Consider the following 137,207-nt stretch of genomic DNA (forward strand, 5'->3'; position numbering starts at 1 on the left):
CATGTCAAAACCTGTTCTGGACTCCAATCACAGCTAAATAAGGCTGTTTTAAGGGGCATATATAATTTGGGGGTAAAATTCACTGAGAATATGATAAAGGTTCTTATAATCCTATTGGCTTTTGAAATCTGAGTGTTATATCTCTGCTCAGGCCAGAATCAAATGTTTTAGTTTAGTGGTAGCTGCAATCTCCCTTCATTCATATTCAATACAAATAAATCCAGACTTGGAAATTCTTGCTGGATTTGTCAGGAGTGTATTGTTGAGTTGAACAAGGTTTTTTACATATTTTGTGTGTGTGCCACACTGTTCTGCAACATGTCACCAAACTTCCCATCCAGCAGCTCTTTACCACATTCAGCTCTCCTCTAATTCCTGACAGAACTACAGCTGAAGCTTCGCTCCAAAGTCACTTATCTCTCCAGTCATCTGTGCAGAAATCCTCATGTCTCCAGGCTATTGTGTCCAAAGTTCACACAAACTGTGTACCAGTTACCATACGCCCATTACTCTGTGTTTAAATGGCCTATCAGAAGATGGCTTAGATAAGACTTTCCTTTTCTATTTGGAAGAAACTATTTGAATAAGGTTTTGATCATGATGGAATTAAAGTATGTCAGCATAATTTGAACAAATATGCACCCATACTGGCAAGAAAAACAAGAAAAAAAACCCTGATTGGCAGTGAACCCTAAAATATGCGGGAAGTACTGTATGTACTTTCCAGTGCATTATCAAAGCCGAGCCTTTCATCACCATTTCATCCTTTTGGCAGCTTAAAATCTAAATCAAATGTGGTGCTTTATTACATAGAACAACCAGTAACCACTGTCACCAGCTGCCATAATTCATCAAAATGTCTGGATAAAATTAAAATCTCACATGAGAGTAGTGTTTTCTATTTTTAAAGAGTAACCCCATATCGCCACAGTTTTGGCTGGGATTTCTTTTGTTGTTTTTTCGTTTTGTTTTCTATACCAGTGTGCCTGGTGATGTTTGTTGTTAATGGAGAAAGAGCAGACCCAGAAGCCCAGACCCCTCTCAATCACTGCATTTCAACCTCAATCCAAATTATTATTAGAAAACAGTCTGATTAAAGCCTTAGCGTTATGTGAATATGTAACATGCTGCTTAGTGAACTGATTTAATTACCAATGAGTTGGTGACTGAGCAGATGTTCGTCACAGCTGGCTGATTTTTTACAATACAACAGAACACTGAATCCAAAAAGTGTACGTGTTTTATTCATAAATGACTAATTCAATTAATCCGATTGATCACATAGTGATTTTTTTTTATCACTGAAGTAGTTGTAAAGAGCATGAGTTCAGTTTTATCACTTAAGGGCTATAAAGAGCCTTAGAGGACAATAATGGGATTTAAAACAGAAGTAGCCTATACAGCTTGACAAAAGAAAAACAAGTGTTTGGAGCTCAGTCTGTGTCTCCAGGCAAACATGGCCATTTTATTGGACTGTCAGAAATACTAAAATAATCGCAGAGCACAGAATTTACTGTGTTTGACAAGCAGCAGAAGACAAAAAACTTTGATTATGGAATTTCAAACTAAGAGAGATAATTACTGCTCTGTAACTCTGTAACTCTGTAACTCGATAAGTAAACAAGATATATCCAGAACTGTTGCCTGTTGTTTATTGTATCAGCAGTCTTCTTGTCTACTCCGTCCTGGTGAAGGGCAGACACAATAATCCACCCAGGGCGAACATACACTATTTCTGCCTCGGCGCTGACAGATGGATGGTTACATGTTGTAACCACAGATCTATGAACGCAGCTGGAGAGCGCTAACAAGACTGTAAAGATTGGCCATTCATCTTCTTTTCAACTGAAAATGAGCACGTATGCAGCATGATGCATTCAGCTGGAATACATGCCGATATTACATCTATGCTGTGCTATAATTTGATTCATGATTCAGGGGTCAAAAGCATAAATCTATGAAATACAATACGATATCATTATTATCCAGTTTACAGATGTGAGCTCATCCTGGCTCATCTCGCCGTCACCTGAGCAGGACCATTTGTTGAAACACTGAAGTAGAATAAAATAAGAACTTGGAACAAGATGTCTGTCTTGTTATGCAGATCATTGTTAACCAGCACCTGCAAAGAATCAATTGATGTGCATGTGATGCCTGATGTTTGTGCTCGGTGAAGAACTCAGAAATAGCCAGTGCAGGGAGTTCACCTGTTGCTGCTCTCATCCTCTTGTATTACTCCATAACTCATACCGGGGGGGAGCCTCCAATTGCCTGTGTGATTTATTCCCACCGTTGCTTTACACTTTGCCACAGCAGAGAAAGAACAGAGAGCCCCCAACCCATCAACACCATATCAATATTCAAAGCAATATACAAGCATGTACAGATGAAGGAACATCACTCAAGAAAGAAAGGAAAGTTGAAATGCTCATTCTCAGACATGGTGTTAGTGGTTGTATGGCAGTGATGGTGTGATTGGCTCAATGGGTGACTGCATCATTTGTTTGGAGAACAAATGTTTACGTGTTGTATCATTAAACTGATGATTGCTCCAGTCATAGTTTCAAAATGCATAAATAATTGCGCTGTCGTATTTGTAAAATGCAGTATTTTGTGTATGGTTAGAGCTACAGTTACAAAAATAATCCTGCATTTGAACCTCGATCTTTACAGTGACTTTGTTACTTCTGAAACCCTATCAAAGATGTGTTTACTAAGGAAGGGAACTCTTCCATTTTTGGACCTGCAATACATTTACAGCCATCTGAGCAGTCATAAACATCATGTGCACAGCAATTTATCACACCAATTTACTCAGCATCAACATTATGATTGAGAACACTTAAATAAAAGCCATCCTGTCAACTGAATAAAAGATGTATGTGTAGCTCAAATGTTATGGGAAGCTTTTTCTTTGAAACTCTTCCCACTACTTGAAAATAAAGATTGATCACATTTGAAACAACGTGCCAGAGAGTTAGTCGCTGCCAACATGTGTTTGCCATATTGGTCCTCAAATGAACAACCGGAATATCACCTTATTTTTATACACGCGAGGCATGTGGTTCTTTTGAAGGGATGTGCAATGCCAATCACCCTTTGCTATTTACAAGATAGCATACTGTACATACCTAAATCAATCTTCAGCGAGGAGATGTCAAAGCCACGGGGTGCAATTTTATATAAGAAAAGAGCAGTCACATCCTTTGTAACAAATTTAACACAAAAGAGCTCATTGTTACCACACAAAATGTCAAAGTCCTTTTTTTATTATAATTCAGAAAAAAAACTTTAAAAAGTTTATTGACTAATATCCTCTCATTTAAGAACAAAATTGTATTCATTTATTTTAAATTCCCCACTGGAATGCCTTCTGGGATGACATATAAACATTTTTTGTTATTCTCAGACAATTTGAACCAGGTGAGCTACATGTTCTAAGATTTCAACCGAAAGGGAGGGGAGAAAAAAAAAAAACTAAACTAAACAAATTTAATTTACTCACTACAAAAGATTCTGAATACTCATCTGCAATTTGATCCTGGTCCGTATGATTTGAATTACACCAAAGATAAGTTTTATTTTTACGGTATTAGCCAGCCTTAGCTCAAACCAGGTGAAAGACAGTCTCATGTCATGAAGATTTGAGGCATAGCATCACTGAGCCAGAGAGTGAAAGAGGCCTGCAAATGTATGAAGCAAATAGCTTGACGGCAGCAGATGTCTGAAGATTCCAGATGTGAAAGTCAGACATTGTAGATATCTCTCAAGTGTCCTTGTTCACATACTTCACAATTGCTTTTCAGAAACAGCCAATGTATTTGCATTATTTCCCATTATTTGTGCTGTGTACCTGTGGACTGAGGGTTCACAGAAAGCAATGATTGTACTAGAAATCAGACACAGGATAGAGGCATGTAATTATGTAATCAGGGAGAGACAACAGCGATCCTGTGTATGATATCACTGGCAGTGTTTCTCTTCAGAGTAACTGAGATAAAAAGCTGTGTTTCATTATTTTTTATGAGAGCTTCAAGTCTCTGGTCCCTCTCACATCACAGCTCACATCACTGATGCATGGGGTTGGGTGTGTTCTTTTGCATTTATAAACACACCTAACAGTGATGTCATTGTGTACTGACCGCACCCTAGAGACTCCTTTGTATATCTGCGTAATGTTAACCTTTAAGGTGTGTGTTCACTGCCCCCAGTGGTCAATACAAGCTCCTCTCTGCACACTATACGATTATTAAAACACGTATCATTAAATTAAACAGAAGTATAAAGGATTATTAGGATATGCACTGGTCACCATATACTTAGGTCCCCTGATGGAGCATCGTGGTGACGTTCACCCCATTGTTTTGGTTTTTTATGGCTCGCAGCTTTAATCACTGTCACCACTTTCCAGTTTCCAGATAGAAAGCAGCTGTTTGCAATGGAAGAGCCCAATAGATTGACTGTAAACTACCTGCCCGACAGAGAACAATGAACTTCTGTCACATATATATACCCTCTCTCAAAACAATTAACCAGTCCTCTAGTAATATTTATGATAGGGAAATATAATAAAAATCTGTGGAAGGTTCCTTCATTTGACACATCCAAAGCCAAGGCAAAGGTATTTTAAGGTGAGCATGGTCGTGGAGGTCAATGCCATAAACCTGCAGTTGTGCTCTGGCCGGTGCACAAGAAGATGATCTATATTAGCCAGTGGAACATAAAACAATAGCTCTTAGGGATTTTATGCAAAATTGATGAAGGCACAGCTAATCGCTGGTTAACATTTACTCCATTGATCATAAAAAGAAACATGTGAACAGACAAGTTGGCTGCTGGCTGTTGCCGAGATTCCAGACAGTCTCATATCACTAAATCTTGTTTTCATTTTCATACCCTCCAGTAACCAGCTTGAGACTGCTCCTCTGAGGCACACTTTAATGAATATGTTGATTTTATTTTATACCCTCTCTGTATTTCTCTGATGCCATAAAGGTAAATGTGTGATGTCAAATTTGCATCTATCTGACACGATCAGGGGGGAAATGATATAAACTCTTGGCTTTATGTCAAACTCACTGTATGGTATTAGCAAACGACTTAATCCCAGACTGCTCATCTAAAATAAATGACCCATGTCAATGCCAGATTCTTAAAACAGTGGCATCGGTTCTGTCTGATAGACAAAATAAAATTGATATGCGACCTGCAAGTGGCAGAGGAGTGCTCCAAATGAGAGGAGATGCCAACATTTGAACAGATTTTACAGTGCAGTTCTATATGACCATAAAACAAATATGTAAGATGAAACGTGAGCTCATAATAGCCATATTGGATGGAGTTTTAATATCTGCGCGGTGTCTGGTGCAATCTCCCTCCATGTTTAGTTTTGATTGATTTTACAGAGTATCAAAGAGGGAATGCTAACATCTGTTATGGCTGTCAGAAAGACGACTGATTCCCTCCAATAATCTTTAGATAGATGTTGTTTCGATTTGGTCGCAGACAGAACCAGAAATTGGTTTTCTCCTTATCTGTGTTATCTGTAAAAGAAAAAAGAAAAAAGAAAAGTGCTACAGCTCAATAAAAGAACAACAGAGGGGTGGAAATGGTAATTTTCCGGACTGGATAATTCATTGATGTTGAAGGATGAGATGCAGTTAATGCTGGTAATGATAGGTGGAGTTTGCAAGTTTGATCTGTCTTTAGTTAATGTCAGCTCTAATTGTAGCTTTCTGTGCTACTGGAACATTAATATGCAAAATAAATACAAACTGTCTAAAGTGACATGTAGAGCTCCACTGTTGACACAGATGAGTTTGTAATGACTCGACTACAAATTGGCAGCATTGTAAATTATTAATCATACCAAAAATAAAATATATGTGATACCACCCAACATTCATTATCAGGCCACTGATATCTTGAAAAATCTTGACTAATGGTAGTGTCTAATTCATTCCAAAGATTGCCATGGGGAAATGAGCTTTTACACCAATGACAGCAAAAAGTACAAAGACTACAATAAAAAAAAATCAAATATACACAAGACTATAGCAAACATTTAGATCATAATAAAAGACAAATGCAAAAAAAAAGACAATTTTGAAGTTTTCACTTTCATTTTACCACAAATCACAATAATCACAATAACAACATATTTTCTTTCAATAACCACTTTCATAACTCACAGAACAAAAAATTGTATCACAGAAAATGTTACAAATGCTGTTTTTTTCCCAGACAGACCCCTGGCGTATCCAGTAATCTGTCAATTGCAGAGAATTGTTGGAATCGGGTCATGCCAAACACTATTGTTTCTTGATGTACCACAAATGGTGTGTTCTGACAAAATTTATCCTCCGGTTAGATATTCCCAATATTTTATCCAGATAAAACTAAATTATATTGGCTGATTTCACACACACATGGATAAAGTCTAGTCTGAGTGATGGCTCCCGAGAATATGAGCCCTGCAGCTGAGAGGGATTTTTAATGAGAAAGTATATTATTTTTCTTTCTGTCAAATAAGAATCCAGATGGTGTGCAGGAAGACATCAGCATCACACTTTCATTTATTAAAATCTAAATCATCATTATGTCCGATTCAAGCTGCATTTTGTTCAGTGATGCATTTAAAAAAAAAAATCCCTTAAAGAGGCACTGGAGGGGCAAATCTGAACATAATACAGTTATGTATCAGCTTTGCGCAGCGTTTATTGAATTTTTACTCCACTTTTCTGCTACTGCTCTTTCTCTCTGCTGGTCTCCCTCATCCCCTTTCCCTCCATGATGCATGGATTACACAGCCCCAGTCATGCTTTTTGTCTCTGACCGATATTGTTTATGTTTCACTCGAGCGTGATTCCCTCCCACATATGTTCTGGAACTGTCCAGGGTGTTAATCACAAGTAACGTCGTCCACGGTGTAAAGGAGCCTGGCATCATTTCACTCTTCCCCAAATGTCTCTATAAGGCTGGTGTGTTTTTCTCATCCAGAGGCTAATGAGTTCATTAACACTTGAAACTGAAAGGGGGCCCTTAGAGTGTCTAAACTTACTAGACAGAAGATTTTATGCAGGGTACTTGATATTGGCAACAGCCACTATGACATAACTGTATTTTTCTACAGTATTTTAGGTGTAAAAAAAAAAAAGAAAAGAAAAGAAAAAAAGTCTGACTTACCTGCACCTTGTTTTCATTTAGACTTTTTATTCAAATTTCTGTATAATACTGAGAGGAAATTGGGTGACTTTTTCAAGCTTTTCCTTCAGAGTATATATTTGTTGTTTTCCAATATATATTTTTTTTATATATTTTATGCAAATATTAAAATAATCTATATCAGCCACAGTTTAAAAAAATAGTCCCAAATCATGTCCCTACTTAAATGTCATTTGGATTTAGACATCTATGATCAAACGCATATTCAAATACATGGATTAAGTAAGCAATGTCCCACATCAAAGAAAAAACAATATATTAAACATAAATCCTCTTGTGCAGCTATTTCTCTACTTTTCTGAATTTGACATAAGTGGATAAGTTATGCTTCAGGGAACTGGTGTCCCTCCTCAGCTCTACCAGACCCAGAGATAGATTCATCATCACAGATGCATGTGATTGCAGACAAACTCTGGTCAAACCGAATGAAATTAATGTCATATTTTAGTCAAGATTCCCATCTCCTCTTAAGTACCATGCGTGCCTCTTAATTATGGGACAATGTGCATACAATTAGCAGCTAGAATATTTCAATTTGATATAACCATAAAACACATGACAGCTTGTGTTTGAATATTTCGACCAGAATAAGCAACACATTTCAATTACACATTGGAACAAGCAGATGTGTAACATATTAGACTTTTAACGTAAAATAATACAAATGTTTTTTTCTTCTTCTTTCATGGCTCTGGAGTGGAATTTTTTTGATTTTCATCATTTTCAGCCCGCAGGTAGACACCAGAACTACAGTCCTACAGAATGCAAAATCCATACAATGACATCACAGATGTGATTTGAAGGTTAACAATATAGTAAGTTCATTAAGTCTCACAGGTCGGCCTGTACCGTGCTGCTGCCGTGCCACTCTTCAAAGAACACATCTGGCCAGTAGTTCTGACTTTTAACGAGAAACAATCATCCAAATAAATAATCTTAGCTTCACTGTTTAGAGCTGGATAATTGGCTTATACAGTTAGTCAGTTGAAAGACACGAGCATCTGTGAGTATTGTGTATACTGCAGCTTTACACTATTGCATGACTATCAACTGACAAGAAAACAACCAAAGCAAAAAAAAAAAAAAAGAAAGAAAAAAGTTTTAAAATCTGTAATGGCTTGGCCTGATGATGTCAGCACAAAGACACTGGATTGCCTTGCGTGACTTTACAAAATTGCCGTCAGTTATGTAACCTCCACCCCTGCGTTAGCTGGAACGACGACCAGAAGCCACAGGTCTGATGCTCACCATGATTCTGTGGTCCATGCCTGGAAACCTGCTCTCATTAGGGTTGAACTGTGATTTAGGGAACATTGAGGATGGCTGTGGGAAATGTGGGGAGACCCCCACGCATTGTACAGGCAGCAGAATGGCTAAATGGATCTGCAGAGACAGGGAGCTTGAAAGAACCTCAGTAATTTTGTACGGAGCCTTCTCCAACAATTACTTGAGGAGAGTTAGATGTATCCGAGTTTCTTTTATAAAACTATCCGGATCAAAAAAGGAGAAATACGTATTTAGACGGAATCCAGGATTCACTGATGACTGTTCTTGTTACAGCAAAGCACAGCACACAGCCATTCCTTTGTCTTTTTCTTCCCCCATCCGATGCTTTTGCTAGATGTTAACTAGTCACAGTCTGGGCATGCTCAGATTTTATATGACACTTTTGTTGCATGTGAAAATTAGCTGTGCTATTTAGCGGCCATTACTGCAGTTTATTGCCCACAAGATAAATCACAGCAGCATGCATTTGTTCGAAGTCAGCTGCGGTAGATGTCTCGCACATTTCCAGCCATCATCAAATTGTAAAAACCGTTGACACTCAATAACTCTTTCATAAAAGAGCATCCAGAGGGAACGAATGCATCTGCAGCTATTTAAAGGCTTCAACTTGTCACATATTGTCAGTATCTCTGTTGCGATCAAAAAGGTCCAACACCAGCACCTGCATCTGCTGAGAAGGCATGCACCCTTAAATGCACTTAGATTGTATAAGACAGTACAGGTGGTAGAGGAGTTTACTCTAGAGAGTTATGGCTACCATCTTCCAACTCTTCTTATCCATCCTCATGTGACCTCCTTTCCTCGAATGACCTGTTTGAATAGACATATTGGGCATCCTCCCACATTTTGTTTTAATCCAATTTCAAAATAAGGAACTGGAGAGGGAGCAGCATCATTATAGAAAATTACTTGTGTCAGTGGCCTTGAGCTCATTCAGACTTTGGCATGGAACACTGTTGGTGTTTCCCACTGGAGTGGAAGTTTATAGTTACATTTAAATCAGAAATATTTCATCCTAACGCATGTCTTCAAGTTTCCTCTTCAATACAGGTCATCAGGCTTAAACTTTCCAATTCTGACATCCACAACTTACTGCAGCGTCCAGATATTAGCAGCTGATTCTAAAATAATTGTATTTCTTGATTTTTCTTTGGACTCAGAGTACTTGGACAAAGTCTGCCCAATGCGAGCTCAAAAGGCCACACGTTAAAAACAGCACAAAATGAGTCACAGAGATAACCATAACATTTTCTTTTTTAAAAAATGGGTAATGTTAACTTTTAAGTTGTTTATTGAGGCTGACAAGAGATGATTAGGGAGTGGGTAGTTTTTGCCAGAACCAAATGTGTTCCATCATCATCTGGTATTAAACAAACATTTTGGTTTAATAGTGATGTGTTATCTTTATTTCTGAAAACTAGTCTGTCCACTGCCTCAATCTGGACTGAAATATCGCCGCAATTATTGAATGGATTACTGTGAAATTTTGTACAGGTGTTCTTGATCCCCAGAAGTTAAATCACACTGACTTTGGTGATCCCCTGATTTTTCCTCCAGCTCCACCAGATTGGCACCAAATTTACAGATGCTCAGACAATGAAGTTGACATGTCTAGTTTAAAGTGAATTTTTCAAGAAATGTGGTACAGATGTTAAATTTTCCTACTGGATGAGTTGTAATCGCTGTGTTGAGTGTCTGACTTCTGACTTTGACCATCATCTGGTCAAAACTGCACAGGTATTAGACCAAATACCTGCAGTCCTTCTGTTGTAGACATGTACTGTAAGCTATGGCCACCAATCACTCTTCACTTAAAAGTGAACTATATGCAGAAGCATTGAGAAATCACAGAGGAAGCATTTGTATGAAAAAGAACTTAACTTTTATCATTACTTTGTCTGTCAAGTCTCTAGATCCCCTAAAAGGTGGGAAGGAAGCAGCACAATATTTCTTTATTTCTAAACTCAGCTGTTAATCATAGGAAACACTTCCCCTATTCACGCTTTGTTGATAATGTAGTGATAAGGAATGAATAACAGTGATGTGGAAACGGCCCCAGCCGCGAAGCAGAGAGCCCTGCGCTTTGTTGAGGGGAGTTCTGACTCACACTAATGCTTTTCTCAGATATGGGGTGAGAGCCTAAATCTGGGTTAAATCGCCTCTCTGTGGGGTAATTTTATCCTTCCTCTCTAATCCTTTGATTTCCGTGAACATTGATCACCTCTGATAACATGCTGAGTTCCTCACTCAAACATGCTAAAAGAACAGCACGTGACCTTCGAGACATGGTGTTATTTCAGTAGCATTTCACATTTCTGCTTTGTTGAGCTTAAAAAGGTTTCTCAACACCAAGTAATTATGCTACCAAAAAAGGAAAAATGCCTGTTAGACCAGCACACCACTTTTTAAAATGATTTTTAACTTCCCCGTGTTGTTTTCTTTAGTCTTACCATAACATATTAACATAAGCACACTGTCAGTTTCAGAATGGAAAAGTTTCTGAGCTCGCGCTGTCATTCTGCGGTGAGACAATGCATTTCTCGATCTCTAAATTGCAATAAAATATCCTCTCAAAGTACTTTTTGTCTCAGCCTGCAATCCAAGAGAAAACATGTTTCTTATTCCGCACTTGAAATAGCCATCACCGTCTTTGAGCGGCCCTGAAGGCAGCACTATGCAATTTACCTGCATGCTGCATATGCTTGACAACTTGTTAGGATTGGAGAGGCCATTGAAAACACACTCCAAAATAAACACATTTTTGTAAGTTAAGTCCTTTTTCTTGGTTGAGCCAGGAACAGCTGTCCAATCTGGCTGATGAATCGAAACCATCTGAAACAACTCTTTTAGCCTTAGTTCAATAAATACACCTTTCAACACATTTACAGGAAAAACATGTGGAGTCACAACACAGGCTCTGCTTTTGTGATAGCCTGTACCTGTAACCTGCAGAGGTATTATGGAGTAGCTTGCTTGGCTGTTCATAAACATCTCAATTAGTAAGAGCTTTGTGTATCATCTTCTGTCTGAGGCGTTTACCCATCGCTATAGAAACACTTGTATTATTGGTTCATAACAGTGAAAGACATTTCTGAAGATCTCCAATGACATCGCTACAGAAAACATGCTTGTAATAGCCCGTTTACAGGGTTTTCTCACCAACTGTTAAACAAGAACAGAATGTCAAGGGTGGTGGTGTAGTCTCCTCAGGCAATGGAAGGAGAAAGGAGTTTTCTGTCTTTTATTTGAAATGGTCCCCTCCCCACCCTCAAACCCCCACCAACCCATCTCTTCAGAGCTGAGCTGCTGACTCGTGCTCTGAACAGATGTCAGACATGTCAAATAGACATTTTTGTTTGCAAAGTATATTGTGCTTTTGTGGTGTAAAAGACAATATTTGGAGCACTAACAGCAACATCAGACCGCTTGACATCTACAGCTTCTATTACAGTCAGAGAAGAGTTACTGCATCTTCCTCTTATTTATTACCATTACATAGGAAGCTACAGGTGTGTCACGGGGCAACAAGATCTATTCTATTCTATTCTAGCCTAGTCTATCCTTTTCTACCCTAGTCTATTCTATTCTGCTAACAGCTGTGCATTTGAAAGTGTTGCTGCCTGTTTGTTTTTAGAAAAAATAAATTATCCATATGCAGCAGACTCACTCTTTGAACAAGCACATGTCTCCCACTGAAAAAAGGAGAAAAAGAAAAAAAAAGATCATTGGTAGCAGAAGTCATTAATCGGACTTGTCTCCCATCTGAACAAATAAAACATAAGTGCAGATGAATGCGGGAGATCTGAATGTGTTAGTGATTTAGTGTGTCACCGTGCAGTAAACACCATGATTCAAAAACCCCATATGACCCCCTGCTGCACAGAAATCCGAAATGATCACACGTCTACTGCAGACATATGCACCCCCAATGGCACTTTAATAAACACGCTACATTTGTCCTAACGACTCCTAATTGACCCTCTAAGAATGACTTTGATTGGATTTGTATGTGAGTTTGTAAGTACAGGGAAGGAAAAGAAAAGGAGGAAAAAAAATTCTGACAAGATTTGGTTTCACCCAGAGGGCTTGAAAGTCAGTTAAACTGTCTACAAATTGCTCACAGCCCAATAACTGAGCTCAAGTGCTGCAGTAGGAGACAGACCCTATGGAGGATCGAATAACTGATTACTTAGGAAGAGAAAGCAAGGTTGCCAGTGAAGATTTGTTGAGGAACCAAAAGATATGGCACAGACCGGGAATTCCTCTAAATCAAATCTTGTGTGTTTGAGATGAAAGTTTGAGGGGAAATATGCAGGAAGGATGCCATCACTGTGGTTGCACATTCAGTTGCACAACTTCTGTCGAACGCGAAAGAGCACAGACCAGTCGATGCCAGCGTTCACCTCAGTTCTTGCTTCTTTGGACGAATGCCTTAATATCTGAAATATAGTACACGCACAAGTATAGTGAAGGCATCCTGAGCGGGACGTTCTGTAGCAGTCATCTGGGGGGAATTGAAACCGCTGTAGACCCTCAGAAAGAGGGACTACAGTCTGATCTTAGCAAGTAGTGGTCACGGATTGAACTGTGCAGCATGCTGTACAGATTATAATAAGTTTTTTAAAGAATGCGATGATTTTTATCAAATAAGGACTAAAAGCCTTTCTTCAAAAGCAACAAGCCCAGATTTATTTTGGAGACATAAGAATTGTCTCTAGAAGACTTTTTGTTTTGCAAATATGACTTAACAGATCTAATCAGTGCAGAAACAGAGTAAATGGGAACACAAAGAGACTGGGACATGAATGAAATCCCAGACTTGCACACAAAAGAACAACAACAAACAGGACACTGAGCTTGGTTTCTCCAAAATTTATCCCAGCTGTCTCAAATGGAACTACTATTTTGCTGCTAAAGACAACATTTAATATCCTGTAATGTGGGTTTGATAGACTGCAAAAGCATTCTTACATGTCACATATGCAGACCTTCGACCCTGCGCTTCCCTTAGCATACATGCCGACCGATGTTATCTGTTGGGTGGTCAGCGTGGGTCAGTAAATTTCCACTTTTAGCTTTGGTTGCTTTAGTCTCCTCCTCTTTGGACAAAAGAGTTTTGGACAGCTGTTAAACTCGAGTTTTCTTATTGAATCACCGGGGATGGACACCTTGTGATTGTTAAATTTCCAACGTGGGGGAAAAAAAAATCATTTGAAATGTGTGTGCTTGGCTGGGGAGTTAAGGAATGAGGTGGAATAGATTTTCTCTTTTTCTTCCTCTTCACCTCCAAATAGGACACCTAAATGATGTGTTTGACTTTGATGTTTCCCAGCTTAGAATATTTACATTTTTTATAGTATAAAATTAAAAGACAAAGGGTAAAATGTTGCATGAATAAAAAACATGCTTTGAGCATCAGATACACTAAACAAGGTAATGTTTCTCCTTCTATTATTCAGTGTTTTTCTATCAGCAATGGTCAAAAATGCCATTGTTTTAGCTTGAAGAGCAGATAAACCCTGTGACTCTAAATACTTATAATGATATGAGCCTTGTTCACCCTAAAAACAGTTTATCTTATTAGTTTAGATTTAGACATAAGCTTGACACATTGCCTGAATAGGTAGGGCTTTTCATCTCTTCCAGTCCATCTTGATAATAATAATAAAAGCAGAGGATCGCGCCCATGCAGGAACTTAATTAAATATGCAAAAAATATGATATTTTTTCAATTAGGGTTTTATTTTATAGCACTTTTAAAGAAGCTGTAACGTCAAAACCATAAAGGAATACAAGCAGTGGAGGAGAGGAAACGAGGGATGCATGTTCCACAGATTCTCCAGTTCCACATTCCTGCAGTGCAAGGAGGTGTAGTTCACACATCCTATCTGCTCGCTCAATTTAAATATTTTGCTGTGTTTTAAGTGCTTCTTAATTTTTCACAGTCTCCAGCCCTTCCAGCTGATCCCTTCCAGATGTAGTTGAAGTGGGATGTGAGTGAGGAAGCAGGGGCAAAGACGCTCCATCCTATGTACACATACACATGCACACAGCTCATCCAGTTCATCTTTCCTTCAACCTCTTTGGTTCTCTCTCTGCGTCTGTTTAAGAAGATATATTAAACACACAAAAGGACACACACACACAGACACACACACACAAGTAAGGGTAACAGATTCCTGTCCAATTTTTCCCTCAAATTCTGTGGGTTTTTGGAAAAAAAATCACAAAAATGGAAGAGGGGAAATTGATCCCCACAGCAATCGACTGCCCACAAACTCTGCCGCTGGGCCAGTCACTGTCACGATGAACGTAGACTTGCCATATCTTGATCAATCACAGAAAACCTCCGGGCTCATTTGCTGCAAGGTTCAAAAACATTTTTGTTTCAAATGGCCCTGGAACAAATGAATAGTGAGATGATCGTGCCAAAACATTGTAGAAGAGCTCATGGCCACAGAGTCGCAAACACAATGTCCTCGCTTGCAAAAAAGTATGTTTCTGCTCCTGGCCTCACTTGCATTGACAGTCACAAACTGTTTCTCCTCATGTTAATCTGACCTATTACCATATTTTACATATCAGTTTACATAAATGTGACATTACTGATAGTTTTATATTGAAGTTTTTATTTTATCCCATAAACTACAAATTACATTACTGTATACAGTATGCTAAATATTTGGAGGCATGGTTACCCCAGCCACTGGTATGGGGTTATTTCAGGGCAGTGGCTTATGAGGATCAGCTGATATATGTAATTCATCCCAGTAAAGATGAAGACAGTTTCAGCTGTGGTCAAATACAATTTAGTCTTATGTGACAATGTACAATCTCCTTTAGACAAATAGTCAAGTTGAAATTTTCATGCAACTTCACATGATCCTTTTCTTAATTTTCATATTTTTGCTTTTCAGCTGCCCTGCAGGCTGAGCTGTAAGAACAAACCCACTGAACACCAAAGAAAAAGGAGGTTTCAAAGCAGAGTCAGGCTTCTTGAAAATGCATTATCGTGCAACGTTAACAAGACCGTAAGTGTCTGCATATGTAAGTTGATTTTTGTTTTGCACTGACTATACTCTCTTAAAATTAGAGCCCGTCTGGATGGAAGGTAGGAAAAGAAAAACTTTAAAAGCTATCCTGGCTTATTAGAGGTAAGTATTTGTTAAGTGTAATTTGTTAGAATGGGCTTAAACTAACTAACAATGTGGTCATTAAAATCCCCACAGGAGCTTTAACCTTAATGACGATAATGTGATAGTCTTCAAGTGTAGGTGTAAAATGTTGAGCAGGAAGAATGCGTTTCATGAACTGCATGTAAAGCTAATTTAGGGGCTTAGGTGTCACTGCACAGCATGAATTAATTAGAGGGTAAAAACTTTATTAACATATGGACACAACACAGATGTGAAGTAAACAAATGCATTGAGAAAACACACTTTTGCCTCTTACCTGAGATGTAGAGTACCGAGAAGACTTCACAGGAAGATGTGGTGGCGTATATGACTGACGGGTTATTAAATATGTCCTCCCTCCTTTAATGTCATCATCTTTGTCCTGGTGTTCCCCAATATGTGCCGTACATGCAGTAGATGGACAGCTATATTGAGCAGATACGGCCTATAAATGTCTTCACAACAGTTTTTGTTAATCTTATGTTTGCCTGCTAATATATTGTATGACCACAAAGAAGAAATGCAGTCACAAACGTGTCAAAATTGCATCCAAGATTGGGAGACTGGAAAGAGTGATCTAAGGAGTCTCACATCCATCTACACCAAACTTAATGGTGCACAAATGATGGACTGTTTTTGAAAGTAGGTGAGGCATGAAAGAGCCCATAAATAGGCTACCAGGCCCAGGATTTGGGAGAGGTTCAATGCAACATTACCCGAGTGCAAAACAACACAGGAGCAAGCTGAGTGTCTTCATCTCTCCTCATCCTCCAGACAGACAGAGTGAGGGGAAAGGCAGATCGACCTCAGTAACACCAAAACTCAGCGCAAAATTTATGGGACTCTGCACAGCAAGACAGTCAGATTAATGCCAAATCGGCCGTTTTTGCCTGCCCAGATAGAAAACACCATTAGATTGCTTCAGTCAATTCATCAAAAAACAGGGGATTTGGGGGAGTTCGTCTAATTTACAGGTCCTCAGGCCCACCATGGAGAGAGTGTTGTGGTTGGCTTGGGATGCCTCAGCGCCAAAACCACAGCCAATGGCAAATTGTTCCTTTCTCTTCAGGTCAGGTCAAACTGAAGCCATTAGAGAGGAAGGGCAAGGCAGTAAAATAACTGAGGTCAAAAGTGTTCTTGAGAAATATGGCACTAATGAGCATCTGCAGGCAAACGTCATGGAAACAGGTTTTTTTTTTTTTTTTTTTTTTACATCCGACTGACATATCAAACCAACTTTACAGATGTTGAGTCATGTAGTTAATGGACGTGAATCTTTAAAGAGCAGAACCTAATTTTCTCAGCTCAGCGGACCCGGGGAGTAGAGTCAAGCACAAAGACGAGCGTGGAGAAGGAGAGAGGGGGGCTGGAGGGCATAAGGACTACATGGGAACTAATAATCCCCTCACAATAGTCTGCGCGTCTGGGTTCCGATCTGCACCACAGAAACTCTCTATGGTCTGGAACATTCCTTCAGACTCAGGTTTAGTTCCTCCTGGAGACAGACGCAGGTTGGCTCTTTATCCTAACTCCCCTGTCGAAGCCAATATTTCAGATCTCATATAGCTCATGGCAGGGGGCCGGCAGACTAACCGCTTATCATTTTCTCAACAATTTTAGACGACTATTGTATGGAGTTCAACACGGTGACCAAAGCAGTCAATTAATTCAAGTGAAGTTTTCTCGGCATATATAAGGCGAGAATTAATCTACCCCTGAGGACCTTCTCTTAAGGGCTCATTTGTTAATCTGTCTGGGTGCCAAAAAGTTCTTTCTGGCCTCAGGTTCGGAAGCCTTGGCTTTATCATTTTTTGCATATTTGTGGACAATACTCAAAGCTCCAGCCAAGCAAGTCTACAAATTGTTTATAATGTTTTTAGATTGCATGCCATTCCTGACTTATTTTGTGAAGAACAGAGGACTTGTGGCCCCTGAAGACTGGCCCGAAAAATAAACTTGCTGCTCTAACGTCATTTAGGACTACTGGCAAATTCCACTATGGCAAAGTATGAATTTAATTTACAACAAAGATTCCTTTGACTGTATTCATTCTTGGTTGATTCAGAAAGCAGTACACTCACTTCTCTGTCTCTGCTTAAAAAGACTTGTCATCATTTCCTCGGCCAACATGCATCACCATGAATTGTTGATAGCACCGAAAGGCAGACTCATTCGTCTTTTTCTTGGGACCAACTTTGCTGTAGGTTCAGAGGACATTGCTCAATAATAGGCCTCGGTGTCTCTGTATCTCTTAGACTTATCCCTTATTTAGTCTACTTTTTGCCTCCCTTGAAGAGGTATATACTCAACAGATGTGTAGCCAAGGTAGACTGTCAATCCTTCTCCGATGATTTCTGTTATTTGATCAGTCTTAAGAACACAGAAGGAGTCACATAGAGAAAAGGAATCATGTTTGAGAAAGATGGTGTAGGTAGAGTGGATGATGGACAACAGGTTAGCAGGAGCGCGACAGCATTATGGTAAACATGTCCCAGAGCTGTGTAAAAGTCTATCATTGCTGCTTTTTCTCGTCCTGTTTGGTTACGGCAGGTTAAATGCTGAGCTGCTAAGCTGCTCTCGCCTTTAAAGGTAACATTTGAACCATAGTGACACCGTATCGCTTGCCAAGACATGGTTGGGAAACGATCACATCTAGCAACGATGTGGGACACAGATCATTAAAGACCTGAGTTGGTGGAAACAAACATCCCCATGTCTGTTTCCATTGGTAGCTTGTGAGGATATTAAGCATTTACTTCCAGCGGTGTTCAGTAATACAAACCTAGTTCGTTATCTACCACAGTGTCATGGATGAACGCAATGGAAACAGAAACAAACAAAACCATTAGGTCTGAGCAATCTCAATTTTATAGAGAGTTTGTGTAGAGTGACTTTTTCCTGGATGCAAGGGTGTAACGCTTTTAGATTAATGAGCTTTCTACAACTCTTTTATTGTCTTTGCTCAGAAAATTCTGAGCACGATTCTTATGTGCGCACAGACCTAGAAAGCATCAGACAAAAAGATGCAATCGATATGTTGTTTAACAGTTTTGCACGGCCTTCACAAAGCACACAGAATTGATTTTTCATGGCCATGTAAAGTCTATGTATATCCGCTGCCATATTACAAAATATCGCCTGTATGCATGCAATATCAATTTGTGTGTGGACATATTTTCAGACCACAGGGAACACATTTGTATCCCATTCCTCTCTCCCTCGTTCTTTTTTTTTTTTTTTTTTTTTTACAATCTACTTGTATGTACAGAGTTGACCTCGGCCAGTTACACAGTCCCACCCTGCGATTCAGCACCAAATGTATCCTGTCTTTTCTCTTGCTCTGAGTACACATTTGGGTATGTTTGTCATAGGGTAGAAAGAGGGGTAATGTGTCCGCCAAACCACACTACTGGCCCATAGATAGGAATTTAGGAGCTAAATGGTCCAACATTTTACTTACTCTAGTTACATCCCTCTGTGATTTGCAGTATTTTTCCATATTTCTTCACTTTCACAGCATTTAATGCACTTAGGTGAAATAGCTTTTACTGTGGACTGTAGAGAAATGTGATTATAAATATGTAACTTTATAATATTGTTGGTGTCTGTGTACTGACTGTGTACGATTCTCTGTAAAATTCCAATTGCCTGATGTGGAAAATGCAACAAAAAAGAAATTTGAGAATGAAGTTGATACACAATTTATAATAGTATTATAATTATTACATTAGACATTTGTGCGCTTTGGAGTTTGAGTTGGATATGTGGGTTCTTGTGTCCTTTCTGAGCCAGGTCCTAACTAATTAATCCAGCTTTCATTTGGGTCCAAGAAGACCCAACAGGATGATCAGGCCAAGGAGGTCAATTGTTTAACTATGGCAATCCAGCCCATTCAGCCCCAGTCTACTTAGCTTGTGCCAGAGTAGGACTATGGATCAGTGGAACCAAGCTTTCCATGCTGAGCTCTCAAAATCTGTCTTTGAACTGAAGCCTCTTCTCCCCAATCACTCATCTTCATATATTTGAATGTGACACTGAATGCTTAGAAAAATCACATTGGAAGCAAAGGAGGTTCCTCACTCAAAGAGCCTGTGTTCTCACGAAGATCAGGATGGGAATGAGAGGCGCAGCACTTCTGCTCCTTTTCCCAGAGCCCCTCATGCCTCTACCGGCCAAGTCTGCTGCCAAGGGAAGTTCCAGGTGGTCTCCAGGCTTCCTTTGATCCACACCAGCCAGGGTCCCTTGGACAGATCAGTCAGTGTAATCACTTGTGTTTCAGAGCACTCGGGGGAAACAGTAGTGCTCCATTTCCCTTTCATGGCATGACCTCAGAAGTGGCAACCATAGTCTTGAGGTGACACAGACCTCTGTCCAAATAGGCTTCTCTGTTGTCCCTATCTAACTGAAAGGGCAGCAGATAAACGTTAGAGACAAGCTGTCTTGGTGAGCCACAGAAAAACAAGCAGAGAGAGGAGAGAGGGGTGGTGGTGCCCACCTCCGGTGAACACTGTTTCGATTCAAGTGGAGAAAATTGTTGGCAAGAAGCACCATGGCAGGCAGCCCACCAAAAACTTGCCATGCACGGCTTATTTTTAGCTGACCCTTTAAGTTTACATCATGGCCGCACCACAGTCCAGTTACTGACACTCAAAGTGTTGTCCAGGTCCAAACCATACTTGCACAAACACCCTGCACTGGCAAGGTCAAGCTGGTGCTGCGGACCAGATGCACCGGCATGGTGCAAAGAAATAAAGAAAAAGAGAGAAAGGTCTGAACTCCATGGCAGCTCATCTTTGGACTTTGGAGCGAGAGGAGTGTGTTTGTCTTGGATGAGCTAGAGACAGACCTGCTGCCAGCTTCTTTGAGCAAGTGCTCAGGCAGCCACTGAACTGGTTCGGTACTTCAAGACTGGGGGTGGTGAAGCGATCTTGCATTTCGTTCAATATTAGTATTAGGTTCCTGAGAAACTCTTGACATGCACATTTTTTGTTATCAAAATGTAATTATTTTATTGTTCCGTTAAACACATGGGATGACTTGCATTCCTGCTTTTCTTAGTACATTTTATTTGACATTTTAGGCCACAAGAAAAAGACAAGATTGTTTTAGGCACCGGGAAGACAGACAGGCTTCAACTTCTCTTTTCATTCTCCTTTATGGCAAGACTGGGAGAGCCCTTCATTGATGCTATATTACCATGGAAACTGTTCGACACAAGCCTGTCTCAGTTAGGTCAGTTATGCACTGTGGTTTACCATTATAGAAGCCCTTAACATTGTTCCATTAAAATCCCTTCAAATCGTGGTTATTTAGACCATTTAGGCCTATTTCCCTGTAATGGTTCCCACATGTTTCTCAAGAGATATCAATCTTATCAAGCAAAATACTAACCAAAAGTGAAAAAAAGTTTCAGGTAACCAAACAACTTCTTGTAAAGCCTCATATTTCCATAAACCACATTCAGTTATTGACTTCACCTGGAGGCCTGGCAGCGGGATCGCCAATGCATTTTTTTTCTCTTTACTAACATCAGAGGAGGATTGCGTGTCAGTGGCTATGAAGTGATCATGCATGAATTTCCAGCAAGTGAGAAGTGTCCATGTTGAAATTTGTAAATGTATTCTGACTTATTTTTATGCTGAGGTTCTCCGTGACGTCAGGAAATAGTAAATATTTTGGCTTCACATTTATATTACACTTCAAATTGAAGGTCACTGATTATACAAGTGGAAACTGACCTGTGAGCCAAGTTCAGTGAGTGTACAGCCTGCACTAAACACATTGAGAAATCAATTTTCACGTTATTGTGGCTTATCTCAACCAAAAATGGTGGTTTACATGCCACAGATTAGCACTCATAAACACCATTCATTAGAGGGCTCCGAAAACGCCTCCCAAAGTTCCTTGCCAACAGATTATGCTATGATTTATGTGGTGTGAAACTTGTGGCTGCGACAAGCCGTGAACTAAATAAGTGGAAGATTTAGGTTTGGTAAAAATAAACACAGTGAATATTACGCATTAGTGAAACACATTCAGTTGAAAAACATCATATTCCATCACTTCATCTCCAGCTGGTTTTTTCCAACATTGGTTTTTCATTTGTTTCATGATTCATGGTTCTCACTTCGCATTATTCCTTCTCTTGCCTCTATGTAATGTGAAATCTGTCTAATCCCCTCTTGAAACTGTCAATAGTATCTCTATATATAAATGAGGTGTGTGTGCTATCTGCAGACAGGAGCTCTTGGGCTTTAGTGCTTTGCTCTCTTCAGCACTCTGAGATGGGAGAAAGTGGTGTAATGGACACAACAGTTCATGATTTGTAACCAAGATCTCAATATTTAGAGACCTAAATTTAGAGGCTTGTGCATTTAATGTCTGGGAGGTTATACCGGCAGGCTACGACATCAAACCTTTACGTCACCTAAATAATTTATAGTACTTATTTTTTGCCATGATTTCACTTTAAGCCTGTAATAGCCCATAATCTGTAGGTTGGGAAGTATCCAAACAACTATAAGATACATTACCATAATATTTTCTCCAAACATTACTGGTCACCAGGTGATGAATCCTCCTGACTTTGGTGACATATTGGTATTTTAGCTAAATGTTTTAGGGATTGCTAAAACAGATTCCTTCATCAAAAGTTCTATTTGTCCCATACTTTGGTTTATGACCTAAATAGCCTGCACAGCTACAATATGCCCTCTTCACCAGCCTCTGCACAAGCTACTGTTTAGCAAACATTAACATGCTAAACTAACATGGTGAACATGAACATTATATGATTTAAGATATAACATCAGTCTGTCAAGGAAACTTTATTAATCCTCGAAGGGCAATTCTGTTTCTACAGTCCACCATAGAAATACAGTCAATCACCCACACACATAGACAACACCCATATCAGAGGTAACATGATTGAACATGGGATGTACAAATGTATCACATATATCTGAATGCATAAATTCATTATGTAGCTGTGCTGGAGAACAGACACTCAGAGACACTAGAATTGTCTGTTTCCTCCAAAAACTCCGGCTCCATTGTGTTTCTGCAAAATCACACCCTAATTTCAGTTTCTTCAGTCTAAATGCAGGAGAACTTGATGACAAAGGTCATAACAATGACTATCAGCCTTCATCGTATCAGCGCCCTTCCAGTTAAGCTACAGGAAGCACTCTCAGCAGAAACATAGGCTTCCTAGTGCGAACCCTCTCAACAGTGAGGCCATAAGGAGGAGCGTATCTCAGGCCTTCGATAATTTTTCTCTTTTTGTTTAGTCAGGCCCACCGGAGGCTGCGCTCTGTCATCCAGCCTGTCTTCCAATTTTGACTCAAAGCAGAGACTCAGCGAGTGAGCCAGGCTGAAATATTATCCACAAATGCACACATTCACATGAACGGTTATGAGGAGCTTCAATACACTACTGCTGAGTTGTGAAGCGGCATCCATCACACTAACCCCATTTAACTTGTTCCCATCTTACTGTGTATTGTGGATTTAAAAATCTCTGAGTACCTTTACCCACTGAAATCCTCTGCATCTGGTATTTCTCACCAAATGAACGTGGGATGTGGGGGTGCAAAAGTTTTTAAAGCAAATGTTTATAATTCCTGCCACAACATATTATGGTCTTGCTGAGCAACAGTGAGGAAGTAATAGCTTAATGATATTGTTTTTATGATGAAACTCTGTACTTTCGGGTGTTGTGGTTTTACGACCCACTGTAAATTTGTAACTGATGTAAGCTTGTTAGATTTTCACTGTTTTCCATTAAACAAATCCTATTTTAAACAATGTTTATTGTTATTTTGTATTTCACTCTGTTTGCTTCATTTCAGCTGAACAGGATCAAAGATACTGAGGATTAACAGTTGTGTTTGTCAGGAAAATCATTCAGTAAATCTAAAATGCTTATTTAATGACATGCATCCAAGCAGGTGTTTTCCAGGTCTAGTGCCTTTGTCAAAGTTGAAACATCTCAACATTTTTGATGTGTTTTATACCATTAATCACTTTGAAAGAATGTGTAAATATTTTTCCTTTTGAATTTTTTTTCAAACAGTAGACATCTCATCATTTACTTCATTTTGGAATGAACCACTTTAGCTGAATACAAAAAATCTGTAAAACACATGGAGGGACTGAGGTATCAGTCTGTGCAAAGTTCTGCTATAACCTTATGAGATACAGGTGCTCTAATGCTGATGCCTCACTGCTTATAACTCCTGAGCAGTCAGTCACAAACCATGGAGACTGATGGATTAAATGGGTATTATGCGTGAGATGCATGCTATCACTGAAAGCTGGTACTCCATAAAGTTACAGAGAAATAGACAAGCTTTACCTGCCATACACCAGAGTGAGGAGACCAAAGAAGGGAGGCAAACAGGAAAAATTCTCACATCATCTGTCAAGTGTTCTCACTCCAGCACCCTTATGGAAGGCCAGAAAACATGGAGCTCCTTCGCTTTCAACTTTTTCCCAGTTATATGGGTCTATAAAATGTAGTGTACAACAGAATTGTGTTTTGTACTATAAAACTGCTCCCAAATCTGCTATTTATTGTAGTTGTTCAATTTATAGCTGCTATTTATGTGTTTTTATATGTTTGTAAGAAACAAGAACAGAGTAACTGCTGATGTCTCCTCGGTACCGAATATTGTTTCGACGAGCAATATAATGTTACTAAAATTACTGGATTTTATACTTCCAGGCAAACGCATTAGTTCATTTTTCCGTCTTGTTTATGCAGCATAATGCACCCTATCATAAGATTTATTAGTTTAAAATTGTTCATAAGCCTTGCATATGTCTGGTGTTTTTCCTGCTGCTGAGGGGCATCAATCACAAGTTGTGGTCAGTCTGTCATTGATGGTAGATGGATGGTCCATCCTTGCCCTGTTGCCTTCTGATTGATGCTTGCACGACCATTTAGGTTTCTCAGTTGTGTCAGCTCTGTGCCTAAATATACACTTTCATGCAAATCAAGGTCACGTGAAGTTCAGCCAACCTGTTGGTTCAGCAGCTGTAAAATGCACAACCACTGAATACAGATGTGAGGACAGACAAAATATACCCTGCGTTTGTTCTGATGACAGAATGACTGAGGTTACATACTGTAAACTGTGTTTAGTGCCTCTTCTAATTGAAGAGGTTAACTAGTGGTGGTTTTTATGGAAGGAAACTAAATTTCCTCAAGGCAACAAAAAAATTCATCTTTTTTCAGTCTTTTGCTACAAAGTGTTTCAACCAGTGTGAGAATAAGAGTTTCAAATGAGCTTGAAGACATTACAGGGGGTGAAAGGGTGATAATTTCTTTATTTAGGTGCTCAAACGCAACATGCAGAGAGACGTGTAGCCTATATTTTAAGTCAGCACTCTTCAAGGTAGGGCAGGGGATCTTATCACTTAAGTGCTGTAATTGTATGGGCCAAACCAGAAGGTTGTGTTTAGGCATAAGATTTAAAATGGTCACATTTAAAGGTAAAAATTGGTGGAAACTGCAAGAGAAACAACCTCTGGCTGTAAGCCATTTGAGTTCAAATAAAGTTGGCTTAAAATAAAAGGGATTTAACAATGTTTGTTTATCTCCTGTCTGCATAAATATGCTTTGTAAGGGGAACTTTTAAATTGTAAATGAGGATTTTAAAAAGGAAGAAATGTTTGGATTGAGCCTAAACAGCTTCTTTTTGTTTCTTCTGCCTAGAGTTTCTTCTATGTGGATTTCAGCCGGAAAAGGGGAAGAAAATGCTACTTTCTGATTTAAAAAATCATTTATTGCATTGGATTGCTGATGCAGTCAGTTCCAATTTCATGTGTATGAAAATGAACAGAGAACATTCCTCGGTCTCCCTGCTGTATAAACTGAATACTGGATGGCGCCTCTCCAGACCGGAGTCTCTACAAACTTGCCTACCTTGGCACCAGGCCACACTTGTGTAACATATCATACACACTGTGAAGGCAGCATCATCACAACCAGACAAACTTGGCCTTTCATACATTCTGGTGTCAAACAGGCTGACTAAAGGCCTTCATTAGTTCTGCATTAATGAAAATCATTGGCCTGGGTGATCAAAGTATTCTGCGACTATTGTCTTTTTTCTATTGCACATTTCTTCTCAGCTAACTTGAATCATTCAAAATTCTTTTTAAAATTAATATAGAAAATAGCATTAATTGTTTGTGAATTTGTATTTTTGCATTGCATTGCCATAGCCACCACGAGGAGGACACCAGGCCATCTTGGTACTTTTAGTACAACAACAACAACAACAAAAAAGCATCCTGTAGGTTGCCCATCTGAGTTGTATTTTTGCAGTGTGTGGAAGGCTTTGAATGAGCACATATCTTCATTTATGGGAAAACATAATTCAACAATTAAAAACTTTCTTGAGACCCTTCTGGTGAACCAGGAAAACTCACAACCCTTTTCTTCCCTATTTTAACTTTAACACATTTATTCAACCACCACACCTCTTTTATTGAGCAAAACATATTTTTCTTTCAGGTCTTGTGCCTCCTGTGACCCTTATTATTCACTTCAGATTGCGAACAGCAGCCTCCTCAGGTAATGATGGGCTAAAGTAAGCACAGCAGACCCATGGATATTCAGCAGGACATGTTGGCATGACAACTTCACAATGGAGACTGTGTTGCACCCCCTTCTGGGATAAAAAGAGCATGGCAATGCAACATTTAGTTGTAGATCTGCTACTAAGGTCTAGATTATGTTGAAATTGTATTTGTAATTTCTCTGTATTTCAAAGTAACAGATGTTTGATTTACAGTTTTTTCCATTAATCATTAACATTTTTTATTTTTCAGAATGAAATTTGTGTTTGTAACTCTGAGTTTTAAGTTCTTTTATTTTGAATGAATTATAATTAAGCGTCCATATGAATTTGTCACACACATGCAGAGTGACATACCGACATGCTGTGCGCGGCTGCACCCCAGGAGCTCTCTGATTGGTTCTTGTCGTTGTCGTTTCCCCGGTGACGTCCTTCCTGCTTCCCCGTACAACACGTGTACGGTGTACAGTTTCCAGCTGAGGGGAACAACAGCAGCTAAACCTCCGCTCCAAGGCTTCTTCAAGTGGTCTCTACCGTTTTTGTGTCTGTACGGGGCTTTGCCGACTAAGCGGTCAAAATGGTGAAGCCACGCTTTAAGGGGAAAAGCTCCATAAACCCCTCGTCGTCCAGCAGCAACCCCGGTGAGCTAACGCCTCCATTAGCCACACCGTTTGTTTACAGCTAATGCTAATTCTTGCTAGCCGGGCGATACTACGCTCTGGAAAATAAAAAATATTGCTAGTTTTCCTATGTAAAGTTTATATAGCCACTAATAATGTGCAGTGCAATGTGTCTATATGAACCAAACAACGCGGGGTGACATAATGAAAGTTAACTTCTGACACACGTTGTTGCAGCGGTGGCGTCAGGCCTTTTAAATGTGACACTGACGTACTCACTTTTAACAGAAAGTGTTAGCACTAATTGTTTTCAAAGTACAGAGACAGCTGCTACTATTAAGTGATCGTAAGGTGTCTTATAAAGCTGCTCCGATGTATCCCTATAAAGTTAGTTTCACACAACTGTAACTAGTGTTGTCAAATGCAGAAGTCCTGTTGTTTAGTCAACCTTAACCAACGTTATAATGTTGTATTTATGGAAACTGTTTCAGATAAATAGTACAAACTCTTCACAAACAACACAGCAGCACCATACATTGCAACGATACGTTTAAACCATTAATCACAACCAGTATACAGTATACCTAGAGTCTGTATTAATAAATTATCTATCTATATAGGTATTATTCATGGCAATACAGGTGTATTAGCTTTTGAATTGGCGTGCTGGGGACTAAGTGTATTCTCATTACAACTGTGTGTGTGTACATATGTATGTGTAGTGTAACAGACAGAAACTTTAAAGCAATTATGTGTGTATTTTCTCAGATCGACCCAAAGGTGCTGGCGGGAACAACATGAGGGACCGAGCAACCATCAAGCGTCTGAATATGTACAGACAGAAACAGAGATGGTAATTGATTGTAGAGAGTTACATTATTCTTGTGAGAAGGTGATCTGCAGATTTTCTAAGTGGATGTGAGAAACCACAGGTCAGACTTACTCTGATTTTTTTTGTTTTTAGTAATGATCGTGGAAAAGTCATCAAACCTTTACAGTTCCAGTCCACAGTGGCTCCAGGGACTGTTGCCAGAGTTGAGCCGAACATCAAATGGTTCAGTAAGTGCACTTTATTGTTGTGTATTTTTTGCAGCTTGTGCTTTGGTAGTTGTCAGCATATTGCATTTGTTATAACTTGATATTACTCATCAGTGAGGCTGCAAACAAATGTGAAATCAGTGACACAAATCATATCTGAATTAACCAGGTCATACTTTACATCTCCATCAACTGTATTTCAGCAAATACCCGTGTGATCAAACAGTCGTCTCTGCAGAAGTTCCAGGAAGAGATGGGGGCAGTACAGAAGGATCCATATCGTGTGGTGATGAGACAAAGCAAACTCCCTATGTCTCTTTTGCATGATAGAGTCAAAGCCCATGTGAGTATGAAGGGTATAAACCTATTTTTACTGCTTTTGACTCGAAGCAGAGAAATGTTTCTATTTTCTGTCTTGTGCCGTCTCTATGATGGTTCCTGTGGCTCTACAAAGGCTCTCCACAGGGGACGCGCATTGTTAATCTGAATTTACACCTATAAATTTTTATTGCAACCGTACAGGCATATAAAACTATTGACATTTTTGCCTGGCGATAAGAATCATACCTCTGTTTCCTCAGTAGCTTGTGTCAAGATATTTTATGAGGTGAGATGAACACCGGTGCTCACTTTAATCCTCATTCAATTCTCACTCTGCCCTTCAGTGACCTTGAGTGTATTTTCACTGTGCTTGGCATCAAAGAGTTCCCTGCTGCCAGGCTGTAACTTTTCCACCAGAAAAACCACCATGATTCCAAATAACATCCACTTCTTCTTGTTCTCTTCCAGTATAACATTCAGTCAGCTTCAGTCCTCTCTATGTTTTCAATATACTCCCTCATGCGAGTTTATCTTATAGGTTAAAGCATCAAAGTGTAGAATAAGATTTTCTGTTACTTTTATGACTAATTAATCATTGACAAAAAAGTTGTCAAAAAGTCTGTATCGTGGCATATTTTTTCTTTCATCTGCTGGTTCTTCTAGTTGTGCTCTTTCCATTAAAGCAGTGAGTCCAAGTCATCAGTGGATTCATGTATGTGCACGCTATTGTTTTTCATTTCATTTAGTGAAGTAACCCTCATTCTCTAATGGTCACACAACCATGTGCTGATGTGATAGTTTTGGTCAAATGCTTGTGAATCCCCAGTTCAGACTTCCTGACCGTTGATTGACCAGTGGAGTGATCTTGTTCCAAAAAGAAAGATGGAGTGAGGATAGTTTGTGGTTCAGATGAGGAAATGTTTCTTTTTTCAGAGACCTAGGAGAGGCCTGCCAGAAGATCTTGGCAGATAGTCAAATCAACCTGAAGCCTTAAACGGCATTGTTTGTGACAAAGCTGTGAACTGTTTGTCCACCGCCCCTCATGGCAGTGTTGCAATAGACGTATGGCTTGTGTTATGAGATAATTGGAGCACAGCATGGACACAGACTTGGCTGTTTGGTTGGCTTGGTTGTAGCATATTTGGGTGTTCTGCTGATTGTACGCATTTGTTCTGTGATTCTGTCTGACACCCCTCAGAGAGCGTTATCACTTTGACCGTATCAAGCTTCGACAAAAACCCAATTCTCTGTTTCAATACAACATTACTGTATTGTGTGTCCAGTAATAGCCTACTTTGATGAGAGGTTGTCCAAACTTTCATGGAACAACACATTTTTTCAACAAATACCAGAAATGATGGCTACTATATTACATCAGATAACACTCTCTCTATACTCTTCTTTCAAATAAAACTTGCTTAAAATGCCTGTAATGTGACAACACTGATTCACTGAAAAATAAGTTAAAATAGACGTCTCAAGAAATTACTCGCATTTGTTCTGAGCAGAGTGAAATATTTCTGGTCAGAGCTGCAACACAAGTCTGATCTAATCATTTTCTCTCTTTCTACAATTGCAGAACTCCAAGGTGCACATTCTAGACACAGAAGGGTTTGAAACCACATTTGGACCAAAGGCTCAGAGGAAAAAGCCTAGTCTGATGGTGGGGGATATGAAAGACCTTGTGGAGCAGGCTGAGGCCTCAGCCCTGAGCTACAGTGCAGACAAGGACAAAGACCTGGTGACGGAGGACACCGGGGTCAGGTAAGACGCTCAGTAAGATACGCATCTATACGAATATAAGGTAGAAAAATATAGTTTTTTTAAATTCTCATATTGCCATAGGGCCGAAGTACGTGAGGAAATCTTCAAGAAGGGTCAATCCAAAAGGATCTGGGGAGAACTTTATAAGGTATTGTTGCCTCCCTCCCCTCTCCTTGGTGCCATACATTATGTTTAAGTAGACCTAGTACATCAAAGAAATGAAGGGACATTCTTCATTCCTGACTGTTTTATTGTAATAGGTGATTGACTCATCTGATGTCATCATCCAAGTCCTGGATGCCCGTGATCCCATGGGAACACGCTCAAAAAGCATAGAGACATATCTGAAGAAGGAGAAATCTTGGAAGCATTTGATCTTTGTGCTAAACAAGTGTGATCTCATCCCCACCTGGGTCACGGTAAGATATTTACAACATGTTGGTCTTTTGTTCCCTCCGTTTGACTGAGAGGTCTGTCTTTTCATGATACTAAATCACACAACTGTGCCCCCCCCCCCTCCCCCCTAAACTTTATACCAGAAACGGTGGGTCGCTGTTTTGTCCCAAGAGTACCCCACTCTGGCTTTCCATGCTAGCCTCACCAATTCATTTGGTAAAGGCTCCCTCATTCAGCTGCTCAGGCAGTTTGGCAAGGTAAGCACGCACTCACAATTCAAACAGGCAAAATACGTTGATTTGTAATGAGCCTAAATTATTTCCTGATCCACTGACAGAGTGTAGACATCTGAAGCAAAGCCATTTCTTTAGTTTTTTAGTTATGGCGTTGAATGAAGAGTGCAACTCTTGTGATCTTGGAATATGCTGTTTACACACTTTAAGAAATACAGATCTTCTTATCATAAATTAAGATATTCAAGCTCAATGAAGCACAGTTGTTTTGTTTTAATATAGTACAATTTGCAAGATAAGAGCCAGTTAAGGACATGGTGGTTATATCACAACTATTTCATATATAGATATAAGAGTTAAGGAATTATGAAGATATGAGAGTTTTAAGAACTTCCCCATTGATGTTTTCTTCATGATAACATTAGAATCACTGACATCATTAGATGTATATATCAATTAGAGGTAGTACCCAATATGTAACAAGTCAATATTCTTTATGAAATTCACTGAATTGCTCACAAAGTATTCCTGTACCATTCCTTTAGTATTCGTATAAAACATTAACTACACAACGACATGCATCTCTAACCAGACCTAATGTTACATTTACTGTGATAAAATGTTTTTCTCTGAACCTACCTGAACATGCAATGTGGCGTAGTGGCTGTGGAATGAAGTGTGTTTATGAAAGCGTGAGAAGACCTAAAAGGTCAAGAAATCAAAAGGGTTTGATGTTCAAATGGAATGTTCTCGTTAGATTTAATATTGTGATTTAAAGAGGCTTTTATGGGAGAGACACAGAAAAAACTTGTGTGTTCCTTTCCCCTGTAAAAGTTTCTCTCTGTTGGACCATATTCACCAAAAAGTCAGGAGATAACAAGGCAAAAAACCTTTTCCAAAACAGTCTTCAGAGTTTACCTCTTGTTTTTAAAAGGTTTTAGACCTTCGTGATTCTGATGTTTACATGAAAAAATCCTTTTTAAGATATTCTTTGGTATGTGTTTTGAACGAACATTGTAGTTCTGGAGCAATGACAAGTCCACTTATTTTATTGCTAATGGCAACAGAGCCCCATCTAAAATTACCTCAGTGAACCGAAGACAGACTGAGACTGTTGTTTACGAAACACAACACTCTGACTTTATTTTTTCGTCTCCCACAGCTCCACACAGACAAGAAACAGATAAGCGTGGGTTTCATTGGCTACCCTAATGTGGGAAAGAGCTCAGTCATCAACACACTGCGGTCTAAGAAGGTCTGCAATGTGGCACCGCTCGCCGGAGAAACAAAGGTAACATCGATGCGTCATCTCAGCCGCTCCGCAGGAGGCAGTCCTGTACGACGCACTGCAGTGATTATTAATGTCAGCTCTACAGGTTTGCATACATTGTGGTTTATATTAACATTGAAGGTATTTGGCAGTAGATTGGGATGAAAAACTGTGCAGTTCACAGTATAATGGAAATTTGTCTGATGTGACTCAAATGCCTAAACATTAGAATACTGATGAAATGATAGGAGCAATAGTACATAAGCTCTCTGGCGTTTGAATCATATATGAAGCCAAGAGGAGCTTAGATTCAGTGGGAGGGCGACTGGAGGTCAAAAGATACATGTTACCTTTCTAAACTCAGTAATTGTTGATAGCTGCAACAACAGAAAGAGTCTGCTCCGTGTTCTTAGCCATATAACCGAAAATCTAAGTGGAGACGAGGCCAAGAGAAGGAACAACAACCATTTTTATCCTTAATTTCCTCTCTCCTGGGCTGCTTATCCTGTTTGGAAACGAACAAGGGTCTGAAAACTCAAATGTCCAACGAAGGGTCAAGGGGAAAGAAAGGGAAAATATATTTTACTTTTCCATGCTTGCGAAAGTTGTGAACTTGGACCACAACAGACGGGAGATTTATATGCACACCTATCCAGTGAATCTAATGGGCCTGTGGCCAGTACTTCTTTTATTCAACAACGTTAACCAACAGCTTAACAGGCTCATGACCTGCAGCGCTGTTGTTACACCTACTCCATTGTTTTGATTTGGATGTGCATTTGTGTTTATAAGAATAGTCACTTCTACCGGACTGTGAATACACTATTTCCCTTTCCTGAAATTAAATTTCCTTAACATTTTTGGTGGTTCATCACATTTCCCCCATCATTTCCTTTCAATAGATAACAGCTGAAATGATTTTGCCACACACTCAACATTTATCTTTTCCCATTGTAGGTGTGGCAGTACATCACTTTGATGAGGCGCATCTTCCTTATTGACTGCCCTGGTGTTGTCTACCCTTCAGAAGACAGTGAATCTGATATTGTCTTGAAAGGAGTGGTAAGTCTTTGTATCATTCTTTTCCTTTATCTTTGGAGGTTTTGTGGAATCTGCTTCCACATCAATACAATCCTTGCTTTTCATGGCGATGAAAAACAGTAGCCTCTGAAAAAATGACCAGCCAGTTCTTTGCACAAACACTGTTCCAGTTACTTACAATAATCCACCGACTGCTAATGTGGCATTTTTGACAGCTCCTTAGTTACTAAAGAGTGATGAACAAAGACTTTAAAGTGGGTTGGACCTCATAATGCTCATACCCAGCTGCTCCAATTCTGATCCTCTAGATCCCTTTTCTGGATCACAGGTTTAACTTGTAGGCCGTGCAGTCTCCGTAACTAAAAGGTTACAGGTTCACATCTTCAACTGCACACTTTTTTCCTCCCCCTTCCCTGACAGGTTCAAGTGGAGAAGATCAAGAACCCAGAGGAACACATTGGGGCAGTACTGGAGCGGGCCAAGCCAGAATACATTCAGAAAACCTACCGCATCCCAAGTTGGGACAATGCTGAAGACTTTCTTGAGAAGATGGCAATTCGCAGTGGGAAACTTCTAAAGGTCAGAATGATCCTCACAGGACCTTAACCAACCAGTCTTATTTCTATACATTTATTTTATAAAACTCTACCTTAAAGGTTCTTAGCAATAGTCAGTGGAGTGGAAGAATTAATTGAGTGTTTTGAAAATGCTTTATTATTTTATTTGTCATTTTATTAAGTGCCATTCCATAGCTGGTCAATTTCTAAATATCAAAGTGCATGTGAACTACTTTTTCAAATCTTTTTCCCGGCATTGTGCAGGGTGGTGAGCCAGATCTTTCGACAGTCTCCAAAATGGTGTTGAACGATTGGCAGAGAGGACGTATCCCCTTCTTTGTGAAACCCCCTGGACCTGAGGGGGATCAAGAGGTGAGACTTTACTGTATTTTCCACCTGTGTTTGTTCAGGACATTACTTTTTTCTACATCAACCTGTGCCCTGTGTATCAGCCTGTTTTTTTACTGTTATTTTTAATACAAGGAGTCATTGCCAGTTGAAGGACCCTCAAAGGTAGCTGAGAATGTGCAGGAGGAACAGCCAGACAATCCGGGCGCCACGTCAGAGGAACATGAGGATCACCAGCCCCAACAGCAGAGACAGAAAGAGCAAATCCAGAAGATTCTGGCTCATGTGCGACAGAACTTTGGCAAGATTAATGTGGCACCTGAATTCAGCGAGGAAGACCTGGTTCCCGTGGAGATGCCTGACCTGGAAGTGTCCGACTTCTCCGGCTCTGATGACGAGAATGACAGTGAGGAAGAAGAGGATGGAGAGGAAGACGGGACCAATGTTGAGCCAGCTGATGAAGAAGCTGAGGAGTCCGAACCCACAACTACTCAGACTGGCAAAGCAAACAGCAACAAGAGTTCACGCGAGGTGATCCGTGAGCTGGATGAGAAGATCGCTAAATATAAGCAGTTCCTGGACCGGGCCAAGTCCAAACGCTTTTCTGCGATCCGGTCAGTCTGCTCGCGACAAAACATCACTTATGTTTATTCTTTTATCCAGGGAAGTGACATATGGTCCATGATCATCGGCCTAGCTGGGTAATGATTTACTCTTTTTCTTCTCCTTGGACAGGATACCAAAGGCACTTTCTGATAAAGCGCTCACAGACATCAAGACTAAACAAGAGGCAGCAGCTAAACAAGCACAACAGAAAGGTAGTCAATCTTTGACTTTTGTCATGACTTTGTTTGGTTTCTGAACACAGAAATTATTTTTGATTCAGTGAGGAACACAAGCATCAACTTTGTTAATCTTTGTTTGAATTCAGCTGCAGCCCAGAGGAGCAAGAAGAGGAAAGCTGGGGAGGATGAGGAATCCACCAACTCGCCAAGATTGACCTCTAAACAGGTATGCAGTGTTTGTTCTCTCTGATGTCAAACAAGCCAGTCTCTAAGTAGATATGTTAAGATGAATGTCTAATCCTTTTACTGATATAACATAAATGAAGATCAAAGCCCTTTTTGCAGCAGAATAATTCATCAATTGTCTTCTCCCCCTCTGTTCCTCTCGTCTGTCTCTACAGAGAAGAGCGATGGACCGTGCTGCGAAGGCGAAGAAAGTTGGCGTACGCTATTACGAAACACACAATGTGAAAAACAAGAACAAGAACAGAAAGGTTCCAGCATCAGCCACAGAGGGCCAAAAGGCCAAAAGATCAAAGCACTAGACTGGCATTATAAAAGACAACACCTGCAATAAATCTTTATGTAAATTGGCCCAAAAAAGGCCATGTTTTTATTGGAAATGCAGAGCTGGTAAAAGGCGGAATGAAACTGAGAGTTAAATGGTCCTTGTCAAGTGGCCACTCGATGCCTTATCCTGACCTTGACTGTCCCTCAGGAAGATGACTATATCTTGCCTTTTACTGTATTTTCCACTTCACTCTTTCTATTTGTGAATGACATTTCATTGAGCATTTACAAGTGTCGCTCTCTTGATGTTCAAGAGAAATGTACAGTAATTGTTTGAACTGTACTTGTCAAATCATGTGGTTACAGAAAAAATAAATATGTGCTAATCACACAGAATGACGTCAAATGAATTGATTTCAATGACAAACAAGACAAAAGACATAACATATACTTGGAAGTGGCATCTGAGGTTCAGCTTGGTCAGGTTATTTCTTTGGTGCAATGATTCCTTCCAGTTGGACCTGAAAAAACAGACAAATACACTGATATAAATCTTGGGACAGACTGAGCTACTGCTTAAGCTTGGTCTCAAGAGGACAATTTCCTTTAGCATGAAATTATGAAACCTACCTTGAGTTGCTGGTAGCTTTTCTTCAGGGTCTGGACCTCCTCTGCGTGCTTCTTTTCCTCCAGCTGCTGCCTTTCTTTTTCTCTCTTTTCAATTGCATCACATTTAGCTTTCTGTTCATTCAGTTGCTCCATCAATGCTAGTTTCTCATTTTCCAGATCAGAAATCTAGATACGAAGTGAGACACACTTGATTAGACACAGGATCAAGTGTACCACCAATATCCTTATTTAACAGTAACATAGGAAGAGAAATGGTGCACTCTGCTGGACACCTCACTGAAAAACAGCTGTGCAGTTGTATCCATCCTCTTTGAAGACGGGCAAAAACTGAATCTCTCAATTAACTATAAATGGTAATGTTGAAATTATTAATAATAAATAACAGAACTCTGTGCCCTTACTCTTGTTTCCATGTCAGCCTTGCCCTGCTCAGACTGCAGTGCCTTCCTCATGCCAAATGCAATGCTGCTTTCATACAGGGTCTGGTAGGCAGCAATAGTCATTTTAATCTCATCTCTAACCCGCAGCAGCAGCAGACCTCTCTCAGCACAGTTGATTGTCACCTGTCGGATCAGCTCATCTTCAAGTAAAAGAAAAGTAAAAGGACAATAGGATGATAAGAACTGAGTTTCTATAGCTGTGGGTGAAAATGTGCCTAAAACATAAACATCTAGAAATATGAGAGATCAAAACTAGCTGTGATTGTTCTTAAGCAATGTATGTCTCTTTCATCAATGTGGCTATAGTGACCTCAGTGATCACCAGCATCTTGGTCTTGTCTTTACCAAAGCACTGGGAATACAGCTCCCTGCGGACAGGACAGATGCCTGTTTCTCTGGCCTGTCTCTGCTGCAGCTTTGTGTCTAGGAGTTCCTCAAGGTGCACAACATCTGCTCTTGTACAAGGTGCACTGGATACTTGCTGCACCCACAGTTGGCTCCCCTCCATCCATTCCCTTTAATAGCATAAATCGAGATAAATGACATGGTGTGTTAAACGTGATGAACAATAGACGGTAAGTACTAGGTGGGAAAACTATACCTGGGTGGAAGGATGGCATTCAGGATCTCCTCATTTTCCTGCTTGGTTGCCTCTGCTGAGGGTGATTTGGGTTTAGGAGGCGGTGGAACAGGGCCAGAGTCAACAAGCTGCTGAGGGCTCACTTTCAAAGAGCGTGCCTGTAGTGAAAAGTGTGTGATAAGCCATGTAGTTTTTAAATAGCTGCCACCCATTTATGCATTTCTTTCTCTACCTGTGGATCTGTATTATTACTTCCTCATACATTCACAAACATAATCATTCACACTTGGCAGGCTGCAGATTCTCCACTAGGGGAAGCTGTTCTACCCCAGGAGAGGACCACGAACAACAGACCAGTCCTGCAAAGGTAATGTTGCTGCCACACAAGTAAAAGAAGAAACAACTCAAGATATAAGGTCCACATTTAATTACACTGTAAAGGTTTTAGGCAGACAAGAGGAACAAGCAGTCCTACTTAAAATGATTTTGCCCCCATAGAGCATTGATCTCAACTTCATGAAGTCAGTCTGGGATTATATGGTGAATAGATTATACTGAGATCATCTAAAATCCACACAGGATATGTGGCAAGTTATCCCAGATGCTTGGAATAATTGACCTACCTTAAAGGTAAAGGGCGGTCATACCAAAAATTAATATACATTTTTAGTAACTGGACTTTGTATTGATATGAATATTCAAGGGGTCACCCTCTCTTTACAGCAATTTTCACTGGTCCGTATTCCGTAAATACACGTACAAAATACATACACGTGCTAAACTGCTCTGTCTAAGTTAGACATCCTACATGACACACATCAGCCTACATCTAGGTTTATAAATACCACATTTTACTTTAATTTCTCCATCCGGTGTGATTTTACCCCAGTAACGTTCACTAAACCTGGCTGGTGTCACTGGTAAACTCACCTTGGGTGATTTCCTGTCCGAGCTTTTGGTGATTAAAACCGGATTGTTGTACTTCAGGAGAGAGTCGGCCGGTGGAATCATTGTGATGTACTATTAAAATAGTAATTGTCAAGGTGTTCACTAAAGCCAAAAGCTTCTTAGTTTGAGCTCCAGTTGCAGAAATTTCGATGGTGGTGTTGACAAAAACTTAGCGCTGTTTGTGTTGTCATGGCAACGTCTTCCCAGCGTTCCACTTTGCTCGACCCGAGTGGAATCAACGATTCGGTTGCTTGAGAGAGGTAGGTAGTATTTTTAATCAAACAACATAAGAAGACAGTCGAATGGATGATGGGTTTGCATCTGTGGTCATTTTTAATTTTTTTTACACTAAATTGCGTTTTTCTATTTTTGATTTTAACGCAAATATTTGATCCTTCTTCTTAAACTATCTTGTGTTTTTAATAAAATTTAAATAGAGCAAATGAGAGACGCGCAGTCGGGGCGGAACTAACGTGAAATGTCGACAGCGCACATGCCGAGAGAAATTTCTCGGCGCACCACAAGAACCGGAAGTGCGTGACTGATTACAACCGTCGAAGTTTGTACTCGGAACATTTTTTGACTTTTTCTTTGTTGTTAAATACTTTTTGCGCGGTCTGTGATGTGTGTTTAGTCACATTAACCGTCGTCTTTGTGTAATTACTTTAGAATGACCAAAGAAAAGCGACACAGGAGAAGGGAATCCCCCGAGCGGGATTCTAAAGTTAGGATAAAGCAGGAGAAGCTGAGCCCTGTTAGGCCACACACATCCCGCCGCTCCAGGTCGAGATCCAGCGGCAACTCAAGTCCTCAGAGGAGGAGAACGAGCAGGTATAAACCATACAATCGCTAAAGCTACGAGTTTTATGTCATTTTACCTGTCTGATTAACAGCTAGCTAACACGGTCATTTCGCCTGTTAACGTTAGCCTTTGACACGAACAGCTAACAGTTACAGCCCCGTAGGCTACTAGTTGCACCTGAAAGGAAACTGTTTGTTGTGAACGTGAAAGTCGTGTAAAGACAAAGTGTTTTTTGTTGTAGGTCTCCTGCCAGGCCAAAGGATCGCTCACCGGGCAGAAGGGAAACATCTCCGGCCAGACGAGGCAGCAGATCCCCCAGAAACAGGAGAAGTCGCAGTCCTCCTCATCGTGGTGCTGATGTCAAAATAAAGCGGGTGATTAGGTTTTAAGTTGTGTGTAACAAAATGTGCATACGCAGACCACAGCTACATTTTAAAGCAGAAATACATTATTGTTAACTATTATCTATCTGTGTTGCTATTGCTGCTGCTGCACTGGCATATGGTATTTTATTATGTCACTGTACCACTCGTTTCACTGACAGATAGCACTGCTCACTGACACCAACCCACTTGTGTTGTTATCTGACGCTCCAGGTCATGGCATGCATTCACATTGATGGTACCATTAATTGACATAATAACATTGTAAAAATGAGTAAATACACACAAAACACATGGGCCAGGGGATGTGTTTATTGTGTGCACAGCCAGTACTTCTTATCAAAAGATCTTTTCACACTAGGGATGTCACGATTATAGATTTTCTTGGTACGATTATTGTCAGAGAAATAATCATGGTATTACGATTATCACAATATTTATGCATCAATACATTTCACAGCACTATGAATGTGTAAAATCAAATAAAGTCAAAATATAATGACATTACTAATCTCTAGGACCAGTTAGTAATCCCCAGGGGGAAGTGTTTGAAATATGTATGTCATTAATTGTCCTCTATACCAAATGTTTAAGTTTATTTTAATCATTTTTTTCACAATACAAATGACACGCTAACATTTAAATTCCTACTAATTCAGTGTTACTTTAGATAAATGGACCAGTATCTGTGCATTTACCTTTACTTTGGCGCCACATCTGCAGATATTGTTCCAAAATAATCTTTTTCAGAACGTGACGGTATTTAGGAATCTTTACGATCAATTAATTGTGGTGTTTAATACCACGATTAATTGTGAAAACAAGTAATCGTGACATCCGTATTTCACACACAAGACACACACAGTATCATATGTTTAGGGTTTAGTATTATTATCAGTTGTGCAGCTGTATATCCAGAGAATGTAATATCTGTCATTGCTAATAATAAGCTATGTGAAACAGCAATGCTGTAGTCAGCAGTTTCAAATGTGTGATGCATCATTGGAGTAAAAACTGCCACTTTTCAGTCTTATCAGTCCAACTTGAATGAATAGCTTTGATCGCAATGGCTGCTTAAAATTATAATCGTGCAAGTTTATCTTGAGCTAATGAGCTTACTTTCTTTAACGGCCATATCTCTTAGGAGCGAGATGAGCATCGGGCTGGCGGTGATGACCGCAGAAGAAGAAACGAGCAGCCAGAGGAGAGGAGGAGCAGGTGGGAATCCGACAGACCACGGGAGAGAGACCGTGGCGCGGACAGACACAGAGACCGGGGTGCGTTCGCCTCCCAACAAGCTGAGCGGCAGCAGCACAACGAGCGGCGCAGGGAAAACCACCAGCAACGAGAAGAAAACCAAGAAGATGCTTTCGGAGAGTTGGAAGGAGGGAGCAACGATCCAGATGCCGCTCCTGTTGATAAGGAGAAGCCCAACTTTGAACTGTCCGGGGCGCTCACGGAAGATACCAACACATTCCGAGGGGTGGTGATCAAGTACAACGAGCCCCCCGAGGCTCGCATTCCCAAACGCAGATGGCGACTGTACCCTTTCAAGAATGATGAACCCCTTCCAGTCATGTACATTCACAGACAGAGTGCCTATTTGTTGGGGAGGCAGAGAAAAATCGCCGATATCCCCATTGACCACCCATCCTGCTCCAAGCAACATGCAGTATTCCAATATAGGTAAGTAAAACAGTCATGAGCTAAGGCGTTTTACTTTGTTGTAGAAATGTTGATAACGTTAATCAGTAAACCCAGACAAAGTAGATACAACTGATAGTAATTGGAACTTTGCAATGGATTTTCTTATAAGAGTCTAAATAAACATTTCATCTGTATTTTTCCAGATTGGTGGAGTTTAGACGTGCAGACGGCACCTCTGGCCGCAGGGTGAGGCCTTACATCATTGACCTGGGCTCTGGCAACGGCACCTACCTGAACAACCAGCGCATCGACGCCCAGCGCTACTACGAGCTCAAAGAAAAAGACGTTCTCAAGTTTGGCTTCAGCAGCCGCGAGTACGTCCTCCTGCACGAGTTCTCAGACACGAGCGAGGTGGACGCCAAGCAGGAAGAGGAAGAGGAGGACGAGGGCCTCGATGAGTAACACTGTTCCCATGAACTGTATTGCCCAAGTTCATTCAGGTTAAATAACATCATCACCAGTGTTCGACGAACGGCAGGTTCTGCAGGGAATGGAGCAATGTTGATAAATGTGGAACTTCAGTAGAATAATGGATCAAGGCTGGTTTGTGTATTCTGTAATTACTGAACTGTTGCTTAAACCTGCCACAACAGTCTCAAAGAAGACTTCCTATTCTCAGGTTGTTTGTGCAATGTCTGTGTGATGCATGACGACTGATCTCTCAACTGACAGTGCTCACAAAAAAACAAAAAAAAAGAGTGTTCAGTGCCAGATAAAAGGTATCTTGCTAAATACAAAAGTTAATTTTATATTTTTTTGGATCACAGCACTGAGTACAAAGTATACCTGAAAATCTAATGTCTCGTCTAAGTCCAGACTGCATACGTCAATGTACAAGATAATGTGGAATGTGAACTTTAGATCTGTGTTTAATAAGCATTGCTTATTGTCAAAGTAAACATACATACGTACAACTTTTAATGATATTGCCTTTTTTGCTTTGTAGTGCAGGGAAATAGTCGATGCTGTTGTGTGTATTTAAAGACTCCTCCTTTTTATTTTTGTCTGGTCAGACACCCACAACATTCATAGTAAAGATTTCCATTTTTGTACTGTAAATAAAGAGGAAAATTTCAGTTGTCTCTGGAGTGTGAGTGTGTCATCATTTGACTTTACAAAACAGATCATGAGGCTTGGATCTTGTTTTCTAGATATTGTCTTTGTTTTTCATCTATTTACAGTGTGGAACTATAATTATATGCAATGAGCAGAAGGACATCATTTGCCTTGGGCTGTGGGACACAAACAAAACAGCTCCCATCGCATCAGCCTTGTTCAGAAATGTGATCCAGCAGCAGAGGTCATGCGAGAGCCGGGGCTGCGGGGCTGCGGGGCCGCGGGGCCGCGGGGCATTCAGTTTCACTGTGAATGTCAGCGGGCGGAGCAGGAGCGGAGGGCGGGTCCAGGGGAGAGGAGTGTCGGGAATGTTAAGAGAACGTGTGGCGCTGCAACGACTCACCTGGGGGGGGAATTACAAGAACAAGCAACCGAGCTGTTTCATTTTCAATGGAAGTCGTCCCCGGTTGAAGACATGTTGCACCGAGTTTGAGCTGCGGCATTACAGAGCAGACAGAAGATGTACACTACAGAGCGCAGGCGGATGAGCCTGCACGAGCTGAGGAGGAAAGATCCGGTGTGGGTGTCCGCTGGAAGTTTGTGGCAGGACACTCTGGCCATAGAGCTGAGCTCCGGAAGCTCGGGTAAACAAATCGTCTCTCCCCGCAGCCGGACCAGGGCTGTGTCCGTGGCATATATCGTGAACGAGGACGCGTCGGTGCCGCAGACAGAGGAGAACTTGTCACTGAAGTGCCTGAAGGAAGCCTGCGCAGACGTACACGCCGTGTTCAAAACCATTTCATTTGAGAGGATCTCACTGGGGACAACTGACATCCTGGATCATTTCTACAATGCAGGCAAGTGCAGGCATGCTGGCTGACTGACTGACTGACTGTCTGCAGGGTAATGACTTTGTCAGTTGCGCAAACTGATCCATTTCTCTTCTTTTTTTTCTTTAACCCCCCAGATGTAGCAGTGGTAGAGATGAGTGACTCTTTCTGCCAGCCTTCCCTCTTCTATCACCTGGGAGTGAGAGAAAGTTTCAGCATGACCAATAACATTATTCTGTACTGTTACAAGCAGGACACTGATCTACAGGCTGTCAAGGTAACTCCTATCAACACCCCAGTGTTACATTACAATATTGTAACATGTACACATGAGCTGTGACTATGTTTGAATAATAGATCATGGGGACCTATCCCATCTAATGCATATACATAGTGGTTTGGTCGTTCTCTGTGCCTATAGATTTCAAGTGCTCTGTTGTTTGCACTGTGCTTTAAACTATAAGTGGTACTTGTAGCTAATATGGGCTCAGTTTATGTTTGCCCCAGGGCCCACTTGGCAAGTTAATGGACATGGCTGCAACTAACATTTTTAATTATTGATTCTTTTTTTTCTTTCATTCAATTCACTAATGGTTTAGTGTGTAAATATATATATATAATAAAAAAATACACAATAATGCTACTGTACTCCTCAGACCCAAAGCTGACATTTTCATATCATGGATTTATCTGACTGGTGCATTAATAATGCAAAGTCCCAAGATATGTATAATATCCCATGGACATGAAAATAAGCTTCACCATGGTCCTATAAGAGATTGGCGCAAATCAGATCTACTGTATCTATGCAATAATGCAACTGGAATTAATCCTTAGGTATTCAAAGCACAACAATCAGATGCCTCAGCTCCACTGAGCGTGAATTTGCCCCTGTATGATGCCTGCATTATTTTCCTCCAGGAGCAGTGTGGAAGTTACACGTTCATCCCTTATGTAGTGTCACCGCAAGGTAAAGTGTTTGCCTGCGATGCCTCCATAATGACTGGGATCAAAGAACTGATGCAGCCTAGTTTCCAGCTGGAGCCCCTGCTGACCCCTCTGGTGGAGAGGCTGGTGCATCTGCTCAACAACGTACACATTCAGTCCAGGTCAGGCACAAACTGCAGGGCTCTGTTGTTCACTACCATGTGCTTTTACCAAAAAACATTATCACCTCAGATTACATGTACATTTGCTTTTGCTGTAGCTCGCAGTATGTTTTAGTCCACCTGGCTGATTTATTGAAGCTTGTGAAAGTCTGGCATGTTATGACGCCCTGTGCTCTTTTTGCTGACAGCGAGTATTTCCGGGAGTCGATCAGGCATGAGATCCGTATGGCACGGGAGCGGTTTACTGGCCAAGCCCTGAGTGAAGAGTTGAGTCGCATCCAGAAACGGCTGGATAGTGTAGAGCTGCTCACCCCTGATATCGTTATGAACCTGCTGTTGTCCTACAGGGACATTCAGGTGTGTTTCTGGACATTTATGTATGCAAAGAATGTATAATAAAATATTTTTTAATATTATGAAATAGTTCCTGGGATCTATTCTTGGTTATTAGATCAATTAAAGACTAATCAACTGAACAACACTAGTACTGTAGTACTTTAAACTAAACTCTTTAAATGTGAACCCTATGAATAATATATTGTCATTCTGTACTCTTTTTTCTCAGGACTATGACTCCATGATCACACTGGTGGAGACTCTGAATCACCTGCCGATGTGCATCGTAGCAAGACATCAGAATATTCAGTTTCACTATATATTTGCACTGAACAGGTTTGGATCTGCCTTTTATTTCATAAGTAAACACAATTAAGAGATTGAAATCTTCTCTCTTCTGCTCTCAGCTCAGTCTTTTTGTGCCGTTACCATCCTGTAGCCTGTGTTCATCCTGTAGCTATATAAACATATAAAGGCCTGTTGTTGCTAAAGCTGCATCATTGCTGATATTATGACATTTTTACCATGCCAGGAGGAATCACCCTGGAGATCGTGCCAAGGCCTTGAAGGCCATTTTGCCTATTGTGGAGTCAGGGGGCAAGGTGGCATCAGACGTCTACTGCCTGTGTGGACGCATCTACAAAGACATGTTCATGAGCTCAGCGTTCACTGATCACTCCAGCAGAGACCAGGCCTGCTACTGGTACTACCAGTTTGTTTGTGTGTGTGTGTGTGTGTGTGTGTGTGTGTGTGTGTGTGTGTGTTGGGCTGCTCATGCAAACTTATTCACACCTAGCCAGAAGAGAGTATTTGTCTCCCTTTTATATTAGAGCACAGTTTGTAACTTCCTGTTTGTGTAACAGCTGATCTTTGTTTTAAAACAATTGTTGACCATATGTTGCATCATTATTCTGTATTTTTTGTTCCATCTGTTGGTGCTGTGGGGTGTTCTACAGGTGTCCTCTTTATTGTGTCTCTCAGGTATGGAAGAGCTTTTGAAACAGAGCCAACCCTTCACTCGGGCATCAACAACGTGGTCCTCCTGATGGCAGCTGGTCATGAATTTGACACTTCAATTGAGCTGCGCAAAATAGGTGCCTCATATTTTCTGCTTTGTTTATCAGAGAGGAATGATGAAAAATATGTTGCTTTGATCATCCCCAGGCAATACAACTTTATGGTCTGCAGATTCACTGTGCCATAAAGTTAAGCACACATGGAGGATAACTATGCGCCATGTGGGTTTTTTTGGGGCGGTCTTATTTCTACCATATCCACTGAGCAATAAGACTATGCCCAAACAGCTGCTGTAATATAATCAAATGGTGCATCTGTTCATGTCAAAGACTGATAGGCTCAGACAGACTGGCAGACTTTTTAAGGCCATGAGGTGCTATTGATAAAAACCTCACAGAGCAAAGGAGATACTGGTTTGCTGGTTTAGTTAACTTTCTGTTATTGAGTGATCTGAAAGTCACACTAGGGTACATTTCTCCAAATGCATTTCACAAATACTCATCACAATATGTTCTTTAGATTGATGCAAATATATAATAGACTTAAAAATTTATTTCTCAGTTAGAATCACAGTAATTTGACATGTCTAATAGCTGAATAAGACAGTATGTGTACTGTACACATAGTAATAGCTATAAATTGCTGCATTGTTCATAATTGAATGAGCTTATAGTTGTGCACGGGTTCATGTTGAAGATGTGATGTGTAATTTATGTTGTTTAGGTGTGACCTTAAGCACCCTTCTCGGTAGGAAGGGTAGCTTGGAGAAGATGAGGGACTACTGGGATGTCGGCTTTTACCTCGGTGCAAACATCTTATGTAACGAACACAAAAAAGTCATCGAGGCCTCTGAGAAACTCTACAGGCTCCAGGCTCCAATCTGGTGAGGCTTCACCACAAACTCCCGATTAGCACTAATAAACATGCAGATCAAGATGTTGAATCAACGTCAGGATGGAGTTACTAGAGAATGACAGTCTAATTCGATTAAATAAATACTTTTTTGTCCTTAAAATATCAGAAATAAATTTTCGGCCATATTCATTTTCTGTAGATTATTGACTTCACCATCTTTGTTTCAGGTATGTGGCATCCATAATGGAGACATACATCTTGTACCGGCAAGTTGCCAAGCCACCTGAGATAGTATCTCCTAAACAGGAAACCATGGACTTATGGATGGAGCTGCTATTACAATCCTGTAAACCCACCAACTCTACAGACCGCTGCCCAGTAAGACAACACATTTCCCTCAGCAATGAACACAAATATAAGTTAAAAAGTCATTTCTGAAAGCTGTTGTCTATTAATCGAACCGATTTTGATTACATGGTTAACATACATACTGTGATACTGATTGACTGTAATACTGTGGATGAATATGGTGGGGAAATAATAGAAAAACTGGACAGTTTTCACCTCCTTATAGAAATAAATGAAAAATGTGTCTCTGTTATAAAAGTATGTGTAATACAATTTGCATTTCTTGAATTGCTGCTTTTCAGGTGCTCATTCTGGAGCCCAGTAAAGTGCTTCAACCAGCTATTGTGTGTGTGAGTGAAGAGGACGAAAGTCGTACTGTCCAGTTGAAACACGTCACACCCTTTAAGGTATGTAGAAACCTCTATCCCCCACCACAGCCCCCCACTACTTGATGATGTTCCTGAGTATCTGCCATTCACACAGAATGCAGAATCAATTGCGTAACAGACACATTCACACACAGATTTATTGTTCAGTGAATGTTTAATCTAGGAAGTGTGTAGGTGTGTTTGCGCTGTGTGAAAAAATGACATCATGCCTCCAGACTGTTTACTTTCTCTCTCATGCGAACATATATATGAAACCTGTTCTGACATGTCCAGCACTCCTTGTCAAACTGTCAAACTGTCCTCATCCTTTGTGTTAACATCATCTTTGACTCTACAGAAAGGCTTGCACCAGTGGACTTTCCCAGCCTCTGCAATTCGTGGAGTGAGGTAAAGTGGAGTACAGCATGTGGAAATACCTTTAAAATATCTAGCTCTCATTTCTGGGTGTGTCCGAACTGCAGAGCTAGACGACCCAAAACATGCGGGTTGTCAGGGAAACCCTGGCTGCGGGTCAAATTTAGCTCTGTCAGTATGATTTAAGCCGGTTGTTTGCAGGCCCTTTGTCAACTGCACACTGGTTACTCATCAATACCACTGTGTACTTTAGACCTGGTCTTGCCTGCTGATTTGCCGCAGGGGTCATTTTCAGCACCCCAAACAGTCTGCTGTGGGGCCATTTGAAAAAAAAAACAAAACATTTATTAAATTGTCATATCAGCAGGAGAAGAAATGTATTTGTCGGGGCTGGCCGTTGTATCAGCATTTACCTAATCAATCAATACACCACATTTGTTTACTTAAGGCTGACATTAAGGTCCAAACATTAGCTATTGCGTCACTGAAGCATAGAAGGGATGAACAGTACAGGCCTTGTTTTAATCTGTGTCTTTGCCATTTATCTACAGTTTCTGACTCAGCTTTATTGTATTCTTAACATTGGAATTATGGATTTTGACAGTTTCAATCGCTGAAATCCTTCTTCTTTCTCTCTGAAGTGCTTCGAAGATTGACGAGCGGAGCTGCTTCCTATACGTCCACTACAACTCGGATGACTTCCAGCTCTGCTTCCCCTCCGAGCTTCACTGTAAAGGGTGAACAGCTACTAATTTTGCAAAGATACAGTGTGCATATTTCTGTGTGTGTGTGTGTGTGTGAGGCTGTGCGAAAGACTTGTTTACTGATCGACGGGCTACTTAAAAGATAAAGGGATCATTGCAGAGGTCGACAGGACAAAAGGCAAGACAAGTCTGCCTGTATGGGTATGATTGGTACCTTGGTGAAGTGAATGTGATGTGTGTGAGTCATATTTCCTTTATTGCCCCTTTGAAAAAAATCCCCTGGAGGGCACATGTTTTCTTCACTCTCACCTCAAGATTCAGTTGACCCAAATCACAACAAGACTCAACCCACAAAACTATATAGGCCTAGTACTGAATCTTTCTCACTCTTACTTGGCCTGTTTTGGGTAAACTAAAGAATCTGCAGGCATGTCTCATGCTGTTGGCTGCTCCTTTCAGTTTAACTAATATTCACTGAAGCTTCATATAACCACATGTTTCACAAAAAACTGTATTTTCTTCTGTGGGAAATGTCTTTTCACTTTGTTGTAGTTTCTGCGAGCTGGTGAACTCTCTGCTCCAGCAGGCTGAAGACTCTGCACAGGACCCGGACCATCTGACTGGAGGAATACTAGAGGTCGGTCACAGAGCTGCACTCCTCTGACGCAGAGTCAACTTTATATTTAGGTCTTGCTTGCCTCAACAAGTAGAAACATGACTGCAGTTACTGGCTACAAATGTTGTTTTCAAGAACAGAGCTATTTCCCTAGAATAATAACAGGCCTGAATGAAACATCTGTTCTCTCACTCTTCACTTTTCTCTTTGTCACTTGCCTGTAAAATTCCTCACAATTCCCGGCTCTCATTCTTGCCATCTGCGTCTCAATCCGCAGTACATCTATGAGACCAATGAGAATGGCGACAAGGTGGTTCTGGGTAAAGGGACGTACGGTGTGGTTTATGCTGGGAGGGACCTGAGCAACCAAGTGCGCATCGCCATCAAAGAGATCCCGGAGAAGGACAGCACGTACGGGAAACAAACAATGTTTTCATCTCTCGCTTGGAGCCATGGGGCTGCAGTGTTTCTCACATGAATGTTTTTTTTTCCGTGATACCCATAACGGGAAGTGATTTGGCAGAGAGCGCTCTCACTGGCATGCTCCGGCTCTTGAGCGATCTTGGGGGAAGAGGGATGAGTGTTTAGTCTTTTCATTCTTTCTCTAATATTCCATAATATGCACAAAGAGAGTTTTGGCCCATTCTGCAGTGTTGTATGGAAATAATGACAGATTCAGTGGAAGGAAATTTGATATTTAAATCACTTTATAAACATTTGCCAAAGCTCCCTGAGTCAAAAATGGAGCAGAGAGTTTATCATGACACTGATCTGATGTTGTAATTATCCGGCTGGACAGAGAACAGTGAAGATCCTGTAAACTGAAGGCGAGACAGAGAAGGAGGAAAAAAGAATAGGTTTCAATGTGATGCAATAGCAGCAGTCATGTGATATAATACGTATTGGTTTTTCAAGTTCTTCAAGTGCTGAGTTTATTTTTAAATGCTTAAGTCTAAGCTTCAGCACATAAGACAGTTCATCAGAAAATAAACAATCAAACTGCTACTTTACCAGAAACAAAACGGATCATTTGGCCTTGACCTGCACGTTTTGTTTGTGTGTGTGTGTATTAAAAATGTCACATTGTATTGAAACCTCAAACAAGTGTTATTTGTGGGTGTCTTCCAGGTACTCCCAACCCCTTCATGAGGAGATAGCGCTGCACAAGAGGCTAAAACACAGGAATATCGTCCAGTACCTGGGCTCTGTCAGTCAGGATGGTTTCATCAAGATCTTCATGGAGGAAGTACCAGGAGGTAATGGATACCATAATATAACAGCAATTTCTAACATGCAATGTCTTACACCTCACCCCTGGCCCTGAACTGCATGAAAACGTATAAAAGTAATTGGTTATAATGAATAAGGGATTTTGAGGAGAGACTTTTTATTTTGGTGTAATAACGTCTTGCAGGTTTTATTGGTAGGGCCTATACATTCTGATGTACAAGACTGATCTGCTTGTGCAGTTGTTTATGTCTTTCTGCTTTTAGTTGACTCAAAAATCCTGACTCATACATCACTCTGTTTCCACTTAAAATATTAGGCCATGCTAATATTAGGTCATTAGACATGTTATGTTCTTGGAAATTCTCACTGGAATAACAACAGACTAGGGGGGGAATTCACATTGCATTGCTCCTTTGGAAATTACACAACAGGAGGAAGCCCTGCCCCGGTTCATTGCTGTATAGCTTTTTTTTGTTTTTTACAGGATGATGCCTGTATTAGTATCAGGGAGGTTTGCGCCTGTTGTATGTGTTCAGATTCGAAAGCGAATGTGTGATTGCGTAACATCTACTGGAAGCCGGTTTTAGGGAAGTGGGTGGTTCCTAAGACATCCTGCTCACTGGGGGAAAAAATCACTTCAGATGATTTTTAGAAGAAAAAAAAAAACATGTTAACAAATCAAGTCAGTTTTATTTATATACAGCCAAATCATAAGAGACGTTCTCTCAGAGCAGCTAGACCTGATCTACTAATATACAGCAGGTCTAGCCTGTACTAGACTGTCTCGACTGTTAGAATATTATTTACAGAGACTTAAAATCCCCCATGAGTAAACACTTGGTGACAGTGGTGAGGAAAAACGCCCATTTCACTGGAAGAACCTGGCTCACTGTGGGAGGCTGTCTGCCCTGACCCTGACCATGAGCTTGTTGCATCATGGGAAGTCAGGCAGTCGAGGCGTACTGGTGGACACTGTAGGAACAACAATAAGCATGCATTATCGGAGCACAGTGATCTGGTGCAGTCAAAGAGCCTTTTATGATTGCATCTTTTGTTTGATGTTGCCATGTGTAGATAAAAAAAACTTGAAATATAACTTTCATTTGCCATCAGTCAGACACTAAAAGTAAAAAAAATCATGAAAATATGCAAAATATATATTTTTACTACAAGATTCTGTTGCTTAAAACAAATCAACTGATTCAATTTTACGCTCTAGGCAGTTTGTCATCCCTCCTGCGCTCCAAATGGGGTCCTCTGAAAGATAATGAAGCCACCATCATCTTCTACACCAAGCAGATCCTGGAGGGGCTCAAATACCTTCATGACAATCAGATAGTCCACAGAGACATTAAGGTGAGCAGATCAACGTTTGATTTATTTTGCATAATAATGGCTTGGATAGCACTATTTGTGAAATATCTCAATGGTGTAATACATCTTTTTACAGGGTGACAATGTATTGATCAACACATATAGTGGAGTACTGAAAATCTCTGACTTCGGAACCTCCAAACGATTAGCAGGGATCAACCCCTGTACGGAGACGTTTACTGGTAAGATGATACGTATTATGATATTAGTAGGCCTATATTGTGATCCAGATATACAAAGTTTAAAAAAAAAGTAAGGATATGTTGTATTTTTATCTTTTAAAAAGATTATGTTAGCTGTATTTTCATCACTTGTGATGATTCTCCAACAGGAACTCTCCAGTATATGGCCCCAGAGATTATAGACCAAGGGCCTCGAGGTTATGGGAAGGCAGCTGATATCTGGTCCCTCGGGTGCACTATTATTGAAATGGCAACAGGAAAAACACCCTTCCATGAGCTGGGAAGTCCTCAGGCAGCCATGTTCAAGGTAAAGGAGGTTGTATTTTATCTTGGTAGTGGACATTAGTGGGGAAACATCACAAGAGTTACTATCAAAGGATTTAGACTGCAATGTGCCCTGAGGATGAATTGTACCAGCCCTAGTCAGCCTTAATTTTACGTTTAGCTCCATCACGAGGTCACAATTATAATGTGTTAAATATTTTTCTTTTATTAAATTGCTGCAAAACGAATGATGGTCTAATCAGTTTCACTAGCAAATGTTACCACACTAATATGCCAAACTAAAATGGTCCTCATAGTGAATATTACATCTGCTAAACATCAACTTGATTGAGTTGTGTTTGTGCGCACATTAGCAAGGCCACGTTAGCACTTAGGTATAACCACTATGCCTATGGGCAAATGTAAGCAACTTCCACTTTTTTTTTTTTAAATTCTCAATCTAAGGTTAAATCGTTTAAATTAAGATATAGTCTTTTCCAGACTCTGTCATTAACCTATAAACTTTCCTGTCCAGGTGGGCATGTTTAAGATCCACCCCAGAGTTCCAGAGTGCATGTCGGACGAGGCGAAGGGTTTCATCATGAACTGCTTCGTGCCAAACCCAGATGAAAGAGCCACAGCTGCAGAGCTGCTCAAAGACGCCTTCCTCAGGTCGTCCCCCAGGAAGAAGATTAAGGCTCCGCAGGAATCGGAACCTAAAGACTCTGGTAGTCAAATTGAACATAGTGCTCAGCTCGCTCATATCAGCTACTTTATCTAAATCTTATCTTTCTGTTTTGCATCCTTCTTTGAGTCACATTTCTACTTCTCTTTCTATTATTTCTCCCTTTCCTCCTATTTCTTCCTATACACTGTTGTTACTGAACCTGTAATTACACCTGTGTGGTAAGTTTTTGCCATGAAACCTGGGCAATAATCAGAGATTTTGAACAGCGGTGTATGGTATCTAACCACAACTTCTCTGGGTTTTGCAGCTGACTATCATCGCAGCATGTCAGTACCGATCTCCATCCTTGTTGAGGACACTGATTCATACTCGGATTCAATTGACCTGTCCTGTTCCCTGGACTTCAGGAGGCCCCACTCCGCCCTCCTCAGATCACATGAAGTCTCAGAGAGCCCACCCAGCACCAGCAGCTTCCTGCCGTGAGTTCTTATTGCTCAACAGAAGATAAAAACCTCATAATCTCTGCATAGGACATAGTGTTACAGGATCTTACATCAGTGGCAAACCACAATGAGGTTGCAGTCAGATATTCTCCTGAAGCTACATGCAAGCTTTATAGGTATAAAGAGGGCATAATGCCACAGCATCTGTATCACTGTGCAACCTCTTAAGTGAAGGCAGTAACCTGTGCATCAAATATTAATTATCAATAACCATATCTTTATTTACCTGTCATTGTCATTTTCATTTGATTTTAAATTCAACACATAAACTACTTTAAAAAAAATCATCTTTATCTGTTGATCCAATGTGATTTATGTCTTTATTGCCCCCTGCTGTCCAGAATACCAGAGGACTCTGCGTCCGACATGAGCAGTCCAGTCTCGACAGAAGAGAATATTGGTCTTTTTATGCTGAGAAAGGACAGTGAGAGGAGAGAGACGCTGCACAGAGTTCTCACCGACTTCATCGGTTTCGTTATCTCTAATTTACAGGAGTCCGTGCCTCAGGTGGGTGAAGGAAAGTAACAACACATCAAGTCAAAACATTGAGTTATACTTCTTAGATTTTAGTCCAATTGATTACTGGACGTTATTGAAGTGACAGATGCTGTATCATTGTTGGTTAAGTTTAAGATAATTTGCTGAGACTCAACTCTGAATATCTTAGTTTAATCAGATTTACTTGGACAGATTGTCCAGACATGCAAAAGGAATTTTGGTAACACTTTACTTGGCGCCCATCTCTATAACGCATTATAACCATATGTTATGCTTATTGTTATAAAGCCTTATGGTAATTTATGAATGTTTATAATGATAGTTACACATGTTTATAAGCCAATTATAGCACATTATAACTATATTTATAATGCATTATAAATGTGGGCATTGTCAGCCAGTTACTAACATTTATAACGTATCATAACACACTATAAAGCATTTTATCTTGATTTATAAGGTCAGGTTACCTGACCTTATAAATCATGATAAAATGCTTTATAGTGTGTTATGATTATTGTTATAAAGCATTATGATCATTTCTGAGTGTTTATAACTATAGTTATCCGGTGCAATAACTGCATTTTAACTCATTATAAGTATGGTTATAATGCGTTATAGAGATAGGCGTCAAGTCAAGTGTTACTGGAATTTTATATGATTCATCAGCTACATGACTATCAGCAGCTGCAATCTTATTTTACCATGACTTTGGAATTTATTTTTCAGTGTGACATTTTTTCCCCCACAACAAATATGTCAGCTGTTTGTTCTGTCGCTTTTGATTCCAGATTTAGAACGATAGATAATACTCAATTTTAATCCTATTTATTTATTTATTTTTCTATTAAAAGTATGGCAAAGGAACATCCCTCAGTGCAGAACACATCACCACACTCATTGGTTGCTTGCGAGACAACATCCGCTCCCCGGACAGGAAGCAGCTGACCACCGGCCTGCTGGACCTCAGAGCCTCGCTGCTCGCCGCGTCCATACCTCTGAACAGCCTGCAGGCGGTGCTGTTCAGCTTCCAAGACGCAGTGAGTTTTGTCTCTGAGTCAACTCACAGATATGTCCCTGGTGATTTTAACAGCTGTCGACTTCTTCTCACAGTCATATTCAACTATCTGAACTATCTGCTCTGAATGTAGGTGAAGAAGGTGTTGAAGCAACAGCAAGTGAAACCTCACTGGATGTTTGCTCTGGACAACCTGCTGAGACAGGCAGTACAGGACGCCATCACTGTGCTCCTACCAGGTACAGCTTCATCCTTATTTAAGATTTGTCGTGAATAAAGTTCATATTTTTCTCTTCTTGTCTATCCAGTATGTACATTTTCAAATCTTCTTATTTAGCTGTTGACTTTTTAACGTTTTCCGTCTGCTATTTTTGGTCTTTGTTTCCTCTGTTCACTCCCACGCTCCCACACCCCAGAGCTGAAAATCCAGCTGCAGTCCTCATTTGAGATTGAGGACAGCATTCCTGAGGAGCAGTCTGCTGACCCAGACACTCCTGTAGTTATCGTGCCTGAGCAGCTGGGGGCGCCAGGAGACCTGCGCCAGACGCCACCCATACATGAGCTCCTGCCTACAGCTGACCCCCACTCTCCTTCAGACCTCCTTGTTAATAACAGCTGTCCCTTCAGCGAGGACCTGAGAGATCTACGAGCAGAGACCAGAAGGTAGCCTTCGGTTGTGCTAAATTCATTTTTCATACACACATATCATATAAATTATTATATTATATAAATATTTAACTTTCAAGGGTACATAATCTGACATTTAGTAAGTAAATATGATGTAATTATCAATCATTTATGTTTATTAAAAAAGCATGACTAAGCATAACAGTGGCATATCCACTTGGCAGTGCACGGTAATTAATAAGGATTTCTAGTTGCACTGCTTTCTGCTGACTGATGATGGCTGTGTGTGTTTCAGACTGCTGAGTCAGCTGAGTGAGAAGGAGAGAGAGTACCAGGAGCTGCTGAGGACCACCGTCCAGAGGAAACAGGAACAGATAGACGCACTGAGGAAAGCAGCATTCACTGAAGGTGATGTTTGCGTTTTATATGATGATATAGTACATATCACAATTTTTACGGAATACTCTCAACGGAAACAAACAAAAATACCTTAACAATGGAATATGCCTTTCTTGTATGCTGTATTGTGGATCAAAGAAGACTTCCTTCCTTTAAATGGTTGTCATGCCGTCTGTTCACATAATCTGCCTTCCAGTAGCTGTAACTTTAACCTACCACCAAGACAGTTAAAACAAACATACGGAAGTATTTTCATATTTTATTTTGACTAGGTCAGGTGTCACCACAAATCATCTAAAGCCAGGTACAGTCACCCCTTGTGTATTGTGACCCCCACCCTGCACACCCCTTCCTTGCAATAATCAGTAGAGATAACGTATCATATAAATGGATGATATTTAGCACATGCCGATAACTTATATTTCTATACAAGTAGAGATCTCAGCCTATAGTTCATTAAACAGACACACAAGCTGCAACATGACCAGCATGACATCACAGGACCAAGCCCTCTGAGGTTTATCAATACACTCAGTGATTCCCATTACTGTTTCTTAACACATGTGCCAGTCACCACACCTCAGCTTCAGGCTCTGGATTTCTGCCTGACTGGTTTCTGATGGAGGCGTAGACCAATAAAGCACTCCTCCAATATGCTGCAACTTGGCTCGTCGCTTGAGATAATGATTATGCTGTCAGCCTGCGGAAACACAACAAGTCTTAAAGTTGTGTGCAACATTAATAACAGAACTTTTTATGTCTGTTTTTTGTATTTAATCAAAACAGACAGGCTTAATGGATTCTAATCTCTTTTACAACATAGATGGGGAGTTGGCCTCACAGAAAAGCTCTGATCCCGAGGTGATGGCTTTGGTGCACTGGCTCAAGTCTGTCCCTGTGGATCAAGACACCATTGATAAGGTAAACTCCATGAAGCCCCAGCCTTGTTTTTTTCTCTCTCTTTTTCGAGGCAGGTCGATAATACTCATCCACATCCACCCACTGTTAATCCACACGTGTGTGATCCTGTTTTCCAGTTGCTCACTCATGAGTTCACCTTGGACTGTCTCCTCCACATGGCTTCCAGGGATGATCTGACATACTGTGGAATAAGGTGAGGCTTCCTCCACTCATCGCCCTCACAGAATGGGCCCATGCAGAGACGTAGACAGGGATGACCTCAGAGATGGTGGTAGAGAAAAGAAGCAGTCTGCCTCATTAGTTTAAGGTGTTTTTGAGATGCACTGTATTTACTGCAAATCTCCTTTAATCTGTCTAATATTGTCGTTTCAGAGGCGGCATGCTGTGTCGAATCTGGGCTGCGGTCACAGCTCACAGGAAGACCCAGCTCAGCACGAACAATGAGGACAGCGAGGACACTCCTCTTTAGTGGCTGCTGATGTTGTACATCAGGGAACAGATTTTATTGACAGGCTGGTCCTGTGTTATCTGGAGGAGGAGAGGCTGTGGTGGTGAACACAACTGACTTGCAGGGAACTAATGTAAAGCACAATAGATTTTCAATGTTGTTGAGCTGTGAATGTATTTGTTTTTGTAAGATACTGAACGCTTCCCCATTTGTGCATCAAAGGAAAAATACAAAAAATCTTCACTTCAAAGCTAGATCTTGCCAGCATTTTCTCAAGGCTTTGGCTAGTGGGACTATAATTATGCCTTATAACAAGTTGCCTAGTGGAGCATTGATTTGTGAGCAAAAAAGTATTTTAATGTTATTTTAATGGTGCCTTCAGATGATACTGTTTTACAGAAAACTTGGCAGGACCTAAGTTATATATAAGGGCAAAGTCTATTTAAACTGAACATCTTTGTGTTCTTGGGAGAATAATTTCTACTGTATAACCAAATAAAACATGTGCAAACAACAAACAAGGGCAGTGAATCTCTGCGAATGCCTTGTTATCTGCATGTAACAGGCAGGGAAGAGGTTTGTGTGGGAGTGACGTAGGCTGGAAGAAGCGATGAAGTAGCGAACAGTCTTTAAATTCCACATGTGTTTCCTCATGTTGTTTTCACAATGTTGACATCGCCTTAGAAACAGCGATATAGACTCAGTGTGTGTGTGTGTGTATGCCGGTGTGTCTGTGTGTTGAGGGGTGTATCATTGTGTTACCACTCTTCTGGGCAGGTCTACTCTTTCCTGTCCTTTCTGATGGATCATATCTTCTAGTCTAGTCTTCTAGTGTTTTTTGAAACTGGGCTTTTTATATATATATATATTAGGAATGTTAAAAGCATAAAGGTTGGCGTTACTTTGTTAGGGAATTAATGTCGTACGTAAAATCTCTCACAAGTGTAAAAAGGCATTTGTGCACAAACCTGATTATTTTTTTCCAGTGTGTCATCTGTGCCTTTTGTTCTCAGTGGTCATGTGTCACACCAGAGGATGTTCATTATTTTTCACGAGCTGCACATAGACTTGTTGAAAGCCATGTGTATGTCAGCTCCGGTGCTCTGTCAATGGGGATATGACTTCATTGAGAGTCTGGGCTTGGCTTTTAAAGTCTGTGGTGCTCACTGATATGAGTAATGTCTGATTCACTTGGCTTCGAACAATCAACAAAGGAGGTGTTCAACAACCTATCCTACCATTATTTAAAATGTTTCATGAATATGTTCAACATCACTCAGCTCACATGTTGTCAAACAAACAATTACCATAAGCTTCAATGTGTGTGTTTTTATCTCATATAACAGTTTGCTGTACTTTAGAAATGACATTTCTGCTTTCTCTGTTCATAAATTTATGACAACCATTATTTTATTCAGCATCATAAAAACCTGCCACCCCCTTCAGCCAAAATACTGGTTCAGGCCTCTCACACTGAAGGTCACAGACTTTGATTTACCTCTGCAATAATCAAGGATGCAGAACAAACGAGAAGTTGGAAGGCTAATAAATCAAACTAGACATCTTCTGTCCTTGGATGGTGGTGGAACGAAAATGAATACTTTGATTTTATCAACCAAATTAAATGTGGTATCAGTGCTCTCATTCAACTCCCCTGTTTCATCATTGCTTGTGTAATAATTTAATATTGTGTTAGATATCTATCTAAAATTACCATGCTAACACTTATATACGCATATCCTAGATTTGAAGCCTTTTAGTGGTGAACTGAAAAATTTTCTAACACTACAAAGCTGTCCTTATCTGGGTTTTCTTCAAACGTATAGATAATTTAATTGATTATTTCCTCCTCTGGTTACTGCTAACAAATGTGATCAGCTGTAATACTCCCTTGCTGGGATGAAAACCTGTATCCATGTGGCACAAACAGATGTCTTTAATGTAAACTGACATGAAGTGGCTGTTGACCAAGTAATGCTAATGTGCTACTTTTACTGTGAGTCACAGTGCCCAGCAGCTACAACGATGGCAGCGGCTGTCACTCACAACTTGCGTTTTATTTCAGATAATCGAATGTAATGTGAGTGCAACCCACGAGTCTCCTTTATTTTAATAAGCTTTGTAACACAATAGCATTAGGATTGTCCGTCTAATTGGATGCAAACTCTTAGCTTTGATCAGACATACTGGTGCACCGTCAGTGTCAACTGGCCCATGTGGGAGAATTTATCTATTTACAATGGAGAGAGCTAACAGTCAAGATGTAAATGTTGTTTAATCATCGCACTGGGAGCTTTTGTCTTAAAGCTGGAGTCCATCGTCGTCATGATTTACATTCCCAGTCAGATTCACTATTACAACTGTGGGATGCAAGAATGTTTCTATTGTCTTTTTTCCTCTGTTCGCTCTCCAACTAATCTCCCTATCTCTTCTCCGTGTGGAGGTGGAGCTAAACTACTGATAGGCAAATAATGAGGACTGCTGTCAGGGGGATTTTGTCAAGGTCTTGGGGGGATTGAGGATACCACACTGGGAGGCCCAGGGATTACCCAGTTTACCCACTTCCTCCCACGCCAGCCGGGTAGGGCAGGACTCCACGCTCTCCCAGGCTAAACTCAGTGGAAATCAAAATGTGGCCATTTTTTGCAGGTTGTGATTAAAGATCCAGCAGTAGGGACTCAAACCTTTGCTTCCGCTGTGAAAAGGTTAATGCTCGACTAGCACTGAATGCACCATTGACTGCTTGTTCATTACCAATTTGTCATTTGTTTAACATTATCAATAAGTATAGACCTCATGAATGAGCTGTGGGCTGTTTGTTTTGGTGAGGTCTGTATAAAGTGTGCACTTGCATGCTTTCGTACACGCAGGTGCTCACACATTCGCGCTGCATATGTGCACATATCAGGTCAGGGCATTTCTCCTCATGATTTCTGCTCTAAATTTGTACACTCGTCTCCACAACACACACTATACAGTGTAGTGGAAGTGTGCAACATGATCACATGACACATTATAGACACATATTCTGCATTGCTGTCACTGCCCCACTGTGTTGTGGTGGAATTTTGACCTGTATAAATAGGTTAGTGTTATTTAGTCTTGGATTACATCCTGGAGGTTTATACAACATTTCAGTATTTGTTTGCATACAGTAATTGTCATCAACTGATTTAGGAAATATTTGAATTTTACCATTAATTGCTTATGTGCTCTTTGTCATCCTCAGGAGATTTTAATGGGAATGGGAATGTTGTTATCTTTACGACCCCTGGGAGGAGGAGATGATAATCTTACAAGCAATTAACCGGAAGCCAATATTGTCACGTTACCTCCTCCACTCTGCCATATTTTGGAAAAGGAACAGCTTGTAAGTTGCAGCTAGTATTAGTGCAGACCAGACTTCATGCTGACACATAATGGATGGATGACTATGATGGCTGCAGCTGGACACAAATATTCCCCCCTCCAGTTCTGGGGGGGTATAGAGTTAATCCTGGCTGTAATCCAGGGAGGCAGTTGAATTAAAAATCTAATCTTATGTGTGAGTGCATGTGTGCATATGTACACATGTGTAACAGCATGTGTGTCACCAATCTTTAGTGGGGCTTGACCTCGAGACCTTCATTCACCCTCTGTTTATCTCTCGTGTTTGTGTCCTTCTGAGGGCCGCCCATTCATACTGTCACTGACACTGAATCGCTGATTTCTGTCACAGTGGAGCGACCACTGACCCTCAGTATTAATGAGAGCTTTCCTAAGGTGGTAAGGAAAATAAATCTATTTGTTTTCAATTATCAAATCTAATCAAATCAAATAAATTAAATATGAATGAATCAAATAAAATACAGAATTTACTTGAGAAATATCCCCATGCCCATTGGAAGCATAATAGGCTACTAATTATTATTCCACAAAAACAACTTTTGTGTCCTCTAGTCTTTATTTTAAATGGGCAAAGTGTTTATTTATAACCAATTTCCTGCAGAGCTAATGTCATTCAGCCTCAACTCCTACTCTCTGCAGGGCTGATTAGCGAATGTCAGCATGCTAGAATACTAATTTAAGATTACAAGCATTACACATGCTAAACATGAGTATGTTGTCATTGTCACTATCCCCACGCTGTTGATTGACTTATTCTTAGCCTGTGTTTTCTTCTTTGTCTCTTTCAGTGCCTGTTTCTTTTTTCTTTTTCCTGCATTTTTAAAGCACAATCACAGAACTAAGTTGACTTGCTTCATGGGTGTGTGTGGGTGTGATGACTGAGCTGTTTTGCTGCTGGTGCTCTCCTGATTGGTCAGTTTAACCTCAGTGAAACTCGGGCTGTTGTAGTGAAGTTTCCCCTCCTTAACAAATGGAACCGAGGGTCAAGGGACAGCGCTCCCACCCTCTCATTCACGTTTCTTTCCCCTTCCTCCGCTGTTTCCCCATCTCTCTCTCTCCCTCTGTCTCTCTCTCCTTTTTGTGGGTTGTCATGGAAATGAAAGCACAGGGAGGGGGGGGGGCTTCTATTATTGAAGCAGTTGTGGGATTGGTGGTGGGCTGGGAGTTGGGTATAGTGAAATGGAGCGATTCATGCACTCATAAACAGAGAGTGCGGTGGAGCAGAAGGGAGGTGGAGGGGCTGTGGGTGAGCGAGGGAGAGACGGGGAAAAGGAGAATAGAAAGGGGCCTCGGGGGCAAGCGGAGAGAGAGGAGCCAACTCCACGTGTTCTGGCCCTGCTTCTAACTGATAGCACGTTTTGGGGCATTACGTCATGGTCTGCCAGGCTGTGTGCAGTTGTTTGAGACACACGGCTGCAGAATCACATTCCTCATGGAAGACGGCGAACTGAGCCCATCGCCACCTGTTGTGGGAGAGGCCAGGGAAAACTGTACAAGGAAGATCAGTGCGAGAGGCGTTTATGAGCAGTGGCAGGCTGTGTTAACTGCCGCCTTTATTGTACACCGCATGTTGAACAGTTTAAAATAATTGAACTTAAAAATAGACTTGATAAATCCATGAACAAAGACTGATTCTGTTATTTATTGGTTGACCTTGGACACAACAAGTGCTCACTGTTTGTTTAGTTTCAAATTGGACAAATTGGCCTTAGATAGAAAAGGGCACAGTATGCCACATGGATTAGTACCAGAATCTTAAATAGCTGATGAGACTGGTATTATTTTTTGTTTTTTAAAGAGGGACAAAACTGATTTTACTCATAAAAGGTCAGTTTACAGTCACTGGAAGTACTATTCAGTCTGTGAAAATGATTGTGTGTTTTCTAAGGCTCTGGAGGAAGCTTTCCACAGTTTGGAAAATGTGGAGTCCACTGTTTTTCGAGCTTGACCCACACAGCAGAGTAAAAGTCAGGATATCTCAGCCTAGTCTTTTGTGGTTTTGACCAATTTTATGTATCTACTGATGGGGTTTTGACTTTGTTATTTATTTCTGGTTCAATGTATCCAGCCATACATTGGTGGAATTCTGCTTGGCTCAAGCACAAAACCATGTAGCTGCAGGTCCAGACATACTGTACCTAAAATATGCAAATTACAAGACTCCTGGTTGTGAAACTTACAATACAGCAAGACCTCCCAAAACTCCAGCCCACAATGAGAGGCAGACCAAATTCAGATGATTCAGACCAAACAGTGCTCTTTTTCCCAGCACCCTAGAGAGAAATACAAAGAAACAGGCAACTCTCCCACACTCTATCTCTCCCTACCTCTCGGCCAGAGCTTACGCGCACATTTTTCCAGTGTGACATGTGATGTAGTGCCTGATTAAATCACACTACAGGAAACAAAAGACAACATAGTCGTAAATTATTTGACTCTACAAGCTCCCTCCAGGTGATGGTGACCTTCGACCCTGCTGAGTCGAGGCAGCGATGCGGTAACCAAAATAGTGTCACTTTCTGCAACCTGAACCAGCAACTGTTTCCCAACGTCAACGCTGGGGATGGCACTGCTGAAATGGTCAAACTGTCTTTGCTAAATGTTAGTTAGCTGTCTTAGCTGCTCTTGCATAAGTGTAAACAAGCATAGTTCAGCACTAAATCCATCATAGTCAATTGGCTATATTTACCCTTGCCTTATGCTACCCCACCCCCCCTGTTGCTTAAATTGCTACCACTTGCTAAAGGCTGAGTTAGTGTATTCAGTAGTCTATAACATAGGCTGGGTCTATGTTCTCTAGGGACATTCTGAACATTCCTCCTATTGTTATTTCATTACCAGGCTGAGGGCTACCCTTGCCATTCATAGTAGCTGACCTCTAGACTAACTGGCGGTGAAGGTGGTGGTGATGGTGATGGTGACCATGTTCCTTGGAATATAAAGTGTATGAGATAGGAGCTTTTATATGACAAAAGTGATGGTGCAAAGTTATTTTTATAGACTGGCAAGTTGTTTAGGGTTTTACAGGGTGTAATGCATTTCAGTTATGTCTGAACCCGTCGTTATCAATATACTGGTTGACCGAATTCTTAATTTACTACTTTCTTGCAGAAGTGCTGTGGCTGCACAAATATTCAAGGGCCTAATTGATCAAGCACTTTGGTTTATGAGCAAATCACTGCTGTGTTAGGTGCTTTCTAGCAAAGTAGGACATGCTAACATGATAAACTATGTTGGCTAATGTGCTAAATATTGCATGTTTACACCTAAAAGCATAGTTTTCACAAAGCACGATATCGAGAAACTGACAGAATAGTCAGTCAGCATCTCTGAAATGATGGAAATTGTCAAATTTATCATCCCAGATTGAGCATAACTGTTAACTGTTTTTTGGCAAAGACCTGAAACAAGGACCCTTGAACCTTTACTGAAGAGTTTTCAAAAAGAACAAGCTTACTTTTGTGATCTCAAGTCAAGTAACATAACTTCCACTTGAGCAGGATGTTGCAGCGCTCTCTATCCCTTGTCACTGTGGGTTCACATGGGTCTTTTGTTTGTCACGTCGGACTGTACTTTGTCCCTTTCAGAAGCAGGAGTCCCATTGTTGGTTCCTGCTCGAACAACACAATAACTCAAGGAGGTGCAAAGAAAGAGACACAACGGGCCTCAGAATGCTATCTCTCCACAGATAAGCCTTCATCATCAGCTCCCAGTATCAGTTGTTTCATATAGGCCCTACAACATGTCTACTCCCTCTTCCTTTTCCTTTGAGCTTTTTTTCCCTCTGCCTTATCGTCTCTCCAATAGTTACTCTTGTTTTTTGTCAGGATGTGCTATTACTGATGCAATCATGTTCCCTTTGCAGTAATGATTTTTGCTTATTGTCTTATTCCTAGTGTTCTCTGTTAAGCCCTCTTTCAATGCACGAACTGCTTACGGCGATCAGTGGCACTTTAATGAGATCTGTGTGTGTGTGTGTATGAGGGTCTCTGTGTGTAAAGTGAGGGGTGCAGCTGCAGCTCCAAAATCAAGTCCTTTCTTGAGCACTCAAAGATAGATAGAGGAGGAGGGGTTCCTCCACTTCCTGTGTGCAGTGAGGTCACACAAGTGGTTCACTCTTATGAAGATGACACGGGTTCACAAAACCCGTCATGAAAACAAATCAAAACAAAAAAGGAGAACGGGCTGTAAGAGTGGAAAAGCAGATAGGTGTCATTAGTCTGCACTCTTTCAGTGTGCAGACTTCTTACAAGACACGCAACATTTCTACACTTCTGAAGGAGGCCAACTGTGTTGTTTTCCTCTAACTGCATCCACCTTACTCTGAATGGCTCATTAACACAGCATGGTACAGTGATGTGTGATAAATGGACACATGCCTCCTGACTTTGAGTTATGCTTTTATCCACAGTCCTTTAATTTCCCTATCAGACTGTTGGCTCAAACACTTGGTATTCCGGTCTAGAGTGCAGGGTTGTGATGCTTTATCTGAGGTAGATCTGTAACACTGTCTGATCTTAAAAAAATGCAAAAGTATCTTTATTTTGGTAAGTTTAGGAAAGAACATCTATTATCATATATACCATATTAATCATAATCACCCTTAATGATCTAAACTTCATTCAATTTTCAAATGATAAATTCAAGTATAGCATGAACAACATTTTTTCCTTGAAAATCTATATGATTTTGATTCAAGTATGCAAAGCAAATATGCTAATTTGTGCCTCATTTTGACACAGGTCAATGTGTCAAAATAAGAGCTCTTCCCAACAAACCTAAACCAAATGGGCAATGTAAGCGTCTATAGCAAAAATAGATAACAAGCTCACTAACATCATTGAAATACATGATGCAGATTCCAAAAAACTTTTCCCCCCTAGGAAATAGTTTCTTGTGTGCATGTATGCATATGTGCACAGGTGCCCATGTGCGAGCATGTGCACATGTGTTGGCTGAGGAGCCATAGAGATGGGAATGAAAGGATGAAAAGACTAGAGGGTTTACTTGGGTAAAGAAGCAGAACAAAAGATCCAACGACAAGCATCTACTGAGCACTTGAAAAGTAGAGGTCTAATGTTTTTTTTATTTCTACATTAGGTCCTTAGTTTGTTAAAAATATTTTAAGAGTAAATTCATGCCACCAGAAAGCTATAAACACTACTTTTTAGTCTCCAAATGGAATGACTTGAGTGTTTGTTTTGGATTTGTTTTGCTTTGGTTTCTTTCCAGAGGACACAAAGAGTAGTATGAAGAAGAGACAATGAAGTTCAGTGTAGTAAGATTGCGGTTTTCTTCAGTTCACAATATTGAGAATGAAAGGATTTCATACATCTGATGGGAAGCAAATTCTGTGTTTTTCACACTTCCAATAATTAAATGAGAACAATTTAAATCCTCTTAGTTTCACCTTCTGTTGTTTTGTGTGCTTGTTTATAATTTAAGGACTTTAGAGAGTTTATACTAAGCGCTTTATTTATTTGTCCAAAACATTCTCTCTTTCAAATCTCTTTGGTTATTCTATTTTATGATGCTGAAACAGAAGAAGCTAAACTTGTGTCACGCTTTATGCCATGAAAAAGTGTAAAATAATAGTAACAGTGATGTAAGAAAGAATCTCAAAGTAAACAAAACATTTAGCATATCTTGGCTGGCATATGACCCCTTGATCTTTCATTACCACTCAAAATCAAATTCTGTTCTCCTTCAATCTTTCCTTGACCTGAAAGGAGAGGAAACATGACTCTTTATAGCCGATGCCCCAGTAAATATAAAATACCAAACTTATCTGTGATTCAATAACAGATAGTTCTTGAATCAACATACTTTAATGACTTTAGGGGAAATGGGATCTTTGACAAAAAACACTTCATAACAGAATGTGAATCAATCAAGGACAGTTAAGATGTAATCACAAGTACAAGTAGACTTTGAAACACACACGTTAAACAGCCCTTCTTGGTTTTAATTCTGGAAAACCAGGCCAACACACACACACACACACACACACACACACACACACACACACAGACACACCCAACCCCCACCTCCTTCAACATCCCCCACTTTCCAGTTGCAGTGACAGGTGGCTCTTGGGGGTTTGGGTGAACAGGACTCAACAGCTGCACAAAAGAGCCCTACTGGGGTCCTTTTGACGGGGTGTCCCCTCTCAAGCGTGCCGATCAGCCCCTGGCCCAGCCCCCACTTTGGCAGATGCTCTGTGAGATCCACAGGTGGTAGATGAGCTGGACTTCTTCGAGCTGTTACGTAACAAAGATTCAAGCTCTTCTTTTGACCAGGTATACGTATGTCTCTGATAACAAACATCTGCGTATGTGACAAGAAGCTCAGCGTTGGGTGGAGTAACTTGTTGAACACATCAAACATCCATCACCCAGAACAAAAACCAGGCTGACAGGAAAATCTAGCATTCATTTTAGTGTGAAATCACATGCATGTACAAGCTATTTATTCTTGACCAATTATCCGTACAGAATCAGATAATGCTTGAGTCTACGTCGTAGCACAAAGCATGGCCTCCCATAATTTAAAAGCAACTCTATACTGCGTCTTTCTCTGGCTTTTGTTGTATGTTTTCTCGTCCTCTCTTGAATTGTTCAGATATCGTAGAAGCAGGATGACCCCAGGTTTCTTTTTAGATGTCTCAAAATGCCTGACATTATAGGATGACCTCTCCTGGTCTCTGCTGTATATTTATGGGACAGACAACAAGTAGGTTGCCAAAGTATGAAAACTTCTATTTGGATACAAAATCTAAAAACTTGTCTTGCCTCGAAAAGACCTTGGATACTGAAACACTGTGTTTATGCTGCTTTTGTCCTGCCCCTGTACCCTGCTGGAGCTCACTTTGGAAACTGTGCTCTCTACATTTGAGTGGCTTAGCAGGGATTCAGAAACAGACTGATGCTGATCTGAAACACTAAAAAATGCACATGAACTGTCCAGAGAAAATAAAATGTGTTTACTGTAATATTACCCAACTTAAAATATGTGATTTCCTGCTATGCCTGTGTGTTTTTGTTGACACGTGTTACAACATTTCATGTTATTTCAGCCGAATAGATTATAATAGTTGTGACAGTATGGCTCTTCACTTTCTGTTAGAGACAAAGCTTCAGGCAAACCAAAACAAGGAAGATATAGCACAATTATATGTGTTTTCCAAGTCAAAGGTTTATATTCTACGTGCACTGTGAACTGTCTCTGAGTGGACGAACCGACAAGACGGTAGGTTAGAAAGTATTTTTTATTTTTAACAGAGACAATGTTGTGTTCTTGGTATGGGAACCGCAAATACATTACGTTAGAGCCGTATTTAAATCAACACTACCTATAACCTGTCTTTCTTCGATAACTTTAAAAACGAACTGTTATTTAACAAAGTTTTATGAAGCTCTCAGCCACACACCCCCCTCTCTCTGTAATGGTACAGTCCGATCCGGAGGCCAATGAGGGACCATCCGCACGAGCACAGCATCAGCTGTGGTGTGTCGGAGAGGGAGAAACTTCCCTCACTCCTCCCCTGCTTTTCTTTCTCCCAAATTCCCTCCGACACCTTTTTTTTTTTTTTTTTTTTTTTAAACTCAGTTTCTCAGAGGAGAGGAGCGGCCGCAGCCACCGGCACCTCCTTTAACAGACTGGTAACCGGCCAGACTCTGTTTTTATCCTATTCTATTCTATTGTATTTATTTATTTATTCGTCGCTCGTGTTTTTCTGGTCTAATTTGGACGTTCAGTGGACGCTTTCCTAACCCGGTTCGTTCAGGACATCGAGAGCAACTGGAGTGACTCAACCAAGTTTCCCCCACCACCAACCCGGGACCCCCCCCCCCCCTCACCCCCACCCCCGGTCTGCCTGAGGAATGAGAGGACCGCCGGAGAGGAAGAGCAGAAACTCGCATGTTTGAATGAACAAAAGACAGGAAAGCGTGGGTATTACCGCCGAAATGGAGGAAAATACAGTGGCAGCAGCAACATGTAAGTATTTACGGACTGGGGTTTGGCTGTCTTTAACGTGTGTCTCCAAAATAACTGCACCGCTGCTTTGTCATTCATATCCTTTGACATGTTGTAACAGAAAAATGATTTAAAAACGCTGTCTACAGCTTGTGTCAACTTCCCAGCCCAGCCCAGTCCGCGGTTAGAGAAACAGTGTTGCAATGTAGATAAGTGGAAAGTCTAACGATAAATTTGTCAGATGAATTATGAATCATCTCTCAGGAGGTGCGGATAGAGACAGACCGAAAATTCACACAGCTAACGCAACTTTCTAGTCAACACTTCAGCCCCAAGTCACATTTTAATCTGCGTGATGATGAAAAGGTATTTTATCATTAATCAAGACCCGTTGGTGATGAAATCAAAACAGTTGTGTTGATCATCAGCTGACTGCTGCAATGGCTGTATGTTGTGATTTCTTTTTGGCATATAGAGCTCACCCACTGGCGTTAGAATAACACACTTATAGCCTACACTAGATGAGGTAATGTGACCAGTCCCATCCCATCCCCCTCCTTATGCTATGTGAGGCTGACTACTATCATGATGCATTCACAGGCGGTCCGGCATCCTTTTCCTATCTCCTCATCCTTTTCCTATCTCCTCTTTGCTGCTGCTGCTCTAGCCTACTAGAAGATGTGGTGAATAGTTGTTTGTGCGCAGGTGCAGTCAGGCTTATTTTCAGATTGGTGCAGAGATGCATCAAGCAACTCCTGAAATCCAAGATTTTTTCTTTTTAATGAGATCAGCTCAGGGCCGAAGTGCAGGATAAAAAGTACACTTTACACACTCTGGTCCGATCCGGCTTTGTAACAAGTTTATTTGTGCAATTGCAAACTGTGTGATCCTGTGATCATTACAGTTCAAGGCCACATCTCCTTGCTCAGCCATAACTAATGTCTCAGTTTGCGATGAGATGAAATACCCACGATGGAAACGTGCCAGTGGGAAGTTGGGTCGTGCAAGTCACGCAGCTTTGGTCTAATGTTTGAAACTCCTGAGCAAAAGTATTGTGTATTGACATGTTGCATGTTTTCTGGAAATAGAAGAGGAGGGGACACACAGACACACAATGTGACCTTTTCCTTCTGACAACAGAAAACTTCCTTCCTGCTGACAGGGGGGCTTCACGAAGGGAGGTCAACTTGTTTTGGCTCTGCATCAAGCAGGAGAAGAGTTGTGCATCCACCCAGATTGTGGGAAACAAACTTGAGTGTCTTCACACAGAAGTCTTTACATGTTAGAAGCCCCAACATTAGGCCTCTTGTTTCATGTGATGTACAGTACGTCCATCAGACCACTGTGCATCTCATGATTACTGGGAGTGATCGAGAGGTGTTTTTGCAGCTTGCACTCATAAGTAAAGGTCAGAGCTCCAACACTCCTCATGCATAACTCAAGGACAAAGCGCTACATTAGTCTCATGATGTTAGCTGTGAACATGTTTTTCACATCTGCACAGCTGCTTCACATGAGGATGACATCCAGAATAAACTCAGTGTTGTTGTTGCTGCTGCTGAGGAATAGCTTTACGTTTTATGTTACCATGATATGACACTCTCTTATGATATGAATTACATCCTTCATTAAAAACAGATAAAAACATGTTTTCCTGCCCTATCAAAGGCTTGTTGCATGCAAACATCCTTTAGAAAGACATTTAAAGCTAGAATCAGCAATGACTTTTGTTGAAATACAGCCACTAAAGAAAGCTCACTGGATCTGTCATGGTTGTGAACCGGATGCCCTTGCAGTGGAGCTGCTGCGGGCCCGGCCCCGCATTGTGAAAATCTGCTGTCAGGACTTTAAGAGAAGATTTTTTAATCCCTCTTTTCTTAACACAGGCTTTCTTCTTCTCTGTGCTCTGTGTTCTGACCTTCTTTGACACTGGGATCTACATACCTGAACAGCTAAACTGTGACCAGCTGAGATGAATACAAACTTTTATCTTTCCTTTCCTTTTATGATTGGCCTTTGCGTGCATATTCACGGAAATATATAGATACAGGCTAATGCTTAACATGAGGTACACAATGTACAGTTGTTCATGAGCCATTATGTAAACTTTGTTCAGGCAAAAAAGACTCGAGCTCCTTCAACCACAGTTGTATGAGGATGAGGATCCCTTGGCAGACTGTCAGGGAGACTGATCAGTGTTGTCTTCATCTATTGTCTGATATGGAAGAATCCACCAGCTTTAGCTGTCAAGCCTGTAGTGAACAGGATCAGTCAGTGAGCTACACATCTTCAGCCGCAGGAGTTCTTATGTAATCAGGGGAATATGTGCAACCGTGTCCCATTTTTGGAGAGAGGCTCTTCAGTATCTTTGTCAATTAGCAGTGGGCTAGATCCCGTGGGCCCTCCTGGATCCACTGCCTGATAACAGCAGAGGGGAGACACTTTTTTTTATGCAGCATTAAATGTGAACAGTGGGGAGGAAAAGTATTTGTGATGGTGAGGTTCTGCAGGAGTTACTACCGTACTTACAGCGCTGACAGGTTATCCACATGTGAAACCACTAGCATCTGAAATGTATCAAGAACTGTCACATCCTCTGGTGTGTAGAGAATTGAATATTTTTGAACATGAACATGAGTATTTTACCTCCATGGTTGTGTCTGGCAGTGTGAAATGTTGCCCACTACACAGTTATGACATTTACTGTACAGGTCAAGCAACAGGGTTGTTATGGCAGTATTGCAGTATGCTATTTTGTCAGCTGGAAAATTTTAAGCTTCATGTCTTTTATGCAGGGAAATTAAAGACTGTCTCTCTGCGTTAGAGGGAAAGGTACAACATTATATTCACCCTGCTGTTCTTGCTGTTATTTAATCTCAGTTTCACATTACTGGGTGGTGTGAGGGGGACCAGCCTATGTGTGTGTTCCTCCATAATCCATTTAATTCAGCATATATAGTTGTATAATCACAGTTTAGTTTGTCAATCAAGTGGGATTTTAATCCGCGTTACCTTTTTGAAGAAATGACAAACTGCACATGGGGCTAAAGGGATTTAGCAAACAGGGGGCATTTTAAACTGCACCATGCTCTTTCACAAGATTTCTTTTAGATGTGATTGAAGCTACATGCCGGTGTAAGAGACATGGGGGCTTCCCAGTCCCCTCTTGTTCAGATACGTTCAAAGCCTACATTCAGCACATTTTACAGAAAGGACTGAGCCCTGTCCTTATGAGGTTTAGGGAGAGAGAGAGACGAGAGATGAACAGAAACATCTGAGTCACAAAGAACCTGACTGAAGTCATGCCAGCACTGTGGCGCTGAGGTCTGCTTTTGAAACTACAGTGCAGTTTTTAGACGGTGACACATTTTCAGCCCCTCTCTACACTATTCCACTGGATTTGAATTGAAACACCGGTACATATAGCTTTAAGGGCTTCCACATCATTTGAATAAGGGCGCTATCTGCAGTGTTACATTTGTCTGCCCATTTGGTGTAGCACAACATGACAGTGATAATGTAATGTTCAAGTCCTCAAGTTAAAGCTTAAAGTTGGCACTTAAACTGCAAAGTCAGTGTTTCATTCCAATGCAGTATAATGGACTGAGCCAGAAAACAACAAAAGTAATGTCCAGATGCTCAAAAGGGTGCACTTGGTGTGCAAGTATGCTCAAATTCTCCCATGATAGGGAGGCACTTCTCCATTATATTGGGCCCTTAATGCATATATTTCTAACTTTTGCAAGGGTATGGTTTTGTTTGTACACAAAAATTGGAACAGGATTTCCTTTGGCAGAGTCTGACGATCCAGTCCAGATTGCTCAGTTCTAAGAAATGAGAAATCTAAACAAAAGAGGAAACTAAAGCTACAAAGCCAAGACCAAAAGAGGGGAGAGAAAGGCAACACCAGCAGTAATGGGAAAAATGTGGAAAAAAAAAACTGACTATCCTCTCTAGAGCTCTGCACATAGAGGAGGTATCACGTCACTGCTGGTCCGCTCTGTAACACCCAGATGATGTAAATCACACTGCCCAGACACTGACCTCTCATAAGGGAATAGAGGTGGATCTCTAATGCAGCACTCTGGAAAAGGCAAATAATACGGAAAGCCTTCCCATTAACCAGCACTCGAAGTGTGCAAACTCTCAGTCTCTGCAGAGTTCTACCGGGAAATGGCTGCTGAAAATGGTCAATATGTGCCTGACGCCACAGTTCATGTTTGCTCTTGTGAATGCTGTCGAGTCCCTCACAACAGATGTGACTAAATTGAGACTCCGAACTTGTGTTTGTTTGAAGGTCTTTAATTTCAGAGCCCCTATGTTCACTCCACAAGAGAGAAAAACCATGATAATAACAGTGTTTACAGTGAAAACATGGATTAAGTTTGGATTACAGTTAAAGTCGCTCAACCTTGAACCTTTAACCTGTTTAACCCACCTGCGGTAGCCCAAATGCTCCAGGGACTGTTTGTTTGTGTGGTCTCATCTCGTGAATAATCAGCCTGATACAGTGGAGTTGATGTTACTTAAATGCTGACATATCTGTAGCCCCATTATGCATGTTATTAGTCACATCTAAAAACATGTCTGGGGGCTACAGTTGTGGTAAATGAAAATGAACCAAAGATCCTTGTCATGTCTGGCTTGTGAAGAATGTGTTTGAAGAATGATTTAAAACCTGTCCTGACTTCCTCAGATCCTTCATTCTTTTTCTTGTAATAAGACCCTTTGATATATAATACAGTCGATCATTCAGATGGCTACATGTTGTGAAAGACCACCTGTAACTTGCCTTCAGATGCAAGGCTAACAATTGGTAGCAGAGCATGAATTACTGATTAGTTGTTGTGTTTTTACATAAAGGAAAACATTTGAAGAAAGCCAACCAGTTATCCCCCACTCAGTTCAAACCATATGAAGGTGTGACTGGAACAGTTTGTATGTCATACTCATATAACACATATAATACTCACAGGCAATTCAAAGTGTTTTACTTTAAAGCCACTGTCTACAAAATGCAGTGTAAGACATAAAAGCAAATACATCTAAGTTTGGTTCTGGATGCTGCACAGCTGCTGCAGCTCTGCAGTAAGACAGTGACTGAATGCCAAAGACACATGCCGTTCTAACTACTAACCCCCCCAATTTAAAAGCACAAGAGGCCCATGAAACATACACACATGCTACTTGGAAGACATTCTTCTTCCTCTAACCCTTTCAGTCTCGACTTTGACATACAGTATGTTTTTAAGGGGTCGATGCTGCAGTGCAGTGGCCTACATTTATTATCAGTCAGCTGTACTGCCCTTCTTCCAGGGACAGTAGAAGAGGGACAAGGGGAGGGAAGTCTTGATTTGGACTGTGTCGCTTGTTCCTGCCACCTCCATCAAGTCTGAAAATATCCCAGACGTGTCTGCTTGTTGCTCTCTGGTAGTCTGAAAGTTCCAGTCACCAGACTTCTCGGCTGATATTAGCCCGTCCCTCTTCTGGCTCTTACACCGTAAACAAATCTTGATCTCCCTAACATTCCTTGGCAGGTGTACAATATGTCATCTGGAGTCATCGTGTGACCCATTTTGGCAATTTTAGTTCTTGTGCTTGTTTCTAAGAAAGTGCATGATTTAAAAAAAACATTCAGACTGGAGCGCCATTACTGAGGGAGTGGATGGGAGTGAATGTTTGCCTCTTTGTAGCTACCTGTCTTTATGAAACCTATGTTTGGACCCTGTTCCCCATAGAGCAGGCCTGGGTTTTTTTTGTGTGGGGAGACAAAAATCCATTTAATGATAACTGTTGGATGTAATTGTATGTTGAATACTCAGAAGATTACTGCTTGGGGCAGACTTTTTGCTTGAGGTAATTTTCATAAAAATAGCCATTTTGGAAGAAGGTGACAAACAACGGCGCTGGGAGTTAGCTCAGACATGAGCAGGGACAGCCACGCAGATGCTAAATTCACTGAGGGGATTAGAGGTCTGAGACCTTTGCAGTGGCCTTAAGGACCTGTCAGACGAAACTCTACCAGTGCTTCCATTACTGACCAGGCTATTCAATCCCACTTGTCACCCAACATGAATATCGCTTAGCACCATTTCCTTCTCAATGAACAATGTAGCTAGTCTTTAGTTTTAAATCTTGACCACGTTGCCCCTGAAGGCTCAGTGAAGAATTGTTCCTCTAGGTGAAACAGATTTTGGTATAATCACATCAGATTTAGATTAAATAAGGGTCTTCACAAACTAAATTACAACATAAAAAACAGTGCAAATCAGTCACATCCTATTCTGACTTGAACTGGTCCAGAAACCTCACATTGAGGCTAGTCAGAATTAGATCATGCTGTCACTTCCCAACCCCCAAACGGGACATGGAGCAGGTTGCCAGGAGCAACTGGCTGGCATGCTGTTATACTGCTTTCAGTTATGAATGGCAGCTTGTGCGACCCAGAAATCCAACCACGTTCTCTAAAGACACTAAGAAAGGCTAAAGTTTGCCGGTTCTTGACACTACTCCACCACCACTCGGTCAGGCTGTCGAGGTTACTTATTGGTAACGTGTATGATAGAGTGTGTTGGTGGCAGCAGCAGACGCACGGTCCCCAGGGAGCTGCTGCTAGTTCAGATAAGCAGAGCTTCTTCTTTTTTTTTTTAATCAGCGTGGAGTCTTTGGCACCTACGCCAGTGCAGGAGAAAGAGCAGCAACTAAATGCTAGGCATTGTCCTCGGCCCGGGGCAGGTGATGGGGATGAGAGTTGTTGCAGTCACTGACAGAGACATCAGTATTCACTGACCAGTTGCCATGAAGGAATGCTTCAGCTCTGTTGGCTGGTATGCAGAACCATTTTTGTCTTTATAAGGCAGACGCTGGTTGAAGCCTGATGACTGGGTTCATCAGTCTCCATCAGAAAGCTCTAACTTATTCCTTTTTTGTGTTGTTTGGTCTTGAGCTGAAACAGTTATTCGAATAGTCCATTGAAGAAAACAAATCGAAAGTATTTGGACAATCAGTAGCTTATTGGCATTCTGACTGGAGTGTCCTGGTCACAGCTTCTCAATGTAGCTGCTTGTGTGTTAATAAATTGATAATTGTTTTGGAGTTTTAATGTTATTTTGCTTCTTGGATAATAATGTTTTTTTTTTTTTAATCGATTCATTTAGAAACAGTCTGTGAATTTTAAACATAATGAATATGAGTAATTATTTATTAAAATGATCATTAATTACCACCCAGCTGGTATTTCAGAGCAGTTTGTGTGCATAATGTAATGATTTTTTTAACCCAATTACCATTTCAAATGGGTCGGCCCTCAGTTGTTCACAGATCCAATGAAAACTTTGCTCTCTAAACACACACACACACACACACACACACGCAGGTCCTGGTCAGGCGTGGAGTCAGTGCTTGTTGTTTACACTGCGCTTCCTGTGTGTCTGGGCCCCCTTGCCCTCTTACATCACCCTATTCGGTGCAGGAGGGACACAACAGGGTGAAGGGGCGACGGGTTGGTGGTGGTGGGGAGGGGGGTAAGCGATGAGGTAGTTCATTAGTCTCCCCGGCCCATCCCAAATGAGATGCAGATCCATTCTCTGTCTGTTTCCAGAGTTCCTCTTTCTTTTTCGTTGCCGCCCTTTTCCCTTTCCAGTCTTTTGATTTCACACTCAATACTGTTTCCTCAGCTCTTGTTTGCCTCATTTACATTTTCCAGGAGAATGTCCTGCATTCACACCCTGTTTCTTTTGGAAAAAAGATTTGGAATATTTAAATTGTACAAGGTTGTACTACGAGCCTTTAGTTGATTTTGTTGGTGGTCTGATAGTGTGCTAAATCCTTCTCTTATCTTCTTGCCAGGAGACAGAAAGGGATGTGTTTAAGAGTTCAGCACTGGGCTTCATAAATATTCCACGCCTTGCTCTATATTTTTTACCCTGCACAGCATCTTGGCAAGACATTGGCAGTGCTCTGGGTGTTGCATTGGGAATGAGCAGCAGTTGTAAGTTGTATTCATCCTGACTGATTACTACCTCATAACCAAGAGCATTTTAAAGCTATAGTTCATCCGTGTACAGTGAAGCTCCAAACCTCTGAGTGCACCTGGACTTTTGGACCCCGCTGTATTTTCTCCATACTGGAAATGTCGGCTTGTCTTTTTGCAGCCAGCAGTTTCACAGTCCTGTTGCTTTTTACAGCTTCCTACAACAGAAAGTATCCCTCCCTGAGCTGTTAATGAGCAAACACTGTCATATGAACGCATTGTCATAGTTTGCTGATTCTGTCATCCGGTGAGTCATGTGTTTTGTTCTGCTGCGGAGGACGCAAGCTTTTCTTCCCCTGCTTCATTTGTCCCACATGAGGTTGATGAACAGGTTGAAAAATAGTTCTATGGTTTATTGTCTGAAGGCTGTGCAGTGTGCCCACAGCAGTTAATTATAAGCATGTTTAGCTACATCCTAGAAAGAAAATAAAATACTTAGATAGTCTGTTATCAATATAATTAAAAAGATTAAACTGGACAGCCGTGCAGGTTTAGAGGTGACTGTTAAATGGCACCGGGGCATACATGGAGAAGCAGGCTCTGCAGTTTGTATTTATAACCTGCCCCAGCAAAATAATATGCTGTGAAATTGGATTTCTGCTAAATCTCATTTTCTGTGATAGCATTACCAGCTGTCCCAGTTTTAAACCAGCTTTTCTATTCACATTGTCATCAGCTGAACTGTAAAGTAGTAAATTCCTTTGTAATTATACTTTGGGAGTGGACATCGTACAATGGTGATTTTCTGAGACTTGAGTTAGGAATATATATATTTCCTGGCTCTACATTTGGAGTTGGTAACACATTGTGTGTCCAAGCTGACATGTCTCTGTCCATGAGATGGCAGCTACTTACCTGCTGATTCTCAACCTGCCACTCTGCTCCCACACTGTGCTCGTGCATGCATGCATACATCCACTTCTGCAGGGGTTCCTTTAGCATTTCTGCTGACTTTTACAGTTATCTTATCCCATTGTATCACTTTTTTTTTCTTTGCACGTAGGGTTCAGCCGAGTGCCTCAGGCTTTGTTTGACACCTGCAGCTGAAGAGGCCCCCATGGGGGAGACATGAGGGGGGTCAACTGAGCCATGGTGCAGGGTGACAGTGTGATGTTCAACCAATGATCATGCACTACATGCCGCAGATTCCTGAGCTTCCCCTGACCCACAAAGTGGGTCAGTAGGAAGGTTAAACAAAACAACCACAGCAGGACAGAGCCTTGGATACTCTATTTACTTTCCACCACAAGATTAGCAAGATATGGTGCTAATGATGCAAACAATGGGGTAATGTAAGGGCAGCAGTGTTATCATGTCTTTTCCTGAATACTTAAAGCAATCAAAATCTTTTAGTATTTCTTTATAACATGTCAAATTTGTGATTTAGTCAGCAATTATCAAAGTAAAAGCTTGAAAAAGTATTGAGATTTATATTTACATCCACTTATTTGGTGAAGGGTTACATTTTTACTGACTTAAGCTTCAGTGTAGTATTAAACCTTGGCAATCAGTGCAAAGAAAGAGGTGCACCAAGAATGCACAGTAAATGTTAAACGTTAGCTTGGCATGTAAGGGCATGAAAGATGTCAAGAGATTCTTGAAGATAGAAAGGGACATCCCTGCTCTCATAGCATTTCCTAACTTGTTCCACTGTAGGGGACCAACCAACACACGTGAAACCCAGCGGCTATTATCAGATCATGATGACTATTTTGTTAAAGTTATCATGTGTTGAAGAAGTTCCCTGCCAGCTTCACAGCAGGGAGAGAAGCACAGACTAAAAAAAGCAGGAACCAGGAACACTAGTGGTGGGCCGGTGGAGTCCATTGGCAAGCTTGAGAAATCCTGACCAAATGTTGGTTCTGTCTATTTTCTCCCTGGCTTTTCCGATAATAAGACGCATCAAAGTGATTTTCCATGTTTAGGCTTGTTGGAGACGCCAGCATCTCCAGTAGAAGCTGGTGTGCATTGATTTATGAATATGAATAATGCAAGTGATGTCACAAGAGGGAGGGCTAATGGCTTTTGGCTGTAGTGGTCTCCTGGGGGCAGATCCTCTGAAGCTGGAGTGTAAATGTGGTTCAGGAGGCAGCTACTCAGGTGATGCAAGCAAACTTGTTATAGCTGAATAAATATATAATATATCCAAATAGAATTAAACTGAAATTGGTGTTTATGCAATGGTTTCACACATAACTACACCACATGAGAACACTGTTATGTAAAACTGGATAATTTGATTAGCTTGGCTCAAGTCATATATTTTTTTGTGTCTGTGTCATCAGCCAGAACACAGAGTTCTGGGATTCCTGAGCAGATTTTGTCACTGCTTTCAGTACATCTGTGCAAATATTACTAAAGCATACTCCTGAAAGCACCGCATGAGTATGTGCCAATCTTGTTTGCCCTGGTCACTGTGTGTGGACAGTTCTCCAAATAGATTGTACTCATCGGTATGTCAGACTAGGACAGGCATATGCCCCCGAGTGATTCAGCTCAGCAGACTTCCCTTTTTGTTGAAGCTGATGGTGGAGATTTCTTGAAAAACAAAGTCCTGTTTACATCAACAATTCCTCCACTAAAACGCACCACTTCCTTCTTGTGTTTCTCTCCTTAAAAATATTTTCAGAACCACAAAAGTCTGCTGTCAATTATGTCAGTGTTCACCAGCAGTCTTCCTCACTGCCTTCCGTGACTTATTGTAATGAAACTTTATATGTTACAGCAGGCAAATGCTGAATAGCACTGGCAGCAGGAATGTATCTTACATTGCACACATGCATGTGTCGTATTGCACACAAGTAGGGCAAATGGTGAAATCACATTTTGATTATTATGGCCCATATTGCAATATTAAACAGGATTTAGTGTGAATGGGAAATTGTTAAATATAATTTTCACAGAGGAACAAAAACCACATGCTCCTGCACAACTGGAGAATATGATTTTTGTTGGCAAATGTAACTGATTTGGATATTGTACTTGGCTACATGTTAGTGGTCAATTTCACAGGGTGCATTTAAGTATGAATTTGCAGCTCCATCTATTTCTGAGATGAGTAGTTGATTATTTGATTAATAGGAGGAGACTATTTGCTGATATGTTAATGTTGAAGTAATTTGACAAGCAATTGCTTCTCTAGATAGATAGATAGATAGATAGATAGAATGTCATAGCAGCTAAATACAAGGAACAATGACAAAAAAAATGAAGATTTATACTAAATGCAAATTAAGACAAATTCAGACAAAGTATATTTTGGGGGATTTTTCGCCTTTAATGGACAGCACAGTAGAGAGAGAGACAGGAAATGGGGAGGCAGAGAGAGGGGGAATGACATGCAGGAAAGGGCCGCTCGATGTGGGATTCAAACCGGGGCCGCCTGCAGCGAGGGCTGTAGCCTCAACACATGGGGCGCCTGCTCAACCTACTGAGCTAAACACTGCCCCAAATTAAATTCAGTTATGAGCAGAGCTGTTAGTTGCAGCCATAGTTTAAAATTTGTATTACTTCTACAATTAGTCATCAGTTGTCTTCTGGCCCAGACAGTTGAGCTTTGCATCAATCAGCCCTTGTTTCTGTCCCTGGCTACGCAGCAGCAGCAGCAGCAGCAGCAGCAGCAGCAGCAGCAGCAGCCCTCTCCCTCTCCCTCAGCTCCCATCCCATTTTCCCTCCAAGGAGCTTCAGGTTTCATTGGTATTCATTGTCAGGGCCACCTACATACCAGAGTTTGTTACATTCTCAGTCTCATCACCATTGACAGTATAGATCACAGCGATTGTCTCCCACAGTCCCGTCAGCCAGCCAATTTTAGAGGCTCCAGTTCCCAGGTGTATGGGAAAGTGCTCCGAGGAGACCAGGCAACACAATACCTGTCTATCAGGGCTGCACCCGCTCCTATCACCTTTAATGCCCTCGCCGTCAGATCTACCCTGGGGGAGAAAAATTGTATAACACAGTAAATACAGAGACGAGAGGTGTATGAGTCATCACCTTAGTTATCATAATGGTGTATAACACCTGGGGTTGTGTGTAGCATCATTTGTTTGGAGGTTGGCTGATAATTGCATTGGTTAAATGATCTCTTTATGGTTTTACCCTCAATAGAGTTAGTGCCAAGAGCAGGCAGTGGAGTGGATTTATTGAGGTTTAAATGAAGTCGGTCTAACCCTTGGTGCTGTGTCACTCTAGGCATTTCATTTCATTTTTTATTTCATCACTGACAGTGAACACATGACTAGCTCCTACTTTTCAGATTTTTTCCACAAAGTTGCATTTTTGTCCTAAAATTACACTGAAACTATCCAACGAGAAAGAGCAGCAGAATATTCCCCCCTCTTCTCTCAGTTGATCTCACTACCATCTCTTTCCGTCCTTTCTCCTCACACTGTCATTGCAGTGTTTTGGCTGCTGTCCCGTTGCCATGCGGAGACCACAACAATGGCCCCTCTCTGTCAGTGCACATCGCTGCCTGAGGAATGCTTATTTAATAGTGGCATGCTTTGACAGGGGAAACACAATGTCTTGTCTCTCAGCTGAACTCTTTCATAGACTCATGCCGCTATTCTCCCTCTGTCTCTCTTTCTGCCCATCGGGCTTTGTCCAGCTCAAGGTCGTCAGTAAACTGCCTCCATTTCCCAGTGTGATGACATAGCCTTTCCATGTGCCTAGATGAGCTCAGACACTCTTTGCCATAAGGGCTGATATCTCACTGAATGCTACTAAGCGTCTGCAGTTGCAGCAGCGAGAAGGCGAAGCCTATTCATCCAGACCTTTGTCCACCTCTTTGCCTTTTAGACTTAATAATAATCTCAGTTTTACTCCAGAGGGAGCAGCTTCTTTGGAAAAAGTTAAATGGCCTGTTTTGTGGCTTAAGAAACTCACTGTACAGTTGCATACTCCATACAAAGCTATAATCAATTCTCTTTGAAGTTGCACAGCACTGGTCTCGCTCCTCATTGGTGCGGCCCTTTGCAAACTGTTGAATAGCCCAGCTTTGTGTAGTAAATCCTCAGTGCACTTACTGTCTTGATGTGACAGCCCCCTGCTGCCTGTGTTGTTTTTAGCCAAAATCAGAATAATTTACAGCATGTTGCCCCAGTGTTTACCTTCAGAGACTATGCAGAAGAAACTGTGCTCCAACATGGTTCCACGGGGAGCACAGGGGTACAGTGCTGAGTGGACAAAGCCAAGTGTCCCTCGCTCGGGGGTCTTTGTCCGGCCGTCAAAGCCTGGGCAAACTGATGTTTGAGTAGGAGATTCAAGTTCAACAGCCTGCCAAATGTGAGTCATAGTGCTGCGAGTGGAGCTGCTCTCACAACAAACCAGCACAGCTACTCTTTTAGCAACACACTTGAACAATCTGAGTGCTGGTTTGTTACTTTCCGGGCAGGTGATCGCTCATATTCTTTCCCCCCCCCACGCAATTCATCTTTACCTCAAAGAAAAGCCAGGATGCCAAAATCCAATTACTGTGCTTTGTCCTGGCAGGAAGTGGGGCCATTTGCTCAGGCCGGTCTGTCGATCTGTCGCACAGAGCAGAGATGGTATTAGGCATAGAGTTAAAAGAGAAGGCTTAAGACCTATTATCTTGTGCTTCTGAGCAAATGGTGTAATCTCTGCTGCAGATAATGTTGCTCAACAACTGAAGAGAAGCATTGTACTGAAACAGAGCAGCCCAGATTGTTTCTTTGGGAGTTTTCAGTTTCATTATGTTGTTAGAGTATGGAAAACTGGATATTTCACACTGAAATCCGTCTGTATGCACTCCACCCATCATGCTCGATACTTGCGGCACATGTGGAAGATTGTGTCATCGCCACTCAACTACCTCATAGGTCCAACACTTAAAAGAATGAAGACCAACTGGTTGAGCTCCATTTGTGTGCTTGTCTCGCCTTTTTTTTACCTTGTCGTTTTCTCACTTGTTTTTATCCCTTCTCGCCAATCAGTTCCCTCAGATACGGACACAAACCCCACGAGGCCCGACCCGGAGGGGGAGAGCAGCCCCCCGAAGATGGACAACACCCAGAGAGTGGAATCTCCAGTGAAGAAGGATACAGACCGAAAGCTGACTACCCCCAGGAAATCTGACATCCTGTCTAGATCACCCGGCTCACCGGCATCACCTGTCCCCAGGTCAAAACAAGGTAAAGGAAAACCAGAGTTTTGCCTTTGAACCATCTGCGTTATCTCTATAGATAAGATCAGATATCAGATGGCAAATTGGCCCATTGCCATAATCTCTGTAGTCTTAGGAGTAGGTTTGTTACCTTTGATTGTCGGTGCAAGCTATTTTTAGATCGGTGGAGCAGAGCTGCGAGCTGCTCAGAGCTACGCTACGGAGGCTAAAAGGATTTCTTGGTTTCCCTCATCAAACTCATCAAAGACACAATCCAACAACTCCAAAACGCTCTTGTGGACAAGTTGAGACCTGCACATTCACCACGCTATGAGATAATAACAGAACATTACGAGACAGAGTCGTTTTCGAGGTAAATTCATGCAAAACCGGTGATGCGTGTTTCCATTGGGGGCAGTTTTTGGGCAAGCAGTCTCTGCATTTGCCTTGAGAACAACTCCGTCTTGTAATGTTCCGTTATTAACTCATAGCGTGGTGAATGTGCAGGTCTCAACTTGTCCATTGTTGTTGGATTGTGTCTTTGATGAATTTGATGAGGGAAACCAAGAAATCCCATTAGCCTCCATAGCATAGCTCTGAGCAGCTCGTGGCTCTGCTATGCCATTCTAAAAATAGCTTGCACCGACAATTAAAAGTAACAAACCTACTCCTAAACTATAGGGATTATGGCTATGCGCCAATTTGCCAACATGTTGAACTATCCCTTTAAAGGTTAAACTTGAATTGAGTCTGAATTTGGCCCGATATAAGGCAGCAGTCTGATAATGGAGCAATTATGTCTGCACTGCTGGGATAAGGTCAGCTCTCCTGAGGCAAGGTAATGCTTGACTGTAGGAATAACAGTGACCACATGCTTTTAGACATGAAGCTAAATCCAATAGAGCTGATGAAGTTCACCTTTAAGTGCTGGAACGAACATCGGACGAGAAGCTGCTGCGCGACAACAATGCAGGCACATTTAAATTAGAACAGAAAATAACCCAGTAAAATATGAACAAATGAGCTTTGTTTCTGAATGAATGGTGGGCAGAGGGAACCTGAATAAGAATCCCAGTGATGCAAAGAAGGCATTTAGTTTTGACCTGCCAGTTGCATCATAGCTGTATTCACAATGCCACCACTTGAACTCCTTGCAGCCACCGACTCACAGCATATGCAGACTCTAAGGAACATGTTTGAGGGTTTTTGGAGTATAAGCCTCTTTATTCTTTATCCATTAATCCATTCACTGTGGTCTTTATTCCCTTAGCGTGAGGTGATGGGGATAAACCCAAGTCCCAAACCTGCCCCCAAAAAGTATCACAGCACAGTTTAGGGTTAGGGTGTGGATGCCTTTATATGTTATCTTTGTCATATCAGTCATAGTCATCAAGTGAATTCTTTATTTAGTTGCTAAAGGCTGGTCTATTTTAGTGTAATATGTACTGTAGTTGACTCTAAGTCTCCTGATTCCCAAAAAATGACCCACACTTCCCTTCGTTCTCGTGGTTCCTTTTCCGCTTGTTCTGTAAAGCTCATTACTAGTGAGGTTTTGCGCCCAGAGGGGTGTGATGAGGATGAAAAGCACTCTGTGGCTCCTTAATTAGTAAAATGAAACGTCGAGGCTTTTAGTTCAGTTGGGAGCTGCTGGTACCTCTCAGTCAGTAGTGTTTAGTCACATCTCAAAAAATGTTCCTGTGAAAGCAGCGATTCACATGCGTTCATGAGCAGCTTCTTGCGTAGGCGGTGCGGAGTATGTAGAAAACAATGGCTGTAACATGTTTGCAAACATCCCTCATTTTCTATTTTGTGTCCATTGTATGAGCCCTGCAAGCTGCACTATACAGCAAGCACACCCTGTATGGCACCAACTGTGCCCCAGTTTAGAGGTGAAAGAAACAGAGTGTGACCACTGGTATTCTGTTAACCTGTCTGTTTTTGTCTCAGAAGCTCTGTGCACAGTGACGTTTTAATTAACACAGCGGTGAGTTGCAAACAGCAGCACGTCACACCGACCAAGAACCTGCACATGGGCTTTTCATTGTCCTATAAATATCAAAGTAGGTCAGAGGTTGCTCTTAGGAGAGGCTGCATGGCAGATTGTTTTCGTGTTTGCGATTCAGGCCTCCCACTATTAGATGTTGCTGAAGGAGGAGTTCCTTTGTGCCTGATGCTGAACATCTGGTCTGTGAAGACTGAGGGGGATGATGCAGCGCGAAGGCTCAAGAAAGATCAAGACTGCAGCTTGAGTCGGTGTTTCCCAGCGGTGTTGCACACTAATGTGTGTACACACAAATAGATGTATGATTTCATGTATTAGCTGTTTTGATCACTAGGCGCTTTAATTTATAATTTATTTGTGTGGGCCACAGAAATAAAAAATGTTTATAGGAGAAACATCCCATGATTTCTAAAAAAGAAATGACAAACTGCAGCCAAAATGATGATTGAATGATTCAGCTATAATATTCTTGAGAAAGCATAAATTTAGTGGCTGTAACCACATTTGCATTGTGGATATAGCTGCAATGAATAACTGTCATTCATTTAGCTGTTATCTTCTTGATAAATTGATTATTAACAGCAAATATTCTCATTTGAAAACCCATAACGAGTTAGTTTTGCACTCATTAAGTGATTAATTGAACTATTGCTTTAGCTCATTGTCAGTAATTTGTCTATGAAGGTGAAGTTTGTCCAGGAAGTGGCACCGGGACGGAGGTAGTCTGTTATTGAAACGGCTCAGTGTTTGTTCACACTGCTGCTCTTCCTCTGCCGCTTCTTTCACTGAGTGGTCCCTCAGAACTATTTGGAAGGAATGTTATGGGCAAACATCAGAGGTGTCGCAGGGAGAGGAGATGTATGCAAGAGCTCCCCTGTAGTCATAACACATCACAGTCAAACACACACACACTCACACACACAAACACACACAGATGGCATAGGAGATTTAGTGGGCCTGCCACATGCTGCAGATTTTTATTTGGAGAAGATTAGCTTGCCTGTTGAATTTTTCTTCAGACATTTGCTCTTTTGTTCTTCTTTTAAATCTAGAAAATATAGTGTGCACCAGTTTCAGCCATGTGTCGAGAATCTGTGTTGAAATGTTGACATTGACCGTTTCCTGTCATTGTCTTGAGGCCTGCATTTCCCTTGTGGTGACATTTAAAACTTAAAAGCCTTTGCTGCACAGACTTGGGAGGAGTGAGGAAAACATGCATATATTCATTGTTTGTCAAAGGGCAGGTTTAGGTTCTGTGCACAAAAACACATCCATGTCAGAGAACATAGTGTACAAATAGATTTCACAAATCTAAACTAACACAATTAATGCTAAACTTAATGCTATGTTGTAATTATCCAATATCACATACATATTGAATGTTAATACAACATATGTGATGTTCTCTCCCTTTCAAAATGGATGTGCAGTGCCGTGGCAATTGATGTACCGGTAACTTTGTAAAATTGTCTCGGCGTAACACAAGCTTTCTTCAGGAAGTGATTCCAGCCAAAGTCAACTTGACTAACCAGCTTTAATTAAAGTTTAAATTATTCATTTGAGTTGTTCTGATACCAATTCAAGTGTCTCAAATGCCACAGGTACTGTTTTGGGCATCTGTGAGTAATCCTAACCGATCAATTAGATACCACATAATTGTTTAATAAAGTTAATGGTTTCTCATCACGGACGAAACATCAGTTTCCCCGAAAAACAAGTTCTTCTTCACAGCTCTAAAACAGTAGGTTAGACTGTGCAGCCACTGGCAAATAATATTTTAGAACTGCAGAGAAGAATCTCCAGTAGAAAGTGTAACGTTAGTCCAGCCATCTGGCAATATGTTACTGTACATTGGAAAGTCCCAGCAGGATACGCATGGAGGTCTTTAATTTCCTGAGGTGAAGTGTAGGACAAATACATTATTATATAATTCATTCTTAGTTGTATTTATTTTATCACTCTCAATCAAATTAGATGAAAGGAAGAAAGGAAGATTTTATTGCATGGATCTATCTGTTCTCGTTTTACAGAAGGTTTAACTTGATTAAGTTTGCTAGTGTACTGTGCAGCTATAAATGCAGTTCAGATATCACAACTGGTGTTAGAGCAAGTGGTACTACAGCTCTGTTACTCATTTATGTGGATGTTTGTCATGAATCTCACTCCGAAAATACTGTCAGACTGTTGTGTACAAGTATTTGTTTTGACCTGTTAGGAAGCAGAGAAATGCCAACATTAATTACATGTGTAAAGAAATGCTTTATGACTAAACTTCATCGAAGTTTGTAAAATAAGGCCTCTCTCTCACTTACACATCCTGTTCCTCTTTTTCCTTTTTTGCCCTTGTGTCCTGATCGCAGACATCATGAAGTCAGAGGAGAGGCAGAAGCTTGCCAAGGAGCGGAGAGAGGAAAAGGCCAAATATCTGGGTAAGTGGAAACGATGGGAGGGGGCGGGAGGGCTTTCAGAGGGGGGCGGGGGGACATATTCATTGCACAGGCAGAGAGCTCCCCCTAGTGTTGGGGCGAAAGAGGTTGTCTTGTGTCTGCGGTTGTGTTGCTACTGAGCTGGCTATAGGCTGCAGATGGCATGCACGTGTAGCACAGAAACTTGGAGAGGACAAAGGAACAACTTGGGCTTCTGCACACACTTCAACAAAAGCCAAGCTTCCATTTTACTACAGACTACTACAGCATTCATTTTCTGCATGCAAGCTGAAATACTCACCAACAGTGTTCAAACATTTGCTTATTGTATGTTGTTTGACCTTGCTTTCGCTCACCTTTGCACTAAAATGCACATCAGTACAGTTTGAATTCCTCACACTGGTTAACACCCGTTAGCTTTTGCGGTGTGATGAATGTCTCATATGACTTCTTTTTTTTGTTTGTTTTTGTTCCAAGCAACAGCGCTGAGTCATCAAAGCAAAGAACCTTCTTGTGCAATTTATCCCCACTTAAACTGATAACAGATCGATCAATTGGTGCAAAATGTCCTCAGTGCCTTTTACTTGGGCCTCACATCAAATGGCACAGAAGTATTTTTTTTTTTTTGTGTGCGTCAGCTGATACTGCATCTCTACGGCCCAAGTTTTTATTTAACACATGGCTCACATTATCACCCGGTTACACGCTGGTGGTGCACTGCTTTGCATGATTGACAGTTGCCTCTGTCTTTTCTCTCACCCCTTCCTCCTGCAGAAGAGCTCAGCAAGCTACAAGGTAAGCCACTCACCGATGTGTCTGTGGTGGTGGTGATAGTGGTGATGGTGGTGGTGAAGCTTGTTTTTGCGCATTCTGTTCTACATCTTGACTTAAAGATGTTCAGTAGTTTAACTAGAGCTGGGCAATACACCAAGAACACATTACTACTGAAATTAGCTTAAGGCCGGTTGATGCAAAGGCTGCTAAGTTCTTTTCATGTGGCTTTTGAAAAACCATCCTCTAACTAAAGACACCTAACACTTGGTCACATGCTTTGACGTTATTTCTCATTCACACGACATCTGCTGAGAAAGCAAAACAGAGATGAGCACTTCTACTTATGCTTCAATAATTAAGCAAATTCAAATTATGACCTTTCAAAGGATGTATAGCACACATGTAGGAGATCTGACTCGAGGCAAAATTCATACTTTCTCATATTATATTTTTACATTACAGTTTTATACATATAAAATAGTTTTGGTCATATTGCCCAGGCCTGGTGATTCATTCATTTAATCCTCATTGTGTTCCTTGTTTTAAAATTGTGATTTTTTTTTAATCATAGAAATTCCAACTAATTGTAAACTCTTTCTCTCACTTCTCAAAATCATGTAGCCATAGACCAATCATGTTTCGAATTACCCATGTGTAAATATAAATGTTATTGGTTGTTGAGGACATCTGTTCACATAGAATTTTTTTTTTTACGTGGCCTGACTTTGACCTTTGTTTATGCACATGTTCTAGCTGTGAATGCTACAGAACTCTTTTGGATTTAGAGATAACACATTGGAACCACATGCCACAAAATCACTATGATTACCAGCTCATTGGAGAAACTGGATGGTTTAGAGACACTTACCGCCAGATTTATCTTGGCTGTGAATTTACATCTAAACAACCTTTTACTGTATTCCCAAACATAAATAACTGTTCTTTTTTTTTCTAAAACAGCAAAATATGTAAATTAGGGTTGACTTTTTAGATACAGAGCTGAAGGACAATGCATTTTGCAGCGTGCACACATACATTTTTTCCTTTGATAACACAAGGTTTTATTGACATCTAAAAACCTTAATATGACTAATACTGACATTTACATTTATCATATTTTCACATTTCTCATTATAATCCAAAATAAATTCATAATCTGAATAGATATCCTCACATAACACAGGTTTCTTGTGAAACTAGTTGTTATCATACATCCAGTAATACCATGTTGTCTAATCCAGCTGTGTGTTCGACAGCAGTAAGATGAGTTTGACACACTTCATAGTGTGGATCGGTCTAATTGGGCGATCACGCCAGATGGTACGGCTCTGATCTAATACTCTCATTCAGACTTGGATAAAAGATGAGGTCCTGCCAAAGCTTGTGTTTACAATATCAGCTTAAAAGAGATCTTGATCAGGAAGACTTATCTCATCAACCATCGTCTGTGGTATTTCTAGTTTAGTGGTAAGTAAAGAGTCAGGACGGGAAAATCCCTACATATTCTTCGCTGTGTCTCATTGGGTCCCTGTTATTTCTGAGCGAAGCTTGAGGGAGCCGCACCAGAGAATTGCCAACGACAGCACTGGAGCTACTCTCCTGCCTTGTCTGTCTTAGGAGGGGCAATATAAATACTTCATACACCAGGGTTTACAGCAGCCTCCTGTTTATGATTATTTAATGATCTTACTGTAGTAGGTCCCGATGGTACTTGTCAGCACCAATCACCGTCAGGAGGGGGTTGAGGAATGCTTTTTTAAAGTCGTGTCAGCTTAAAGATATTCAGAATTGTACATGTGTTTATCATTTCCAGGACTGAAATTGATTCATAAATGACTGATGATGAGTGGCACTCGAAGAAAATTGAAAATTGTGTAAAATCATGAGCTGAACGCCGCCAGACTAACTCCTCATAGAATGGTGTAACCATGAAACCCCCCCCGAGCCAATTTCCAGCTCATTTTCCTTCCCGAGACCAGCTGCAGCACCTGTGTAGTCTGGAAAACCATTACAAAACAACTGTTGTTGAATGAGTCCAATTCAAATATCCAAATCAGTGAGCGACACACTGCCACACACACTTGATTTGCCTGAAAAGGGGGGAGCAGGAGCAGTTTGTCACAATACGACTTTCCCTTGTGAGGTGGGAGGAAATGCTATGGATGTGGAAAACTGTAATCTATTTTAGCAAGCCTTTAACATTGCATCTGTGGGCGGCTGAGGCAGTTCTCTCCTCCTCATCAAAAGCACAACGGGTGAATTATGAAGCTGTTTCCACTGGAGGTAAAAAAAAAGAAGAAGTGCAGTCACTTAAGTCGAGGCTATGAAGCGGTGATGAGCTGAGATACGCACTGCAGCAGATATTTCCTTGGCTGCAAGGTGCTGGCAAGCGGTGCCTTGGTATAACTCAGCTTTTTGTTTTCCTCGCTCAGACAAAAAGCCCAACTGTGTGTCTAGCAATAAATTTGAACCCCACTAGCCTCCAGCATCTCTGCAATGATCCGTCACTATAATCTGAAATCCACAACCAGTTGCTTTTGTTGCATCAAGTGCTTTAGTAAACGAAACCTCTCCCCATTGCGGCGTCTGATTCTTCATGGAGGTTTTACTTTGTAGTTTAAAGAAATAGGACGAGTTGTGTACACAGAGTGAGGCAGCTGCAGAAGGCGTCTTTACGCCCTCTGTGAATGGCTCAGGGACAAGGAGACGATTTCCATATCAAAGTGTGTGGTTTATTGAAGCCGACGTGCAGGCTTGATGCGATTAGTGGGGTGTAAAAGTGTCACTTCAGAGGTGCTGTATCTGTCTAACTTCACTTCATGCACTACTTTGTGGAAAAGTCAAGTAATTGAATTTATTTTGCAAACACAAAAAGGGATTGAGGTGAAATGAAACATATTTATTTAGAAAGACAGCTGTAGATGCAAAGTAAACTTCATAGAGGCCTGACTGCATATTTTCCTCAGGCTTCAAAACCAAACAGGGATTTTGTGTCAAACGGGGGCTCAACAGATATCACACTACCTGTTCAAGACAGTAACTGGTACACACTTTTTCAAGAAAGCATCTGCAAAAAAAAGGCTTGTGTACAACACCTATTTAGAACAAATAGGGAAGGGATGGAAAGCTCCTTTGTTTTGTGCTTATTTGGTAAAAGCTCGCTTAACTGACCATGTCTTCTCCCCCATCTTAGCTGCGAAGAAGAGCCAGTGGTTGGAGAAGGAGGAGAAGGCAAAGCAGCTGAGGGAGCAGCAGATCGAGGAGCGCCGCAGGAAGCTCGAGCAGCAACGGCTCAAGGCGGAAAAGAGACGAGCCGCCCTGGAGGAGAGACAGAAACAGAAACTGGAGAAGAACAAAGTATGTCTGGATGAGACCACAGGCTATCTTGAAAATAATATATTCAGTTGATGATGATGTAGTAGTTGTAGGTGGGGGTGGGGAGGATATCTGATAGAGATGGATACCCTGAGGAAAAATGTTAATACCCTCCTTCATTGGAAACGGTAGCTGAGTAGTGTGAAGATAAAAGTGATGATGGTTTCTGCTCAAGGACACCTGCAGGGGAGCTTGAATCCAAGCTTTTGACTCTGCCACACTGTGCTGCATGTTTGCTTGGATGTATTTGACGGTTCAAAGATTGATGTGTGTTCTTTTGTCCTTCTCAGGAACGCTACGAGGCAGCCATCCACAGGTCAACCAAGAAGACGTGGGCAGAAATCCGCCAGCAGAGATGGTCATGGGCCGGCGCGCTGAGTCAGAACTCCGGCCAGAAAGAGAGTGAGTATACTGTCCAACCTGGACACACATCCTCAAATAATCACACCTGACAAAGAGGAATAACTAGGTTATGTAACTAATATGAAGCAGTTTATGTAAAACAAATTTGTTGGAATTGTTCGTTGCTGACATATGAGTTTTTTTATTGGCTATAGATTCTGTCTGTTGAGGTTTCTATTCATCACTGAGAAAGTGTTTGAGTTTTAGGGCCATTAACGCAATATGTCAATTAGGAGAAGATTATTCTAATGTCCTGCAGCTCACTATTTCCCTTGGATATCCAACCTTATTTTCGCAGAAAGCCAGGTTGTATCAATAACAGACCTGACAACGCTAATTTCTCTTTCAGTGACTGACCTGCTGCAGCTGGTTCATGGCCTCTTTTTTTCCTTTGAAGGGGATTAGACTTGTCTGTCATCTGTGCTGTCACAGATGTGTAAACGATTAATTTTTAATGATGATTTTCGTTATTCATTAATCATTTAGACTGTAAAATGCCAGGAAAATGTCTCCTAATGTATCTGTCCCTGTCTTCATTTTGTCTTGTTTAACTAAAAGACAAACATTTTTAAATCTGCCATCCTGTAAAACTTCTCATTTGAGAGACCTTAACCAGCAAGTTTGTCATCTTTGTGTAGTTAATATCTTCAACAGTTAAGTTACTAATAAGTTACAGATCAGTTGTAAAATGAACAATTTAGTGCATCATCATCCCTTGGAGCTGAATTATTGTATAGTGTTGTCTGCCTCTTAATCCAAACAGTGAAGTGGATAGCTTAGTTCAGTCTACAGTATTTAATGCTCAATGCTCAGAGCTGGGGTTGGCACTTTATCATTGCCAAGAGCAGTCAGGAATGCTGCCAAAATAGATTTGGACAGCACTGAGGGGTTCGTGTTATATTTTAATCTGGTGTGCCTTTGCTGCATCAATCTCACTCCTCCACCTTTACACACTATTTCCCCTGATGTGCTACTGCCGCCCTGTCCTTGACGACTGTTTGCCTCTTCTTCATGGTCATTAGCTCCTTATCATGACCAGACTGTACTGATGGCACACAAAGTGAAAATGTCTCCAGCTACTTCACTGCACCAGCTGCAGAAGGCAGGCTCCTATTGACTACCAGCTAAAATGGAACATGTCTTATTATGCTAAATTTAAAGTGATAAATGGTCGCATAGCCCAACAGTCGATAACATCAGAGTCTGTAGTGGCCGCAGACACAAGGTAATGCAGACATGATGTGTTAACAGCTGGATGGATGCTTCTATCCCTTTCTTCCATCCTCCCGACTTGAAGCTCTAAATCTGAGGAGTCCCTGGTTCCATTTTACGTCATGTAATCGCCTCTGCCATATGCCTGGGGAATTATTGACACCGAAATCAATCTCTCCCTTCCTTCCTCCCCCCTCCTCCTTCCCTCTTCAGCCTGCTGTCCGTCAGATGATGAAAGTAAACAAGCCTAAACAGGCTGCAGTGGAACGGCTGAGAGTTCAAGATGCTATTTAGTAAATGCTATAAAGTGCCCACGTTGGCCTCTGTGGTGAAAAGAGCACACTCTCTCATGTTCACTAGCCCTGTGTTTTGAAATGAGGACATTCATGCTCTGCCTGTTTTAGTGCCTCTGTTGCTGTAATGTTCTCTGAATCATGTCTGACGACATTTGGGGAAAGAGTGTGTTCATTTGATTGCAGTGTATTAAGGGGATAGAGAATTGGGAATTGATGCAAGGATTGCAGATGGATGGTTTCATGGATTTGAGATTTTGCTCTTTTCTGAAGTGCCAGTTCACGTCATCGAGCCTTGAAGCAACTTCATGTTTCCCCACAGTTGCTTTCCATCACTTGTTTGGTTGTTATGGTTCTTTTGAGTGATGTTTCACAGGGATTTTGTGATGCCTTGTGAAGGTTCTTCCTCAGTATTTTTAACACGCTTTTTGGAATTGGTATTTTTGCAAAGGGGCATGAACCGTAAAGCATCATTTCAACCGTATCAGAAAAGAAGTAACCTTGTTTTCTCACTGGCTTTGAACGGCGACACGTGCACTAAAATATTCATTAGCACCTAGTTTTCCCGCTTGCTCTGAATAATCCACAGTCCTCATTCCGGTTTTTACTGGAACTACTCCTCTACTGAGGAAATGGTGCCAATGGAAAAGGTTGACACTGCACTGTGTGGATTATAAAGAACAATAGGGACACAGTTTAGGGAAAGTGATGTTGGTAATGAACCTTTTTAAAAGTCATTGGTCAATGTTTTAAGCACAAGCAAGAACATTTTTTTCCTTGCAGTTGGAACTGATATCATGGAGGAAATCTCAGGGATACATCTCACGTTTTTATTGTCTTGTAAATGACTTTTTAACATGTTTTAAAAGTTTTATTCATCATATATTTAAAAACTTGCAACGTTAAATGCCACGAGAGATTAGAGAGGGAAAAAATGTCTTATTACAGTTTCTTAAAGGGTCAGTGCAAGCTAATTATAACATGACACATGATTTGTGAAACACATGTTCTGTTCCTGCCCACACACCTAAAGGCTAGTTGAAGTGAACAGATGTCGTACTGTGTGCGTGTTTGAACTGTAAAGCAGTGGATATTGTTATACACACACACAGGAATTTCCTTTAATGAACGCTGCTCACGTTACAAATACATATGTGTAGCTTCCTTTGCTATGGGTGGGTATGTTTGTGGGGACATCATCTGAGCGTAACGCACAACGCCACCGAACTTCCTCCTCTTCCTCTCAACCATGTGACCTGTGTGAACATCTGTGTGGCGCTCTCTTGGCTTTTTAGGCAGATGCTCTGTGTCAACGGTCAACCTGCCCAAACACGTGGACACTGTTATAAACAAGCGACTCTCCAAGTCCTCCGCCACGCTCTGGAACTCCCCCAGCAGAAGTAAGGCAACGTCTGGAATGCCCCCGTCTCGTTCAATGTGTCCATCACTCTGCCACTGCCACCGAACCTCCGAACCCGTCCATCATTGTCCTCTATTTTAAGTTATCCCTTTTTTTTCTGGTTTCGGTCCCTCTCCTGTGCTTGGTGGTGTACAGCTGACCCATTTCATCTTCCCAAACCACTATGAGTTCTGTTTTTTTGTGTTCTCCAGAATTTGGATGGGGGTTTTGTTTGACATGCTATGCATGTTCATAATTTCATCAATATGGGTTATGTACAGTTTTCATATTTTGTTCTGCTTTCCTTTACTGTTCTTTGGTTGTTTCGTTGTGTGGTAATTGGTGTGGCCATTTCATTCCTGGTGTGTTTGCAGTCAAATGTATCCTTTTATTTTCATTTTCATCACAACATGTTGGATAAGGGATGTCTTTTCATTGTCTTAAATGTTTTTTTTGAGTAATTGTTGGCTGTTATATATGATGATTTTCTTTGAGTCACATGTTTGCCTGAATGAAACCCTCTTTATTTTTAGGATTGGGGCAGCTCTCTCTTATTTATAGGTCTAAAGTTAACCAGGTCACGGTGTACTCCTGCAAAGAAACTTTTGAGCCAGAAAAAAAAAAAAAGTAAAGTTAGCGAGTGAGTCAGTGAGTCAGCATTTTTCAGGAGATAATATATTCTGAAAACTCCCCGGAGCAGGTACTGTTCCTCTTTGCTGCTGGCAAAAAAAAAATAGATGGGTAACTACTTTATCCCTCTTGTCACACTCCTCCCTTCCCCCTCACACACTGCTACACACAACCATACGAAGATTCAGTGTAGCATCTTTCTTGCGTTCACACTTACAGCCAAAGAAGAAAGTTTCTCTCTCAAATAAATCCTGATGAGTCTCCACTCGTCCTGCTCTCTGCTTGTGTGCTCAGGGCTATGGTTATAAATAACTGACTCACTGTCTAGACATGCATTTCAAATAACTCTCTTTCTCTCTCTCTCTTGGGTGGTACCCATACAACCCAATGTTATACTGTAGCAGACACATTTTCTGGGCACATTTTCCACCTCCCCTCCTCTCATGATCTCTTTGGGTGGCACTGAGATGTCTTGTACTCAGTCGGGGTTTTATGGCTTGAAGACATATGCTACATGTGAGCCATATCCTCAGAAACTGTCTCTTCTCGTTTCCCTCTGGTGAAATATGCTAGACTATATCTTGGTAATAAGGGACAGATTTCAAGCTTTCAGGTTTGTCCGTAGTCTGCGGCTAATAAACTAACAACAGGGCTCTGGTTCAACTACGGACATCCGTGCAAGATGTATCTTTCAAATTACAGTAATCTAAAAAGACACCAATTCATGTTTTTTTCTCCTACACACAGACCGTAGCCTCGCACTGAGTCCGTGGGAGAGCAGTATAGTTGACCGTCTGATGACGCCAACGTTGTCCTTCCTTGCCAGAAGCCGCAGTGCTGCCAGTGTCCTCAACAATGGCAAAGATGGGCGTAAGTTGGAAAAAGATCACCATTTAATTTGATATCCGTCTCATAAATACATAAACATGTGGTTTAATTTTACAACATCTTCCTGTTCAGACTCTCCGCTCTGCCCCCGTTCAGCCTCGGCCAGTCCCCTCACCCTGTGCGCCCACCAGCCCCACCACCGCTGCTCCGACCGTTGGAGGGTGACGTCCAGCACACCGGACATCACCCAGCGCCATCACAGACGGAGCTCCACACCCGTATGTCCACCTCATTAGCCCTTGTTCTTTTGTGAAATGCATCTAGCATAATCTCCACTCAGCGTTGTCACAGCCCTCAGGAAGCTACAGCAGGTTTAGAGAGGGAACCTGACCTCTATCTAGGGACTCGCTAAGGAAGCTCTTCTCCAGAGTAGGAGCGTAGCTAAAAAGCCATGAAATCTGTAACAGCTGATTCTGTTTCTACAATTGGTTTTTAAATTGTTGGACTGTTCTTGAGAAACTATTTCCAATAGAAAAGAACAGGGTCCCTGACCAGACTTTTCTAATTTCCTTTTTTCCTTGACTTGTTTCTTGCCTAATGTTGAGTTTTTTTATGAAGAGTTAATGCTTGTATTTAAATTTATAGGAAGTGACAGTATTTGTGTTAATAGCCCCTTTTCACCCTTTTGCCTTGCAGATGGATAAAAACAAGAAAGAAAAGAAAGACAAAGAACGGGAGAATGAGAAGGAGAAAAGTGCCCTCTCAAAGGTGCTTAAGAAGAGACAGTCTCTACCCAGCATGAGACACAGACCCGACCCTAGGTAAATCATACACATTTCACAAAGGCCTTCAATTCACTTCAAAGTCTGTTTATTTATTTTGATCCCATTCATAATGTAAAAATTAGGAAACTGTGACATTTTCTTTTGCCACCAAAAAGTTAACTTTATAATATATGAACAAAGCAACAGAAGCTCCTCACATTTCAGTTATTGATCAACAAATCAGCTATCCCTTTCAGCACTAATGTTGATGTTATCTCTTTAATTTGAGTTTTGATCTGTTGGTTTTACAAAACGATCTAAAGTTGTGACTTTGAATTCTGGGGATTTCCAATTGGCATATCCTCCTCTTTCTGACAAGTATACACACACCATACACACTATTAGTTAACTTCAAAAACTATTATGTTACTTTGTATACCCGTTAAGAGCATTTAAACAATCTGCTGTTTTAATATTCATGCAGACTCCGTCACTGAAACAGACTTGTAAACAGGATTTGCCTTATATCCCCTGACCCACAGTTTGTTCCTGGTCAGCAACTGTGTTAGCCAGAGTGACCGTGTTTACGTCTGCGTCACACAGACAGCGTATTTCATGCACTGTTTGAATCATATATTGCTCATCCCCAGGCCAGAGAAATAAATGACGTCCATAAAAGATGAAAGAAGAAAAATAATAATCTTTTGACCCCACAAGAGCTTGGTAGTGCCGTCATTACCAGTGGCCCGAAGGAAAAAAGTTCTTCCTGAGCGTAATGGATGTTTCCCCTCCAAGTGTTGCTTCTGCCTGTGTGTTGCTGGGATGCTGACCGATAATGCACTTTAGGGATGACGCAATGTTTGAGTGCTTTGTCTGGAGTGTCTGTTTGCTGAAGCCAGGGTTTTTCAGGACACAACGTATCAAACTTAAATAGAGAATCATTATTGTCCTCATTTCCTCTCAGCCTTAAATTCCCCCCTTTTCTTCCAGTCCCAGTCCTTTAACAAGACAGCGGCCATCATCACCAGCCACACCCAAGGGCCGAACTGCCTCCCCGAGCCCTGCTGCCTCCCCCAAGCCTCCATCAACACGTGGAAGCCCGTCGACTCCTAAGAGCCGACCCAAAAGAGCCAGGACCCCGGCCAGGATAGAACACCGGACCTCCTCCCCTGTCCCCCTCAACAGAGTGAAGGAACCTCGCAGGCCAGCCACGCCCGAGGAGAGAAAGAGTGAGTTCAAAAGAAAGTTGACGATGGTGGCCAGTGCGTGGAGAAGTTGAGATTAAGTTACGAAGTGAACGTAAAGCTCCATGTGTGGAATAGGAGTTTAACAAGATATTATAGAACTTTTCTGCATTAAAATGTCTAACCCTTAAAATAGACGGGAAATGTGTTACATATTGTACATACATATATTAGTGTACTTATGTAAGTGTACCTATGTTATGCCAAATGTTTCCAGCCATGTTCAAAGCTAGAAAAATCCGTGGTTTCAATCAAGATAAAGGTCTGTTCTCTTCGGCCGCTCGTCAATGACATCACATTCTCATCATATCGTTTTGGCGCATGCATCCCTGTTATTTGCCTGCCAGAATCAGTCAAAACTGACTTTTATTACAGTTGAAGCAGCATTTTATAATACACTTTTTAGATCTTGGTCGTTTAAATATATTTCAAACAGATGAAGGATCTCACGCTACTTCCTCTATGTTATTGTTTTGACTGAGAGACTCCTATTGGCAGCAAACTATAAACTATGCATTTAACTCAAGGTTCACTTACAAGGTTCGCTTTTTTTCCCCAGACCTCATCTCAGCGTTTACTTAGTTGCCATGGAGCTGGTTCATTTGTCATCGTGTTATGTGAACACTGGTCGCCCAACTGTTATTTCTCAATTGAAGTTTGATGTTTAAACCGCATGATAACAACTACACCATATTCATCTGCTGATTAAAGCACAGAGAAGCTCTTAAATGGACCTTGCGTTAAGATGATCTGCGTTTGGTAAAACATTGACAAACTCTCCTATTTGCATCATAAAATACAGAACATCTGGTTTTTTCCCTCTGGGGATGAGTCATGCTGTATTTTTATCATTATATACCCAAAGTCTTCTCCACTGTCTGATGGTCTCTTTCTGTCGCTGGCCAGGAGAACGGCTCCAATGGAAAATATGAACGAGCCTATGGAAAATCTGTATTTCTTTAAAGGAGTAATAGGTTTAAGATAACCATTAGGTTTAATTAGGCATGAAAACAAAGGGAGTGAGCCACACGCAGCTACATTTTCTGTGTCCCCACACAAACAGGACTCAGAGGCTGTCTTAATCAGCCTTAATCATGTAATTACAAAGTTCTCAGGCTAAAGCTACAACTGTTTACAATTTCCACTTGCAGGGAACAGAATGTTTCACAGTGCATGTGAAGACTGTTTGAATGTGCTTAACCATCACTAGGCCTCAAGAAAGCACCACTTTAAAAGACAAGGTCGCTTTAAACGCTAATGCACGTTGTCATTTTGTCATGTTTTAGGTTCTCCCGTGGTTCCTGCCATCGTAGTATCCTCAGCCACCGCCTCATCCCATGCACCGAGCACACCAGTTACCGCAGCCACTTCCTCCTCACCTGAGCCAAACCACTCAACTCCTTCTGTCCCCGCAGCGCCACCGACCCCCTCTCCATCAGCCAAGCCCATGGCAGGTACCAACGACCCAGAGGAGGCCGCTCGCATTATGTCCGAGAGACGCCGTCAGGCCCGCGAGCAGAGGGAGCGGGAGGAGCAGGAACGACGCGAGCAGGAGGAGAAGGAGAGGTCAGTGGGTTTTTAATAGACCTCGAGACACAGAGCAGATCAGAACAGGCTGGAGTTGACCTTGCGCAGTCCGTCAAGCTTTTTGACTTTGCAAGAGATGAGTGGAATTTTAAACATCGCTTAAACAGCTGAGTGTCGTAGATTCCAAGCTGTGTTTCTATATCCTCTGCTTTCTGTCGTCACTGCCAAGTTGAGCAGATTGGAAATCATACTGTGGACGATATGACCATTCTTTTCCCTTTAGACATTTTTCAATTTTGATTATGCAGGTTTTTCATAATTGATTATTTATCAGACATCATTGTGAAATGGTGCATATATACACTGCTGTAGATTATATGCTGCATAACAAACTTGTGTTTTCAATTAAAGAAAAAAAGACATTAGTGAAACCAATCCATGCGTTGTCACAGCACACGAGTGAGACTTCACTCAGCACCAGCTGTGATGTGTGTGTGTGTGTGTGAGCATTAGGAATTTGATAGCCTGGTGACTGACTCTAACCACAGCAAGTCCCTATTTACAGAAAGGGTATTGATGTGATCTGTTGTTAGCTCTCATACTTCCAATTGTTTCCATTTCCTCGTGCCTCAATGTCAACTCTGCGGAGACGTGCGTATACAGAAGAGGAAATGTCCCATCAATAGAGTCATTTACATTGTTTATTGCAACTTATAAGTCTTTGGCCCGTGAGTTTGTGGAAAATGCTTATCCTTAGCCTTATACCTGATGCCTATAGGATCCTGAAAGAGGAGCGCATAGCGAGGGAGGCAGAGGAGAGGCGACTCAGGGAGGAGGAGGCCCGTGCTATGGCGGAGGAGCAGCGGAAGAGAGACGAGGCCCAGCGGGAGCAGGAGGAGAAAGAGGCTGAGGAGAGAGCCAAAGCCGAGGAGGAGGAGAATCTACGCCTGCAGAAGCAGGTACGCCGGAGCACCAGTGTGACAGTTATTACTGCCTTTTTAAGTAAAGGTCACGACACTCATACAGGCCCCCTGAGTCCTCACATTGTTTCCTGGCACTTTGCCCATCACACCACAAACCCACATGCTCTCCTGTCTTCAGTAAACAACTTGTTTGTGGGTTCAGTTGTTTACCATCTCAGCTTTTCACCTCATACGGACCTCATTTGATAACCGGCTTGTCCTAAAGCGTGGTGCAGCAAATTTTTCAGTAGGATGACATTGTCCTTAAAGGCTAATATTAGTCCAAACTGATGAGTCAGTAGCTACAATGATTGGACCATTTCTACCTCTCAGTCTGTCAGGTAATCTGCATGAGTCGAACTGATGCTTCCTGTGTTTGTGGATGTTGTCATGGAGAAGCAGAGGACAGACTGTTTATCCTGATCAGCCCCCCCCCCCCCCCCCTTATCTTATCTCTGTAAATGCTGGTTATCCAGCCCCTGTGCTTTGCCACCCCCTTGTGGTCTTTCACAGAAGTGTCATTTGTGGTTGCATGATCAAATGTAATTATGCAAGGACTCAAGCATTGTATTCTGCATTGACTGGTCCTCACGAGGCTATAAATGTAGAAAATAGACCTTTCTGGCTGAAAGATTCAGGGAAAATATCCCTTTTGTGGTTGTAAACAATAATTGTCGGCAGCAACCACGCCCTTGTTACGTAAAAGGCATGCTATTTTGGCTGAAGGTTTTTTTCTTCCCCCTTCTGCCAGCATTAAAATTGTGGTTGCATTCTCGCCTGTGTGTTTCAGAAAGAAGAGGCTGAGGCTAAAGCCCGAGAGGAGGCGGAGAAGCAGCGTCTGGAGAGGGAGAAACACTTCCAGAAGGAGGAGCAGGAGAGGCTGGAGAGGAAAAGGGTAGGGCAATACATCTGTCCTTCCATCATTGTCCTTTCAGCCTGGTTTTAAAGTCACACATCAAAATGGAAATGTCCCTATTTCCCTGTTTCCAAACATCGTAATCTGTAGTTTTTATGGGAAGAGAACAGCCCCATTATCCCCGTAGATAGTTTTATTTGAAAATAATTAACGTCCTGGAGCTGCTCTGAACTGCACACTCTGAGTAAAACAAAATGAACTGGAGCAAGAGTACAGTAAGCTCTCCTCCCTCACTGGAGGTATTATATTCTCTAGTAGTTGAGCTCTGTGGTCTGCCTTGTGACATGACAAACGCAGGCTTGAAAACTGAGTCCCTGAAACCAAGATGAATGATGTTTTTGGCTTATCCTGGATCGGCTGTCTGCATGCCATGATTTAATAGGGCTTAGAGTGTGTGTGAGCGTGAAGCTATATATAAACACTAATAATGGAGAGCTTTCTGTGCCAGTCATCTGTGTGTGGATTTGTGCAGATCCTTTCACATGTGTGCTGATATGTGGTTGTGTGTGTGTGTGTGTGTGCTGCTCACGCCCGTTCTGTGACCATGGCCATCCACTCATGTATGCCACCCCATATCACCAGTAAGCTCACGCCTCTTGTGTGCTAGCGTCCCTTCTCTCCCTACGCTCCACTTCTCTCCACGTGTGAAAGGCTCTTATCAAGGCGTGCCAGGCCTGGCTCAGGGAGCCGGAGCCGGAGCCTGGCTGCATCCTGAAATTAGCCCACAAGAACAGCATGTTCTCTCAAAGGCTTGCTGCTTTAGTCAGATTCTACACTACATTCTTACTGTATCCCACCAAACCCGATTGGCCCACATCACTCCAACTTTGTAATCAACAAGCACAGGTGGTTAAACACATCCTGAGGAGCTACAATGTGTCTTCTTAAACAACAAGAATGTTTAGTCCAGAATCAGATGTTTTACAGCCAGTATAGATGCCAAGGCTATGAGTGTGTGAGCTGGCCATGAATATTACTGGAACTAAAAAATGCTTTACTTTTATGAGTGACAGCTGGTCGAGCTGTCTCCAGCTCACACTGTTGTTAGATGAAGGTTGAATCTTGTATTCAAACCCCGTCCTCTGTGCGTACAAATTACCCACACAGAGTGGTTTATATTTTAGTACCCCCGGGTCCTTTCCTCTACCCTACTGTTGAACCATCCCACTCTGCTGTTCCAGCTGAATACACAAGTGCTGCCTCAGCTTTATTGACACAGCCCTCCACCTGAAGACATAGGCGCCTCAGTGCATTCGCTTAAAGCGTAATGGGCTTCGATGCAAGAGACGTAAAAAAAAATGTTTTACGGCGTCGAAGAGAGGCAGTTGAGTGAAATGTGAGACCTGAGTTTCCAGCAAAGTGGTCTGGCGAGGTGTGTGGGCTCGTCCAGCCCATTAAACCTACTCAATTTGTAGAATAAAATTAAACAAAGCTATTTTGTTGTCAGTGCAGGAAGTTGAACATTTGATTGGTGTTATGGAAGCTGAAACTGCTATTACTTAATTTTATAAACACATCTGCAGGGACATTTTGATTCTGCGGCGTTTTCCCTGATCTCTTTCTCTCTTTTCTCAGCGCCTGGAGGAGATCATGAAGAGAACACGCAAAACGGATGGAGCGGACAAAGTATGTTTGTTGTTCAGTTTTTCCAAAAGCACTGAAACTGATCTTAATAATTCTGGTTAAAAATGACTGAAATAATTTCCTGTCTTCACAGAAGGAGACAAAGTCCTCCCCTGTCGCACATGTCAATGACAAAGAGGCAGAGAGCAGCAAAGGTAAGCAGAGAGTCAGTCTGAAAGAGTCTCTCTAACAAAAAAACATCCTCAAGTGATGGAGGAAAATCATTTCCCACCACATCCCTTCAATCTGCAGCAGTTTTTTCAAGACAACTGGTTTAATTTATCCTCCATTAAACTGACTCTGTTCATCTTTTACTGAGATGAACTTTACTTATCGCACCTTTTAGTGAGTGATACATGATACCACATAACTATAGCATCTCTTCCTCTTTTCCCTCCTCCACATGTTACAATGGTCACAGGTATTTGTTGCACTTTTGTTCTCATTCCCCATGTGAGTTAAATTCACATCGAGGCATTTTGTATAAAAATGATTAGATTACATGTCTGCCTCATATCCTGTACAGCTGCAGTTTGAGTTCTTCTTCTCTACACAATAGGACCCATGTGTGTGCTTGCTTTTTGTCCAAGCCCTGGGACAGAGGGCGTAGAGAGGAAGAGTGGGCTCATGCTGACAGCCTGCAGCACCGACCAAACATTTACTTTTAAGACAAATAATAAAATATTGATACATGTGAAGTTGCACAACATTTTGCCATATCAGCTGTGCTTGCAAATTCTGTTTAACACAACTGTATTAAGTATACAAGTTTGCGCACGTTGTTTGTCTAAGCTTCCACGTCACACACAGCAGACGAGTGAGATGAAGGGGATCAATGCGGTCTGGGTGATACACTGTTTTGTTGCCAAGTTCCCCAGTTGCAGGAAGGCATTAGCCAGCTCACTGATGTGGTCGGAGGCCTGGCAGCCGTGCCTCCATTCTAGTCAGGGGTGTGGAGCTCAGGCTCAACCACAGCCATGTCACCAGGAGAGCTGAGTAAGGGGAGATGAGGACTAAACAGTAAGGGGTTAGAATGAGTGATGGGGTCAGCCTTACAAAGCTGAGCGATGATCATTAATGGTGTCTCACTCCACGGTTGATCATGCAGGGTGTTTAATGTGGTGATCGTGTTGCTGTGCATGGTTAGCTTTGAATTAAAGGGCCGTCTCACTTTGTTTCCTCTAGCATCTGCTGACTATCAGCCAAAGCCAGAGGTCAATATGCCCAATAACAAGACAGAGAATGGACAGACTGATGTCAAAGAAAGGTAAGACTCTTCTACATTCATGTGTCGTTTCCTTTGCGCTCATGTAAATGCACGACCACCGTGAACAGTATAAAATTGGTGTGCCAGAAAACCGAGCCAGGAGCTGACTACTAATCAAGTCTGTAGGAGGGTTGCATTGTTGTAAACCTCAACGGAAAACACAAGGAGCCACACGATTATGGCGCACAGTAAACAGCCGTAATGTATACTGGGAGAATGAATTGGGTTCCTGAGATGTTTGCTCTTTGTATGTGAACACCCTTCTCGGGGTAGATTTGAAAAGACTACTGGAATGGCAGTGGAATGACTAATTTCTTGTATGAGTCATTCTGACCTTTTCTAACTATAACCACACTGTGTCTCCTCTCTCCAGCAGCCCCTCAGTCCAAGTGGTCAACGGGGTTCAGCCCGCTAGACATGAAAATGGTCTGTCCAGCAAAGCAGACACTGCCCACTTTGACGATATCATCCAACTCACCAATCATGGCAACACCACAAATGGAGCACGAGACAAGTCTGAGGCCAGCGAGCCCATCCTGGCATTCGACAGTGAGGAGTCATTCATGAAAAAGGCAGGCCCCATAAAGCCTCAGCATGTTGCAGGTACAGTTACAAGCTGCTAAATGATATGAAAGATAAAGAAAACTAAAATGTTAAGCTAAAAAAATGACCATGAAAATATGAAGAGAAGAAAGGAAGAATTAAACATCTGAAAAACAAATCAGACCAACGTGAGTGGTCTTATGCAGGAAGGCAGTTTCCCAACTGGTGGGTCCCAGGCAAGCAAGATGTGGCCATGGATTGTAATTACTTGACTTGGTTAGAAGGTCTGGCAGAAGCCCACTCTCATGTCTGTGCTACTAAATATCAAACTATGGCCAACAAAGGAGAGGCCAAGGATTGGAAACACTAGAATAAACGGCTACCGTTGTTAGACTTTAGGAAATCTCCCAGTAAATCTACAATCACTTTTTGTGTTTATACAGATTGACCAAAAGATGGAAATACTCTGTTGCCATGCTAACTGTGTCCCTCTGGTTCCAGTCTGCATGCTCAGTAAGCTTAGCTAACTCACTACTGACCGTAGTGTCAGTTTAGTGGCAGCAGTTTGAAAGACATTTTGGCCATAATCCGGGGTTCGATCCTCAAGAGGGTAATTTGCAAAAGCATCTTCACTTTCCTATAAAAGAATTAAAATCAAAGACAAAGAAAATTTCCTCGACACTGGTTGCCAAACAGACAAATTCAGAGCAAAAGGAACTGGTTATGGCTGCTTACTGGCTTTGTTTTTTCATCTGTCCCCAATAAAAAAATATGCGCAGACAGAACCATGGTTCATTTGCAAGAAGCTTGTGTGCTTATTTGCACTCAGCTGATTTTACACTCGGCTAAGTTCACTTTACCCAATAAAGACTGCAGCACATAGTCCCATAGTTAGTACTGTTGTCCTTGGCATGAGGCGACGATGAACCTGAAATTCATCTAATGTGCAGGTCATCACCCTGGTAATAGTGAGTACCCCCTGTGGGAAGGATGGTGTGGCACGGAGGGGTCCACTTACACTCACAAAGGGGTGGAGATGGGATATGGAAGGAATAGTGTAGGGTTGGGTGAGGAGGAGCAGGGTATCTTTATACTGATGACAGCTTTTATTCAGCAGCCTCACTGACTTGGGACTGCACCCAGGGAGGAATTCCTAGAATGTCTGAGGGAGTGAGGAGACCCTATCCACAAGTGTTTCTCTGCCAGAGGTTAGAAACAGGACCCCCGAAGCAATTAAGCAGCGTATCACCCATCACTCAACCCCCCTCTCTCAGTGGCACCGTCAGCACCACCGTACTCCTCCTCCCCCCGCCAGATCTTAACCTTCACCTGTTGACCTGAAGACAAGCCAACAGTCATAAATATCATGTAAAGCAAACAGAGGTCAATATCTTTTGCCAGGCCTCTAGATGCCGCCCTTAAAAAAGATAAAATAAAGAAGTTGTAGTTTACGTTCCAGTTTCTCTCAAGTTAACCCAGTCAAATAAAAAGTGAACTTTCTCTCCTCTCATATTCACTCTTGGAAAATTAGAAACTTGAGCCGACTCTGACCTGGCAAGGCATTTATGACGTGGGCTATGATTGGGAATAATTATATGCTGGACTATTTAATGTTACCAAGGGAGGTCAGTTTAAGTCAAGACATACTTCCAGGGTTTATTTGAGTGCTCATCTAATAGTTCAGTGTCACATCAATTATGACTTTAGATCACGTGTTGGCTGTTCTCGTGGTCCCTTCATTCCACTCCTGTAAATAAGACAGTTGAGATTTATGGCTCCTGCAACATGTTCGACATCGTTTAGCGTTTAGTATTGTCACCAGGTCAGAAGTTTACAGACTGTGTCATTACTCTGGTCAACAAATTGGAATCTGCTTTGTCTGTTAGCATGTTTTGATTAATGCTCTGTGGCTACTGCACCTGACCCTTAACCCTGCGCTGCCTGCCTCCTCCACAGAGGTCCTGTGACACGCTCCAGTGTTGAAGTGCTCGTCGCCTTAGGCCACTGACCTTTCCCAGGCCTGCCAATGCTCACATGGGGGGAGAGCCCTGGGACCTGTGCCAATCAACAACCTTCCTCTCCTAAAAGCAAAACATGTCTCTGAAGATGAAGCGGGCCACAGAAGATGATGACCAATCGTCAGGACAGAAGAGAGAGCGACACCACAGGATGAAATGAAAGGTGTTGCTGCATGCAACACAGGTGCATCACTGTTAACATTTGTAAAGATCCTTGTGGCACCGATGACAGACACCGTATTACTCTACAGTATCTTCCTTTGTACACTACAGTACAGCTAAGTAAAAAAAAAAAACAGAAGTGTAATGTTTTCTTTGTTCTTTAGTTATTTAACTGAAAGAGAAATATAAAAGACTGGGTACATTTGTGAATAATGTAAATGAGCTTTGTGCGAGACAAAATGAGGAAAGACTGGAGATTAAATTGTATGAAAGGGAGTTGTTTTATGCTACTCTGCTGTGAGTAGGGTCCTGGTATGTAAAAAGCTACCTGTAACAGTTTTTTTGTAAAGTAAACTGAGAAATCTGGCGAGATTTGAAAATGTAAGCTCACATGCAATGGCTTCTTTCTGTGTGTAAACATACTTTCTGTTCATACCTAAACCTCAGCTATGATTGATTGTATGCAGAATTGGATGTAATAATGAGTGTGCAACCTTGACAATTAAGAAACCAGAAGTCATCAAAGGTTAAATCCCTAATAAGAAAAGCAGGGGTTTACTCCACTATTTAACAGTTTTCACATGTGTAAGCATGACTCGGTTTTCTTTCATCTGCATTGAGATTTCATGGACTCATATGTATTTGAAATTCTGGTGCGTGTAAATGCTATAAATATGTTTTGATGTGCGTTACAAGGTCAGTGGGAGTATCTTAAGTCTTATTAAAGACAAGCTGTCCAGTCTTTGGTCTCAGTATCCTTCTTGTCCCGGTTGAATATGGATTTGATGTATTCAGGGCCTATTTGTGAGAAGATGCAGATGTTCTGAAGGCCACATTCGTCAATCTGAAACGGGCACCGTAACTGATCATTTGTTATGAATTTCACAGTTTGGGAATGTTTTGTACTTTGGTTTGACTTGTTTACTCCTGAGGCTCAGCAGTGTTGACATTTGAAGGGGGGGGTTACCAATTCCCATTCAAAGCTGTGAAAGACGGAGTGCATACTAACCACAGGAAAACAGATTTAGAGATGGAACCAGAAGGCAGGCCTTCCAGTTGATGTTTAAGGCATGCGGGTTGGCTCAGCTGCCCATTTCTCCTTTTACAAAATCCCTACAGGGGGTACATGCCACTCTATTTGCTGCCTTGCTTTACTGTATTCTAGTGGCCAGTGGGAAGCTTGGCACTATGTGTTTTGCATTACAAACACAATTTATTCCCCCTTCTACCAAATGCTAAGACATGCCGCACCGATCATCATGTAGAGTTCCAGTATGTTAAATGACTGGTAGCCGCTGGTGTAATGTAACTGTAGTGGATCCCAGTAGAAAGACAGAGTAGAGCTTGTTAATGTGAACCTACAACACAGAGATGCCCCTTTACCTCCCAATGGGAGGCATTACAGTCCATCACCATGCAGTGGAAAGCCCTGAGCAGTGCAACTCTGATTTAACTGCTTTTTAGAGGGAAATGTCTTCATCAGAATGAAACAGAAACCAAAACCAGGGGAAAAGACTAAAGGAGTCCAAAATTCAAAGTAAGTGAGAGCTGAATTTTCAGAGCCATTAACAGAACGAGCCATGGAAGTCTTCACAGGAAACTCTCCTATCCTCCTCCCTCAATCAGCCAACTGCTGGCAAACTTTAAGCTGTTGTTGAAGGACCAAAATCATTTTCCAGTCACAACTGCACGACTGCCTTGGTGTGTTTGTTTCTTTTGACATGTGAAACAATGAGACACCAGTGTGACCACAAATTTCACCTCCGGTAGCTCACACTTTGAACCTCCCAACAGCCACTGGCTTCCCAGACCTTTTGGAGCAGGATGTAAAGCCCTGCCAACACACTGACTCTATGTTTCGACATCATGTCCTCTCTGGTTCAATATGTTGCTACTGCAGTCGTTCTCCTGAAAGGCTGCTTGTGTAAAAGCTGTATTCATCAACCCCAGCAGAGGGTGCAGCACTGCAGCATGGAGCTAATGGACATCTTGGACTTCTGGATTTGTGCCTGTTTAAATCCAGTTTTATGCAGGAGTACGTCAACATACTGTAGAAACTGCCCACATGTAAATTTAAAAGTCTACATGACACAGAGATTTATTTTAAAGTCACAATTTCCCTGTAGTATTGGATGCAACTTATCTGCAAGTGAATCCCTGGTAATGTGCAGTACTTCTCGGAGGGGACTTGGGGATTAGTGGGCACTATTTTTAGGGAGGTGTCAGTGAAGCCGTGCACAGTTAAAGGCTGAGTAGAGTCAAGTTTCTGAATAAATTCACAGAGAATGAGGATTGAAAAAAAAAAACTTAAAAGGAGAAGAATTCATAAATAAAAGTAATTGATTCACAAACAACTCATAGTCTATGAATAAATGTGTTGTCTGTCATTTATAGCTCAAACCACTTTGAGTGACGGGTGTATTATCTCCTGTGTGCTGACGGGTGAACTGGAGGTGTCAATGCCCGTGACTCTATTCTTGCTCTCACCCTCACTGGCTGAGGATGAATACGTTCTTGTTAAGGTTCATCCAAAAAACAAAAAAAAAACACCTCCTGTCATGTGGGTAGACTTCACAGGCCTGTTTAGCTTTGTGTTAGAGCTAGTCTCGCCCTATGCAGAGCATGCAGCCAGCCTGCATTTGGACACGCGCTCCCTGTTGTTTCGGTAATAAATCTCTGCACTTGAGGACTGAGAGGAATCTTGCAAATAGCTCAGAATGGCCAAGTGTGCCCACTCGGCCTCCGTTTTAAACAAGATGGGGGTGGAGGGGTGCAAAGGGGGCAGGGGTCAGCTTTGGGTCACACTGCACAGTCCCACTCCAGATAAGACCACCACTGCTACAGATATGCGTACATCACAGCCATCAAAGCTTGGGAGTACAACCTCTGCGCAGTGTTTACGCTCACACCCCCGCCCCCCACACCCCTCTCACTGGACTGTCTCTATCTGCTCAGCAACAGGCACTTGTCACCCGGCCGCTCTCAGACGACAGTGCATTAGTGAAAGGCCACAGAACGGCCGGCACTGTTTCTTGATCCCTGTCGGAGCTGTCAAAGGTGGGCAACCTCTCAGCTATTCCGATGGGAGATGGTAAGATTTAGTGTGGCCCCCCCGTTAGACCCCCCCAGGGGGCCTCGATACCATAAAGCTGCCTTCTGAGGTTGCACAGAGAACCCGAGGCCTCACATCCTATCAGGGGTGGTCAGGGAACAGCTGAGACTAAATAGGCAGCTGCTGGATCATCGTCACAACCTGTCGGATATGGGCGCTCTTTGATGAGGTCCCACCAGAGTGTATGATGTTCCACCAGACCTCAAATATTTAAGGAACCTGACCTCAAATGCTGCACTTTACATTCACACGATTGAGAGACGAGGGTGTGCGATGTTTCCTTGGTGCATGCGGAAAAAAAAAAAAAACGTGTCCTCAGACAAAGTGGCAAGAGATTTATTGGACAAGAAGGCATTTAACTTTATGGGTGCATCTGCTCAGCAGCCGACCAGTACCGAGATTCTTTTGTTAACTGCTAATAACACGGGCCGGAATAACTCTGTTGCTAACAAATGCTAATTTTATTGGACCATAACAAATACTAAAAAAGACAGTAAACTGCAGTCACCTCATTGTGAATTAAAAGGAAATAACTTCTGTATCCTCAAGGAAGCAACAGTCTGCAGCCATGCCACACTAAATGCTAACAGAGCCATTCTAGTCTACACAAACTGATGAAGCCACCAGGATAAGGGGCGAAACGTCTTCAAAGACCAAAAAAAAAGTGCAGTTGACTTGATTCAATTGCCTAAAAAATGCTAACATCTATATGCTAACTACTATGCAGTGACAACACTATCACACCCATATTTGGCGGGTATGTTTGTATGTTCACCATTTTAGTTTCACCTGTTAGCATGCTAATAATTGGTGGTAAGCATTTAAGTGGAGAAAATATAACTAATTTAGCAGCCAAGGTTTTTGGACGAATAAACAAGATTTTTGAACAGTGTTTTTCTTTAACTTTTCACATTTTATGCACAAAGAGAAGCTGAACACAAGCAAAATGAATTAAAATCTAAAAAGCTGGAACAGAATCCAGATAGGGTATCCTCATATACTGCTATCAAGTCACAGCTATTCTAACAATGACTCTATGACATAAATCATCATAGGCTACAATCCAAGCAGTTTGATATTAGCCAAACACTTAAGGGTGGCCTGGTGCATAATAACTTTACCAGAAAACTATAGCGTGTATAATACACATTAGATTTGAGGTGGTCATATTTAATTCTTTCAAAAGACTGCATGTTAGCATAAAAATGCAAAAAAGAAAGAAAGAAAAGAAAAAGTAATGAGAAAAATAAAGAAAATGAAAATTTAAAGTGGTTCTGTGCAGATTTGCCCAGCTTTGTTTCTAAGACATCAATCCAGGCTTGCAATTCTTTTGGAATTGTCTGCGGTTTACCTCTTACATTATATGTGATTTTCTCTAATGGCATACAGTGGTTGAGCTCGTTCACAAATTGCGAGTGACTTGGAGGATCCTCCGCAATCCATTTTGATAGAATACATTGTTTGGCAGCTGCTGTGTGCCAGGCCAAGGAAATGAGCAAAATGGAGGGAGTTAAACTGGAGATTTGAAAGTGGTCTCCTGACAAATAAATATTTTGACCTGAGAAGGCTCTGGGCAAACAGTAAAGTACTGACTGCAGTCTATGCAGATCGTCCTGAGGGGAACATGAATGTCTGTACCAAAGGCCAAATCATTAGCTGATAACCAAAGCCCACATGTCTCATCCTCAAGGAACCATGGATGTCTGAGCAGAATTTCACGGCAGTCCATTTAATAATCCGCTGACAAAGGGCTCATCAATCACAGTGAATGGGCTTCACCTTATGGGAGCCATGAAAGTGTGTACAGTAGAAAACAGTGAAACATATCCAATTGTCATGGAAACATTTCAGCCTGGACCAACTGATCCAACAAACACTGGCATGGAGACATACCACTACTGTGACAAGTGGGTAAAAACACCACAACAAACTACACCCCAGGGGTTTCACATTTAGACGGCGACACAGGTTTCATTTCAAAGATCTGTTTTCTCTTCATCATGGAGCTGACAGTTTTACAGCATCGTCTCCAATCAGCACGGCAAGGACAAGCAGCTTCAATTTTGCCTGCTTGCTGCCTCGGTTATTTTCAGTTCATGGGATAACTGAGAATTAATCCCTGTTGCACGCTCGCTGCCAGCTACAGTAAGGGCCTCTGGATCGCTCAGTTTTCTTTTTGTTCCATTTGGAAGGAAAACTTTAAGCAGAGGCTCATGAGAAATAACTGAAGGAGCCAAATATGTTGTAAAGTAGGAAGGAGATCCTCCTGGGTGTGAGTCTGTGCTGATATTGGCTCAAAGAGAAAGGACCCCATAGACAGTAGATAATGTCTCTGGCTTTTTGACTGGCACCAGGTCTGGTGTCTAGTGTCTGTCTCTGAATATTTCTACATATCATTGTGTATACATAATCCGTGTTTGTTGCTGTGACACAGTGGACCATCGCAGCCGCATCAGATCAATTTTCTTTCTTTCTTTCTTCTTTTTTTTTTTTTTACCATGGGGAGTTTTTCTGCTTGGCTGGTTTAATGTGACAAGACTTTCCTCAGCTTTAAAGTAGCTTTTGAATTGCAATATGATTTCTCACATTTACTGCTCCATTACCAGAACATAAAACATTATTTGAACTGAATGACTTGACCCGTAGCAAGTTTCGGTCAACAAAGTAAAAATTTGTTGTACTTTGTTTATCTTGCATGGATACAAGTTCATGGAAGGATTTTCATTTTGTTTATTGTCAAAGGCTTAATAATAAGATATATCTGTGTGTGTGTGTGTGTTTTAATGAAGCTGCGTGTGCGTCAGAGAGAAAAACATACAGATGGAGACAGTGTCTGAATTTGTGTTTGCATTCCCACACTTCTGTTTGTATGTGGATTTATGTCTATGTTCACAGACCGACTGTTTTTTTAAGTGTGTGTGTGTGTGGTTGCAAGTGTGTGTGTTTGCATGACACATGAGAACAGCCGCCTGGGACCCTGGAGAGCAGAGAGTGAGTGCAGTGCAGAGGGGGGCAGAAACTACCGTCCCGCCCGGCGACAGCGGCCCTGAGTTGTCAGCGCTGTCAGACTGAAAGCATCCGCGTAGTGGTAGGCAAGTTTAAAAAAAACAGTGACACATTTCTGTTTCACACTGGAACAAAGATCAACCACTGGGTTAGACAAAGACATACTGAAAAAGAGACTGAAAATTATATTTACATAAACTGCCAAAAAGCACCAGGTGAGCATTCATCGATCCTTAAAGGGAAAGAACACAACACACTAAGAGCTGCATCTGACTTTTGAGCGCTCTTCGGCAAAGCACTTTTTAATGAGCCAGTTTAACCAAATTCTTTCCAAGCATTATTTTCCACGCTGTGATCTTCTGTTAACTTGGTGTGACTGTTGGCTCTACTGCTGGTCTTCATGCACAAGCAGCAAATGTGATGAAAAGTGAGTGCGTCTGACATTTTCAGTATTTCAGGCTTATCATTAAAATATTACAAGGTTCAAATTGTTCCTCCAAAAATAACCACTTAACTCATCATTGGATGTTTTCCATAACAAATCCTTGCTTGGTCATTATTAGTCCATAACATAGGTACGAGTTTCTTTGCCTGAGCCAGAGATCGGCCCGACCCGGCTCGCAGCCACAACCACAGTTACAGTGAAATTTGCAAAATTGCAGTATTGCGTATTGAGATCTCATCTGAACTGATTTGTGTCATTCAAACTCCTCAGATTTGTAGTTTTAACTTTTAAATCAGGCCTGGGCCCATAAATACGGTTAATGGGACATGCTGGGCCGGGTTTGGGTCAGTTCTGGCTTGACTTTTTGGGCCTGATCTACAACTTTTTTTCACACAGGATCAGTGAACAGGAGGTAGATACAGATACAGAGAAAAACTCCATACAACATAACATCCATTGTTCTTTTGCTGTAAATGATAAGTGGCACTTACCAGATCTGCTTTATGAATTCTCACAAAGAAAAAAGATGAAGAACCTTTGAGGTATAAAAGAGATTATTGATATTTTCCTCCATTCTTCAAACTAATTTCTCTGGAAGACACAAGAAACAGTTACCAGCTGTGGCACTGTGAGACTAATGTGAAAAAGAGTTCAGTGGTATGAGTCTCCTGCAGCCACTGAGGGGTAGCATGACAAGATAAATCAAGATAACAAGATAAATGTGCACCAATTTATAACAAGCACTCAGCTAGTATGATATTGAGACTAGCTAAGCTTTTTTTGAATGAAAAAAAGAAAATCAATAAATATTGAGTCTTCTTTTTCCCCACTCATCTGCGTTATATGAAACCAGCCATTGTCCTGATTTGCTGAGTATTTTCTCTCCAGTTCCCCGGTGGGGACATCAGGCACAGCTGGTTCTCACTCTGAGACGTGGAAAGTCCCAGTTCTGTGCATCACTGTGCTCATCTCTTTTCTCAGTTTCTTGCTCCTTCCTTCGCACGTTGAGAGGAAGCCAAGCTGCCAGCGCAGTATCAGCTGTCTGTCTGTCTGAGTCTTTGGTTCTGGTGCTGCTGGCTGTGACGTGGCCGGGCGGCTCGTCTCTCTGCAGATAAACCAAGATGACGGATGGTTTCTGGGGGGTGTGTGCACGCCGTCTTTTAAAAGTCGAGGGACAGAAACTCCATAAATGTTTTTTTTAACAGCACTGTGTTGCAATTTTGAGCGGTAAACCCATATAACAATAGTTTCAAGTGGGTCTTGCAGCTGATACGTACTGTAATTTAAAACAAACGCAATAGCCCTGTTCCTATGCCCTGTGGCCCATCACTCTGCAGATCTCCTCACAGCATGTCTCTGGGCTTAGGAATGGAAATAAGGAGGAAATCCATAAAAGACGCACTGTTTGAAGCCTGGACTTAGAACATCTTTGAACCGAGAAGCAACACTTATATCCAAACTCTAGTTTTCCCAAACATATTGAGGTCATATGAGGCAGATGGTCACAACACATGAAGTTACTCAAAGCATATGGTGCTGATCAAAATAACATGACTCAAAGATATAGGCTGTACTGTTGTCTAACATGCATTTTTCACCATCCCAGCTGCATGTGCTTCTTACTCAAACTACTGGTGTTGAACCCTCTGCCTCTAATTACAGTTTAGAGACTGCAGACTGAAGAGTTGGGACCACTCAGCTCAGACAAAAGCTTCTTCTTGGTGAAACTCAAGGTACTTTCTCTCCTCCGTCCTCTCAGAGCAGCACTAATTAAAAATAAACAGCAGCTGCCTGCAGGGCGCCCACCGGGCTCATGGTTCTTAGGGCCACAAGATCGGTTTCTACCAACATGAGAATGCCTGCACTCTGGTTTTGCATTTGAAAGTAAACTGGTAGAGGCCTGTATTTTCATAGACGTGTCACAGTCGTCCCACAGCAGGGTTCAGACTGGGTGTCATCAATTTGCTCTCCGTCTCTGTCATCACCCGGCCTCCTCTTGTCCTCTGCTGTCAGATTCACATTTCAGCTGTTTGGTTCAGCAATAAGGCAGCTGACCCAGGGTCTGCAGAGGTCTACCTCTCCTGCTCCATCATGTTTACTCCAACAGGCTTCTCAATGCGTAGTAAACAGGCTGCAGCTTTGCCTAATCACTTAGATTGGCTCCAGACTACATGGGTTTAAACAGTCCTGAATTCAGTTTTGTCCCCCCGCTGATATTGCCAAACAAGGAAATGGTTGTCCAAGGCTGGCATCAATAAAGCCATGGGGTTGGCATTTAGGGGGAGTAAGCTGGTCCTGGTTACTTTGAAATCGTTTTGGACCTGATTGAATTCATGAACTTGCATAACTCAAACAATCGGCACAGCCAAGACCGGCTACATCGAGCCAGAAACTGGTGCGGGGAAATGTTGCCAGGCGTTTTCACACTCACAAACATACACCACATACACATATGTGTTCTCATGTAGTTTTGGGCATCACTCAAGATGTGAGTGCATTCTTCAGGAGAGGCTTGTGTTTTGCTCTGTTGAGAAAAACTGAAGGATGCAAGATTGTTTGTCAGTATAATTTTGTGTCGATACCACTGCTGTGGATCATGAGGAGTTTCCAAGTTCCCAACAGCAAATGACTTACAGTAGAAGGAGAAGAAAACGAGAGAGAATTCAAGCTTGTTGCATTTTCTCATTTTGTGGTCAAAACAGAGACAAAAATGAGCAGATATGAAGAATATTACTTAATTCAAGCTGGGCTAACCATTAGCAAATGACACACTCGCATGGCATCATACATGAAAGGCTAGAGCACCTCGTCAAGGACATTTTATTTGGCTTCCTGCTGCGTTTTTTAGGAAGCAGTCCAACTAACTTAATTCATGTTTATTTATCCTTCGTTAAAAATGAATGATGAAGTTATTGCACCCTTCTGCACATCGGAGAATCATCTTCTGTTTTTACTTTCCCTTCTTAAAAAAAGACACGGAAAGAGGAACCAGAACCAAAAGTCCTCTACATGTGTTCTTCATCTGGTGTGAAAAAGGCACTAAATCAACATCCAGTGAGAAGAGGGCAGTCTCAACAGGCTGTGGGAGCTGCAAGAGGACGATAAAACTGGATGAGAGCGGTTGGATGGGAATTGAGTTCTGGAAGTCCAGTGCCAGGGTACTTCCTTATTATAACAGACCCCAGCAAAGCCAAGCATCGCACACAAAGATCATAAAAAGCCATCTCCCTTGGACTGACTGTGTCTATAATGTTTGCATGGATGCAGACGATGTCCAACTTGTGCAACATCTTGAGTTTCACTGGGACAGAGGGAAACACGCACAAGTTTCTGCAAGACCAGGAGCACATTGGGTTGCATCTTTTTGAACACCAGGATAGTTTCACGGTGAAAGATTAATGGTACGGTCACTCAAATGTTTTGGCCACTCTTGTCGTGATGCGATTTCACAATCCCTGTTCTGTAATGTAGCAAAAATCAGGTTTTTTTTATGACTTTGTGCAACAGCTCTATAGCAAAAGACTTAATTTCTGGTGCCTGTGAAAAGCTGAGCAACAGTTAGCTGTACTTGTGTGCTGCTTTGAGGTCTGAGAGAAAAAGTATTTAATAGGTGCAGGGGTGAGACAGTTTAAGAGGAGGTAAAGTTTGTGCCCTTCCAATGAACCTGTTATGATTTCATCAATCAAAGCTTTAGGTTGTTTATGGGAGGAACAATTTCAGAGAGCCTTGAAAGTTTATGAAGGTGTAGTATGTCGCCATTGCTATTCCTGAAAGCCTTGGGTGTAATGCTGACAGACAGCTCTCTTGCTCTCCCCCTCCGTCCCTTAACAGTCACTTCTCTCAGAGAGGAAACTCTGAATGCATCTGTTGTGTGAAAAAAAAGAGAAAGTCTTTGTGAACTCAAAGATGTTGTTGTGTGTGTTAACATGAGTGAAAGAGTGATGGAACATGTGTGACAACGTGGCTGCTCTTTGCATTATGTGTAAAAGCGAGTACGTGTTCTGACTGTGCATGTCTCTGCAGCATAGATCAGACAGAAGGGGGGAAAGGGGGGAAATGCCGCTTAACCGAACCTTGGAGCAGAACCAAAAGCCACAGAAGTAGCTCTGGGTCCAGCATCCCTGAGCCCTGTAGAGACGTCTAGCAGGACAGAGCAGAGCAGAACAGTGGTTCTATTCAAACCAAACCATTTTTCCCTGGCACCAGTTTGAATGGGTATAAAATGAGATCACTCTTTTTTTTCTGTAATCACAGAAATGTCAGAATGAAATTAAATGAAAACAGAGAAATTCTTTCCGTCTTCCACAACAGCAGCTGAAGCAAATGCATCTTGTAGTTGCAATGCAGTTAAGTTTCACCGTATAGCTACTGAGGAGCATTAGGAGAAACAAAAATGCGTCTGGGTTGAGGCTAATGGGACCTCATTTTTTTCCTGTAGGAGTTGTTTCTTTTCGGAAGTGGAAGGGACTGGAAATGTTTCCCTCAACAGGAGTAAGACCGGACAAATAAATTCGAAGTGCGTTTCCTCTTTGACCCCTGTGACTCCGCCTTTTTTCTGTCACTTCTGTTTTTCAAATTTTTGCCTGAGGAAAAGTTGGCTCGAAGTATTACATATGATTTAGAGACAGAAAAAGAGTCCCAGTGAAAGAAAACAGGAGGGCTGGCTCATCGCAGCCCATATACTCTGTGATCTTAGTCACAAGCTGCGCTGCCTTACTCGTGTTCAAGCTAATTAAGGAAGGTTTGAAAAGTCAGACTGAAATGTAAATTATCTCATGAAGACATAAAATATGCTAACAAGTGCTTGCTGGTAATTGCAAACACATTTCTTTTTGCTATTACCAAAATGTTGCAATTAAATGATATACATGTACATAAATTAACTGAAACACTTTGTTGTGCTGTTACCATGGTTATGATGCTGTGCTAAAACAAAAACAAAAAAAAACAAAAGAAAAGACATTTTCCACTATAAATCTAGGCTCACTCAACAAAGTGCAAATAAATTTTATTAAAGAGTCCCAGAGGAGTTTGCTTTTGGTTATAAAAGAGTCTTATATTAATGTGGCTGAATCTACGTTACCCACACTTAAATGGGTCCATTTTCGATAAATATATCGTTTTGTCTTTATAGTTATTTTGATATTATTATTTAGTGGTCAGCTCGTCCAGAATTTCCTAGTTTTGGTTTCCCGGATGCTGCCCGACGGGTCTTTTTAATAACGCCGCTGGATCGCTAGTTGGCATCGTTTATGATCGGAACTACGACGGTATCTTATCGTCTTCAAACCTCCAACTTTCGTTCTTGATTAATGAAAACATTCTTGGCAAATACCTTCGCTTTCGTCTGTCTTGCGAAGGTCCAAGAATTTCACCGTGCGCACGGAGGCTCATGGGAAATGTAGTGTGAAAACACTTCACTTTCCGAAAGTCTCCATAGTCCCTTTAAAAATGAAAAACTGAACCATTACATTGACATAAGTCCTCTCAAGTAAGATGCAGCAAGCTTTGCAGATGTCGTTTGGGGAGTTTTCTGTCAGTTTTCTCTATAGATCTTCTCATTCTCTGTTAGGTTGATTGGGGCGATCAGTGGACTGGACAGCAATTTTCAGATCTTGAGAGACATTCAGCTGTACCCAAGTGGGCTCCAGTCCACTTAACATTAACGGAGTTGTCCATAACTCCCCCATAGTCTTGTCATAGTCTTTTCAACTTTCCCATAGCCCTGCCACTGAAAACACCCCCACAGCATGATGCCTCCACCACCGTGCTTCACCTTTCAGATGGCATTGGGACAGGTGGTGAGTGGTGCTGGCAGCACCATGCTGAGGAAGTCTCTCCAAGCAGCTTTCATGTGTCTTTTACTGAGGAGAGGTTTCTGTAAGGCCACCTTCTTCTCCAATTACTTAGACTGCGACCAGCTAGGCATAGCCCTGGTTATTCCAAAAGTCTTCCATCTTCAGTCCTGTCTTTGAGCTGTGCAGGCAGTTACCTCATAGTTTGGTCTTTGTTATGATTTGTATTGTCAGCTATGAGACTTTGTATAGACAGATGTGTCTGCCATTCCAAATCGTGTCCCATCGGAAATGTGACCGGAGCTAAATTTCAAGTGTCAAATGTCATTGGGATATTTCAGTTTTTCATTTTTAATATCTCAACTTTTTCATTTAGTGTATATCAGTGAGCAACAATATTTTTCTATTCTATTTTAACATCTGGCTGCAACATTACTAAATAAAATTAAAAAGGAACAGATCTGAATACTTCATTGGCCACCTACAGTATCAACACAACCCAAGCACACTCATTAACACATTCACACACTATACCATACACTCTGTCACTGTACAGCAGATACCCAAGACGGCACATTATGGTTATGTGGTTTGCTAGATCCATGGCATGGAGCCAAATATTCAGTGTTACTTAGCAGCAGCAGCTGAAGTTTTAATCAAAAGGTGTTATAAAAAGCATTGCTTATGTTTAGCATAGTGTTCGCATCACACCACCCATTAAGAACATGTTTTAGGCCATTTATGCTGGAAGAATGACTCTTGTTTCATGGTGTGATCATAATGGACTTGGGGTGAAAAAGTCACCACTCTCACTGTGACCCTCAGTCTCTCAGTATTTAAACACAAGTGTGTCACCTTGCCTAGCAACAGCCACGTTATCTCTTATGTTGCAAGGAAGATGTTCTCAAAACTTTGCTGTATTCAAAGTAGGTGGCATACCTCCACTATCTCAAGGCTCTTCTTCCGATTAAAACTGAACAAAGCCTTCTCACACAACTTCGCTGCAAAACAGGACATATGGTTAACAAAGTTAAATGAACACATTATATTTTTCCATCAGTAACATTGAAAAAAAAATACCCCGGGAATATGATAAATTATATAGGCTATCATAATGGTTATCACAATTTCAAAGTATAACGAAACATCATCTGCATAATGACAGAACTATTCTATTCTCAAAGAATCTAGTCACAGGCCTGGAAAAATGAGAGCAGTAAAGGGAAACATAAGTGGCACAGGTTTTTTTTTCTTTTTGTTGTATAATTTATTTTCCAACACTTTGTTTTCTAAGGGTGTGTGAAACTGCTGACCCTCAGAGTACTACACCAATATGCAACAGGCTGAGAGAACAAACATGCAAACAATTACTGGTGAGTCAGCACCAAAGTTGAACCAAAGCAACAACCATGCCCCTTTGAAGAGCTTCCAAATGTTCTCTTCATTTTCTCCTAAGTTTGGGCAGAGTTAAGAAATTCACAGGAAATGTGTGATATACATAATAAAACCAGCTGTCTTTTGATAATGTTGTTATCTAAACATCTGCTAGTATTGTGAGAGTTGTCTGTGTTTTGGCAAAGTTTACGTCCAGATTGAGTCCAGCATTTTGAGATTGACAAATAAAACAATACAGTACATACTAGGCCTGCACGATATCAATAAAATGTACCATGTGTGATAACACTGTTTAGTATTGCAATGACAATATGACAATGAAAACAAGTTTGACCGGTCAGCCCTAATACACAATATAAAGTTGTTTGTAAGGGATTACATCAGAGCCCTCATTTGGATTGTATCCATAACAGACAATTTTAAAGTTTGTATTTTATTGCAGTCCTTTCTTATTTATTTATTTTTTAAATCTATTTGATTTATAATATTTACTGTGGATATTTTGCTGTTCAGCAATCTAAATGTCATCTTTTATAACCCCCCAACTATTAAATTAGTGCAACTGATATAAAACAAATATATTTCAACCCACAGTGGTATGATCTTGTTGCATAGTTCCAAGTATAAATAATTCATTTCAAAATCTTTTTTTTTTTTTTTTTTTTTTTTTTGCAATGTGTCATTCTCCTGCCAGCTCTTCACATCTGCCTGCCACTACTTCTGAACATAGGGGCTGGATTAAATTATTTTGACTGCTCCAAGAATTCAAGGAGGCTGGTAATAAGCATTATTTCAGTTTGCCAGCTCACATGGAACAAACTGACCTTCTGTTTTCACACAGATATTTCAGGTAATTTTCAGACTGTCTCTGTCCAATGTCAAATGCCAAAACCATGGGAAAACAGCTAAATCTCCTCTTTCTACTCCTCTTCCTTTTACTCCAACAAACAATTGTGTCAGACTGCTACCAAAGACATTTCTGTATATAAAAAAAAATAGTGGGGATATTTTCCATTGTAGCCTTTTTCCACACCAACTATGAACATGTTGCATTTTAACATCCAGATTTATTGAAAGAATTGGTTGTAATTAAGAAGAAAACGTAGGGCTAAATAACCTGACTGCACACTGGTCATCTATTGTTCCATCATCAGCTCCTGAATTAGGTGTTAACTAGTCTCAAAACAATTTCCTACAGCAAAAGAATAATAAATACAATTTCCAAGAAAACATTTTCACTACATCTGATGCAAATTACATTTTTTGTCATTTGTAAGCACTTTGAGTGAAATCTTCAAGTCCCTGGGAAACAATTATTTTCAGTTAAGTAACAGTGAGTGAGAGTGAATCAAAGCCAGATGGGATTCTGGCACATCACAGTGAATTGGAACACCTCCAGGAAAAGAGCCAATCACCAAACTGAATGGCTTCTTTCTGTGTATCTCTAATATGTCCTGCCTATTCTCATTCACAAAGCACTTCTTTACAGGTTAGTGGATGTGTTTCTCTGTCATGGCAGTTTTGGGTGCAAGCACGTAAAGAGTGGAGACACTGCGGGCTGCTACTCTACCAACCTGTCCATCTACTCTGTTTTCCACAAATATCAAGTAGTCTATCAACTTTAAAGAACAGGTCTTGTTCTTGTTATTTTGGATATCGTTTCCATTTCATAACTTCAAAAGAATTCAGACAGAAAGGCAACATCAAAGCACACAGTCATCTTATAAAAATACACTTCTGAGAACCTCAAATCCTTGGATACTCAAGAGAAATAGGCTTATGTGATGCCAGATCTGCCTAAGAGAAGCTCAGCTTGTTTGCCTGTGAATTCATCAGCAGGCCAACAGTAATAATGTACTGCAGACTATGTCCTGATAAAGGCCAATAAAGAGCCAGTTGCTTAATAAAGTCATTAATACATTCATCCAAAATGCTCAAATGTATCTATCAAGACAGAGTTACTCAAATACATCACGCTGAGATGTTGGTGAAAATGTTTCCCCCATACAGAACTGACGTTAAGCATCAGCAAATGGTTTACAAAAATTTCTTAGTCATCTACTGAAAACAACCCTGCTGCATTTGGTTGTGTTTGATGTGTGATGAATGTGTGTTTGGATCTGATGCGACCCATTTGAAGACATGATGATTTCCCCACAGACATCACTCATTAAGCACTGTGCCCCTCTCTGGAGATTTAACACTGAAAAACAATTACAGGTCTGAACATTTTTTTTTAAACATGTCTGACGCTTAGAAACTCCCCTCAGCTGATGTTGTGAACCACAAATTTGAAACCAAGGGAACGTGTTGATCATCTTCTTTTCTGTCTGCCAGTCTGAATCTGCCTCCAGCAGCCTCGTCAGTCAAAATTATGTACAACATAACCAGCATCACCAGTCTGGTTCCGGCCTTTGAAGCGTTCTAACTCACTTAGAGAGCATGTGGGTCCAGGATCATCAGGGTCTTAAATCATCTGGAAGATTATACCCATTCAGCCATGGATACACACTGCCAGATCTGTATGTATCACTCTCACCCATGTGTAATTAATTAAGGTCAACCTCTGTCATCAGCAGCCAACTAAAGGCTGAAAGGCAACAGAAAATTCTGCCAAAAAAATCAACCTGAATATCAGCCAATCGACAAAACACTTCAATCAACACAGGGGAGTTCAGCTACTTCGCAAGAAGAAAACCCAAAGCTGCGTTGGAGTGGCTCTTCCAGGGAAATTATTCAGACCAGATTCTGTTCTCTTGCTGACTAAATGGATTCTTTGTGTATTTTCTTTTTTTTTTCATTTCTGTCAGTCTTGACTTAAAATTAGTTGCTATGTTGTCAGTCATGGAGAGACTTTTATAACAGGCATTTTTGTACTTTATTAAAAGTCACTCAAAGTGCTAAAATATCTAGTTATTATTAGAGATGACTCAGTGAATATTACACAATTATCCCAGGACCATTGGACAGCATTATGTAACTTTATAGGGAAAGAGATGGAGGACTGTTGGTTCTAATACAATGCTTCAGAAGTGTTGTGTTAATGCAGCCTCAGGGTATCAGCTGAAACTAACGTCTCTGTTGTTGCAGTTATGAGTTGTGCTGTGGCGTGTCCTTGCAAATCACTAAGCGTCCCATTAGGGCTTCAGTTAGGGACGTGGCTTGTGACCAGCTGTGTACAGCTGTGGTAGGCCTGGTCAACAGTCAAAGCCTGAGGCTGCTGGATAGTCTGACTATGACTGTGTGTTGATGTAGATGTAAATTAGGATGGGGACATATATGCAGAGCAAACCTGTTCTCCAATATATAACATTTGTGCAGGAGCAAAGGGGACAAACTTTGTGACTATACACTTTATGACACAGACATCTCTTAAAATGTCAGTTTCCAAGGCTATGTTGGCACATACAGTTCCATTCATGCTGATTTTGTTTTGGTTATGAAAAGGCTGCTGAGACTATAAGCTCAGTTATATCTTAAGGTCACAGTCTGTCCTCACTGAGCAGCCACTTGCAACAATCACATAGCCAAAATAAATGGAAAAGCAACACGAAAGGCTGTTTATGAGAGTGGAAAAGTCTAAGAGTTTGAGCTAAGATTTTCTGAAGTACTGTATATGTTGTGGAGAAAGAAATAACTCTTTTAAGAGACAAGAAGTGGTATGCTAAAGATGAAAAGCTAGAGAAAACCAAGTGGATCAATGATTCACGCAGATTACCAAAAAGGTTTAGTTTCTAGGTAGCCATACAGATCATTGCCCGTTTCTACTATATAACCTTGATCAGATTTTTCTGGATAATTGAAACAATCATGATCAGTTTAGCTGTACTACCTGCAAAAACAGAGTAAGGACATTTTTACCCCTCACAAAAAAAATCTAGAAATATCACCTCAATATTGACAAACCGGTATTTACAACATAAAGACTTACAACAGTTTATGCAGCATCTTTTGTCACTTCCTGGTGCAATGTTTTATTGGCACGACAGTTGGAATATCTTGTGCTAGTATTCATGTGCTAGTTTCTTGCATGCAATATTTGAATTGTGTATTTGTGTATTGTGTAATTATGAATTTTTATACAGTCATCTATACTTTGTTACTGCACTTACAGTAGCATGACCTGTAAATAATAAACCAGCATCATCAATGAGTGCATCTATTGGTGGTTCAGTTTATGAACTCTAATGTTACTGGTGGCCAAGAACTGCACAAGGCAGTAGACAGGGGGAGACCAGCCCTGACCTACTGCCTTCATAGTCTTGGTCTGCTTGGATCAAACTAGTTTCCAGTCATAAAACCCACAGCCTCGGCTGTGGCAGAACGACCGAGGTTCACCTTTTTAATAAGGTCATTAGTTTAATTAGCTCCTGTTACAGCCCGGAGGCTGAGTGCACCAATACCAGGACCTGTGCACCCTGGTGGACTTGTTAGCATCTTTTTAATAACAGCATGCTATGAAAGGCTTTGACTGCTAACTGGTCCCAAAGGGGCCAGGGATGTGAGTTACTTGCAGAATGGTGACATGTTGTATGTTGTATTATTACTGTAGCATCAGATAAATCAGGTATCTAAATACCTGAATATAGAAAAACAACGTCTGTGTGGGTAGATGCCATTATGGTAGGGTAGGTGTAATTTATTTGAGCTGTCCTTTTACACATTTTCCGACGTGGCTGTTGAGGGGATTAGAGGCTGAGTCAGGTACCTGCTAGCTGGAGAATTTAAAGACTTGAAACGAGGCCTGGTTTAACTGAGGCCCACACAATTGTGAATGCTGAGACTTTGCATTGCACATAATTTCATCCACCCATTCCATGTTGAGTGGGAATAATTTAGCCCCTGTCAGCAGGCCGTAAAGGCCCACAGTCCACCACGTAAAGCTACGAGGCCAATGAGAGGCATCTTATGTCCAGACAGTGGAGAAAATAAACACAGTGTGTCTCGTCAGGCACAGATTTCAAAAAGCCATCATGCCCATGCCACAAGTATATATGTCCGTATCACCACACAGCTGAACAATAGCAGGAGTCACTCTGGTTTACACAACAAATATCCAAGACTCTCAATGTTAAAATGTTTTTAATATGTTCAAAAGGGTTTTAAGACATGTGTTAGGAGACATGTAGGAGATGGTTTTCTGCCACAAGTAGTGTTAGCTTAAGTCTTTCTTTCTTTTATGTTCTTTTTTAAACAAAAAGTGAGTCATTGTGGTCTTCCAAAGGCATTCCTGTTTCTCTCCATTCCCTGAATGTCTTTTTTAGAAGATAGTTAAATGCAGCCTAAGCCTATTCTTTTTTTTAATCTATTTAATTATGTGGACTTCATTGTTTTTTATATGTTTCGCTTTCTTTCATTGCACTCTTCCTGTTGCTGATTTATATCCTGTGGTAGTAGTGCAAGTTTGTTTGAGCCTGTATCGCAGGCATCTGCCTTCATTTAATGAAGTAAAGATTCGCTCTAGGGGGGCTGTTTCTCTCATACACTGTATTGTGCAATATCAAAAACAGAGGGGAGGTTAGGTACTCCAGCTTTGAATTATACAATCAGCTAACAGAAACTTATGGGAATGAAGACTGTGTGTCTCCATGATCAAACTGAACAAAACTGTTGGTCATAATATAAAATAATTCCTATATTTGCATCTCTCTAAGTGAATAGGAAGTCTCGTGTGGCCTGTTCAGAGTGTTTTGACAGTATTCTTAGGTTGTGTTTCAGATCTGTGAACTTGAACAGGGCTGTCCCACCTTACCATGTTACTCTGTTGCAAAAGTGACCTCAGGAGTCTGGCTGTAAGCCCTGATCCTCCACCAGAGGGACATAAAATATGCCATCCATTCATTGCTATGAAGTTACAGCTAAGGAGATGACCTTTAAAAAAATGCAGCTGCATAAATTGCAGCAGGAAGAGATCAATAAATAAATATAATTTATATGATGTCAACTACCCTCATGTAAAAACACATTTTCTAGAAGTAGAAATGCCCAAAAGCACAAATAGACTGCTATATCCATGTGGTATAATGAGCTAATGTGCTTATTTGGAATTTGTTTTACCTCTATGGCTGCATACAAGCTCCTGTCCAAGCTTTCACTGCCTCCTATGGTTTTACTATATGGATGAGTTTTTATAGCTGAAGTAAATTAAACATGTTGTTAAACTATCAGACCAACACAAGGTGAAAATAAGGTAGAGGGAGAAAGCTGATCAGCCGCTCAGGTGTCAGGATGCCATATGCACGTTTTTATGATGAAATCTGTAGCCTCCTTCTAAGCCGTCTATCTGCTGGTAACGATCTCAGGTTACCAATGGTCCATTGGAACACTAACTGTAAGCGAAACCGTTGACAGCCTGTAATACTGAGTGACAGCTCGGGCAGATAGGGCACCAAAGGTTGGGTGGATTTGCACAGGCACTAATTTTATCCACTGAAGACCAGAGATAGACGGTACGCAGCACAAGAGCGCACCTGTGTAGCATCTTCATATTAAAAAAATAAAAAATAAATAATAAATAAGAAAGCAGGTCAGCCTCATGCTTCACACAAACAGCCCTGTTGCCTGCTGCTGGGGTAGAGGTGAGCTCGTAATGTTTTTTATTGATGTAACAGATCACAAACTGCCCTCCACGGGACTGAGCCGAGCCCGGGAAGGCTCAGCGGAGAGTGGCAGCCTCAGCTGCTCTCATCATAAAGACTATATCCTCTGGGCATAGTGCTGCCCTGAGGGACTTCTCCTTTGGGTGTGAAACAGTGCAGCTGTGATGGAAGCCGAAGTGTTTGTCCTCATGCTTCATGAACTCCCATGTGCTTTTCACATGCACAAACAAACGCATGTTATGTATGGGATGCATGAACACACAGACGCTGTCAATTTTCCATCTGAAGATCCCTTTAGCGCAGGTTGTTTTTACTCTCAGCCTCGTCTTGCCAGAGGGAGGGAGGGAGGAGACAAGTGAATAAAGCTGATTCAGAAACCATTAACCACTAAGAAGAGAAAGCTCCTTTTAAGCCGATTACTTGTATCTGTGTTTTATTAAGACCGTCTGAAACAGCAAACTCTTTGTGAAGTTAGGATGCGTGGCTGAATGTCTTATCTCAGCACAGCGAGGACAGAAATGTAATGTGTCAGCTGCTGAAAAGGCTGAATCACACCACAACATCTGCTTTATAGTACCTCTGTGGCGAAATGTTCTCAGACTTGCCAACGTGTTGCTATAGTCACCTACTACACCTAGAGCATAATAAGCCCCTCGATCCCAGACAGCCAAGCTCACAGCGTTAGGCTGATAGAATATCAAACTTGAGAAGGTGTAAAGCAACAGAGGGCAATCGACAAACAGGATCCAATTTCTTAGTCTGCAAAGTATTTGGGGAGGTGCCACAAGAAGTGTCGTGTGGCCTTAGACCTCTACTTAGTTCACTTTCTGGTCATTTATTAGCCATCATTGGCCGTTTCTACAGCCGTACCACCAGCTGTCGCACCCGTTGAGTTGAGCTGGAGATGAAGCTATCATAAATCTCATGCCATTACAGAGAGAAAAAAGATGCATCACAAGTCAGCCCCTTTGCTCTAACACTTGTATGGCATTTCATACCAGCCATGTATTTGGCCTACACTTTAGGCACAACATTTTCCAGGTCCCCCAGGTACTGATTCATCAAAACCTCATACATGGAAACCTTGGAGCCCCCCACCAACAATCCCCCAGTTGACGCAGACTGCATTTAGCTGTAACTCCAACTGACCCAGCTGCTGGGCTGCGTGTGCACAGAGAGAGTTCCTCTTTTATGAGACTGCTGTGCTGCATCATATGGGTAGTCTATTTAGGTCTGGGTTGTTGGCATGGACTCCAAGTAGGGGCTTAAGAACCAAACTTAGTTGAAAGAAGAAGCCTTCTGCTTGGAAAGTGAACACCACACAAAGGAGTGTGGGCACTCCCTATCACATCTTGGTGCTTTTTACTCTGTGCTGGAAGCAGTGGGAATCTGGAGAGGACACAGTGGAAACACGAGGGAGAATGCTGTGGTGGGATCTGATCCGAAGCCAGAAGGGGTTCAGTTCCAGATCCCGTCTCTTGAAACAAAGAGGCAAAGAGTGACTGAGGTAGTACATGCTGTGTTGCAAATGTGGACATGCACAGCATATTCAGAAGCAGTTTTTTAAAAATGTGGTTTATAACACTCAGTCATGGGCAATTTGGAAAAAAAATAAAAATCCTACGAGTGACTCACAATAGGAAATTTGAACAAATCCCAACATTTTTCAGCTCATCCGTGGTCGATATGGTAATTGCATACATCTAATAATTCATAATGATGCCAGTCGGGATGCTTAAGTTACATATGGTGTGTACTTTAGCCTGAAGAGAAAAAGTATGTGCAAAACAAATCCCCCTATGAATAGCTGAAGTTTTGAAAAGGTTTTTTTTTCTCTTGGATTGAGTGCCTAACATGTGCTTTCAATGCAAAAACTATCTTTGAAACACACTGGTCTCTTTGTTCTAAACATATTTGTCCATGTTCATGTGTTTATTTGAGATCTAGTAGCCTGATCTTGATTTCATAATAAAAAGCAGAGGCATAATTGCTAATGTAATTTGATATTCCATCCAGTCTGATAAGATTAAATTCTACCATATCTGAGATGGATCAAAGACCACACAAAGTTTCACTCGGCCTCTCTGTTAGAATTGTATATGAATAAAAAGTGTCTCACTGTGGTGCAACAGTGAATGATACTATAGTATGCGTAAAACCTTAATTACTATAACAGTTATCGGCTTCATAAGAGTAGACTAGTATTTCACAACCCCTCCAAAACACAAATAAATACACTAAATTCTAAAATACAAACATATCTTCAATCTAATTTGACAGAATAATTGTATCCTCAATAATGTACCTCATAAACCCAAATTATATAATGTTTTTGGCTAATAACCTACAGTATTGAGGCCACACCCACTTTCCTCTATAATTCTCCACAACATATCCAATCAAAACAATTTCCTAAATCCATGGCAACTGCCTTCATGAAGGTCATAACATTTTACTTTTGTGACCCAGGAAGGTGCTAATCTTTATGGGATTAAATTCTATTGTAAAATACTTTCCCCTCAGCAACCGTGGAAGACTCTTTCTTTCTTTCTTTCTTTCTTTCTTTCTTTCTTTCTTTCTTTCTTTCTTTCTTTCTTTCTTTCTTTCTTTCTTTCTTTCTTTCTTTCTTTCTTCAGCCTGTCTCTTGATGGCAACAAAAAGTCAGTGAATTTCATGGTTATCCAACTATTTTCTGCTTCGTTATGTTCATCACAGACAATTATTATCATTATGTTATTTTGGAGATATACACTAGACGTGCTATTTGGTTTCAAACAATTGCACACTTAAAAAGCTTTGCACCAGTTGTATGACTTTTTGGCGGTCTTGATTTGTCTACTAATCACACGCCTATTTAACCAACCTCAGCAAGCAGCTCACTCTTAGGTTCCCAACTTTCTCTTTTGACGCGGGTAGCTGATGGGTAACGGTGGGATACGAGCCCCACAGAAACGTCTAGAAGGTGGTAATAGGCTCTGGACAGGGGTCATGGAACCCTCTGGAGGCACGGGCAGCTGTCTTGCTTACGTGTTCATCCTCCCGGGTCCCAGCTGGGTTCGGCTGTGTTGACAACAAAGGGGACAAGAGAGACATCCATCTCGTGTTGGAGAGGTGTCAGATAACTTGATGTTTGCCGTGACGGTAGAGGACAGTGCAGATGGTGGTGGCATAGCAAGTGTCTTTTCACTTTATGGCCAAATATGATCATTTATAGGGTGGGAAAACTGGATATGAGTAGATGTACCTAAGTGAAGTGCATATTAAACCCCAAAATATAATGATCGTAAACACTAGCCGGATTTGACAGTGATATGAGTGATGAGGGATTTACAAGTGCTGTGATGGAAACAACCTTCTACTCCATGAACTGATTTTCCTGTGTATCACACTGCGACACTCAACAGGTTGCCATACTTTGAGATACTTTACTTACAGTAATATTCATCTTTTGCTACTGTGTCATTCTAATTCACATTATTTGGAGATGAATACTGTGAACATTTCACAGCTTTCTATTAATTGGACAGGTTTATTTCCCATTAGGATTTCACATTAAAAGAATATAGCTTGAGTGAATAAATACATATACACTTCGTAACAGGAACAGTAAATAAAGCAGGTGTCATTAGCTTTAGGCCAGAAATCGGACTTGTAGATCCAGTTGATATAATAGTATAATGACACATTCATTCTCTGCAGAACAAACATTTTCACTTTTGATATATTATGTGCACTTTACTGATAATAAATCAGCTCTTTTACGTAACACAGGATTTAGAATTCTACATTATTACATTTGGACTTTTACTAAAGAAAAGAATTTGAATTCTTCCACTGATGTCTTAGATCATCCTCTGGGGTTTCTGACAGCCATAAATATTGGTAAAATACTATTCCATCCTCCATAAAACTCAAAGCAGAGAGATGTCTTTTTCTCTCTGAATTGACCTTTGAGTCTCACTGGATGGTGGAAATGTTGTAAAAACGGCCAGTGATATCAGTGCTTTGTCTTACAGTAGGTGGAACAAGGAACATGTGCCTGGGCTGCAAAATTGAACAAAGTGATTTGACACTGAACTTGGAACCAATGTGTGGGATTTCACATCCGAGACTCTTTGTGAGTCATAGTGAATCTGGCCATGTTCTTTCATGAGCAGTGGTGTTTTATCAGCGTGGAGGGGAAATGATTTGCTTGTTTGAATATGGCTATTGTGCAAGACAATAAGGGTTTTTCATCTTTGGAACAATCAAAGCTTTATATTTAAACAATTAATTATTGAAATTGCTACCAAGGTGGCCTGAAAATAAATACACAATGATTTAGCCAGCAGCGGCAGCATTACTAAGAAGAATCTGGCTCCATGCAGGAGATAACTGCAGCCAGATGGGCTCTATGAAACTAATCTCATGCAAAAAGCAGCACCAAGGCATGACCTAATGACCAGTTGTTTGTTTCTGGCAGAATGTCAGTCAGCCTAAACTGCCATTGTGATTCAAACTATATCTAATATACTTTAAACATTTAAAGAGCAACTTAATAACAAAAAAAAAACGTAACAAAACAACTTACCTACGAAATTTAAAATACTCAATTACAGTATCCTGTGAAAGCAATCTGTATAAAGGCTGCAGTAACATGCAACTTCATAGTCCATCACCCCTGAGGGGATTTTAAGTGCAGTTATTAGAAGTAATGTTCAAGCTCTGTGTGTTCAGACATGTCAGCAAGGAGACGGACAGCTCCAACAGGTGGGAAGGATATAAAGTAGGAGGAGTATGAACTCTTTTATCCCGGCACAGAGGGAGAAAGTGGTGTCAGAGGGATTGCCCAAAATAACCTGCCTGGTGTCTGGATAGTGGTGATATGATGCAGCGCTTGAGAGTGGGCGAGAGAGATGGATGAGAAGGGGCCACACGGGGCAAACAGTCAGCAAAGACAGTATCATAGTAATAAACTGTCAGTGAATAGGGCTAAAAGTACCTTATTACAGATTTACTGCTTTAGGTAATTCATTTGTAATGTAATTTTGTGTGAATGAAACATAATGACTTTTTAAATGAGTGGAAATGAAGTAAATGCAATTTGGAAATGACATTATAGTCACTAAAAGTTGGCAACAGTAGCGCACAAAGTGATTTTAGAAGAAACATTGCCACAGACGTCCCTGTGTCTACTGTAGATATAATGTTTGTAGAGTAGAGTGAGGTGTGACACTCACAGTTGCCAAGACCCCTCACATCCAAAAAATTGTGGTTCTGAAATCATGTCATCACAATGAGTTTAAAGTCACCATGAACCTCCTTCTGAATTTCAAGATCTGTATGTAATTTCAGCCAATTGATTTGCATTATGAAACAGCATGGGACCATGGGAGCTTTTGTCTTCACAGCTGATGAAAACTATGTACAAAGCCTAAAAGACTAAAACATAATAAAAACAGGGATTTCTCTTGATTTGAAAAGTTATTGTACAAATTTGTGATAATGTGAGGTCATGACTAAAAAGAATAAATAACATGGATCTGTTATTATTTGATACTTTAATGGGGATGATTGCCAACCACAATATATTCCAAATACTGTATTACCCAAATGCTGTTAGTCATAATAATAATATAAGTGTATGCTGTACAGCAAACCAAACTGTCTGTGAACATTTTACTGATACAGAAAAGATAACAATATTTTCATAGTGTCAGATAAGAAAAACTAACAACATTTCCTCAGTGCAGTGACAGGAAACGTAAAACGGAGAACAGCTTTAATTGGGCTAACTCCAAGAACAAGAGTATTGTGTTTTTCGTTCTTAGAGGTCCCAATGAAAAAGAAAAAAAGCTGACATTTACAGGTTAGGTTGGGTCTAAGTGATGTAATATTTAGTGTTCTACAGATCAACATGCACATTTATATTGTATTACATTGCAAAAGGAAGAACTCCAGACATGTGTGAGCCGCTTTGTCTCATTGGCTGTAGCGTGTTGTTCAGTTATTGGCCAATCATTGACCTTCATGGCCTTGTCAAACTGAGCTCAGTTAATCTTTTGCTGGTGCTCATTCTTGGTGTGGAATTTTCTGATACTCTATGCTCTGACGCTGTGAAACCAAAAACACACAAGCACACCACTTCCTGTCCAAGAACTCTTTAATCTGCACCACACTGATGCGACTGAATCTGAACCCCTACTTTGATTACATTGGCAGTCGCCCTCCATGTATTCTTTTGTGTTAATTTACCAGCTACTTTGAATTATTCAAATACACAGCTCTGGGTACATCAGAGGTATCAGCACACATGGCAGTGGTAAAATGTATTTCCAATGCAAATATGCAATGCTGCAGACAGGGAAGTGTATGATCAAGAGATACATTTCTTCGACATCTACTGTACATTTAGCTGCACAGTGAAAGTGAAATTCAAATAGAAAGTTTGTGCAGCCAGATTGGCTGGCCAATTTACAGAAACAATGGACAGTGAAAAGAAAACATTACACTGTGTTACTAAAATAAGGAAGCTCTCTGGATATTATGCCTCCGCTAACAAGATCTATTTGGAAAACAGTAGTTGAATGGAAGAAGACCTTAATCCTACCCTGGATAATAGAATATTTAGTCACTGAACATAGCCTTGTGTTGGTAAAACAGCACAAATAATGTACATTGTACACTATGCACAATATTTTCCCTCCCCAAACCTTAAAGAGTGTGCAGAATTTTCTATTTGAAAATATTCTGCAGGATAGACACAATGACCTCCATGCAACAACAACAACAACAACAACAACAACAACAACAACAAAAAAACCTATAATGACACGTAGGGCTTGCACAAAGCTGCAGACGATTTTCTTCTGGCAGCTTCACAGAATATTACCAACCTTGTAAATGCTGTCCGGTCTATGGTGGCAATCATTAAGTGATCAATGGCTCAAATCCAAGAGATTCTCTTTACTTGAAATCAGGAAATTTGAGTTTGAGTAGGGTTTGTCTGTCTCTGTCAAGTTTAATGCATGCCTATCAATACTTTGATATTTTATTTCCATTATTAGGATGCTAGTCAGACTGAGAAAGATATAGATAAGTGTCTCAGCAATAGACACTTTGGTTGCCTGAACTGCAAACTTAATCGGTATAAAAGCTGATTTTATGAAGCAGAAGCACATTCCAAAGGAAGAAAAATAAAATAGTAGCCAAATGAACTCTATCCTGCCGGACTGTGATGAATACTGGAGATGAGCCAACAAAACCAGAAGATAAGAGATCCCATAATCGTACCTTGTCTGACTCCCAAATGGTGGACACCCTTCCTGATTCTGAGAAAAACAGGTATGTTAGGTTTCTTTAAAAATCACTCTCATGTAAAGATTTGTGGAATACCGGTATTATTCAAAGTAATGCTCCTTGTCACATACAGAAACCCTCAGCCATTATATTTTGATGATTAGTATCTGTAAATGTTTAAACTATGTAGCATCTCCCCCCTGAAATTGCAATTCTAAGATGGATGGAAAAGTACGATGAGGATTTTTTTTTTTTTTAGAAAAAACCTCCAACTGGAAACTATATGAAAGTACATTAATGAGCTTTTTAAGAAACTAATGCCACCAGTATCAAACAGTTTAAACTTTACACGGAAGCATCATATCAGCAGTAGATGATAGCTGATATTTATGACAGTAGTTATGTTTGTAAACTGAACGTGTTGTAAAAGGATCAGTGGTGTTTTATTGGCAGAACTTAAATCACAAAGGTTTGGGAACTCATGTCAAATAATCACACAATAGGCAGTCTGGAATAAAATGTAGTTCAATTAAGTTAGACTAGGGTTATTGTGATAATATACCATTATGTTACAGGTTACATATCAGTAAACTTTAACATTAAATTGGGTAGAGTGCAGTATGTGGATAGCTAGACAGAAATAGAAGTGAAGTACACAAATTTGTCGGATATGTTGCTAAGAGATACATCTGTTTTACTAACTCACAAAAATCTTAGAGGCCAATAAAATGAACGCTTACACCCAAGGCAATTTATCCAGCAGCTCCAGTTCCTCAGATCACATTATGGAATCAGATATCGTTAACGCTGATAAAGGAAAAAGGGGATAAATATGAAAAATAAAAACAGCTTGATGAATTGTAAACACTCCTGTTATTAAAGTATAGATGACTTGTACCTCTCAAGTATAATAGGGTTGAATGGATCTAGTGTTTTCTGTGGATTAGTCATGAATACAACTGCAAGCCATTAGTAGTTCTGTTTTCATTTCCAGTCAGCCAATTTTACTTTGAGCTGCTTCAATGAAAAGTCCTAGAGTAAGCAACCTCACAATAGAATTACTCTCCGCTAAGTGGATTTCAAACTGCCAAACAATCACACAGCATGTCATATGGTAGTATACTAGCTGTAAGGCCCATTATAAGGCTTGATTTTTTTTTTTTGTCTCAGTGGCTCTTTCAGGATAACTACAATGCAATGCATTAGCAGGAAATGTCCATTGTACAAGAAGTATGAATTGGACCTTATTTGGTGTTTTGTGTTGTGTGCCACGCTACGTTGTGTGAGATACAGTTGAAAGATCAGGAAAAAGAAAATTGATGGATGACTGTGACTTCAAGTGATGCTACAGACTAATGCACAACTTTAATATACATTTCATTTCCCAGGATATTCTGGCGTCATGCCGAGTAAGCCTGACCGAGGGGAGGTTCCGATGGCGCCATGACCAGGTTCTAGCGCAACTAGCGGAGGGTCTGGAGAGGAAAGAAGGAGGAAGTGGAATAAATCCAAGGCCCAAGCCAAAGGCCCCCACTGCATTGGCTTTGTCAGGCCAGGAGAGGCAGGAAAGGAGGAAGGAAGCTCAGGGATCCTAGGGACAGCAAAGGACTGGCAAAGGAAGAGATCACCGTCACCAACCTCCGACCAGACATCTTACTCTGGTCCCAAGCGTCAAAGCAGGTGGTCCTGGTGGAGCTGACGGTATCCTGGTAGGAAAGGATCGAGGAGGCATATGAGTGAAAGCTGGGGAAATATCAGGCCCTCATCCTTGAGAGCCTACAGAGGGGGTGAAGAGTCTGGAACTTAACAGTGGAGGTGGGGTGCAGGGGCTTCCCAGGACCGTCACTCTGGAAAGCACTGGGAATGCTGGGGGTCAGAGGAACGACCCGTAAGGGACTGGTGAGCAACATCTCAAAGCAGGCAGAGTCAGCATCCAGATGGCTGCAGCTAAAGAGAGGCGAGCCATGGCTAAGCCACGCTGGCAGAGAATGAGGCGAGGAGCAGAGGTGTAGCATCGACACTAGCCGCTACATGGAACTCGCATAAATGTCAGTTGAATCCAGTGACAGTGGTGGTGAGTAAAATGCTAGGAGTAGTTGCTGGAGACTGTAGCATCGGCACTGGCTACGACGTTTGGGTCATATAGGAGCACTGTAAGCTGGCACTAGGGGGGGTGACACAGGGACGCCAGAGCTCACCGCCTAGCCCCCTGGAGGTGTAGTGGGACTAAGAAGGTGAAACACTGACAAACGGAGGCTCCCACCTGATGACCCCCAGAGACGTGTCAGTAGCCACTGCTCACTGGTAGGCAGAGTGACAGGTTAGGGTCCTAGGTATGCATCGAGTTTCTTGTGCTTGGCTCAACTCTGTTGAAGATGCAGTGTTAGAAGGCAGTGACTTTTATGCCAACCACCCACATGGGGCGCAGAAGGCGGCTCCTGCCAAGTGCAGTGGCTGTGATAGACCTTATCGTATGAAGATATTCCATGTATACAACATATGTGGCAAATCGAACAATTTGATATATTGTCATATCATGTCTAGTTCATACAAATATTTATGTTTATGTCTATATATTTTTATTGCAAACATAAGTTACAGAAATATGTACCCTTTGCAAAGCCAGCAGTACAGAGGGGTCTGAAATGGCTGCGTTTCCCAGAGTTGATTGTCCTTCAGGACTTAAGAAGGCTTGTAGCACCTTATAATGTAATCATTTCCTGAAAATGTAATAACGCCTGAAAATGTAATAAAATTTGCACTTAACTCGATCAAAAATGTAATAAAACGCAATAATGTAATAACTTCACCAATAATGTAATAAAATATTCTTACTGATATTGTAATAATATTTTTACCGATAATGTAATACCTTATTACATTAGAATGTAAAAATAAATAAATAAAAGTAAAATTAGAAAAACAAATATGCACAAATGAAACATGTAATGTTCATGGTAAATGTGACATCATATACGTAGGTTCAGTATAACATCTATCCAGTTGATGCCTATTATGATATAAGTTGCATTTTAAGAGAGAGTTATACAGTACGTCATATATTATATGAAAGGTACATTTCCTGTCAATATGTATAGCAACTGGTCACTTTTTTTTCTAGCAGAAATTGTACCAATATGAAGTTTATAATGTTCAGTTTTAGTTCAAATTGTTGGAAATTAAATTATGTTACTGAGGTCATGGGTATTATGTAATAGACAACATATAAGCCACTGAAGGGGAGATTTGCATCTCTGTCTATAATAGTATCATTACATA

At 41.2% G+C, this 137,207-nt stretch overlaps 5 protein-coding genes across 19 annotated transcripts; 4 read left to right on the plus strand and 1 right to left on the minus strand.

Annotated features, from left to right (window-relative positions):
* The first annotated feature begins 26,706 nt into the window (after window positions 1-26,706).
* Window positions 26,707-35,551, plus strand: gnl2 (G protein nucleolar 2). The gene is made up of 16 exons (XM_085802395.1): window positions 26,707-26,916; window positions 27,664-27,748; window positions 27,860-27,954; window positions 28,137-28,276; window positions 29,834-30,018; window positions 30,100-30,166; window positions 30,279-30,437; window positions 30,558-30,671; window positions 31,810-31,938; window positions 32,875-32,979; window positions 33,379-33,537; window positions 33,780-33,887; window positions 33,999-34,477; window positions 34,599-34,681; window positions 34,795-34,874; window positions 35,050-35,551. Exons 1-16 carry the CDS (start codon window positions 26,853-26,855, stop codon window positions 35,191-35,193), a joined length of 2,196 nt encoding a protein of 731 aa, XP_085658521.1. The 5' UTR covers window positions 26,707-26,852; the 3' UTR covers window positions 35,194-35,551.
* dnali1 (dynein, axonemal, light intermediate chain 1) lies at window positions 35,227-37,961 on the minus strand. Its single transcript, XM_085802396.1, has 6 exons — window positions 37,739-37,961; window positions 36,830-36,966; window positions 36,574-36,743; window positions 36,190-36,368; window positions 35,789-35,953; window positions 35,227-35,679 (listed from the first exon to the last, which is right to left on the minus strand). Exons 1-6 carry the CDS (start codon window positions 37,817-37,819, stop codon window positions 35,644-35,646), a joined length of 768 nt encoding a protein of 255 aa, XP_085658522.1. The 5' UTR covers window positions 37,820-37,961; the 3' UTR covers window positions 35,227-35,643.
* Window positions 37,962-38,278: 317 nt separating this feature from the next.
* On the plus strand, window positions 38,279-41,724 carry snip1 (Smad nuclear interacting protein). Its single transcript, XM_085802397.1, has 4 exons — window positions 38,279-38,587; window positions 38,800-38,932; window positions 40,086-40,627; window positions 40,792-41,724. Exons 1-4 carry the CDS (start codon window positions 38,427-38,429, stop codon window positions 41,048-41,050), a joined length of 1,095 nt encoding a protein of 364 aa, XP_085658523.1. The 5' UTR covers window positions 38,279-38,426; the 3' UTR covers window positions 41,051-41,724.
* Window positions 41,725-42,103: 379 nt separating this feature from the next.
* On the plus strand, window positions 42,104-58,114 carry LOC146972333 (mitogen-activated protein kinase kinase kinase 5). The gene is made up of 28 exons (XM_085802399.1): window positions 42,104-42,561; window positions 42,672-42,811; window positions 43,456-43,643; window positions 43,832-44,000; window positions 44,209-44,315; window positions 44,512-44,682; window positions 44,961-45,073; window positions 45,720-45,879; window positions 46,079-46,229; window positions 46,502-46,606; window positions 46,926-46,975; window positions 47,584-47,679; window positions 48,199-48,283; window positions 48,540-48,673; window positions 49,391-49,518; window positions 50,712-50,848; window positions 50,943-51,048; window positions 51,198-51,355; window positions 51,848-52,040; window positions 52,308-52,479; window positions 52,845-53,010; window positions 53,856-54,041; window positions 54,153-54,258; window positions 54,436-54,682; window positions 54,942-55,054; window positions 55,869-55,966; window positions 56,083-56,159; window positions 56,339-58,114. The coding sequence occupies exons 1-28, from the start codon at window positions 42,225-42,227 to the stop codon at window positions 56,433-56,435; spliced, it is 3,990 nt and encodes a 1,329-aa protein (XP_085658525.1). The 5' UTR covers window positions 42,104-42,224; the 3' UTR covers window positions 56,436-58,114.
* A 9,183-nt stretch (window positions 58,115-67,297) lies between these two features.
* On the plus strand, window positions 67,298-107,040 carry map7d1a (MAP7 domain containing 1a). Of its 15 annotated transcripts, none has more exons than XM_085802402.1 (19): window positions 67,298-67,799; window positions 81,762-81,959; window positions 86,294-86,362; window positions 87,134-87,154; window positions 90,327-90,490; window positions 90,799-90,910; window positions 93,711-93,815; window positions 95,192-95,314; window positions 95,405-95,550; window positions 95,969-96,093; window positions 97,027-97,265; window positions 98,567-98,846; window positions 99,586-99,766; window positions 100,560-100,664; window positions 102,261-102,311; window positions 102,403-102,463; window positions 103,494-103,575; window positions 103,949-104,178; window positions 106,075-107,040. In XM_085802402.1, exons 1-19 carry the CDS (start codon window positions 67,730-67,732, stop codon window positions 106,083-106,085), a joined length of 2,373 nt encoding a protein of 790 aa, XP_085658528.1. In that variant the 5' UTR covers window positions 67,298-67,729; the 3' UTR covers window positions 106,086-107,040. The 15 variants fall into 15 exon arrangements, with proteins under 15 accessions (XP_085658528.1, XP_085658538.1, XP_085658535.1 ...); XM_085802412.1 differs by having other exon boundaries at window positions 98,696-98,846; XM_085802403.1 differs by having other exon boundaries at window positions 67,441-67,799; window positions 97,033-97,265.
* The last annotated feature ends 30,167 nt before the right edge of the window (window positions 107,041-137,207 follow it).

Source organism: Trachurus japonicus, chromosome 16 (assembly GCF_045865225.1).
Source record: "Trachurus japonicus isolate A0001 chromosome 16, Traja_1.0".
NCBI classification, from domain to species: domain Eukaryota; kingdom Metazoa; phylum Chordata; class Actinopteri; order Carangiformes; family Carangidae; genus Trachurus; species Trachurus japonicus.

What these genes read in the sequence shown, in the direction of transcription:
- gnl2 (XM_085802395.1), top strand. Translation starts at nt 26,853, where the DNA reads ATGGTGAAGCCACGCTTTAAGGGGAAAAGCTCCATAAACCCCTCGTCG. An exon ending in TCTGGGGAGAACTTTATAAG is followed by an intron (nt 30,167 to 30,278) that starts GTATTGTTGCCT and finishes TTATTGTAATAG; the next exon opens with GTGATTGACTCATCTGATGT. An exon ending in AAACGCTTTTCTGCGATCCG is followed by an intron (nt 34,478 to 34,598) that starts GTCAGTCTGCTC and finishes CTCCTTGGACAG; the next exon opens with GATACCAAAGGCACTTTCTG.
- dnali1 (XM_085802396.1), bottom strand. Translation starts at nt 37,819, where the DNA reads ATGATTCCACCGGCCGACTCTCTCCTGAAGTACAACAATCCGGTTTTA. An exon ending in GCTGTATTCCCAGTGCTTTG is followed by an intron (nt 36,369 to 36,573) that starts GTAAAGACAAGA and finishes TTTTACTTGAAG; the next exon opens with ATGAGCTGATCCGACAGGTG. An exon ending in AAAGCTACCAGCAACTCAAG is followed by an intron (nt 35,680 to 35,788) that starts GTAGGTTTCATA and finishes CTGTTTTTTCAG; the next exon opens with GTCCAACTGGAAGGAATCAT.
- snip1 (XM_085802397.1), top strand. Translation starts at nt 38,427, where the DNA reads ATGACCAAAGAAAAGCGACACAGGAGAAGGGAATCCCCCGAGCGGGAT. An exon ending in CTGATGTCAAAATAAAGCGG is followed by an intron (nt 38,933 to 40,085) that starts GTGATTAGGTTT and finishes CATATCTCTTAG; the next exon opens with GAGCGAGATGAGCATCGGGC. An exon ending in CATGCAGTATTCCAATATAG is followed by an intron (nt 40,628 to 40,791) that starts GTAAGTAAAACA and finishes GTATTTTTCCAG; the next exon opens with ATTGGTGGAGTTTAGACGTG.
- LOC146972333 (XM_085802399.1), top strand. Translation starts at nt 42,225, where the DNA reads ATGTACACTACAGAGCGCAGGCGGATGAGCCTGCACGAGCTGAGGAGG. An exon ending in ACTCTACAGACCGCTGCCCA is followed by an intron (nt 46,230 to 46,501) that starts GTAAGACAACAC and finishes GCTGCTTTTCAG; the next exon opens with GTGCTCATTCTGGAGCCCAG. An exon ending in TCCGAGCTTCACTGTAAAGG is followed by an intron (nt 47,680 to 48,198) that starts GTGAACAGCTAC and finishes ACTTTGTTGTAG; the next exon opens with TTTCTGCGAGCTGGTGAACT.
- map7d1a (XM_085802402.1), top strand. Translation starts at nt 67,730, where the DNA reads ATGAACAAAAGACAGGAAAGCGTGGGTATTACCGCCGAAATGGAGGAA. An exon ending in TACAGTGGCAGCAGCAACAT is followed by an intron (nt 67,800 to 81,761) that starts GTAAGTATTTAC and finishes CTCGCCAATCAG; the next exon opens with TTCCCTCAGATACGGACACA. An exon ending in AGAAACTGGAGAAGAACAAA is followed by an intron (nt 90,491 to 90,798) that starts GTATGTCTGGAT and finishes TGTCCTTCTCAG; the next exon opens with GAACGCTACGAGGCAGCCAT.